The sequence below is a fragment of the Acipenser ruthenus genome, chromosome 45 (assembly GCF_902713425.1).
Source record: "Acipenser ruthenus chromosome 45, fAciRut3.2 maternal haplotype, whole genome shotgun sequence".
NCBI classification, from domain to species: domain Eukaryota; kingdom Metazoa; phylum Chordata; class Actinopteri; order Acipenseriformes; family Acipenseridae; genus Acipenser; species Acipenser ruthenus.
Window position 1 is genome coordinate 7,433,571 of NC_081233.1, and position 117,543 is coordinate 7,551,113.

The 117,543-nt window shown below is 41.7% G+C and overlaps 7 protein-coding genes and 1 long non-coding RNA gene across 13 annotated transcripts; 4 read left to right on the top strand and 4 right to left on the bottom strand.

Annotated features, from left to right (window-relative positions):
- Nucleotides 1-4,125: 4,125 nt before the first annotated feature.
- Nucleotides 4,126-15,742, top strand: LOC117966943 (25-hydroxyvitamin D-1 alpha hydroxylase, mitochondrial-like). Its single transcript, XM_034913874.2, has 9 exons — nt 4,126-4,730; nt 6,781-6,971; nt 10,455-10,651; nt 11,621-11,821; nt 12,100-12,263; nt 12,643-12,809; nt 13,069-13,150; nt 13,410-13,607; nt 14,129-15,742. The coding sequence occupies exons 1-9, from the start codon at nt 4,512-4,514 to the stop codon at nt 14,240-14,242; spliced, it is 1,533 nt and encodes a 510-aa protein (XP_034769765.1). The 5' UTR covers nt 4,126-4,511; the 3' UTR covers nt 14,243-15,742.
- A 6,489-nt stretch (nt 15,743-22,231) lies between these two features.
- LOC117401009 (EEF1A lysine methyltransferase 3-like) lies at nt 22,232-24,992 on the top strand. The gene is made up of 3 exons (XM_059013249.1): nt 22,232-22,759; nt 23,089-23,200; nt 23,924-24,992. The coding sequence occupies exons 1-3, from the start codon at nt 22,592-22,594 to the stop codon at nt 24,337-24,339; spliced, it is 696 nt and encodes a 231-aa protein (XP_058869232.1). The 5' UTR covers nt 22,232-22,591; the 3' UTR covers nt 24,340-24,992.
- A 656-nt stretch (nt 24,993-25,648) lies between these two features.
- On the top strand, nt 25,649-31,201 carry LOC117966986 (elongation factor Ts, mitochondrial-like). 2 transcript variants are annotated; one of them, XM_034914009.2, is made up of 7 exons: nt 25,649-25,808; nt 27,481-27,633; nt 27,992-28,123; nt 28,889-29,011; nt 29,104-29,188; nt 29,548-29,983; nt 30,771-31,201. In XM_034914009.2, exons 1-6 carry the CDS (start codon nt 25,764-25,766, stop codon nt 29,952-29,954), a joined length of 945 nt encoding a protein of 314 aa, XP_034769900.2. In that variant the 5' UTR covers nt 25,649-25,763; the 3' UTR covers nt 29,955-29,983; nt 30,771-31,201. The 2 variants fall into 2 exon arrangements, with proteins under 2 accessions (XP_034769900.2, XP_034769899.2); XM_034914008.2 differs by lacking the exon at nt 30,771-31,201 and having other exon boundaries at nt 25,650-25,808; nt 29,548-30,545.
- Nucleotides 30,830-47,597, bottom strand: LOC117401093 (advillin). Its single transcript, XM_059013248.1, has 20 exons — nt 47,316-47,597; nt 44,983-45,088; nt 44,537-44,611; nt 43,132-43,328; nt 42,635-42,743; nt 40,652-40,762; nt 39,885-40,090; nt 39,713-39,791; nt 39,054-39,152; nt 38,315-38,468; nt 36,432-36,532; nt 35,560-35,697; nt 35,139-35,297; nt 34,221-34,400; nt 33,578-33,723; nt 32,973-33,117; nt 32,148-32,336; nt 31,737-31,805; nt 31,396-31,515; nt 30,830-30,966 (listed from the first exon to the last, which is right to left on the bottom strand). The coding sequence occupies exons 2-20, from the start codon at nt 45,040-45,042 to the stop codon at nt 30,853-30,855; spliced, it is 2,451 nt and encodes an 816-aa protein (XP_058869231.1). The 5' UTR covers nt 45,043-45,088; nt 47,316-47,597; the 3' UTR covers nt 30,830-30,852.
- Nucleotides 47,598-54,552: 6,955 nt separating this feature from the next.
- On the bottom strand, nt 54,553-75,522 carry LOC117966940 (carboxy-terminal domain RNA polymerase II polypeptide A small phosphatase 2-like). Of its 2 annotated transcripts, XM_059013007.1 has the most exons (8): nt 74,955-75,522; nt 62,520-62,668; nt 61,755-61,793; nt 60,694-60,795; nt 60,544-60,600; nt 59,160-59,252; nt 58,455-58,640; nt 54,553-57,631 (listed from the first exon to the last, which is right to left on the bottom strand). In XM_059013007.1, the coding sequence occupies exons 1-8, from the start codon at nt 75,013-75,015 to the stop codon at nt 57,506-57,508; spliced, it is 813 nt and encodes a 270-aa protein (XP_058868990.1). In that variant the 5' UTR covers nt 75,016-75,522; the 3' UTR covers nt 54,553-57,505. The 2 variants fall into 2 exon arrangements, with proteins under 2 accessions (XP_058868990.1, XP_058868991.1); XM_059013008.1 differs by lacking the exon at nt 61,755-61,793 and having other exon boundaries at nt 74,955-75,519.
- Nucleotides 75,523-78,744: 3,222 nt separating this feature from the next.
- Nucleotides 78,745-87,193, bottom strand: LOC131720894 (uncharacterized). Its single transcript, XR_009319755.1, has 3 exons — nt 87,114-87,193; nt 82,554-82,705; nt 78,745-80,242 (listed from the first exon to the last, which is right to left on the bottom strand). It is a non-coding gene; the product is annotated as an uncharacterized LOC131720894 (long non-coding RNA).
- LOC117967067 (HIG1 domain family member 1C-like) lies at nt 87,130-88,882 on the top strand. The gene is made up of 3 exons (XM_034914202.2): nt 87,130-87,224; nt 87,899-88,033; nt 88,521-88,882. The coding sequence occupies exons 1-3, from the start codon at nt 87,131-87,133 to the stop codon at nt 88,583-88,585; spliced, it is 294 nt and encodes a 97-aa protein (XP_034770093.2). The 5' UTR covers nt 87,130; the 3' UTR covers nt 88,586-88,882.
- Nucleotides 88,883-92,557: 3,675 nt separating this feature from the next.
- LOC117966962 (natural resistance-associated macrophage protein 2-like) lies at nt 92,558-115,300 on the bottom strand. Of its 4 annotated transcripts, none has more exons than XM_034913927.2 (17): nt 115,041-115,300; nt 106,948-107,031; nt 105,304-105,446; nt 104,317-104,439; nt 103,821-103,940; nt 103,540-103,646; nt 102,912-102,982; nt 102,274-102,341; nt 101,797-101,952; nt 101,181-101,339; nt 100,835-100,921; nt 100,614-100,733; nt 100,375-100,524; nt 99,785-99,858; nt 99,258-99,411; nt 98,935-98,988; nt 92,558-92,974 (listed from the first exon to the last, which is right to left on the bottom strand). In XM_034913927.2, the coding sequence occupies exons 1-17, from the start codon at nt 115,141-115,143 to the stop codon at nt 92,897-92,899; spliced, it is 1,851 nt and encodes a 616-aa protein (XP_034769818.2). In that variant the 5' UTR covers nt 115,144-115,300; the 3' UTR covers nt 92,558-92,896. The 4 variants fall into 4 exon arrangements, with proteins under 4 accessions (XP_034769818.2, XP_058869289.1, XP_034769817.2 ...); XM_059013306.1 differs by lacking the exon at nt 115,041-115,300 and adding an exon at nt 114,601-114,656; XM_034913926.2 differs by lacking the exon at nt 115,041-115,300 and adding an exon at nt 114,468-114,601.
- Between the last annotated feature and the right edge of the window lie 2,243 nt (nt 115,301-117,543).

Here is a 117,543-nt window from a genome sequence, read left to right on the forward strand (position 1 = left end):
CACAAAAAAATGGCAAAAGTGTATAATAGTCTGATTATGTATAATCATATTTTATAATTGCTAATACCATCGTTAATAACATGCCTATAGATTGTTTATAATCACTTATAACAGATACCTACACTAAAGTGCTCTCGGTTAAGAGTTGATTTGAAGTTTTGGAATTGGGGGAGGAAGGTGAAGAGGGTTGCACAGTGTATCACAGCTTTTAAAATACTCCCCGTCTTTGTCCAGGAATCTATCCCATTTAGACATGGAAATCACTGAGCGCCCCCTTAAAATAGACCCACACACACAGGAGTCCTGACACACAGCTACTGCATGCACCGGTATTTCCAGTTTTTTCCAGATCGACATTGCTTTAACTGCAGTCATGAACTTTGGTCCACTGGGCAAATCCACTATGTCAAAGGACAGCTCACCAAGGCTTTAAAATCAGTTTGCTTCCCTAGCAGTAGCAAAGGGTCTATACAAGGGAATTCTGCCTGCAAGTGATGGCCAAAAATGAAATATTTACAATGGAAGTGCTCCACGTTTAACTTGTGCGCTGATCAAAATTAGAGTAAGTTATCATAACAATATAGTGAAATGCTAGATGCTTGTTAAAAATGCTCCAACCAGTTTGAAACCAGTTTGAAATATATATAAATGCTAGCCACACTTTCCCATACTATGCGTTTACTGTGCAGTACCATGCACAGGCTTTACTGCACATTGGTAGGCATTTGCCACAGCAGTTTTCAGCCGTGTTTACCAACTACAATGATCATTACTTGTTTCCACAGACGTGCATCTAAGGGCCAGGCTGATGGGAAGTGGGTCAAAGGTAACCAGAAATGCCCCACATTATCTCCAAGGTTACTGCTGCAGGTCAGCAGTGTGATAAGGGCTTTACTGTTTAAAGGAGTGCTATTGGGCCCTTTTTCTTGCCTCTTTCATTAGCTCTATTACCAGTAATATTGCAATGAGAATCCTTAGTTTTTTAAACATAAATTCAGGTATGCATACCTCTCGTCTTGATTATTGTAAATTCCTTGTTTGTTCGGTATACCTGTCGCTAAACTTAGGCTTCAGCTGACCCAGAACGCAACTCGTCTTTCTCAGCACATTACTCCAGTGCTCAGGTACTTGCATTGGTTACCAGTGAGCTATCGAATTGGTTTTAAATAACAACTCATAAAGTCCTTCACAGATTAGGGCCGTCCTATCTCCAAGAACCACTAACTGTATGTTCCTCTTCATTCCTTGAGGTCAGAAAGCACACAGCATTTAGCTGTTCCATGCAAATCTTCTTAGATCGACTGGGGCCGGAGCTTTTTGCTGTTGTGCTCCTCGTTTGTGGAACTCTATTCCGGTTGACATCCGGGTGATACACTCGGCATACAAAGCCTGCCTCTGTTGACTCTCCGGGTCGTGTCAATGTGATAATAACTATGATGGAGTCAGTAACAGGAGTGCTATGACTGCAGTTCTAAGTGTAGACAGTCTGACCCAGTCTGTGAATGCTGACTGTATGAATAGTTATTCTCCTGGCAGGGAAACCTCCCCAGCAGGCATTTGACCTTCACACTACATTCTTCTGAAAAAGAGAGAACTTTCCTCCAGATTTTTTTTTTTTTAAAACAATTTTGTGTTTTAAAAATGCACTGCTTCTCATCTGACCAGTGAAGAAGAAATTCTGATCACAAGGCAAGTTCAAAGTCCACGTCTCGTCACGTATCCGATTAGTTCCCAAGTGTGTTTTGTTTAGAAAGTGTGCTTGGTTGGCAGTCCAGTTAGTTTGCATTATTATTATTATTATTATTATTTATTTCTTAGCAGACGCCCTTATCCAGGGCGACTTACAATCGTAAGCAAATACATTTCAAGTGTTACAATACAAGTAATACAATAAGAGCAAGAAATACAATAACTTTTGTTCAAGCAAAGTACAAGTGTGACAAACCACAATTCAATAATACAGCAGATAATAGTGATAGTTACATCAGGATATGATTAAATAGTGATAGTTACATCAGGATGTGATTAAATACAAAGTACTACAGGTTAAACACTTGGCAGATTACAGTATTCTGAAGTACAGGATTAAATGCAGTAAAATAGGGGGCAGATAAGAGCAAAATAAAGCACATTTACATGAAGGGTGATAGTGTCCCAGGATACAAACAGAGGAGTTCTACAGGTGCTCTTTGAAGAGGTGAGTCTTGAGGAGGCGCCGGAATGTGGTCAGGGACTGGGCAGTCCTGACATCTGTAGGAAGGTCATTCCACCACTGCGGAGCAAGGGTGGAGAAGGAGCGGGCTCTGGAGGCAGGGGAGCGTAGCGGAGGTAGAGCTAGTCTTCTAGTGCAGGCGGAGCGGAGAGGTCGAGTGGGGGTGTAGGGAGAGATGAGGGTCTGGAGGTAGCTGGGTGCAGTCTGGTCAAGGCATCTGTAGGCTAGTACAAGAGTCTTGAACTGGATGCGAGCGGTGATCGGGAGCCAGTGGAGCGAGCGGAGTAGTGGAGTAGTGTGGGCGAAGCGAGGCAGAGAGAACACCAGGCAGGCAGCAGAGTTCTGGATGAGCTGGAGCGGACAGGTGGCGGACTCAGTACAGACATGTGCAAGTCCATTATTAGCTGGTGTGCTAAACTTACTACAGAAGTTGTGTTTGCATTTCTTCAATATTTATTTAAACTTTGAGTTTGAGTTCCCCCCAGAGATTTTAACCCCTTAGAGTAAGTAATGAGGTTCATTGTTAACATCCTGACAACTTTTTACACTTCTAACTTGATAGTATGCTTCAAAGGTAGTTTCAAAAGGTCTACTAGTGCACCAGGGTTTGAGATCTGCCCTCTAAATCACTGAAGGAAGAACAATTAAAAAAAAAACACAGAACAGGTGCTCTGGCTTTTCTGTTCCGTACCACATCATGGATCATTATTGCTGTGTTACCTGTTTGATATTGTGGGCAATAATCCTGACACTATCAAGGCACTAGAACAGACATTTTGAAAAGAGCTTTGAAACAGACTTTAAAGAAATACTACTGGTACCTTATTTAAACAGTTGCAGCAACACGTGGGGACGTGTAATGTTACCCTTTTCAGTTACACATTTGACAGTGACTCAAGCATCACGAGGAGGAAACTGACCATTTGGATGACCAGATCCAACCTGTCAGTGCATTTTAAACACTGTTGCCTTCCTCGTTTTGTAGGACACCTATGTCCCATCTATCTTAAAGGGTTAAACAGTAATATATAAATACAGTAAAATACGAAAAGGTCAGTTTTGAGAACGGTGGCCTCTACCGGTTGCGTGGGAAGGATGCCAAGTAATAAGTCTAAGTTAAAAGTTCAAAAAAAAAAAAACGCCTTAATCGGCGCGTGTGGGTTTAGAACTTGCTGAATCAATAACTGCGACTCTTTTAAACGAAATTACCCAATAACACGGCAACTTGGAAGTAGGTCAAGATTTTTATGTTTTCATCTCGTGTTCAAAGGGTAATACTGAGCGGTTCCTCATGAGTCAGATAAGTTTTTTTTCTTCTTTTTTTTTTCAAACAGCTACTGTAATTAACTCTGCACAGAAAACACATTATCGGCAGTATGTGAGTGAAAATGACACTAACTTACATTTTTTTCAGCAGAGTTCTACCGTACTGAATATAATTTAGAAACGTATTCAATGGCTTATATTTTTATAGTGCGAACTTACTATAGTTCGCATTTCAATGTCTAACCAAATTCCTATTCCTAAATGAAGCACCATTGGACGTTGCAGGTATGGGCGATTCGATACCTGCAGCACTAATATCGTATAACCTATCTTGTAACTTCGCTGCAATTGAAAACATACGTAGTCTTACTACTTTGACGTATATAGTCCATGTTTAATACAGTGTAGATGACTAAATATCACGCATAACTAGTGTAAATAGACTACAAAGCGTTTTCTTTTTAAATAAACACTTACGTTTAGATAAGTGTCATTGACATACATGCATGAATTACAGGGTTGCACGCTACGTAAATGATAGGAGAAATGCACTGCTGGACAGATTGTTTCACTTGTTTGTATTGTTTACAGAAACTTTAACTGTCGACACAAAAAGTGTTTTTCTGTTCTGCTCGCTGATTCTTGCGAGGACCCTTGGAGCTGCAGAACTTCCAGCTGATCACTAGCTGAACACGTGGAAAAGAGCCGCGTCCTCCGACTGTACTGTTAGCATTGGGGCCACTCCGATTGGACGGCGACGAAGGAATGCGAGCGTTCTTTCGCACCTAATTGGTCAAACCTCACTCTGCGAGAGCGGCACACCTTCCCTCATTAACATAACTCGTGTTGTGGAATGGAATGGGCGGCGCTGTCATTGGTCGAAACTAAATAATGATATGTAGCAAGAGATGCTAATGAGGGTGTGCGTTGAGCGCGTTCAATGCTTGCTACAATATAAATACAGTATCTTTCTGGTTGACTGATTCAAGATGAGGATCTTCTGTAGCAAGTCAAGTTCTTTGTTTGGTAGCCTATGCTGTTGCTCGGAAAGATGCTCCAGGCTCTCAGAGTACCGATCAAGCGCTCTGGCTCCCTCGGGAGGTGGTTAGATCTCGGGGGACAAGCTAAGGTGTTACTCAAAAGTAACGAAAAAGTGGTCAAAACGCTAGAGGACATGCCCGGACCTAATTCCCTCAGCTTTGTGTATGACTTATTCTGCAGGAGAGGCTTGTCAAGACTACACGAGTTGCAGGTCAGTGTCATTTATATTTTTCCACAGTCATCGTGCACCTTTCCCGTGCTTTTCTCGTAGTTATGATATGCATTTAACACAGTTTACCATAGTTTGACATGTTTTTTATAATATGCTTTACCATACCTCTGTGCTTTACAATGCCTGACTATGCTTTACCATGCTTTCACTGGGTTTTATTACACTTTGCTGTGCTTTATCACTTTTATAAGGAGTGTTTTATTTTATAGTCATGCATTGCTATTTATTTAGCATCAAATGCACCCACATGTATACAGTACTAAATAAACTTGTTTATTTTACACAACCCTGCTAATTGCAGTAACACTTGCGGTACATTGCAGCATACTGGTAATTACAGAATATTCATACTAAAATAAATAAGTATTCATCCGGTGTTTTTCACATAGAAAATGTTCATTATATCGTTTCTTATCGTATTAAAATACCGGTACATGAATTTACTTGTACACCTAAATACTGTACCTCAATTGAACTTGTGATTCAATATCGGGTGCTACATAACTACATTAATTACATTAATTAATGTTAATGTATTTTAGGGACGTTTTATTGTAACAAAACTATTAAAATAAATACTTCTAATACAAACTGTCGCTGACACATTCACTGTATTACTTGCTGTAGGGGCTGATAAAACCGAACAGTGACGTCATGAACGCCTCAGGCAGTCAGTATAACACGTGACTTTTCAGTAGAAAACAAAACCGTTAGTGACTGTTTTAAGGAATGTTTTGTTTAGGACTCTTTGATATCGTACTACAATGCTTTATTCCATTTCCACGCTATTTGGCAAATATTTTATTGACAACGGTCTACTTATCTCTTTGTATTAGTGTTTGCAATGTCCCCTTTTTTTTGGCTAATATGTTTTACAGGTAAATGTGGTTGGCTGGTTTCAAAAAGCAGACTAAGCCATCTGAAAGGTCCGATTTTGTTTTTTGGGGGTTGCTGTGCTTCAGTGACACTTTCATTCTATTCTATCACGTGGAATTGTTCTGTAAAAGTAGGCAGCACGCGCTCTATCATAGAAAATGTTGAATGGACGAGTCGAGAGGGCTAAACTGGAGACCGTTAGTCAAGGAGGCCTTGTTTTGGTTTGTCCAGTTTAGGACACTGGCTGTGGTCTAATTCAGGCATGGACCATGCTGGTACAGTCATGCCTGATTGGAAGATGGCCAACTGGAGACAACAAATGGCTGCATACCAATAAAGTAAGGACCAAGCTTTACATAACTACCAATACATTTCTGTGCCACCCTGCCCGGGAATGGCACTAACGCAAGGGCAGGGGGGTAGTAATAGACAGTTAAGAGATAAACACTGACACTATAAAAGCAATGCAACACAGTGGGGTTAAGATGCAGAACTTGCTCTTATCAATGGATGCAATGTATCTTTCATGATGCTTATGGTATAGTGAATAATAAGTCTTAAAGCTAATGCACTTTCCTTTGCTGGGGTCACTTTATTGACTCCTAATTACACCATGTCTGTCAGGGCATGTGCTTGGCATGTGTTCAATGCAAAGGCTGATCTGAAGGCTGAGAAGAAGGTTCTCCAGTGCCCACACATGTTTTTAATTTGGAAGTGGAGTTTCACATGGTTTTATATGGCTCACCCCTTGTAAAAGTTTACCATATTAAAAACATGGGATGAATAGTGAAGGCATGGTAAAGCCCAGAGAGGTATGGTTAAAGGATATTAACAAACATGGGAAATCACAGCAAACCGTGGTAAACTGCTTTGTGGTTCTTTGCTTGTGTTTAAAGTGCAACGCTGCAGAGGGAGAGTTGTTGCTTTTTCATTGCTGTAGTTCAGACTCCAGTGGTCTAGCTTCAGTCAGACCCCCCCCCCAGTCCGACTGAAAACAGTCCAGATTTCCGCTCTTGAAATATTTATGTATGAATTAACATCAAGTGAAAAAAATATACATCACAATAAAAGATAAAGAGTGCACGAGTGGATTTTAAAGTATTCCTTTGAGAGACGCATTCCCTTTTCTCTAAACAATTACTTCACTCCCCAGCTGGAGGGCAAGGCGAAGTACGGCCCCATGTGGAAGGCGAGCTTCGGACCAATCCTGACCGTGCACGTGGCCGAGCCAGCCCTCATTGAGCAGGTGCTGAGGCAGGAGGGCCAACACCCAATCCGATCAGACCTGTCCTCCTGGAAGGATTATCGAGACTGCCGGGGGCACGGCTACGGGCTGCTGACCGCGTGAGTACAGCACACACACACACACACACACACACACACACACACACCGTCCTCACACTCCCTGGACTGGAGGGACTGCCCTTTCCCTTAGAGTGAGGGAGGGAGCAGTTCAGTCTCCATGCCTCAAGCCTGCCCTGGACTGGAGGGAGCACCCTTTCTTTTAGGAGGTGAGGGATCAGTCCAGTCTCCATGCCTCAAGCCTGCCCTGGACTGCAGGGAGCACCCTTTCTCTTAGGAGGTGAGGGATCAGTCCAGCCTCCATGCCTCAAGTCTGCTCTGGACTGCAGGCAAACCTTTTATATTTTTCATACTGATAGAAAGTTAAGCTGTGTTCTGCACGTTTCAACAAACAAATCGAATCAGAGCATTGCAGACTTCAAGTGATGCATTCTAGGTAACCACCGCTGTTGAAGCAAAAGAAAAATGGAAAAAGATTGCAAAGAAAAATGCATTGATTTTGAGCAGGATGAACCCGGTTCATTACTTTGCAAATAAAATCATAACCACCTTGTGATTGTGTCTCTCCATAGTTCTGCTGTGTCTGCCGTCATGCATGGATTGTATTTGTGTCACTTACTGGGAGCAATTAGGCATTCTCTATTTGCAGTACACTAGGTGAAATTAAAACTAAGACATTGCCTTAAAAGGCTTTCCTGTTTTCAGGCATTTAATGCATGCATGAGTTCATAAGGGCTTGCACACACCTCCCAGTGTCAACACCATTCTGATTGCTGTTTCAGTCACACGCTAACAGGATGTTGTGTAGATGAGAAAAAGGCTTGACGAAGCTTACAGGAAGCCGTCTTGAAAAGGGAAATTCTACTAAAAGAGAGGTATCGCATTGAGTCGATTTGCTGGAAAGCGTGCGTGAAATTCTCAAAGGAAAAAAAATCCACTATTGCTGAATAATTGAGTGACTCAGTGACAGGTAGGCAGGCTTCTTGAGAAGTCTTGGCCATGTGGATGTTAAGCTGTATGGAATGTTAGGGAAGTGAATGTGCTTTTTATTGTAATGAGGTTAGCAGTGTAACATCCTGTTTTCAGTCATGAGTCCTCCAGAGCATGTACTAGGACCTGAGAGCATCTCTCCCAGCATTATCCTTTTAATAACCTCTGTGTGTTGAAAATCAGGTAGCAGGTCTGTGCAAAAACCCGAATGATTCACTTCCCTGTAAAGGTGTAAGAAGCATCCACATTCTCACAACCCTCTACATGCCCATGCATCCTGTCACATTATTGTATATTTGATAGAAGCGCTTGGCTTTCCTTTTGGAGTCTTATTAATTGGGATACAGAATTGAAGTGAACTTCTAGCCCAGAACAGGCTTGAGGCATGGAGACTGAACTGCTCCCTCACCCCCCTAAGAGAAAGGGTGCTCCCTCCAGTCCAGGGCAGGCTTGAGGCATGGAGACTGAACTGCTCCCTCACCCCCCTAGAGAAAGGGTGCTCCCTCCAGTCCAGGGCAGGCTTGAGGCATGGAGACTGAACTGCTCCCTCACCCCCTAAGAGAAAGGGTGCCCCCTCCAGTCCAGGGCAGGCTTGAGGCATGGAGACTGAACTGCTCCCTCACCCCCTAAGAGAAAGGGTGCTCCCTCCAGTCCAGGACAGGCTTGAGGCATGGAGACTGAACTGCTCCCTCACCCCCCTAGAGAAAGGGTGCTCCCTCCAGTCCAGGGCAGGCTTGAGGCATGGAGACTGAACTGCTCCCTCACCCCCGTAGAGAAAGTCAAGCGGCAAATTTGGAGTTAAAAAAAAAGTCTTCAGTATCCTTAATCACAAACCCTAAATATTTACAACAGACAGTCAAAAAGAGGTGAGGAGATGACTGGAAACTTACCTCTCTCCCCGCGGGACAGTGACTAAGTTGGTACTCAAACCCACACTCTTCCATTGAGGTCCATGTTACGATCGGTGTGGTCTGCTTGAAAGCTTAGCACTGGAGAACAAATGTCATCTTGGTCCTGGGTCTCAGCTTAGTCACTGTGTCTCATCCGAGCTGCAACCCTTTGGTCAAAGCAATGTAATGAACTCTCTTTAGTGTTGTGATTGGTAGTGTGTACCTCAGAGCTTTCTTACCACGTTGATAAAATAGCCGACTGCAGGCTCATTACTGAGTCATGCAACTGTGGTTCGAATCCAGTTAGCTCCAAGTTGCGGATCTGGGTGCCACATGGATGGTCCTGTGGGTTAGCGAGGAAAATCTTCTAGGGTTGATCTTGGTTATTTAGTCTTTCATGATGCAGGCGTCAGTCTCGACAACCTGAAAGCGGTGATGGCAGCTGGTTAGAAGGTGAAAGTTTAATGGGATCGAATTGAGTTGATTTGAATAGAATGTGGAGAATGTGGATAGTAGGGGTTTGTTATTTGTCTTGTTATTGACTTAACAGCTTTATTGTAATACTTTTCACATTGCTTAATGGTGCACACTGTTTAAATTACTGAGGCAATTTCCATATGTTGGCGTGACAGTAATAGAATGATTCTTGGTGGTAAATCTCCCTCCCGACCTGTGAGGGCGCTAAGTACGGGGAACAGAGTACCCTGGACGGGATGGCCTGACAATTCATTCCCAGGGTTAAAAGGAAGCCTGAAAGGGGGCGGAACTCTGGTGCACTAACTCATCGACCCGGAAGGGAAACGATGTGGCAGCCGCGGATTGGAGGAGCGGCTGCAATCGTTTACCAAGGGGTCACGCGTGGCGGTACAAATAAGGGACGGAGCGACGTGATCTGTACCTTCGTTTTAGGGTTAAGGAAACGAACCGGAAGGACCTGTGTTAAAAATATCTTACGTGAGTGTTTTGTTTGTTTTGTCTCGTCTCTAATTGTTACTTGTTGTTATCAGTAGACAGCTAACACGTTCTGGAGCTGTCGCCAGAGGCCAGCACAAACCCAGACATCACTACACCTGTGTCACGATAATAACTGTATTAGCACCACGAGCACTGTAGCATGCACCCAGGACTGGTGACCGTGTCTGTATATTGTGTGTGTAACTGGACCGTGTTTATTATTTGGGTCTGCAAACCCTTTATTTTGAACAGTGCCATACACATTGCTGTGTATTGCCTGGGATTATTGTTTGAGATCACCAGACCTGGGTTACAATATTAAATGCCTTTTTAATTAGATTATCACTGTCTTGTCTCCTGTTTAAGCACTGCCTCACTTCTGCACCTGTACACTGTTAACCACTTTGCCACAGTTGGTTAACTAGTGAGTTGATTCCTAGTTCAGTTGACTCTCGCTAGTCCGAACTGACCTATAGTGTGAACCCTTCTATTATAATAGCATGCATTATGTATTTAAGGTTATTACTGATTTATAAAACAAGTTTACTCAATTGACTAAACAGGGTCGGATTCACTAGAGTGACTATCATAGTTTGGCACGATGATTAATGCCTAGGTTTAGAACGCGTGTTTCTGGGTATTGAAGCCGAGCGGACAGGGAGGTGACCTCCGCCTGACTTGTTGCCCGCAGGGAGGGGGAGGAGTGGCAGTCGATCCGCAGCCTGCTGGGGAAGCACATGCTCAGACCCAAGGAGGTGGAGGCTTACGGGGACATCCTGAACTCCGTGGTTACCGACCTCCTCCGCAAACTGCAACAGCAGCGCCGCAAGAACGGCCTCAACGTGGTGAGGGACATCGCCAACGAGTTCTACAAGTTCGGGCTGGAAGGTACTCACTGTTGGATCTGTTATCTAATAACATTGTTTAGGGGTCCGCCATGGCTGTTGGAAAGAATATCACTATGACCCCCTCTCTGGAGCTCTGCTTGAGCTGTGGGACTGTATTGTAAAGCAGAGGCAGTCAAAATTAACCCTTCCACTACCGATCTCTGTTCCGACCCTGTTCTTAATTGTTTAATTGAACCAATTAAAGCTCCTGTCCAGACCCTGAAGTATTTCATTATCTCATTTTACCTGTTAAAGCTGGAGTGGAGTAGCCTTCCAGGACGGTGACTGGACACCCCTGCTGTACAATTGAAGATGCAAAGACGTATTCCTCCACCAGAGGGCGCCAGTGCCACAAAAAACATTCTGAATCTCACAATCGCAGCACTGCTGATTATAAGAGTGACAGAGTTAAAAGAACAAGGCATGCAGATCAATCAGTCTTATAAAGCTGGTTCCACAGACCACAATTAGCACTTACCCTAGCTAAATGAACACTGGGCTTTCCAATATTAGTGCTTATCTGGGTCTGTGAAACCGCCTAATAATGTTATCATCTTTAATCTCCAGCGTTAAACTGCTGGCACTGGTTGATGGATTGAAATGCTCAAGGTTATATTATTGATAACATGAATTGAATTGAATTTCTGAGCGCCTCTTTAACACTGCAGTTGCCTAACGGAATTAAGTTCTCAACAAAAAGAGAGCAAATAAGAATTGAACTGAAGTTTTCTTTGCACACGTTTGCTCCCAATGAAGTACAGTACAAGCATGTTACACAAATATTTGCAGTTCACAGACGTGGGTTAATGCTTAGTGATGTAAATGAGTTGACTAATATTTGAAGCCTGCAATGCAAGTGTTTGATAAGTCCTATCTGCAGTGCACTGATCAAGCTCTTTGCCTGCCGAGTTTCTTCACTCTGGATTTCTTCCCTGTCTAATATCGTGGGACGTTCTGTTCCGCCCTGCAGGGATCTCGTCTGTGCTGTTCGAGTCCAGAATCGGCTGCCTGGAGCCCAGTGTCCCCAAAGAGACAGAGGAGTTCATCCAGTCCATCAACACCATGTTTGTGATGACGCTGTTGACCATGGCCATGCCCAAGTGGCTTCACCGCATCTTCAAGAAGCCCTGGCACAAGTTCTGCCAGTCCTGGGACTATATGTTTGCATTCGGTAAGGAAAAACCCAAAGACATGCTCAAGACCAGTCTTACATAACTGGTAACAAACAACAGAGGCCTACCTTTGAGTCCTTAGTTGCTTGCTTTTGGAAGATTAACAAGTTTATTTGCATTTTTGTCTGGCCCACACCGTTTTCTTTGAACGTTTAGATGTTCGTTTCTTCTAAATTGATTTTAAAATCTTCACAATGGCGGGGGAACGAAACACGAAATGCACGGTTGCAGGCAGTTTGAACGCAGCGCTGTCACGGCATCTCTGTGTCTTCTTCAGCGAAGGGGCACATTGACAGGCGCATGGCCGAGGTGGCAGAGAAGGTGTTGCGGGGAGAGGCTGTCGAGGGGAGGTACCTCACCTTCTACCTGTCGCGCCAGAACCTCCCCATGAAGGCGATATACAGCAACGTGACGGAGCTGATGCTGGCAGGAGTGGACACGGTGAGGAGTCGGAGCGCGGCTGGGGGACTCGCTTCATTTGAAAGCAGTCTAGAAATGGTCACCTGCTTCAGGTTTAGCCTCACATTTCCATGCACATTTTTTAAACAGTCCACCATAAGATAGTGAAGCAGTGTGCCCTCGTTATATTGCTATCTTCACAGAACGGTGAAATAATGAAACCAGTGAATTGATGAACACCCTTAAGCCACATGTACCAGTCAACGTGACCTAACAGTAAATTAAACAATCGAGATCTGAATACTTACCGTTCTTATTGATTAGGCTGATATCCTCATCCTAAAAAGGTTTGCAACGTCAAGCAGATGCAGCAGTACTGCATGCCAGCCACTGTGCTTATGCCTGTTATTCTGCACTCCAGATCTCCAGCACCATGTCCTGGACGCTGTACGAGCTCTCCAGGCACCCCGAGGTCCAGGACGCCCTCTACAGGGAGATTCAGAAAGTGTTGCAGGGCAACTCCATTCCCTCAGCCAATGAGGTGGGCAGGATGCCCCTAATGAAGGCCGTGGTCAAGGAGGTGCTCAGGTGAGAAATTTCATTTTCACATTTTTACAGCTTGTTTACATTGTCCAGTGCAGTACAGTACAGCGATGGACTCCCATTGCATATCAGTTTGATCCGTTCTTAGTTTTACTATGAGTTTAAAAACACACACCTGAGCTTGTTACCTAATCAGGCTAGTAGTAAAACCTGGAATGGGTGAAACTGCTATACAGTAGGAGTCTTATTTCCATTCCTGCAGTATATCGCATGGTTCTAAATCTGTCTTCCCATTGGTTTACAGGCTGTACCCTGTGATTCCCGGTAACGCCAGAGTGATTGCAGACAGAGACATCCTAGTAGGAGAATACATTATTCCCAAAAAGGTATTTTTTTTATTAGTATTACTATCAAAACTGCTTACTCAAGGGATCAATTTAAATTCAAAACCAAGGCGTCAAAATGCATTTTATTGTAACGTGTATTAGCATTATTAATGATCCCTCTTTCATTCTGCTGTTATTTCTCTGGCAATGCAGTGGTCTGATAACGGTGACACACTGGGATTATAAAGGCACCCCAATGGTATTTCTGCAAGCGCTTTGCATAACCACGTGCTAACCTGGCTCCGTGTCCGCCCCTCAGACTCTGATCACGCTGTGCCACTTCGCCACGTCGCGGGACCCCAAGGTGTTCTCGAACCCGGACAGCTTCCAGCCGCAGCGCTGGCTGAGCCGCGATCAGAGCCACCACCCCTACGCCTCCATCCCCTTCGGCTTCGGGAAGAGGAGCTGCATCGGGCGACGGATCGCTGAGCTCGAGGTCTACCTAGCGCTGGCTCGGGTGAGTCGGGAGCTGCTGTCCTCATTGCTGCTGGGGTCTAGCTCCTCATGCAGGCATGTGAAAGGCCATCGGATCGGTGGTACATGTCAGCTGGAGCCCAGCTTTGCAATACAGTGAGCTGTCGTTGAGGGAATGGTAGCCCTTGCACAGTAAACAGCTGTGGCCAAAACGTTTGCATCACCTAGAATACATCGGGCATACAGAGCTTGTCTCTGTTGACTACCATTACATTCTGTCCGAGTCTTTTCAATGTGGCGATGATAAACTCTCAGATTGATTGCAGAGGCCAAAAATGTGTGACCAGCAAGTAGCTGAGGATTGAAGCACACACAGTCGTTAACAGTAGGATTTTACAGGAAAGGGACTTCACACTATTTCATGGACCAGAATTCCAGTCTCTTAAAGCAGAATTACCAGCTGAACAACTGCCAGCTCAGGCCTGTTTAAAAAGCAGTGGCGAGCGATCGAAGGATCAGATCCGGACGAGAGAGCGGGATGAATATGCTTTCCTTCCCTTCCAGATCCTGACTCGATTTGAAGTGAAACCGGAGGTCGAGGGGAGCGTTGTGAAACCCATGACCAGGACCCTGCTGGTGCCAGAGAAGGAAATCAACCTCCAGTTCATAGACCGGTGACATCACGACAGGGAGGAGCCTAGCTGGTAACCGCGACGATAAAGATGCAGCCCGCTTGGTTGGAAGGAACCTGGCATTTGGGCTCCCATGACACTCTAGTAGCAGGATGTGTAGGCCCAAATCCTCAAACCGAACTTCACGGACTTCCACAGAAGTCTAGCCTTATTACTTTCTCTCTCTAAAACACATTTTATAAAACCACTACCTGCCTTTCAAGTTGACAGTCTGAGGGTCTGAATAACTATAAAAGCAACACTGAAGAATTCCAAAGCATCACAAATTGTTGACATCCTTGGTTGCTTGGTTTTCCGCGACGTTGTCACACTGTAGAACCCATTTTAAACCCAGATTACTGAGCTAAAAATGCCGTAGAAGGAGGCGGCAAATGATTTTATTCTGCACAGGGCTTAAAGTCATCCATTGGGTATTTCACCCATGTGTGTGTTTACTGTGCTTTACAATAGCTGACCTTAGCTATTACAATGACTAATGAATTACTTGCAAGCAGTTTATTCACCACATTATATTATACTGCAGTAACAGTTAAAAACAGGTTCTTTTTCAGAACCTTTTAAAATGGGACAGCATGAATAAGATGGTGAGGGGAGAGGGGGGGGGTTGATAGTAAAAGAAATACAGTCTCTGATGAACAATCAAGACTAAACAGGGCTCAGTTGAATCCAATATATTTATCATTGGAAGATTTTTATGACAAATGTTTATTCTTTTTCAAAAGCATAGGAGGAAATGTAGGTTACAGCTCATCAAAAACACAAATTTACTGTAAAACTTGTGAGACTGATGGAGGAAAGTTATGTATAGGCTGTTGAGTAAAGCAGATTATAAATGATCTTAAATCTCTTTTTAAGTGTAGTGCTAATGTAGCCATGAATCTAACAAGCACGAAAGTGGCAGAACACTTTTAATGCATTAGTTCTGAGATCAATAAAGCAGGTTTCAAACCCTCCAATATATATAATATATATATATATATAATGTGTGTAAGTTTTATATGCATATACTGTGTATTTATAATGTCAATCAGTATTTTTATTTAAATTAGTCTTATTTTCTATTTATTTTTGTAACGTATGTAAATATTCCCATATGTCTCTGTTTTGTATGAAGATAATGTCTGTTATACTGTGACTTTAACATGACTTTTTATTTGTATTTTTTTATTTTTTTTTACTGCCAGTGTTAAAAGAAAGTAAAAGGTGACTTTACTGTCATAAGATACTAGAATATGTATCTCACCTCACTGATGAGAAAGGGTGCTCCCTCCAGTCCAGGGCAGGCTTGAGGCATGGAGACTGAACTGCTCCCTCACCCCCTAAGAGAAAGGGTGCTACCTCCAGTCCAGGGCAGGCTTGAGGCATGGAGACTGAACTGCTCCCTCACCCCCTAAGAGAAAGGGTGCTCCCTCCAGTCCAGGGCAGGCTTGAGGCATGGAGACTGAACTGCTCCCTCACCCCCTAAGAGAAAGGGTGATCCCTCCAGTCCAGGGCAGGCTTGAGGCATGGAGACTGAACTGCTCCCTCACCCCCTAAGAGAAAGGGTGCTCCCTCCAGTCCAGGGCAGGCTTGAGGCATGGAGACTGAACTGCTCCCTCACCCCCTAAGAGAAAGGGTGATCCCTCCAGTCCAGGGCAGGCTTGAGGCATGGAGACTGAACTGCTCCCTCACCCCTTAACACTGTCAATCAGTAACATGACTGTGAAAAAAAATATATGTTTAGAATTTTCTACTTGATATTATTTATTATGGCTTTAATAAAAACAATGGTATAAACTCAGTGGCTGTGGTTGTGTTTTATGTTACATTTCTCATATGAAAAAATAATCAAGACCTATAGAAAGGTGAGATATGCTACCATAACAAGACTCAATTCTGAAATTAAATTCTGTTACATACAAGCACCACCCATTAGAAATGCTAGAGGCTATATACTGCCACCTAGATAATTCAAATAGGGCAGTTTCTTGCCCTTATAAAAATACAAAAACACCTGTCTTTTCAGTGTGTTTCTGTCTGTAAAAATATATCCAGGAATGAGTCATGGTCTGTTGTTTTAATCCAACACCATTAAAATCAACAGAACCCTTATCCTGTGTCTTTAAAAGTGTCCCGACAAGCCCTGTTGACTTCTATCAGCACAACACGACTACCCCTATATTTAGCAGCCCTGGAATGTGCTGTTGGCAGGGAGTGCACGCCCCGTGGAGCTCGGAGCGGAGCCCGTGGCAAAGTACACGGCATCCAGCTGCAGGCGGCTCTCTGGAACATTGTGTTTGTTTGCATTGCCAGCGCTGCACTGCGTGGTCCCGAATCAGGCTGAAGTAATTACTTGGCACGGGCTGCCAGTCGGTCCCACGCTTCCTTGGCTGCACATCCAGTAACCGACCATTGAACCAGAAACCTCAGCCAAACCGATAACCAGCTCCCATGTGAGAAAAGAAACAAAAAACACAGTGATGTGAACTTTTTCCCTGAATCTCATCAAGCACCTTCTTGAAGGATCCCAGGGTGTCGGCTTCAATAACATTACTGGGGAGTTCCAGACTCCGACAATTTTGTTGGCCTTTTTTATAGCTTCCCCCACATTGCCTAGATGAAGACGTTCCTGAGTCAACATAAACTCCTAGATCTTTTTCATAGATTCCTTCTTCAATTTCAGTATCTCCTATATGGTATTTATAATGTACATTTGTATTGCCTGCGTGCAGTACCTTACACTTTTCTCCATTAAATGTCATTTGAATTAGCTGTCTCTCTTTTCCCCAGTACCAAGTTATCTGTACTAGACTGTATTGATTGTGAAGGTTCTCAGATCTCCACTACTAAGTTTATTATATAAGACATCCTGGTTCTTGGATCCCTTACACTGAATTTGCTGTACGATACTGTAATCAGTGTATTGAATTTGCTGGCTTTGAGGTCCCCAGTACGAAGTTAATTCTACATTGATCCCAGAACTTTGTCAAGTTGGGTCTTGAAGGATCCAAATGTTTCTGCCTCAACAACATGACTAGGTAGAGCATTCCAGGCGCTCACCACTCCCTGTGTGAAGAAGTGCCTCCTAAGTCTATCTTCACTTAATTACCAACTGTGTCCTCAAGTCCTTCATTGAAACGATGCTGCTAATTAAATAGATCCGAGTGCAGTTTGCCCCAGTTGAATGCGCTATGGAGAAATGTATTATGTAAGAACATGCAGTCATTCTTTGGGATTTGGAAATGAGTGTACAGTAATATTGTTTATTAAAAAATTTAAAACAGATTACATAAACATCGTTTGTACCAATGCCAGTCAACAGCTAAAGGTTTTTGTTGTTTAACCTGGCAGACCTCTCTTTTGGCACACATAGGGAACTGGCTTGGAATAGGATGTTAGATGCCAGAATGCTGTTTAACCCTCCACTGGTCTGCTGAAGCTAAGCGAGAGCTGGCCTGGCACTTGGATGAGAAACTACCCAGGACAATCCAGTGCCACTGTGTATGTTAGTGGCTAAGTGGGGGCACTCAGTCCACTGTCCCAGGTTAGGATTTATTGTAAAGACTTATGCTCTGTTTCCATTGATTTTTGGGGTTTGTTGCTCCAATATTTCGTTATTATCATTTGTTTTTTCTAAATCTAGCTTGCTTTGAGAACCCTAAGTGCCAGGCACTGAACAGCACCGTTCAGATCATGTGACAATATTGTTATAATCCAAGCCCGTGCCCATGAAACTGCTAATGCTGTGTGTATTACAGCTGGAGAGGCTCCACCAGACAGATAAATGCAAACTGAATGACTTCCTTAAAACGTGGGACCCATTTATATGGGACAAAACTAGATATATGCTCTATATTACTGTCGGCTTACTACAGCGACTTTATTTGAAGTCATTAACAGGTGAGACAGGCAGGAAATGATTGACCCAGATGCAACTAAATGAGCCGAATGCAATCCGGGCTGGTCCTCAGTGCTGTATAGATTCGATAGAAGTGGAGCTCACTAATCTAATCTCCCCTAGTGGTGGGCTGACTGCATTGCAGCAAATGTGGCATTCAAGAAGCCAAAGTGGAAAGTTGGGGGCAATACTCTTTCTTAGTTCCCCAGCACTAAGTTAATTATGTTATACTATATTGAATTAGCTGGCTCTCAGATCCCCATTAGAAAGTGTCCTATACTATACTAGACTGTATTGAATTAGCTATCACTCTGTTCCCCAGTACTGAGTTCTCTATACTAGACTGTATTGAATTGGCTGGCTCTCAGATCTCCAGTACAGCTCTGAGATCTCTATACTAGACTGTATTGAATTGGCTGGCTCTCAGATCCCCAGTACAGCACTGAGTTCTCTATACTAGACTGTATTGAATTAGCTGGCTCTCAGATCCCCAGTACAGCACTGAGTTCTCTATACTAGACTGTATTGAATTGGCTGGCTCTCAGATCCCCAGTACAGCACTGAGTTCTCTATACTAGACTGTATTGAATTAGCTGGCTCTCAGATCCCCAGTACAGCACTGAGTTCTCTATACTAGACTGTATTGAATTGGCTGGCTCTCAGATCCCCTGTACTGAGCAAAGATGAAGGGAGGTTAAAGACAAGCCCACGCACAGCTCAGGGTTGACTCAGCAGTATTAACCCGGGATACTGCACACCTCAGTCCAGCTTCACGAATCAGGTCACCCTCCATCAAAGATTAATCCAGTGTGAGTCGTTGCCAGCCATCCCAAGCATAACAGGTGACCAAGCAATGTTTATATTGGTTTTCAAGGTACTGCAAAGCCTTTCCAGGAGTACAATCTACAGTGTCCCAGAACCCTGCTAAAATATATTGCCCACGGGTACATTGACATACAACACATACTGTAACTACACGGCACTTACACTTTTGTTATATTATTTAATCCCTTTAACAGCATCAGATGATCCTGCCTCAGAATCACAGAATTCTGTGCCAAGTGCATACAGTGAATATAAGTAAATGGTAACTATAGTGTATCTTACATATTAATGTACTTGTATTTTAAAATATCTCCCCTGCGCTGCACCTTGCTCCCCTGTGCTGTACCCTGCTCCCCTGTGCTGTACCCTGCTCCCCTGTGCTGTACCCTGCTCCCCTGTGCTGTACCCTGCTCCCCTGTGCTGCACCTTGCTCCCCTGTGCTGTACCCTGCTCCCCTGTGCTGCACCTTGCTCCCCTGTGCTGTACCCTGCTCCCCTGTGCTGTACCCTGCTCCCCTGTGCTGCACCCTGCTCCCCTGTGCTGTACCCTGCTCCCCTGTGCTGTACCCTGCTCCCCTGTGCTGCACCTTGCTCCCCTGTGCTGTAAACTGGGAAATGTATTTAAAAATTGAGTTGGGAAATAAACAACACATTTATAAGGGACTATACAAGAGTTGGTTAAAAATAAATTCTATTCCCTAAATGTAGATGGTATAAAGTATACCACACATATCCTGTAGCCAGAATTCCTTGATCCTCCCGGATTTTTTAAAAATGTATTTGTTGTAAACAGACCGCGCTCCACGTGGCAGAAAGCAGAGATGCATCAGTCAGATTCGGGCCCGGAGCCAAATAGAACACAGCGGTCAAGTGTCCAACGGTCACTCTCACACGCTTGACAATCATGGTGCTGGACGCTGCCCAATCGACAATAAAAGATAAAGCTGGCCATGATCAAAAAATTAACCAGTAAGTTCCACGTTTGCTGGCACGGAAATCCAAAGTCTTAAGTTCATTATTCTAGACTGCATTGAATGTGCTGTCTCTCAGATTCCCAGTACTAAGTTCATCATACAATACAGAATTCAATTTGCTGGCTCTCAGATTCCTAGAATTTGTTATCTATACTAGACTGTATTGCATTAGCTGGCTCTTAGCTGCCCAGTACTGAATTCTATACACTACACTGTGTTAAATTAGCTGTCTCTCAGATCCCCAGTACTGCACTGAGTTCTCTATACTAGACTGTATTGAATTAGCTGACTCTCAGATCCCCAGTACAGCAATGAGTTCTCTATACTAGACTGTATTGAATTAGCTGGCTCTCAGATCTCCAGTACTGAGTTCTCTATACTAGAATGTACTGAATTAGCTGGCTCTCAGATCCCCAGTACAGCACTGAGTTCTCTATACTAGACTGTATTGAATTAGCTGGCTCCCAGATCTCCAGTACAGTACTAAGTTCTCTACACTAGACTGTATTGATTTAGCTTTCTCTCAGATCTCCAGTACAGCACTGAGTTCCCTACACTAGACTGTATTGATTTAGCTTTCTCTCAGATCTCCAGTACAGCACTGAGTTCTCTACACTAGACTGTATTGAATTAGCTGTCTCTCAGATCCCCAGTACAGCACTGAGTTCTCTACACTAGACTGTATTGAATTAGCTGGCTCTCAGATCCCCAGTACAGTAATGAGTTCTCTATACTAGACTGTATTGAATTATGATTATTGGTCCTGGCTGCTCAAACTGTGCAATATGATGTCTCGGATCTCATACTGCCCGGGGCTAAACCATTTAATGAAATGGTGACCTTAACACAGCCTAATAAAAAAGGGCCAGTATTTGAGTGACTGAAAATAAATAAATAAATAAATAAAATAAAATTCTAATGGCAAACACCGTCAAAATGCAGGGAAACAGTAACAACTATAGAAATCCCATAAAAAACATTAAGATGCACTCCCTGTATATTGCATCAGCCACAGCAATACCGTTGCGATATAGTCCCAGCGCTGGCTCCGTTTCAGGGATGTCAGGAGTGTTTGAGGTGTGCTCCGTGCATGGACACAGCATGCTCAAGAGGAACCTCCCTGAAAGAAATCCTGCGAATGAGATTCTCAAGATTTGTGTTAATATTGCACAGCCCAAGAGGAACTGCGTGTGAAGCACGGCGCTCTAGCCAACTCTAGCCGTAGCTCATGGGCTTTACAGGGTGATCCAATCCTACCTGCTCTTGCATCAAGGCCGTTATTAATTATGTGGGATTTTTTGTAGATCTATTTTACAGACAATAGTGACATCTGCTGGTAGGAAAGGGTATTTCAATTTCAATTAAAAAATATACTGTATTAGGTCTTAGTTTCAAAGTGCTTCCTCCATTCTCTATTTTATGAAAGGAGAAACCAAACACACGAGAATAATAAATTACACAGCATTTTAAACAAGATTTTCTTAAAGGAGAAGTGTCCCCATATTGATTTAAAAGATGTTCTGTTTTATTTTCTGTCCTACATTAGTATTTCAGTATGACAACATATCTCTTTATTGCCCGCTTACATTCTTGTAATTATTCTAATGGAGATAGCTGTATTCGAATATAGTGAGTTTAATTATCATTATTATTATTATTATTTTATTTTATTTTTTTTGTATTAGCGTTAATGGTAGTTGGTGCCATATGACTCTGTGTACATTTAGTACAGTTTGGGACAGTTCGGGATGTCCGCTCACACGCCCAATGCATTCTGGTAAGTGTAGTCCTGCTGTGAAAGGTACCGGACAGGCAAAACATACCAGAATGCATTGGGGCGTGATCTGAAAATCCTGAACTGTCCCGATTGCAAAGAAAGGCATCCTGGGATTTCAACGTGTCCTCCCGGGACACTAAAAGACCCTGCTTTTTAATCTTATCCCGTTTTTAATCCGACGCTTCCACGTTCATGTAGCTCACATTACTATAGTCTCTTAACTTGAGTTAATACAACATGATAAAATCACTGCAGTAGACGCACAATATTAATTGATTGTCAATGTTTTAATAGTAATAGTGTCGCTATTGGGTGGCAACCCTATACTACCACAAAGTGGACTGCAAACAAGGCGTGTTTCATTTCTACCTGTTTCCCCCTAGGGTACCCTCCTTTTCACGCAATCCCAAAACGTGAAACTAATTGGGAGCTACGTCTTTAAGCAATGAGAGTTGCAATAGAAGGTTCTGTGCTCGACATCGAGACGCTGTAGCGGTACCTTTAAAAACAAGTTTAATTGAAAGTTACGTCATCAGCATGTAACTTTATTTCTGGGACACGTGGCTACATGTGAGGAAAACCCCCCTGCTAGTTTAGAGCGTGTGTGGTTGCATTCACATTTGCAATTTTATTAAGAGTGCATATTTTAAAATGAAGTACAATAGTTCAAATACGAATATGCATGAAAGATTCAATACAATACGACAAATAATGTATACAGAAAAACAGTAAATGCCACATCAACAGGGGAAAACGCTAGCATACACGTTGCAGGATTTCAACGAGGAAGAAGCGACGTGTTTTGTACGCTGCTGTTTGTAAATACAGCATTCAGCTGATAAAAACCGGGAGTCGTTTTTAACTTAGCTGGTTGAATCCCACTATGAGTTTCGATTTCGAGCCGGAGGAGAGCGATCTTTTCCGGATAGAAGATGCGTTGTTTGCCGATACATTCTCCAGGGAGAACCGATATCGCTTCAGCGGGCAGGAGTTGAAAATAACCCAGACTTTCAGCTCTAACCTCGGCGTCGCCGCTCCAGTATGGGAAGCTGTGAGTACATATGCCCCAATGTTTCTGCATTCATTAAAATGATGCACTTTGTTTGTCTGCGTATTAAAATGATAAATGTTATTGATTTCCATGAAGATAATAATCAACCATGAAAACATGGGCTATTGCCCTGGACTGGAGGGAGCACCCTTTCTCTTAAGGGGTGAGGGAGCAGTTCAGTCTCCATGCCTCAAGGCTGCCCTGAACTGTAGGGCGCACCCTTTCTCTAAGATGGGGGGTCTGTCTCTGTATTTTGTAAGGGGTGTTTTTTTATGATTACAATACTGTCCTCTGAGATCTCTAATAATATTGTATCTCTTTTCTTCCAGGCTGTCAGTCTGTGCCAGTATTTCGAGGAGAAGAAGTTTGATTTTACTGGGAAGCGGGTGCTTGAACTGGGGGCTGGGACTGGCATAGTGGGGATCCTGGTGGCTCTGCTGGGTAGCAATTCATTTCATTCATGCACTTCAACAAAAACACACGATATCTGTGTCCCATTGGTCTGCTATGTAGAATAACTGAACAGCTGTTATATTAAGATCAATTCAGAAATGTTACGTTAAGACCTGTTCATTGTAAAGAACTATGTGGCTTCTCGCAGCTCTGGTGTCAGACAGGCATATTTTGGGGTGTTCATGCCCCTGTAAATGCATGCTGAGCTAGAGAATAAGGTAACATGTTTTGCCTGGATTATTTCCAGATTCAGATAGGCACTGAAAACAAAAGTTTGATGGCGCTGGGTCGCTGAAAACACGTGTTCTCTAAAATGTGGATAAAATACATGTATCATATGTCACAGATCATCTGTCACAGATCTCGTGCATGAAACATATGGCCCCATTCGATCGCTAAATGTATTAACTGCATGAGATGACATCATCGATATACTGAGAGACCATGTGACACACCATGTATTAACTGCATGAGATGACATCATCTATACACTGAGAGACCATGTGACACACCATGTATTAACTGCATGAGATGACATCATCGATACACTGAGAGACCATGTGACACACCATGTAATAACTGAAACAAGAGCAGCTACACTACTACCTGGTTTTATACCAATTATACTATGCTTTACAGCAGTTAGTCCCAGATTTTTTATTTTTATAGAGTATAACTTTTCTGCTTGGTATTTTTTTTCTCCCTGTGCAGGGGGGGATGTGACCATCACAGATCTCCCCCACGCTCTGAAACAGATCCAGCTCAACGTCTCTTCCAACATGCCTGCTGGCTGCCGAAACTTCCCCAGGGTCCGAGCCCTTGCCTGGGGGAAAGATCATCACAACTTCCCCTCGGATTACGACCTGGTCCTGGGAGCAGACATCGTGTACCTGCAGGACACCTACCCTGCGCTCCTCCGCACCCTGGATCACCTGTGCGGGGAGGGGACAACCGTCTACCTCTCCTCCAAAATGCGACGGGAGCACGGGGCGGTGGTCTTCTACGAGGAGCAGCTGCCTCGCTACCTGGAGGCAGAGCTTGTGCACAGAAACGACTGCGAAAACATCAGCATCTTCAGAAGCACGAAGAAAACGCACGCTCCTTTCAGGGAAGCGAAGGAAAGATAAACTCACACTCGCTCTAGCGAACACCTGCTGTCTCCTGGACAGTCACTTCCTGCGCTGTAGGTCACAAGGGTTGATTGCGTCTTGGAAAAGCTTGTCCTAAAGATCACATTCCGTTTTATAAATGTAATTCCCTGACGCTGTCCTTCCCTCATGTTTACACCTGTTCATTCCATACTGAGGCCAAAAACTAACAGTACTTGGTTGTAAATGGGAGGGAAGGACAGGCAATTCTGAGTTTCTGCACACCCCACTCTGTATAGGGTGGGTCTAACGTTAGGCACTGTCAGACGTACATTGACACAGGGAATGCCTTCGTATTTTGCTAGAGGCCCAGTAAATATTTGAAACGTTCCCATTTTGTCTTAATCGCCTTAGATTTTGTTGAGCCGACCGTGTTGATTGTAAAGGCATCAGCCATCTCAAGGGACCAGTTTTTAAACAGGTTCTTTATCACCATGGATCTCTGTTTGAAGACCATCTGTGCATTGACAGAGCGTTGCAGTTAACCAAATAATAATATTTTGAGAAAATTGTATCTAGTATACCGCAAGTGCCAGTGTTTTAAAAAGCGTCTGTTTTATTCAGAGCCGGTATCTCATTTTAACTGTTGTGCTTAATCTGTATTTGGAATAAAACTGTTTTGTTTTTAGTTATATTTGCCTAATGTGTGTGTGTGTGTGTGTGTGTGTGTGTTTTAATATACTGTGTATACCCAGTAACTGTGTGCAGAATGTTCTGCAAGGCTGAACAGCCTTCTTCATCAGTGTAAACCTGAAAGTGGCACAGCTATAGAATTGGTGCTCTAATTATGATCGGTAAATATACTGCTGTTAATATTTGATTAAATATTAACACATTTCTGATCTTCAAAATAAAAATTCAACCCCCTAAAACTGTGGTCCAGTGGTTAAAGAAAAGGGCTTGTAACCAGGAGGTCCCCGGTTCAAATCCCACCTCAGCCACTGACTCATTGTGTGACCCTGAGCAAGTCACTTCACCTCCTTGTGCTCCGTCTTTCGGGTGAGACGTAGTTGTAAGTGACTCTGCAGCTGATGCATAGTTCACACACCCTAGTCTCTGTAAGTTGTCTTGGATAAAGGAGTCTGCTAAATAAACAAATAATACTAAAACTCCTAACAAAACGACAAGGGCCTATGAAAAAATGGGAATAAAGTAACAGGTAGAGATTTCAGTTAAAAAAGATAACTTACAGAACTAAACGGCTATGGAATCTGTAGAATGCATGTGTGTTTTAACCAGTAGGGGCAGTAAGCTAATTCCCTAGCACTTTGTCCTTAGGCAAGGCGTGTTTGACCTTGTTGAGTTGCCGTAGTCGGCATGGTTTGCTCAGTGAATGACTTTATCGAGCAGTATCGGACTGACGAGACGGGTTTTAGAAGTAGCGTGTGTTTCTAACCCCTGCAATGTCAGTCTATTCAATACTTAGGGTTGTCAGGGCCGACCTCAAGGTAAGAGAGTTGTGATTTTACCTTACTGACTAACGGTGGTAATTCATAAACAGAACTGAAATACTTTACCGGTATTATGGTCGTGTAGCCGTCCTGTCCTCGCTTTTTTACACAGCGTTGTGTAACAATTCAGATGATACTGCATGTAAACGCGCTGTGTCTGGGGTTGCCACCTGTCCCGGTTTTGAGGAGGGTGTCCCGCGATTTCAAAATGCCTTGCCTGGACACTGAAACTAAAAACGTTTTAATATGATCCCGTTTTTAATCGTTGAGCATCCGTGTAGTTTACTACAGGCAACACCGCACTGTCAGTCCCGTAGTTGAGAACCCGTCAGATAAATCACGATAATATTACTGCATAGACGCTCAATATTAATTGTCAGTGCTGTGTTATCGTTACCTGTTGGATGACTGCAGGATTTCTGGAGAGTTTAAAGTTTTACAAATTGACAGATTTTCCCGGCTTTGTTTTTGTGTTAACCCAAGCTGTATTGTTTTCAGTTATGCTATGCAATGTTTATTTGCTATAAAGGATTGTTTTTTGAAACCTTTGAACTGTTTTAGAGAGGGTTTATTCGATTATTTGTTATTTTCAAAGCACCAGGATGTTTGCAAACACTGTTGAAAATACAGCCACTAAAATGACACTAAACCTTAACAGCTCTGTGAATAGAGAGTGACTATGGGCAAGGCGGCTGCCCTTCAGACTGTGTAGGTGCTTGGTTGGAAGGTGTTTCCCTGTCAAATTCACACATTCCTACAGCAGTCAGGCAATCTGATATTAAATCGACAAGGCTACCATGTAAAGCAATAGGAAACAGTAAACAAAACATGTTTTTAACTTCTTTTTATACAAAGGACTAGGGGCTGTAAGGTGGGGATGTTACAAGTGATGGACAAAAATAACATATTTGCTGTGAAGTTGTTCCACCTTGAATGGAGCTATCATAGAGGATGCTTGCAGACTTGTCTAGCGTCACTTTTTCTTATTTTTTCCATGTGCGTCAAACCCTGTGCAGTCCCACTTCTGCAATTTTGCTCGTTTTAAGTGTATTTTACTACTTTGTAGCTATTTTTTAATGCGGTCACAGCATAGGAGGCACTTTTCTAAGAGTGATAGCGTTTCAGGAATGGGTTCCCAAGCTGTGGCATTGCCACTGAGTCAGTGAGATCCACTCCAGGTTTCACAGGTAGAATTATATGAACTACATCAGGGTCTGCATACAGGTTTAATTGATTCAATTAAGCAATTAAGAACAGGGTTGGAGAACCAACTTCACATTTCAAATGCATTCATGTAACCTTGATAGAACCCTTGAGAGATGCATCTCCTTAGCAAGAGAAGGCAGCACGAAATAACATTAGAAAACCAATCATTCAAACAGGACCAAAACCCATTTAAATTTACTTGATCCTGGTCAGTCAGTATTGACAGGATTTGCAAACCTGGTCAGATTTCAAATAAATATTTCTGAGTGGTTTTAAAAGGTATTGAGAAGAGGCTGTTTTTATGTTCAAAGGCAAACCCAAGATGAGCTGCTTGATGTACAAAGACACAGTGACCTGTTAAGGGGTTTTAAAACTGGCCACCCTTGGCTTAAAGGGACGAGCCTTGAAGCGCCTGCTCGCATGTGTAATGTTTCTCTGTTTTTCTGTTCTCTGCCTGTACCAGGTCCTGCTGAGACAACCAGCCCAGTCCCTCCACTCCAGCTCCCAGCGCCTGGCTGCTGACAAGACCCTCCTGGTGAAACTGCGCAAGAGCACGGGCTACTCCTTCATCAACTGCAAGACAGCGCTGGACAAATTCAGCAACAACGTCAAGGAGGTGCCTGGAAGCCAAGCCTGCATTTAACTCTTAACACATGTTTAAGATATGAAATGGTCTGTCTCGGGGCTTCTCAGACCCCTGAGTCTTCTGGTTTTGTTCCAGCTGAGCTCTCAGTTACTAAACTAAACCCTTAATTGATTTCAATTCTTAAACTGTTGGAGAGTTCAAGTGAACTATTACATTGTATAAGTAACTTCAAGTCTGCAACTTTTATTTTAGGAGTCGAGAGCAATTCAAAAGGTCTAATTAAGCAAATGATTAGTTTTAAGGGTTTATTAAAATGCTGTGAGTTTTTGCAGGATTTTTACTTCTGTTTTTAAATGGTGCTCCTTCCTCTTGGCTGTGTGTGGCGCAGGCGGAAAGCTGGCTGCATGAACAAGCACAGAAGGAGGGCTGGAGCAAGGCGTCCAAACTGCAGGGCAGGAAGACCAGAGAGGGGCTGATCGGGCTGCTGCTGCTGGGGGAGCAGACTGCCGTCATGGTGGAGGTAGGAGAGGGCTCCATGGGTGGAAATAAGACTCCCACTGCATTGCAGTTTGATCCATTCCTGGTTTTACTATGAGTTTAGTATAGTAAGACACCTGTGCATGTTACCTATACACTGTGGCCAATCAGGATTGCAGTAAAACCTGGAATGGACAAAACTGCTATTCAGTAGGAGTCTTATTACCATCCCTGGGGTTCATAGGGTCCTCACAGTCTCCCACATGTTCTGTGTTTGACAGTGTACAGCAGGTGGTTAGATTAGTACAACATAATGCACATTATTTATTTCTTAACATCAGATGTACATTAGCAAGTAGCTTGAGTAGCTGGAATCACTATAGCAAAAGTGCATAAGGGTCCCCAGTTTGTATGAGCACCCTAAAAACGTTTCAGTCTAAAGGGACTCTTTATATACAGCTCTGGACAAAAGTTTAGCAGCACCCTATAGAATTAACTCATTTTTTATGTAATTGTCTCAGTCCTCAAATTCTAGGTGATGCAAAACTTTTGTCCAGAGCTGTGGTCTACAAATTCATCATATTTATTCTTTTATTCTTATTATCCTTTTTCTTTTTACATTATTAGTCTCCCTTCCAGTATGTTTCATTTATGATCACAAAGTGTTTTAAGTACAGTATAGTGCTGCATCTTGGTAATGATGCTGTAGGTCACAGGTTCTCGTTGCAGCTTGACGATTGGGGTGAGTTTGAACTGCAGCACCAGTCTAGTTTGTATCTTACTGGATTCATCTCTCCGTCGTGGGCAGGTGAACTGTGAGACGGACTTTGTGGCCAGGAATGTGAAGTTCCAGCAGCTGGTGAAGGAGGCAGCCCTGGCCACGCTGGCACACCACCAGAACAAGCAGGCCAGCCCAGCCAGCTACACCAAGGTACTGGAGAGCGGGCGCGTTACCATGCCTGAGCACTCTGAGAAGGGTCTGACCCACTCCCTCTCTCTGACCTGCTCTCTCCCTGATTACAGAGCATCCTGGGTGCAGAGCAGCTGTCTCAGCTGAGGTCGGTGTCCGATGGCTCTCCGCTGTCTGACCAGGTGGCCCTGGCTATTGGTAAGAACTGCTTGCTACACGCCATTGGAGCATGTGCAATGTTGCCTTTGTTGTTTGAATATTAATCAGCGACCAGGCATCGCGTATTAAAATCGGTCTGTCGTTTTCTAAGTAATCATGGCGGTCATGCACCATGTCATATATAAAGATTGTGGAGGACATGGCTCATGGTGATGCTTCTACCTTTTCATGATAGTGACGGCTATGATTTTGTATATACAGCTGTGGCAAGGAATATATGGCACCGACATTGGGGCTAATTTACACTGTGCTGAATAAGGCATGACTTACTAGAGTGCGGGTACAGCAAATGTAAAATAATGTAGGTTATTTAGTTTTATTTTGTCCTTGATTTGCAGGTAAGCTGGGGGAGAACATGGCGCTGAAGAGGGCAGTGCTGGTGGCGGTGTCGCCCGACTGCCACATCGGCTCCTACGTCCACGGCGCCCTGCCCGCTGACGATCCCTCCCTGGCGGGCACCTCCTTTGGGAAGTACGCCGCTCTGGTGGTGTGCCACGGCGAGGCGGGGACGCTGCCGGAGATCGGGCGCCGGCTCGGGCAGCACGTGGTGGGTGAGGCCCCCAGCTCCCTGGGGTCCCTGGAGGACCAGCCCTGCGGAGACTTGGAGACCAGGCTGCTGGCGCAGTCGTTCCTGCCCGACCCCAGCCGGACAGTGGGTCAGTACGTCCAGGAGAGGGGGGTCAGAGTGCTGGACTTCGTCCGCTTCGAGTGCGGGGAGATCGTGGAGCCGGAGCAGCAGACCTAGAGGAGCCCGGCCTGCCCAGCGTTGACCAGGTCAGGCTGTACTAACGGCTCCTTCCCCATCCGAGATACATCACCCGCTGCAAGCTGACGACGCCTTACTGAAGATAGTGATACCAAACCTTAAGATCTAATGATCCACACTGTAATGCCCATTTCTGTGTCACATGTGATCCAATACTTAGCCAGCCCTCTATTATTATTTTTTAAATCCAGCCTCCCAAACCAGAATTTTTCATATGCAGTACAGGTGAGCTTCCTAATAAAAGCTGAATCCCAAAACAGTAATTGTGTGAATATAATAATTGTTACAGCTGTGTATAATGGTATTTAAAACAGGATTCGTTCATCCGACTTTTCATATCCGCCCTCACTCTGGTCGCACTGCAGTCGGATAAGCAGCAGATTACTGTATTAAGATTTGCCACGATTTAGATCATTAGGACTGCATTCCTGTACTTGTGAATATTACGTTATAGATATGTGGTAATGGTACATCTACTTACTACAATGTGTAATAATGTGTAAGGTTTTCAGAACGTGTATGATGTGATTTATATATGTTTCTGTGTTGTCTATAAAACAAAAAAATCCATCCACTGTTTTTTTTTCCTTTATTAATATCTGGGCTATAAAGAAAATAAGATGTCCCAAATTATACTGCAATACAGAGCAGTCAGGACAAACCTGTATCCCTGTCTTATTTTGTAACGGGTGATATGTAGACACGACAAAATCAGCAGCAAACTGACAAGAAAGTGGACATTTATTTTAATTTCTATGCACATTGTTACATACAAACCCGCTCTTAAATTTACAGAACACGCAGCCCATGTCATCCTCTTGTATTGAGCCACGGAAATCATTTTTGGTGGCTGGCGTCGCGAGGAGCCGCACCGTGGTTAGAACAGTCCGTGCCTCTTCTTGAGAGTGATCTGCTTCCAGCCAGGCATGGCAGAGAACTCTCCCCGGGAGATCCCGAAGACGTCAGCGAAGTCCTGGTCCGAGAGGTAGTTCTGGAAAACACAGGACGGGGCGTGTTCCAGCTTCCATTTAATTTCCGAAACGTTTTAAACTTTAACAAGATTGGGAATGGCTGTAAATCTTGCCTTCATAAGAAACCATCCATCACTTTTGTATAAATTACTGAAACATGTATGTGCAGAGCATTTAATTGCGAAATGGAAAACTGTACAGAAATACTGAATATGAAATAAACTGGCCTATACTGTACAGTTACAAATATATGAACAGTAATATCTGGGCTGCGTATTTTTTTTTTTATAACAGTTAAACTTTCCAGCAAAATTCTTTCCTAAACTTATAAACTGCCAACACCCCTAAAACACAGGTGACCAGGATTATTATAAAATATGATACACACAGTGTTCAATAAAAAGAGGAGGTTTTGTTTAAGTGAATGATGAGTCAGATCCCAGCCCTACCTCTTTACAAGCTGGGTCAACATCCTCGGGCAGCTCATGTTTCTGTCGGTTGACCAGCTTCTCAGGGGGGTAGCACTTAAAGGAGCTTGGGGCAGGAGCGACCGAGGCTTTGCTCATGTCCTGCAGGGAGAGAAGGAGAGGAGTCAGGGGGCATGTATGACCTTGCACCTCTGGAGGCATGGGCTTGAACAAGTGTCCAGCGAGTCATACATTGAGATCACCAGTGTAATCCACATCACAGGGTGCACCCTCCAGTACAGGGCAGGCTTGAAGCATGGAGACTGAACTGCTGTGGTCCCTCTCATGTTTCTCACATATTTATTCATAAAAGAGACACTCACTGTAGTGAGCTGGGTAATCGAGGCTGCATCTCCCAGCTCGCTCTTCAGCTGTTCGTAGGACTTACCCCCCTGCAATAAAAATAGAAACACATGTATTAGAAGTTCGAGAGCACTGTATGGAACATAATGCCTGTATAACTGATTCTGAATGTCCCAGATCACCTTGACAGACCACCTCCACAAACCCCAACATTATTATAATCTCAATAAGTTGTGCCAAAGAATGTCCTTACCAAGTTTCATCACATTTGGATATGCGGGACTCTAGATGTGGCTAAAAATATCAGCGTGAGATTGATACACACGCATAGGCACCTTCAATCAATCTATAGAGAGATAGATATCTATCTCTATTTATTTTTTTAAGTGGCTATTGAATGAATGCTGGTTGGATAATAGAGAGAGACTCACACTCCACTTCTGGGGGTCCCAGGCCAGGAACCACCCTGTGAAGGTGGGGGGCTCGAAGCCCTGCTTGAGGATGAGGATGGGGGTCTCCAGGTCCCGGCCGCTGGGGTGGGTGCGCAGGTACTCCTGGGAGGTGACCAGGGCCTCCTTCTTCTCTATGTCGTTCGCCTCCCGCCCGATCCACAGGAAGATCTGAGACACAACAACAATAATAATAATAATAATAATAATAATAATAATAATAATATCTATAGGTCCTTGCAATTACTCAAAAACTCAAATGACTGCAGTTATCCAAAAGTGACTTACAGAGACTAGGGCAGTGGTACTCAACTCTGCCCCTCGAGATCCAATCCAGTCCAGGTTTTCACTCCAAACAGGTTCTAATGTAGTTAATTGAAGCTGTTAAGAGGCACTTAACTAATTTAGGACCTGGGTGGAATAAAGACCAGGACTGGAATTAATCTTGAGGGCCAGAGTCGAGAACCACTGAACCAGGGGGTGGACTATGCATCAGCAGCTCCTGCTGCAGAGTCACTTACACATCCATATAACAAAACAAACATGATTCATGCATAGCAACTTGATCCATTCCTGGTTTTGCTACAAGTTTAATAAGACACACCAGATCTTGTTACCGATACACTGTGGCGAATCAAGCTCGTAGTAAAACCTGGAATGGGTGAAACTGCTATGCAATAGGAGTCTTATTTCCAGCCCTCTGATTTCAAATGTGGGTTTTATAAACGCAGGTGGCAGTTTGTGATGATGTCATTGAAAAGTGGGGACCGTGCTGATGAAGGTGGCAACAAGCCGGCTGAGCGTTACCTGGTCCCAGGTGTCCAAGAGCATGACATCATCCTCGCTGAGGTCATCCTGGGTGAACTGCGTCACCTCGGTAACGATGAAGCGGCCCGTCTTATTGGAGCACTCAAAGAGGCGGGGCTGGTGGTCAGGCTCCACCTGTTGCAATCTACCAATAGGCGGAAAGAATGAAAAACACAAAAATAATTGAAACCCACACAGATGCTGTTCTGAGAATTATAACCGAAAGGACTGAAAAAATCTTGATTTGGTTGGATCATATTGGTACAGCCATCAATTCACTTAAATAGAGGCTAATAGAATGCTAACCCACACTGGCTTGTTAAAATAAATAAGAGGCAGTGTGGGTTAGCTATGTTGCTGCAAGCAGAAACGTATTAAAATGAAAATCAAAAACAGCAGCTGTGTAACATTGCTGCCTCTTGATGCAAACTGACAACGGACTGATGCAAGTGCTGTGGGATAGCTTGGGATTGATATTAACTCAACTTTAATGAAAATGTGGGTTACGATTATCTTGCCCTGAGCCCTTCAATTATTGTACGTGTGTGTGTGTGTGTGTGTGTGGGATCGATTCCCCCTGCCTCATCACCCCCTCTTTGAGGTACCTTTTGTCGTTGGCGTAGGGGGCTCTCCCTCCAAGGAGATCCCAGAATTCCAGGGGCTCCATGCCCTCGGCAATGATCTCCTGCGCCCCCTTCGAGATCACACTGGCCACCTGCTTCGCCATCTGCCTCTCATCACCACTGGAGCCCTGGGCAGCAGAGACACAGAGGTGGTCACAATAGTATCTCATAATGTACACCTACCAACACCTGGTTTATAAACACTGAATCGATACAAGAGAAAACACCCGCGATGGATTTGGACAGGAAATCAAATCTGGAGCAACTGGGGAGTTATACAGTATCTATATAACAAACTTACTTTGTAAGAAAGGTGATTTCTAACACAGTGTTTTTAGGCTGATTGCTGGAAAACAACAAATCAAATGAACCATTGCCATTACATATCTGTACTTTAAATCCATCTCCATTGAATCCGGATAGCTACGGCATCTCCCAAGATTTAAATTAAAGATCAAAAACCCCACGAGGCCAGATCAGAGACGGCATGTTATTTATTTGGAGGTTGCACGCTGTTAAAATCTTGACGTTGCACCATATATAGCCCGCCCTGCTACCATGTGCTACCATCCTCCTAACCCGACCCTCTTCCCTCCCTCCCCCTGGTTCTGCAGTCTGTTCTCACCTTGCCGCACCACACGAAGCAGCCCTCCTGGTGTTTGAGCATGAAGACGTCGTTGGAGTTGAGCGAGGAGGAGAAGGCAGGCACCTCGATAGCCTTGGTGTTGGACGGCTCGGTCCCCTTCACCTGGAAGAGCCTCACGGGGGGCTCGGGGGCCGTGTTCCCCTTCCGAGAGCTGCCGCCCTGCAGGGACAGAGAGCCAGGGTGGATCCAGCGGAGAGGGGGGGAATCAGGGAGTCAGGTCGGGCTCAGTGCCTTACCTGATTAATGTAGGCTAGGTCAGCCAAATTGGATTTAAATTAGCAAGCACCAGCTGGTTGATCCAGCCTAAAACTAGCGGGCAGCAGTGTGGAGTAGTGGTTAGGGCTTGACCGGAGGGTCGTGGGTTCAATCCCAGTTAGGGGACACTGCTGCTGTACCCTTGAGCAAGGTACTTTACCTAGATTGCTCCAGTAAAAACCCAACTGTATAAATGGGTAATTGTATGTAAAAATAATGTGATATCTTGTAACAATTGTAAGTCGCCCTGGATAAGGGCGTCTGCTAAGAAATAAATAATAATAATAAAACTATAGCCAAAAGTTTTGCATCACCCTATAGAATGAACTAGTTTTGCTTCATAAAGTCGAATGAAACCTGCTGAATAATATCATTTTTGAGGTTTCTTTGATTACATGATGTTAAATAAAAATCTAAATTATGTTCATACAGCTTTTTATTTATTTAAATTAATTATGTCTCAATCCTAAAATTCTAGGTGATACGAAACTTCTGATCATAGCTGTAGAGCATCCCAAACAGCCTCACAGACCTTGATTATAACCAAATCTAGCACGACATTCCCTAAGGTGGCATCAGGCAGCCCAGGGTTAGTTCCAATCGGGGTCTGTAAAACCGGCTCTAATGCTATCTTATACCCACCTCGAAGATGACCATCTTTCCCTTGAACATGGACATGAAGTGTCGCGGCTCCTTGCCCATAGTGATTCGCACCTGGACCGGCTCATCTCCGTACTGCTGGTCAAGAGTGACCGCCTGGAACGCTGAGGCTGCCAGCTCGTCCTGAGTGGCGTGGCGACCCTGCGGGGAGGTCAAGGGGTCGGAGGTCAGGAAGGGTTCAAGACGAATAACATTTTCTTGGATATTGTGGCTGTGTACGATTCATTCATTGAACCCTTTCGTTCATGAAATATTGAAAATAGCTATCTAGGTTTGGACATGTAATAAATATGTTTATGTGGGGGGAAAAAATAGCATCCTTGTGCTGTTTGACGAGGATTACTTTGACGAGCCAACAAAACAATTGAATGAGTCTGCAGGTCGCAGGTTGCCCAGGACTCACCTGCCAGATGTACAGCAGGTAGTGCTTTTTGCGGTTCACCTCGTAGGTGTACAGCACCAGGTAGCAGTCTCCCCCATAAAAAAAACCATGCCACTCGGGCTCCACCAGCACCAGCTCCAGATTCTCAATCCGCCACACCTGAGGAGAGAGACGGGAAACTGGGGCAGTCAGAGAGAACGGGTCCATCGTTTCTATTACTTCTGATGGTTTTGCCTTAGAATTGTGATTGAGCGTTTAAGTTATGTAGGTGTGGAAATAAGACTCCCATTGCACTGCAGTTTGATCCATTCCTGGTTTTACTAGGAGTTTAATCAGACACACCTGAGCGTGTTACCTACACACTGTAGCAAATCAAGCTCATGTTAAAACCTGGAATGGGTAAAGCTGCTATGCAATAGGCGTCATTTCCATCAGATGGATGCTTTACCATTGAGAGGGTGAAGGTTTTGCATCATCCTAAAGAAGTAACTCATTTTGCTTCATAAAAGGTTGAATGAAACCTGCTGACTGATGTTATGTGAAGATATTGAATTACACACCGCTTTGTAGATTTTTACATAGTTAACGAAAAACTGACAAATAAAAAAATTTGACATTTGGAAATCTAACCTGTAAAACTATTATGGCTTCCGGTCGACTTTTGCGATATCATTTTGTAGTTTCTTTGATTACATGATGTTAAATAAAAGATGTCAAATTATTTTCCTATAGTTTCCTAAAATTCTATGTGATGCAAAACATTGTCCATAGCTGTAAATTGTCTTCCAATTTAATAAAATCACAGCTAGCGCATATTACAAATCAGTTTGGATTAAACGCTAATTCTGGAACTGGAGTTGTATGTGTGTGACAGATGGGAGAGGAGGACTCACCTCAGCCTTGCCCGCACCATCATCAACCATCCTCTCCTGGGCTGCGACCTCTGGCTTTGAGTGCATGAGACTCGCGTCAAACTTCTCCTGGCTGACTTTAGCTGGAAATCAAAGCAGGAACATTCCTTCAAGACAGGTTTAAGAACACTTGCCATTTGAAACACGCACAACTCATTCTAAACACTACAAACAAAGTCCCAGACCATCATGGCTATGGCAAAAGGTGTTGCATCACCTAGAATTTTAGGATTGAGACATAATTAAAAAAAAACTATATGCAACATGATTTAGATCTTTTATTTAACATCATATAAATGATATCGCATTTTTCAATTTTTTGTCAGTGAAGTAGTGTATATGGAAAACTACAAAGCGGTATGTAATTCAATATGTTAACATTATTCAGCAGGTTTCATTCGACTTCATGAAGCAAAATTAGTTAATTCTATAGGGCGATGCAACATTTTTGGCCATAGCTGTAGATTAAAATAAATCATCCTAGAATGATCGCATTGCGACTGGAAGAGTCAGTGGTGTACAGACTCTGCACTAGCATAGGAAATCCAGTAGGTGGCGACAACAGCACCACAGTGCAGCCTGTATGATCAACACTGGGTCTCAAAACAAGCAAAAACCTTCAGGCTCTTCCTGTAGGCTGCTGGCAGCAATGCACGCGTGTCTGATCCCTTAGTTTGCATCCTGTCTGCTGTCCTGTGTTGTTAACAGGGATGCAAGTAAGTTTGCACAGCAGAGTTTGAGTTAATGCCTGTTAGTATTTGCACATCTCCTGTGCTCTCCCAATAAAGCCTTTGGAGTCCTTTTAGCAATCAATATGAAGCCCTTGCACTCAGTTATAATATTAAAATGGTTTTATTCCTTTGTGAAAACCAGCTCCCGTTTCTAAATAGGTTCCGCAGTGTCTGCTACTGACAAACAAAAAGCATTTCTGTCTGTGAGATTATAGTACTAGTCTGCAGTGTTGAGTGGAGTTCTCTTTCCTCTGAATGCGTACAGGGCCGCAGTGTTGAAAGAGTTAACTCACTGAGCTGTATTCAGCCACACAGACTGACTTATTGTGTTGCGAAAAGTTTGCATAGATGTGCAATACATTACCAAGTTATGCAAATGGGATCAGATGAAAGTTGAATACGCCGCTGTGCATTCTCTTGTAAAACTGATGCAAACGATAAGAGTCATAAAACAGAACAGGCTGGTTTCCAAAGCAGTTGCTACAGTCTTTAACACTGCTGTCATATATTTAAAAAAAAAATAAAACAGGACCCAAGTTATATCCAGCAGTCCACTCTCTTAGACTCAATATCGTGGATCTGCAAGATCCTTCTCTGTGTCGTTCTAGAAGTACAGCTTACAGGTCTTTGGAATAATGTAGTAAAGGCACCTAGAAATTAGCTTTGACCAGTTCTAAAACCTAGCCAGTGTAAAGGGAAGTATATTCTGTATGTCCTACACCCAGATCTTGTTGATCTGTGGTACTGCGGCAGCCTAGTTGGAATTGTAAGGTATATTAGTCCCCAGAAAATCTGGATTTTGCCTGCACCTCGTAAAAAGTAACAAATATGTTGGTAATATTTCTGCAAGTCTTAAAAAATCATGCTGAGTTTGAGAAAGTTGATAGAACATTGTATCCTGTAAGGTCCTGGGACAAATTACTTCACTTTACACCTTTTGTTGACTAAATCTGAGCTTTTGAGGTATTGGGGTTGGAATTCCCAGGTAAGCTAAGACTACTCCTTTGGTCAAACTTAAGGGATGATGATCTTAAGTAAGTCCACACCCTGACTCTCCACGACAGGATCCCGGTGGCTGATTAGTTAACTCTGACCCTCCTCTGCATCCTCAGCTTGGAAGAGGCCCTGGCTTACCCACTTTGCCGACGTTGTAAGTCTTCCCCAGGCCCGCAGCCTGGTCCTTGACTGTCCACTTCTGGAAGAGCTGTTTGAACAAGGCGGACTCGGCTTCATCGTTCACGGTCTCCACGTTGGTGGTGCGCGGGTAACCTTTCAACTTAATGAACTCCTGCAGCCAATCAAATAGAAGGAGGGCTAGCGATTTACAATCATACCTCTTCTGAGTAAGGAGCTTCCAATTACATTTCAATTGCTTTTTTTTTACTTTTACCTTAGTGAGTAACTGGACCGAACGGCCATCTTCATTATATTCCAGTCATGACTTTTCAACTCTGCTAGTCCCATCCTATCCTTTGTTAGCTTTATTAAAGTTGTCACTGCCACCCCACTTAAAGGTGTGGAAACCAATGCTTTATAATCTGTTTCCTGGATCTCTTGTCCCTCAGCAATCAACACAGTGCATTCAGTAACTGAGCGTCTCAGAGCGAGGGTTTTTCCTCTCACTCGGATCACAGATGAAATCCGCTCTGCAGCTCGGAGCTGCTCAGGGGGAGCAGAACTGAGCGTGCCGTGAAGTGGGTTCTTTCACTGAGCTGCTCTGAGCGGCTCACTTACTTCACGCACCCAGAACAAACTGCATCGATCCATCAAAACAGTTGTTTAAATAAGGCTTTGTGAACCGGATACATCACCTCATATCTATTCCGACGTATTTTAATAAATCTGAAATGGAGGATAGATGAAAGCCACTAACCAGAGCTCGTCTCATGGCAGTCAGCTTCTCCTCTTTCGTGGCTCGTTTTCCTTTCCACACAAAGATCTTAACTCCTCCTTGGTCCAGGATGTAGCAGTCCTGGAAAGCAATGCAAATTACAGACTGTTCATTTAAAATATGGACAAATAATCCCCTGTGTGCACGCATACTGTATTGAGGGTCTTTACAACCCAGGAGTGGATTCATATACAGGGCACAATATCATTAGAAATTACAGCACAATATTTTGCTGAAATTGAAATTACAATGCTATTATGTTTAATTTCAATTAGTTATAATTACGCTGCAGTAATTACAATTATGAATTACAATTACACTAAAGGAACAAACAGCTCCACAACATGCTTACTCAATTTATTCTAAATATCCCAGCAATAATCGCAGGTATAAATACAGAAACATACTGTAGAACTTTTCTTTTCAAACAAATGGGGTCACCAGAATCTGTAGAATGACAAATAAAATCGTAATTGAACTGTAATCTGTCAATTATAATATAATGTGTGCCAGGTTTCAATTACAACTACATTATAATTGCAATGAATTACAAGTTGCACAATTACAATTGTAATTGAACCTAACGTATAGGTTAAAATGTATATAAAAACATCCCCCCATGCACTTATTATTGAACTCACATCATGATTCAGTAGATCCTGGACCAGTGGCCTTGCAGCGACCTCTGTGACCTTCATCTGGCCGTCAGCGTCCGAAACACTGGGAGATTCAAAATAAAATAAAATCAAAACACGCTTCCCCTTTTCACCGTTTACAATTGATTCGAATGTCATTTCACGGCTCAATGCTCACTGGTAGAGAGTGACGTTGGCTTTCTGTTGCTGGTCGGCCTGTTCGTCTGAAGTTCCTGGGGGTAAACTTCCAGCACGCTCCCCCAGAACGCTGTTCAGGGCAGCCATAAGCTCGGCAGACTTCCCCTCTTCGTCTCCCTCCACCACTCTGATCTCCGCCCGGCCCCCGCGCTCCCTGTCTCGGATATCCTTGGCCAGCTGCATCCCCTGGAAGACATTTCAGTTTGTGTTTCTATATAAACTCTTATGCAGGTAGTGAACCGGTTTAACACAGGACGTCCGAATCTGTATAATATATGAAATTGTCTATGATGAAGGATTTAGAAAATGCTCTGTTTAGATTTTAAGCTTCAGTTGAAAAAATCTGCATACAATGAATGTGTTGCTTTTTTTTAGCTTGTTAATATAACAGACAAGCTCTCTTTGTCTTTTTTTTTTTATTTAAATGGTTCTGCTCCTCTCTGCTGCAAACAGACTGAGCTGTAACACACATTCAAATGAAGGAGCAGGGAAAATGAGGTGCCTTCAAGACTGAGATATGGAAACGAGTGCATTTCCCTATAATCAGCCGTTCATTATCACAATGCAAACACTGTAAATAAACTTGTCGCTGCCAGGAGCATGGCTTGGGCTGAGATGGCATATTTCTCTGCAGAAACATCTTTCAAGTCTAAGCTACACTGACTGCATCCATACCAGACCAATGGCAAGCCCTGGATGTTTGTGGTGGTGGCTCTCTATCCTAATTCACAGTTTGGATCTGGGTACCTTCAGGCGCTCCTGTCTGTTGCTCTCTGGTCCATTCCACTGGATGATGGCTTTCCCGATGTCCAGCAGGAAGACGTCCCCCAGGTTGAAGCTTGCCCAGGACATCTCCACCTGGGACAGACACACAGCGCACAGTGAGCCGCTGCACCAGCCAACAACCAAAACTGAGCTGAATGTGCTCTGAACTCAGTCCTGTCCATTTCAATTAGCACCCAGCTGGCCCTGCATGGTCCGTCTCTCAAAAATGCCAATTTCACGCCGTCAAACCAAATACAATATTCCAATGCCTTTGCAAGTCTTAAAAATCAGTTTTACCTGCAGAAGAGCTGACTGGAGAGGACGGCAGGCTAGACTGTCGGTGTGCGGCAGGTTCTGAGCATTAGGAGATGTTGTTATTTTTGGACACAGAATTTGCATGGAGCATCCTGTCATTAATGTGTGGCAGGTACTGTGCCCACACTCCCGTACAGAGTGGCTCCCTTTCTGTGTCTTTTTAAAAACTGCCTTCTTTCTTAAAATTGAAATGATCAGATGGCAGCAGTTTGAGCCAGCATGCTTGCAAACTCACACCAGTGGTCAATCAGATCTTGTGATTTACAGAAATGGTACCAGGATGCAGCCGCTTATCTAGAGTAGGTTTTTGCATATCCTGTATTAATGTATAAACATATGATAAAACAATAGATTATGAAGGAAGGACAGTGAAAATGTGATCAGAGGTAATCAGCAATTTTTCAGCATTGGTTTGCAGGGACTAGAATGGTTTCTACACCTTACCAGATTAGTCAAATTAAGTGGCATGTTTCATATAGAATAGTGTACAGGGTGCTGCACAATTCAAGCAGATATCCACACCATGCGAGTCCAGAGGGTAGGGTTACTATTGCAATGCATTCTGGTACCTTTCACGGCAGGACTACACTTACCAGAATGCATTGGGGTGTGAGCTGAAATGCCTCAACTGTCCCAAACTGTCCTGATGTACATGAAGTCATACGGTAAGCTTATCAGAGGGGCTTCTGGTCCCACTGAATTTGAGTGGGGTGACTATCAGCTTGGATCTTACTCTATGCTATATATAAATAAATAATTAGGCCTTTTAATCTGATACAAATTGGTAAGAGTTTCAGATACAGTCAAATAAAACACAAATAAACGGAAATGCTGCCTGAAAGCAACTTTTGAAGAGTCAGAGTCAAATTAAAAAGTTAAATCAACCATTTGCTGAGATCCTGCAAGAAAATGCACATCGCTGCCTAAAAACAGTGTTTGTAGAAAAAAAAGCATGAAGCTGTGATGGTATAGATTTGAGCGTGAATTTAGATCCCAAGGCTAGGTTTGGTTTAAAATAGGAGTCACATATGTAAATGACAGCATTTCCCTGTGTTGGCTTTTCAATGTTACAATGCAAATAACACCACCTACTCACATCCCAGCTGCACAGCAATGCCACTGTGCGCCATTGATTTATATTAGTTTCATATAAATGAAACCTTATATGCCAAGCAAACACATTTAAGAAATGATCGTCTGAAATCTACCCTGCACGAAATTCAATGTATGCATCTTCGTATCATATTTTTTTGTTTCATAAGTAGAAAAAGAATCACTGTGTGTTTGTATTTTAGCATGCAACCCAGTGCAGGGATGGGAACAAGACTCCCATTGCATAGCAGTTTGATCCACTCCTGGTTTTACTATGGGTTTAATATATGACACACCTGAGCTTGTTACCTGCACACTGTGGCTGATCAAGCTTGTAACAAAACCTGGAATGGGGGAAACTGCTATACAATAGGAGTCTCATTTCCATCCCTGCAGCTGGCTTTGACATCTTACTTTGCAAGAACCATATATTTTTTTAAACAGCACACTTTTATACTAGCTTTACAATGATGAATTCTTCATCTGACATTGCCATGACAATAGCTCTCCCCATTGGCACATATGAAGGGACAGGAAAAAAGCTGCCTCTCTACGCACCTCCTTGGCCGTGACGTTCCTCTTTCCCTTCACATGCAGCAGCCTCTTCACATCATAGCTGTTCGTCTCCACATGCTTCATCCCTGAGGCAACACCCCCCTTCTTGTAGCTAAAAAATGAACATTAAAAATGAAAACTCAGTTTACGGCAGCAAAAATACGTCCACGCCTCAGATGAGAGGAAAATATTCTTCCAATCGGCTTTTAGAACAGCCGATTGGTACTCGATTGTAAACGTGAGGGAAGGACAGCTTTCCTTGTTTTGAAATCAACTCATAAACAAATTGATTTATTGAACGCCTGCCGATAAATACTTCTTAAAAGGCAATTCCGAGTACAAGCCGTAGACTCACACGGTGCCACGATCATGATTTTAAATGCACTGTAAAATTGCAGTAAATGTCGATATATCGAAGACTATAAGGTACGTTAAACGGGAATGCACAATCAGACCTGGTAAATAGGAATCCCTGACAGCAGAGCCTGCAGCGCACTCACATGATGCCCTGTTTGAAGTAGCCTCGGAAGCAGTCCGACTCGTGTCCCTGAACCTCCCGGTGCTGCACCGGGCTGCCCCCCAGGTGATCGTCCAGCTGCGTGGTGTAGATGGCAGCAGAGCCCTGCTCATCCAGACTGGACTCCAGACCGATCCAGTAGTGAATATCATAGGTGAAAGTGTTGCCCGACTTCATTGTCTAAATGGACACAGACATAGCCACCAGTACTGAAAGCATCCCAGTATTAAAGGGGTTGGAACAAAGACCCGGAATGGAAGAGCAAACTTTGGACACCCCTGGAGTAGACCAGCTACTGATGTGACAGAGTTGAATAATCAAAGTAAAAACAGTTGACTAGTCGCCACTTTACAATAACTATCAATAAATCGTGTGTGTGTACGTAGTGTTACATGACACTTTGCTGTTTGTGCTCTGTATTTAAAAACTGCTTGGATTTTTTTTTTTTAAATACCATGTGTGTGTCATGGATTGTAACCTCAACTGCACTTCTGCCCATTTGTTTCAGTCAAACTGCTAACATGCACTTTAAACACACACTACTGCTTTGAAATGAAAGTGTGATTAGCTGACCAGCTCACTTTTCTAGTCGACTATTCAGAGCGACCCCTAGCAATGTAATTCCAGTAAATGTACCCAGAATGCTCCTGTAATGTTTTATTCCCTACCCAATTACTTCTTGCAACATGTTCAAAAATAAAAGCAAGGGACGCTGTACCCAACACTGCTAATAAGCGCTGTTGTTTTTCAACCAGATGATTTGTGAGGTTTAGTATTGCAATTAGGTTTTTTGGTTTCTGTGCCGGAGCCAAACCCTTACTGAATTTAGAGAATGCTAAAATCTGACCCCTGCCAACTCCACTTAAAACTGATTTGAGGAGCTAAAAGGCAGGCTCTGTTTCTTACTGTTCATTAAATTAGGGATTGAGATCTCTCAGGCCTGCTCATTTAAGAGCACACACACACACTATATTGCCCCTGGTTAACCTGCGGGGTTAGCTAGTTGTTCAGTTTAGCCTGGTGCTGTGATAATGACTATGCACACCAGGGGTGCCAATCACTGCTTTACCAAGAGCCACATTGTAATTTCCACTGACTTCTTAAAGACCAACGTGGTACAAGTATAAAATCACAGTTAACGAATGTACTCTTTTTGCTAGAGTTTGCATATCATCTTTTTAAACAGTTTCAACCGCCCCAATAGAGCTCTCAGAATCATCTCTAACCTCTGAGTGCAGCTGGTACACTGGAGTGTAACCGTTAACCTGTCCCCCCTGCAACACTCAAGTGGATGTCAAAAAATCCATCAGTAAGCTGCATCAGTTTAACCGCAGGCTTTAAATATAACAGAAACTGGGAGGTGGGGGGGGGGGGGGGGGGGTTCTTACAGAGAGCAGGATGTAGCAGTCGCCTTCAAAAAAGCTCCCGTACGCCTTCTGTGGCACTGGGGCCAGATCCATTTTCTGAGAAAAATAAACAAGATTAACATTAAGCTCAACAGGACAATGAATCAATGCTAATGTATCTGCACTGGCATCATCTTGTTCTTGCACTGAACTGCTCCACACTTTGCTGTATTCTACTACTGCTCTCAAATCATAACTATACTTCCTGTATTTTGCACTTGATTTTACTCTTAAAGGTAACCGTATTCACGTTTTGAAAATGTCTGAACAAGAAAAAATGCTGATTAAAAAAAATAACAGAACAATGCAATAAATTGTATTTTTCTTTTTTTGCTCGGCACAGCAAGCTTGGCAGTGAAAAGGTTAAGAAAAAAACTTCTGCTTATTCCAGAAGTGGGAAGAGGACGGCTGCAGAGGTCTTGACTCACCTCAATTCTCCAGATAATGATTCCAGGAGTGTTGTTTATGGCTTTGAATGCGACCGCCATGGCAACGACTGAAACGGGAAGCCTTTTACGATGAAACTAGAACTCTCTACAAACAAAATGAATAAACAAAACCATTCAAAAGAACCAAGTTAGTAAGAAAACTGCAAAATTACCATTACATGGGTAAACCTTTTATTGTATAAGAGCATTTTTGAAAAAAAAAAAAAATCCCTTGTTAATTTATGCTTAGCTTCTCGATGTGATTCATAACCTCCTTCTGTTGCAAGTAGTCTGTGGCACTATTCACGCAGCTAAAACCCGCCTTTGAGGGAATATAAATAAAGAAAGTTGATGCAAATTGATTAACAAGGTGCGGTAACAGAGAGGGAAATAATACTCTTACCGCATAGCAGTTTCACTGTATCACTGTGTATAGGCAACACGCTCAAAACGTCTGATTAAACTCATAGCAAAACCAGGAATGGATACAGTCTTATTTCCATCCCTGCTGCTAACTGATAAAACTAGAGTGCGCAGAATTTTTTGGAAGAGTAAAGAGACACTGAGGGATTGTGTATCAGAGCAAGACTGCGAGACAGCGGAGGTTCGTAGCAGTGTGAAACACGCCTAGTACACAGTACACTGCAGCCAACAGCTACAGAAGTGCACACTCATTTCTGTTCAGACACTGGCCCATCCCTTAAAATACAAACACAGTGGCACCATCCACACAGTTTGACTTATGATCAATATCCATTAGTAATTTCTACATTATAGTTCGCTAACTAAAACAACAACAACAACAACATTTGGTCAATATTAATGCAATCTAATTATATCCAGTTTGCGCTTGGAGACTCAAACCAGTGCACACACATACAGAGGGTCCGCACGAACACAATCCATGCGTAAGGGACCCCCACCTTTTGAATGGGATCCCTAAAAAAAAGATTTTAAAAAACAATTATTGTTACCTAAACCATTGCTAAACACCACATTGTGTTTTTTAAGCTTAATAATGTATATTTTATATTTGTGATGCGGCAGTCTAGAAATGACCAAAAAAGGATTGGTTGTGGAGAAAAAGTGATGACACAGTCTAGCATGACCACAAAACCACATGACTGCCTATTTGGGCACGTGAAGGGGCTGGATTTGTGCAAAGATCTGGTTCATGTTACAAGCAATATTTGCATGCAATATCGGAACACAACCAGGGCTATAGGACGAAAAACAATCAGCCCCATTCTTTAACCACATCAAACACAGCTTCTTATGAATAAACATGCTAATAAACATTGGTTATGATGTACAGTGGATGGAATTTTGGGGTGTGAAGTCTGATAAATATCAGCAAGAAATGATTGTACTTTACCAGCATATAAAAATGTGGGTTTGTTCACTTCAGCACTAGCTTTGTGACAATTAGACCAGCGTGTTTATTGATGCATACAGAAATCTAAGCGCAGAATAGGTTTCGCAAGAACTGGACAAGCGTTTCTCTAGATATCTGGAAAAGTGTGTCGTGTGTACGCCCAGCTCCACTAATAATACAGCGGAGGCTGACTTTGATGCGATTCAGCCTTAGGAAATTTCTTGAGATTATTCTTCCTGTTATTTATCAAAGACACAATATGGTGCTGCAATCTAAAAGTTCATTTTCACCACACTAATCTCCATACAGAAAAGTTTAAAAAGTCCCATTATAAACCAAATGTGTTAGCCTGAAGACCCCCTAACAGCAGAACCACTAGCAGACCACAGCATTGCCAGCAAGGCAATGAACTGGGATCCAACGCTGCAGAAATCCTGATACTGTAGCACACAGTCTGTCTGGTAGCATTGTATATCATTGTGAAGCCAGTGGTGTTTCAATATATAAACATATTGCCTTTGATAGATAGTGGTACCATTCCACCGATGGTGGCATCATACCATCGGCCCACCTTTCTCTCTTCGTACAGAACCATTGCCTTGACATATTATTTGGAGTGCAACAGTCTGCGTGGCACTTGAAGAACATTAAAAGGGTGGATTCAAAACACATGGACGAGAACTCTTGAAACATTTGTCCTGCCTTTCTTTAAAAAGACTAGAAAGAATGGAAAAGAAAGAGGAAGGAGGGGGAGATCAGGTGAAATAAACAGCAACAAAGCCATCCTTAAAAAGTTTGCTGTATGCCGAATCTTTTTTTGAACATTTAAAGTTTAAACAATTTTTTGGCACGAAGACAAAGCTTCAGATTTATGTATTAAACTGTGCATGGAAAGTGATGGGCAAGGTGGGTGCAGTAAAATAAAAAATAAAGACAAAACCGGTTAAAATCACAGTACCTCAGATCTGGATTCCAAAACAGCAGCTCTTCCACAAACTCCCAGTACGCTCTCTGGGACCAGTATCACCAGCAATCCAGTAGGCTACCCAGCAACTAATAAAGCAGTCGGACGAGCTCCAGCCTTGCACTTGGAATATTTGAATGAGTTTGCATGCTCTAAACTTTGTGCGGCCCCCCTTGTCCAATCATTACGCTGGCACTGCGCGATTGCAACGTCGCAGGCAAATAATCATACAAGCTCGTATTCAAAGCAGATGAGGCGTGGTCCTGGGGGGGGGTAAGCAAATTAAACACACAGCAGCAGCAGCAGCAGCAGCAGGCAGGAGGAGAAGGAGGAGAAGGAGAAGGAGGAGGAGGCTGGTGTGTGGTTCACTATATTGGGTGGCTTTCTCTCTCCTCTGGCTGTATTGATCTTCCTAAAGTGCCCTTCTGCTGAATAATTAAGGGAATAGCACAGTGCATTAGCCACACTGTCTGTGCATTAAGCAGTGCTGTACAACACAACTCAAGCATCTTGATGTTGTTTCCATTAAGCGCAATGTGATACAGAAACTGTGCCCTGCTCAGTACTGGATGAGTCGTAATGGGAATCGTTCAAGAAAATAGTTTTTATAGATCCCGGAATAGGATTTTGAGCTGTGTAATTATTTTCTGTTTTTACTGGGGTAACTATAGAGTTAGTAGAATAGAGCCACCAAAGAATTGTATTGAAGACCCCTATATACTTTCTGAAACATATATTCTATATATCTGTTTCATGTAGGTTCTGATGAGGTCTCCCACTGTTCTAACAACATTAAATAATTAACTTAACTGATCAATCTATATATCAATTTTGTAAGGGATTTTAAGGCCCATTAAAAGTGATGAATTGCAAACACTTAATCTACAGAGCATGCATAATACAAACAATAGGTATAAGCTACAGTCTCCATGCCTCAAGCCTGCCCTGGACTGGAGGGAGCACCCTTTCTCTTAGGGGGTGAGGGAGCAGTTCAGTCTCCAGGCCTCAAGCCTGCCCTGGACTGGAGGGAGCACCCTTTCTCTTAGGGGGTGAGGGAGCAGTTCAGTCTCCATGCCTCAAGCCTGCCCTGGACTGGAGGGAGCACCCTTTCTCTTAGGGGGTGAGGGAGCAGTTCAGTCTCCATGCCTCAAGCCTGCCCTGGACTGGAGGGAGCACCCTTTCTCTTAGGGGGTGAGGGAGCAGTTCAGTCTCCATGCCTCAAGCCTGCCCTGAACTGGAGGGAGCACCCTTTCTCTTTGGGGGTGAGGGAGCAGTTCAGTCTCCATGCCTCAAGCCTGCCCTGGACTGGAGGGAGCACCCTTTCTCTTAGGGGGTGAGGGAGCAGTTCAGTCTCCATGCCTCAAGCCTGCCCTGAACTGGAGGGAGCACCCTTTCTCTTAGGGGGTGAGGGAGCAGTTCAGTCTCCATGCCTCAAGCCTGCCCTGGACTGGAGGGAGCACACTTTCTCTTAGGGAAGTGAGGGAGCAGTTTCACATAAAATAATTCAGGACTGAAGGGGTTAAACTAGTGTTGTACCAGGAACATGGATTTCTTTCGAAACCGCACGTATTAACATCAGTATAGGGAGCAAGGTGTGATAAGATTCATGATATTATGGTTAGACTTTTTTTATTCAAACAATCCCTGAATACGTAGAGCCTTTATTTTTCTTTATATATACCTGTATATTAAAAAGTGCTTTGGAGTTCTCTGTATGAATTGGGTTAAACAAAATGAAGTGGTGCCAATGGGTTTAACAAACCAGTGTTTCAACAATAAAGTGGAAGACCAGAGGAAACTCAGCAAAGCTGGTCAGCAATACACAACACTGCACGCCACTTCCAGGAGTTTTTTTTTTAAAGCTTTGAGTTTGATCAGATTGTGTGGTTTGAATACGCTGCACTCATCCTCAATGCAAATGCCTGCTGTGTTTCATTCTCCCAGCCATATTAGGACATGCTTGAGCTTCTGGGCTGTACCTGCTGAGGAAATAATCCATGGAAACCAAAATAGCCACAGGCGTCATTAACTGTGGGGATTAACCCTGTGTTGAAATGTCTTATAAACTTTTACCACGGTATTTTTGCAGTTTTCCCATAGTTATACTATGCAGTTACCATAGTTTACCCTGGTTTGCTATGTTTTTACCATGCTTTCACTATGGGAAACTTTTGTAAGGGAAATGAGCAGCATAGGGATCACCCTACCATGTCAAGGGGTGATGTCTGATGCAATGCATTTTCGTGGGTGTTCTGGCTGGGAAGAGCAAACGAAGGGTGATACGTGATGGTACTGACCCAGCTTTAGTTCAGATGGATGTAACATTAGTGCTGTTTCGTGCTGGTTCTGATCCGACTGCTGCTACGCCACGCAGCTGCGAAGGTCATTTATTTTACAAAAGCTCTAGGTTCATAAATAGATTTTTTTTTTTACTCAAAACAATAGATTTGCTTCCAGAAATACATCGTTTCCCATGCGATTAACGTGAATAATGAATGTGATTCAGTGCAAGGTTGTCCGTATGATGTGCTGCAGTACTGACACAAGTTAACAGCACCGGCTTCAAGAGGTCTCTCATTCACTCTCTCAATAGAAGCGGTCTCTCATTCACTCTCTCAATAGAAGCGGTCAGTTCCATCAGCCCCTCAGTATTAGAAGAGTTTGAAAACGAGAAGAGGCTGATTGGCCCCATCAAGGCTCATCCCTTCTTAATGCACATTTGGATCTATTTAAACAGGACAGGACCGGATGGTTTTGAATGTTTCTAGTGTTTCAGACTCTTCACCTGGTAGGCTATTCCATGTGTTTCTAACCGAGTGCAAACATGCTCTAAACTTGTACTCCTCTTTCATTTATGCCCCCTCTCGTTCTAGTCTCTGGTTTATCTACACCAGTCACAATTTCAGAAACATTATTCTCTTTCCATTTTATTTTTTTACACTACATCCGGTCTTTAACCCACAAAACTGGGAAATGATTTAGTAGCAGCAATTTGCCCACCCTTTAAAAAACAAACAAACCCCAATAAAATGTCCAGGAAATTGTATGCACAATAGCGTGCAAATATATCAGAGCACCCCATTGCTTCTGTATCAGAGCACCCCATTGCTTCTGTATCAGAGCACCCCATTGTTTCTGTATCAGAACACCCCATTGCTTCTGTATTAGAACACCCCATTGCTTATGTATCAGAACACCCCATTGCTTCTGTATCAGAACACCCCATTGCTTTTGTATCAGAGCACCCCATTGTTTCTGTATCAGAACACCCCATTGCTTCTGTATTAGAACACCCCATTGCTTCTGTATCAGAACACCCCATTGCTTCTGTATCAGAACACCCCATTGCTTCTGTATCAGAGCACCCCATTGCTTCTGTATCAGAGCACCCCATTGCTTCTATAGTTCTGATTTGTTGTGCAGATGAAAATCAAACCACTGGAACTGAAAATCTTGTAGAATTGTCAAAATAGGCAAATTAGTGATTGTCCATTTGAATTGGTGACTTTAATAGGCCACACATGAAATTAATTTACAAGAGAAAGAGAAAATAAACACAACTACAAATGGTAAAACAGCAGTGTGGAGTAGTGGTTCGGGCTCTGGACTCTTGACCGGAGGGTTGTGGGTTCAATCCCCAGTGGGGGACACTGCTGTTGTACCTTTGAGCAAGGTACTTTACCTAGATTGCTCCAGTAAAAACCCAACTGTATAAATGGGTAATTGTATGTAAAATAATGTAATATCTGTATAATGTGAAATAATGTATAATGTGATATCTTGTAACAATTGTAAGTCGCCCTGGATAAGGGCGTCTGCTAAGAAATAAATAATAATAATAAAACGCACTTCACTTTTTTGAAGTTTTTTGAAATTCTCACCCCGTGAGGTTTTCATGCAGGTAGGTATATAAAAGGATATACACGACAAATTTTGAGGTGTTGTAATAAATTTGCACACGACTGTAAAATATAATCGAAAATAAAAAAACACCTTGTGTATCTAAAACGAAGTAAAGCAGACAGGAAATCCCACGATCCACTCAAGAGCAATGGAACCTGAACCAGACAACAGGATTCTTTGCTTACGATTGTAAGTCGCCCTGGATAAGGGCGTCTGCTAAGAAATAAATAATAATAATAATAATAATAATAATAATAATAATAATAATAATAATAGAACCACCAGTGTAGCCAATAGCCAGCAGCGAGAACGATTCCTGCATTACCTGCTCAGTACGGACGCTTATCAACCTGTCCAGGGCTTCAGTCCTTCAGGAAAACATTAAATAACACGAGACAGCATTTCAATTCACAGGGACACGCCACAGCTGCAGCTCTGGAGGGCGGATTGATAAAGAAATGAGACCGCAGTTTAAAAGTTTCACTAGGCAACAAAAGTTAGTGTTCCATCGATTTGTTTAAATATTAAACTAAATATCAACTAGGATTACTTTAAAACAAGAGGGTATATTTTAAAAAATATCACTGTACTGTACAACGGAGACGATACTGCAAATGATATACTTACCGGGTTTCTATATCAATGCTAGCCAACGATGTATGTGAAGGAATAGGCTAACCTTTAGCGTGCTATATCTCCAGGTCCACAAGGGGGCACTGTTGCACAGAGCGTACACACATTTAAACAAGAAACGTAGTTTTTAACATTTGATTTGTTGCATTTATTATTACTTATTTATACAAAAAAAGTTCCAAAAAATACAAAACAGAAATTTCAGGCATTGATATTTCAAGTTTTTGAAAACGTTTTCCAAACCCCCCCCCCCCTTTCAAAATAATAAAAAAAGAGTTCAACAAATAAATAAATAAATCCAACCAACAGAGTTCTTTTTGTGTTTTATTTTAAAGAAAGTTTCTTTTGATACAGCCATAGAAAACCTAATTAAAAGATTAAAGATCCCTTTTTATATAGACAAGCTTTTGGTTTTGGCAATACTGAACCTGGTTAGAAAAAAAAAAAAATCAATCTGATAATACATTTAAAATAACAAGATTTGGCCCCTGGATCTCTTAAGGAATGCATCATTTAGTCAAATAAAACATTAAGAAGCAGGGTAGTTTAAAATGACAAAGCAAACTGTATATTTGTCAATAGAAAGCGTTCAATCCATTTGTTTTAAACTATTCAATTAAAGGAACATTGCATCTTCACGCTGTTTAAATACTTTTAAAACACTGCTAAAAAAAATAATTTGAAACATAAAGCTTGACTGATTGCTGGGGACCTGTGCCTGGGCTATCTGTACAAGTTAACCCTAACTTGTTGCATTCTAGTTCATATTGTACTTTAGTAGTAGTAGTATTATTTGCAGTAAACTACACTGTATTTCAATATTAAGCCTGCATTGTAACCCTGTAACACCTGGAAGTTGCCTCGGAAAGAGGCATCTGCCAAATAATGAAATAATAATAACATTATTGTGTGAGAAAGGAAGCCACTGCAAGTTTATAACCCCCTTTCTATGAAGTCCAGCACTCAGCCGTCCAGGATTCGTATGTTCTTTAAACAAACTCTTCCAAAAAAACAGTGAAAAGGTTTTCCTCGTTCTTTGTCGCACGTCAAACGCATTTAAAACGTTTGGAAGCTGTGAGGAATTTCAACAGAAATAATAAAAAAAATGTAACAAGGGATCTTTAAATAAAATTGTATGTGGCAAAAGCCTGAACTAATAATATATTGACATTTTTATTTTGTATATTTTAGTGGCTGTCCAGCTGTCTGGGCTGTTAGACTCTGCTAATTTTCAGGTGTTTTAACCTGTTAACCCACAGTGGGTCTGGATTCTCAAAGCTTTCCTTTCAAAACGTCATTCGCTTGTTGTTTTGTTTTTTTTAGAAAGGAAAAACAAGCATGTAATAAAGTTACCAAACGAGATATAAACAACCCAAGCATTTCAAATGAGGGGTTTGTTAACAGCCTTGAATTGCGAGAATGACGCAACCCAGCACTGGGTTCCCACCAACAGCTCCTGAGATATAAAGAAAAGAACGGACTGTCTGGTTGGATGGACATTGGTCTGCAAATCAACAGTCAACATTCGAATTTCTTCGAAGAGATTATCTCCGCTACACAAGAGCCTGATCCGTTTCCTTAAGGCATCTTATGGATCAAGTCTCAGCACCATTTTACACTGTTGGGTTTTGAAGTACAGCATAAATCTTAGAAAAAATAACCACAAAAACTAAATGGAAACCAGTCCATAGGCCCGCCACCTTGGCTTGATTCAGACCACTTCTTGATCTATATAAATCTTTACAGTTGTAGCATCACACGACTGAGAATGGATACCCGCTCTTAAGCACTGAAGTCAAGTTATTCCACTTGTAGGTGCCTGCACAGGGTGGCAATATAAAACCATTCGATAAAAACAAACAGGAGGATGCAGTAATGGATAAACATCATTCTAGCAATACCGCTGGGAGCCATAGAGTGCGCTGTTGTGCAGCGGAAGACTGTTAGAAATTTTATTGCCTAAAATGGCCCACCAATGTGGAGAGCTTAAAAAAAAAACTGCAGAATTATTAAATTATTTTTTAACACTGTATTTTAGCTTGTCCATAGCAACAACATGCCAAAAGTCTTTCTACAATTACCCTGTATTGTGAAGCAGTACAGAATCTTTTTTTATTATTATTTTTTTATTAACACAGTATCAGTGTTTCAGGTTTGTTTTAAAATAAAATGATAGGTGCATATTTCTCCTAGATTTATATTTTGCACCGACATGTGGAAAGCGTGACAACTATGCTTCAGATGGCACAGTAAATACTGTGGAGTATTTTTTTTTCTTTAACAAGACTTAAATATTGATTGATTTCACAAGATTTCGGCACTGTTTGATTTTACTTTGATTTTAATTCAGTAGAAAGATGATATTGCAAACTGTTTTTTTTTTCTTGTAGTTTTATAAAAAGATACAAAAGTGTCCCTTTGAAAGAGTCAGAGATGCAAAGGTCCGGCTTCAACATTAGCAGTGGGCCAGCAACCAGGGGGATAATTCCATTCGGCACTATTTAAATACAAAAGCGCCAGGAATTTGTGAAAATGACTCGAACGCTTGTGATCAGTTCATGGCAGACTCAGCAATCTTACTGCTCAAATTCAAGGGATTTAAACACACTTACAAGACTGCCACGTTAGCTTTGCTAAAGACATCGCTGAGTGTTTCTAGTGGACAAAAAAAGGTATGGAGGCAATAAGCTTTAACTCGAGAGTTAAAAAAATATATTTATAATGTAGAAATCCCTTGCAGAAATACATAGCCTTTTTTAAAATTCCCATTGGTTTGCAGTTAATTATAACATCATTAACACACAATTTAGAAGGATAACTATAAATACAATTTAAAATGTACTCAAGAAAAAGTTTAGAAAACGGTTTAAAACATTTTATATATCGTTTACTTTAAAAAAATTGAGTTAAAGTTTAGTAAATACTGTCAGATACACCGAGGACAAATGACCATTCTAAAACTCACCACTAGGTGTCAGGCTTCCTGCTAATTTCTCTCCCCGGTCTCATTAACATGGCGTGCAAACTCTGACGTGTATATTGCACCACACAACACTACCTTGTCTTAGAAGACCGCTGTCCAGTCCACAATGCATCAACGCCACTGCTGTCTCGCTGCTAATTTACACTGCATTTTCAGCATAGACATAATGTAAAACCAGAAACCCATCTACAAACTGCTTTGTCAGAATCAAAGATGTAACAGATAATTATATATATATAAAAAGACCACCACAAAACCGTCTTTTCTTAGGATTCATAGATATAAAAAATAGTGTCAATTTTGACTCTTTCTATTAAGCTATTTAAGACTTTACACCCAAGATATGAGATAGCTTTAGCGATCTATGCAAATAGCCCAGCATTATAAACTTAATAGAATAGTTAGTAGTAATATAAACTGCACCCCGGTGTCTGCCATTGTGGCTCCAGCGGCTCTATGGTTTTATTATAGTGCTAACTCCATGTTAGAGCCACAATGGCGCTAGTTTCACAACCTCTGTAAACAAACCATCATCAACCCATTCTGTTAAGGCATCATTCAGAGAGTTGACAGCAAACAAAAAACAAAAAAAGGAGGTATCTCTCCCCCATAACATCACTTTAAGACTTTTTTTTTTTAATTTGGTAAATTTTAAGGTCATAAAAAGGTGACGGAAAATGGCATTAGTGATGATCAGAGAAAGAAAGAGAGGGGAGAGAATTTCAAAACTGACCTGAACACCCCCTGCCTGCATTTCAGTCCTCGGCTTCTCTCGAGCAGAGACAGATAATTGTGCAGCATTTGATATTTTTGGCTTAAAGGCCGCACAAGTAAAAGAAACAAATGAAACTACATCTTAAAAACGATACAAAACTACTAAGAAAAAAAAGTGTTTCAGGATTTCTAAGGAAGCTGTTTCAGGTGGCCAAAGGAATATCTAGGGGGGAAAAAAAGTGTTGTGTTTGTGTTTTTACACTGTTTGTATCAGAAATAATGGTGCCACACTTTCCTACTATAGCAGGTATGAACCTCTCCTCTGCATTTTGGATTTCAATAGTCCTTTCAGCCAATCAAAGGTTTGTGCAGCAACCCATCTGATGTGTTTCCAGATGCCTGGTTCAGTTGATCATGCTCATGAATACACACGGCACACCACAGTTACGTGCACCCCACCACTGCCATCAAGTGTGAAGACTTCAGCTTCCTTTAAGAAGCGATTCTGCAGAGCCTCTGAGCAAGCATCTCATTTTCCAGTCTAAACCATCACAGGGATTCGCAGCCTTTTATCCCGCCTACTATCATTCCGTTCCCTTTTAAAACTACGTGTGCCCCACAGGTAAACTTCACTGGCACTCAACACTTAAGGCAAAAAAAATACATCACGCAAGATCAGCATCAGAAAACACAGGCTCAGCACCGGGCCAGTTGGCTTGTCCGTCGAGATCAAACTACTTGACGTTCTCACTTCTTAACTACTTTAAAACACTCAGATCACTAACATCCAGCAACCTGTCTGAGACCGTTCATCTCTTTACAGCACTGCTAATATTCCGAACTACAGTTTTGGTCCCAATAGAAATCTAGAACTGTATCTAGAAAGGAACAATCCAGTAAGGAAGTCAGAAAAAATATATCCATTCTATATAACTGCTCCCTCCCTCCCCTAAGAGAAAGGGTGCTCCCTCCAGTCCAGAGCAGGCTTGAGGCATGGAGACCGAACTGCTCCCTCCCTCCCCTAAGAGAAAGGGTGCTCCCTCCAGTCCAGGGCAGGCTTGAGGCATGGAGACTGAACTGCTACCTCCCTCCCCTAAGAGAAAGGGTGCTCCCTTTAGTCCAGAGCAGGCTTGTAGCTTGGAGACTAATCTGCTCCCTCACCACCTAAGGAGTGGTCTGTCTTCACCACAATATAACACTGCACTCACATTATCCACCCACACCTAATTATAGTAGCCTAGATATTGTTTCCAATAAGAAACTAACAGCACATTTCCATCGGCACCATAAGCCACAGTCTGCAAATCTCCTTCCAGTATCAAACTGGAACCTACCTCCCTGCGGTCTAGTGATCCAATCTGCAGCCATTGCACAGAGGGTCTGTGTCGATATGTTCCTGATAGCAGAGTTAATTGTCTCGCAGCTCAAAAGGTTAAACTGTCAGCTGTCTCCAGCATCTGGCACCAAACGCTTTTTAGAGCATTTCTTTTATTGATCAATTTCTGCCAGTGAGCCTGCAATCCCAAACGTGTCTGCTTAAACAACATGTCAAGAGACAGGCTGTTAGCTGTAGCTTTTCAATTGCACTGTGATGTATTCACAATACTTCTAGATTACTCGGAAGAGGTTCATGTTTGGCTGAAAGTTTGAAACTTTTTTTTTTTTTTTTTTTTTTTTTTTTTTTTAATATGGCTGTGTTTCCTCATATTGCTCTTAAACTTTCCACACAAAACCCCGGTCAATAAAACAACACCCACAAGAACAATACAAAATAATGAAGAATAATATTTTTTTTAAAGAAATACTAAGTAGCAGTAGAGAAAGAGGTTTCACCAGGAGGGCTCCCTCGGAGCGCTGTCTCTTTTGGAAATATTAAAAGGCACAGTGGGGGGGTTTCTTGTGCTGTTGATGTATTTTCTTAAGGTGTTTTTTTTTTTTTTTTTTTTTAATGTCATGGAGTCCTCAGGTGGGCCAGCCCGGTGTAAACGTTCTCTGCCTGGCTCAACTCCTCAAAGACAGGGATCAAGTTCAGCAGCTCAACATCCTCCAGGTCATCAAACCAGGAGACCACCGGGACCTGAGAGAGAGAGGGAGAAGGAGAGAGAGCAAGAGAGATGAGAAAGAGGGAGAGGGAGAGAGGGGTAGAGAGAGGGAGAGGGAGAGAGGGAGGGAGGGTGAGCGAGCAAGAGAGACGAGAAAGAGGGAGAGGGAGAGAGGGGTAGAGAGAGGGAGAGGGAGAGAGGGAGAGGGAGGGAGGGTGAGCGAGCAAGAGACGAGAAAGAGGGAGAGGGAGAGAGGGGTAGAGAGAGGGAGAGGGAGAGAGAGGGAGGGAGGGTGAGCGAGCAAGAGAGACGAGAGAGGGAGAGAGAGAGGGAGAGGGAGGGAGGGTGAGCGAGCGAGCAAGAGACGAGAAAGAGGGAGAGGGCGAGAGAGAGAGGGAGAGAGAGGGACGGAGGGAGGGTGAGCGAGCAAGAGAAAGAGTGTGAAAGAGGAGAGAGAGCGAGAGCGAGAGAGAGAGAGCAAGACTAAAGTGAGAGACAGATTTTTCCCACAGGAGTACCCAATTACTTAAAAAAATGCAATTATTTTCCCTCACTGCAGACTAGCTCATTGAAATCATATGCATTTATGTGAAGAGGAGATCACTATCTATAATGGACAAGTAAGTTAGTGTCCAAAGACTTAGCAGCCAGCTATAGTCTACCCAGTAACACTCTATTCTATTCAGACTTAGAATGTGTTTTCCCATAGCACACAGCGCCACCAGGGCTCCTGAACAGGGATTACACACAGCAGCCCGCACCCCGTCTATATTATTTAGATTTACTCCAGTGTATAATTTGCTCCTCAGCTTCAATGTGTTTCCCCCACAGTGCACAGCGCCCCCTGGCTGCACTCACGGCGTTCTCGGGGTGGAAGATGTAGGAGGCGGGCGAGTTGTCCAGGATGAGAGTCCTGCCCAGGTCCCGGCCCAGCCTGCTCAGGTCCTTCACGTAGCAGCCCTGGTGGAAGACACAGGATTCCCTGAAGAGTCGCACCCGGAACACGCCGTGCTTATCCAGGAGGTCAGTCACCGGGTCCGCATACTGAGGGGGAGAGGGAGGGGAGCACGTTACAACTAGGGCCAGCAGGGGGCAGGCTTCTACATTAGAGAATTACAGATAGTGGCAGCACGCTTTAACAACAACAGAATGGAGAAACCGAGGGGCTTGAGTTACACGTACAACCAGAAGGGGGCAGGCTTTAACAACACCGGGACAGCTGCAGCTCTGGAAAACAGACAGCTGCGTATTCAAATGATCTGAACCTCATTCAAACAAATTATTCTGGGGTTTAGCAGGTGGCTGGTAAATAACTGTTATCCTGTTCTCCACAACATCAAAAACATTCTGACACCTTCAAAAATTTATTGTCGTACAGCTATTGCACGCACACGGTGCCACAGTGAAACGTTGTTGGATTTTGCTAGTCGTATCGAACAAGTTTGCCTCAGGTATTGTTTGGCTATCAGCTCTGGGGAGAGGGGATCTCTGGTTCTGTGAACCCCCTCTTTAATCCGCAGCCTGAAATGGGAAGGGACGCGGGTATCGTTGTGGGAGCGTTACCTTTGCTAAGCTGGCAGTGAATAAAACACATTCAAATAACTCTCCCATTCTCCTTAGAAACTCGTCCACATGAGGTCTCTTCAACACGTATACCTGAAAAACAGAGCAATCAAGCAGGCACAGATATTAAAAACATGAGCTTAACCTCCCCGATCCTTATTGCTTTGAGAAATAATAAATCACACACTCATGTGTGGACACTTTTACTACACAGTGTCAGTAAAAAAATAACTCAACACTGAACCACTAATCTATGAGCTAAACCTGTTTGTGTCAATGTATTACAAAATGACTGAATTATATGAACTGCGCGAGACTATGCATATTCAAACTCGGAGGAGTGGTCTGCAGATCTGCTTGTGATTCCAGGATCTCTTCTCTCTCCGATGACCCCGGACACTTCCTGAAACAAGTAATCAAGTATAGGCCGCGTGGCCGGGATACAGCCTATCCTGGATTACTTGAACCAGGCAGCATCCAACTCCCAGCTCCAGGAGAATCCTCCAGGAGGCCTCGCTCCCCCACAATCAGCCAGGAGGAGTCTTTTCAGAAGCGCTGGAACGGTTGGTAAGCATGGCAAATGATTTGAACTGAAACAGCAACAGAGAAGCATAAAGAACTTGCATATAATGTGATATTGAGCTACTCACAACAGCAGACCAGTAATCCTAACCAAGGTCCATCAGCTTGAGTCACCTCTTGATATCAATATTTTCAGTGTTGATTGTTTGTCACTAATCATACACAATTTATAAAATAGCGTATCATTGATAAGTACAATGGGATCGGATGTGTGACATTTTAATAAGAGCTTGGGTTTGATAACACAAGATATCACAGATGACTGAGGAGCTCTACTGGAGGCAGTATAACCTCATAAAATCAAACTTCAAACACTGTGCCAAACTGAGCAATATTAAAAGAAGTTCTGAAAACTGCTCATACTTTCTAAGAGAGATAAACCTTCCACTGAGCTGCTAAATTACTATTTCAATTTGAGTCTATTCCTGTTATTGAGCCTACAGATCTGGTCAAATGTTTTGCATCACCTAGAATTTTAGGATTGAGACAATTAAAGAAAAAAAATATATGCACATAATTCAGATCTTTTATTTAACATCGTGTAATCAAAGAAACTGCAAAACGATATCGGAAGCCGTAACAGATTTCGAAACATCACGTTTTTAAATTGTCGGTTTTCCGTTAAGTATATGGGGAAAAACTACAAAGCGGTATGCAATTCAACATGTGAACGAAACATCATTCTGCAGGTTTCATTCGACTTTACGAAGCAGCGTTTGTTAATTCTATAGTGTGATGCAGAACGTTTAGGCCACAGCTGTGTTGTTCTCATCTTCCCAGGACTGAGCCAGGCTTCACCTACCTGATGTGTCGTCCCCTCGATCTCCACAGGCACTATGAAGTCCGCATTGCTGATTGGCTGAAAGAAAAGATAAGCAGCATTGGATCAGGACTGTGGTTTTGGAGTGACACGCTGGGAATGGGTAGCAGCAGATGGCAGAGATGTCTGTACCTTGAAGGAGCTGTGCACCAGTGTCTCGTCCAGGTCGATCACCACGCACACCTTGCCCTGGTCCTGCAGGGTCACCTCGGGCAGGAGGCATGTACCTGGGATCTGAGAGAGAGAAAGAGGCAGTGAACAAGAACACCAGCTCAGCATCCACCCAGCTGTGGCTTATCAGGGTACAAGCGGATCAAATCAACCCCTTGTGGATCTTTTTGCTGCGCAGGTTCTTATCAAACTTTAACAGAAACCTGCATTCAAACCATTTAGAGTTTGGAATAAAGAGTTTTCCTCCTGCATTCGGTGCTATCCCACAGGCTCCAGGCAATACTCGGAATACCGCTTCCAGGTGGGAGGGACTTCAATAGGGAAGACCCGGAGCTTTATTCGGAATAGCGCTTTCCAGCCGTGAACTGCATCTCTGATGCAGCAAGTCGGTGAGTTTTTTGGAAGTCATGCACAGTTGTTACAAAAGCATTTTTGTTGATATTAAATAATGTTACGATGCAAAATGCAGATTGGATGGAGGGGGGATTTCTGCTGGTATAATAACACTGTGGCACACATTAGACCAACTGTTTATCTTACACTTCAGTGATGCTCCAGTCTCTGCTACAGTTCAAGTACCCTCTCAATGCTGGTCTTCACACTAAAGGTTATTTATTTGTTCGAAGCAGTCGCTGCAGGCTTTGGTAAGAACGGTCACTTCCACTGTCTTAATATCAAACATTTCAAATCATGCCGGTCTCTCTGTGAAATGCCTAGTGCCTGGCTTGCATCACAGGAGTGTTAGTAACTGCGGGGATTAGGATCAGTCAGTCATTCGCACAGAGTGTCAGAATGTCACACGCCTAGCAATTTGAACAATTCCAGTCAAATGAAAACCAGCACCATCTGATTTGATTGATTTAACAAAGCTTTTCTCCAAGCGACACATCCCACACTGTCTGTATAGAAGACGTTTACTGCTATAGGAAAACGAACCCTGAAACTCTTTGCAATTTTGTTTCACGGAGGTTGTCCACTCTGACACTCTGAACTGGGTTTAGTAAAAATCATCCGGTACGTACTTGGTAATACTGGTAACGTAGTGTTTGAAGCAGATCAGACTAAACAAAGATACAAACAACAGTTAACATCGTTTCAATTTCGCTCAGCGACTCTGTGAAGATTTACACATTACCCGCTTCCAGCCCGGGCCGGTGTTTGGTCACCAAACTATTGCAGAGGGCGAAGAAGGATTTATAGATCAGGGGATTCCCACTGCATAGCAGTTTGATCCATTCCTGATTTTACTAGGAGTTACACCTGAGCTTGTTACCTATACCCTATGCTTAATCAAGCAGCGTGTATTAAAAACTGGAATGGGGGAAACTGCTATGGAACGGGAGTCTTGTTTTCAATCCCTGCTAAATGAACTGTCGCGGGAGAGTCAAGTGTGTGGTTTCGCAGGTTCTTAATCTCTAGTGTCATCTGACAATACAAGACCCTCCCCTGGTTTCTTGTTGAATTAATTGCCCTGTTTATGGCACAGCGGTAATGTCAATAATCGGCTATTTTTACACAGTTCCTTATTTCAACTGAGCTCTTTGGTCCCTGCGCAGTAGTTGCGTAGCGATCGCTCATTTATACCAGAACCCCAGGCCTTGTGAGCAACTGTGAAACCCTGAATTAAAACATTCCTAACCCCTAAAAAAAATATAAAATAAGAACTCCTTTCTGACCAGCAGACACTGAACAAACTACAATGGTCTCCCATCACATCTTACAAGCGCCACCCTGCCACCTGCCCCAGTGTAAACAACTGTAGTCACGACGACCGGAGCTGCCGTTACCTTAGCAACCGAGCCGTTCTCCTCGGTCTGCAGCAAGTGGTCCTGGCAAGGGGGAGGCTGCGGTGCATTCTGTGCTCGGAGGCAACAGAACAGAGCTTTGAAGATATTGCGGCTTCGAGGCTTGGTGGGGGAGGATTTCTTAACCAGGCCTGCGGAAGGAAAGAAAGATTTCATTCAAGTCGAAGTAAAGGCTTCTTTGATGCAGGAACAAGCAAGGCAGGGCTATTCCCGTTGATCACATTTTGTTTGAATGAGAAACTGTTCATGTGAACTCTACGGGGTCCGAGAAAGACGTTTCTTTTCCAAGACTTTGGCTAAATGCATTTAATTGTATTGAATGAAAGCTTAACGTGGTAGGGTTACACACCCAGCAATCAAACGTATTTCGTGAATGCAAAATTAGTCATAACTAATGAAAAAAGCTGATATTTTTTTACCTGGAGAGATCGGTGCTGAAGTTCACCTCACTCCTGATCACCTGAGTAATAGTGTTTACATACACACAGATGTTGAAACTCTCCATAACATGTGCTGAAGAATGTCCTTACCAAGTTTCATCACAAACCAGTGCTTCTCTAGATATAGCCATACATGTGTGACAATATTGCACATGCACACAATCAAAATGTCCTAAAAAAACCATCCTATATCTGAAAGTGAAAACTAGATTACCGAAGCCAATCTTTATGTTATAGTGAAACAGAAAGCGCCCAAAACATCGTATTACTGCCAGGTCATGCTTAAATTGCTCTTTCTATTATAGCAGAGTGTATTCACTAGAAAATGTTATGCAACGTTTGTTTTAGTTATATAACATGAATCCTATTCCTTGATAAGAAATCGATATTACATAACATTGCATGAGATGCAGTGTCTGTGTTGGGCCACAAGAGGGGGCTGTAAGTCAAACACACAGCCGTGCAACACACAAGATGAAAGAAGATCTACCCAGCTGCACCTTGCAGCCAACACAACACTGTCAAGTAAGCGGCACAGAACACTCACATGTAATTCAAACTAATATTATTTCATCTTTAATCAGCAGGAAATAACAATCTGTAATATTGTATTAAAGTACTAAAATAATAACAGTAATAGTCAGGTGTAACTTACTTATATAGCAGAATGTGTTTTTTTTTTAATTGCATGATATCGTTATTTATTTATTTTTTTTGTCATAATATTGGAATGCGTGTCCCAGCACTACAGTAAGTGTTATTTATTTTCTTGCATGGTTCGATACATTCCTTTATAACATTCTGAAACAGAAATCCACATGCTCACTTTTTGCCTCAATACCCAATTCGCGCTTGCTGTGCAAGACTTTCAATGTCAGTCTTGGTTTCGTATCAGAAACAGCGCGTGTGACTGAGTGGGCGGGGCTTAACAATAAAAGCAGGCGAGGTGGGTGTCAATCAGCACAATTCTCCAATAAGGAGCCTCTGAAACTTTATGCTAATTATTTCAGTAAAAGAGAGGCTCAAAACAGGTACTCCGAAAGGTCTGTGTGATTTACTACAGTATTTTTGGCCCTAGTTACATTCAAAGCATTGTCTAAAGTTCAACTTTCTTTGTACAACTTCATTCGAGACAGGCAGTCAGGCTGGGTCCTAAAATGAGGTCCCCAAACCACACAATTAGGGCAATTTTATGGCTATCAGCCTCTGTCTCAAAGACTAGGGCGAACCCCAACTGTTTTATTTTTTTTTTTAAATGTACACAGAACACTGTGCTGGGTAATCATCACCCTGTATGTATTTTGAATAAAAGCTGCGTGGATGGAAACAGACTCCTTTCTGCGTAGCAGTTTCACCCATTCCAGATTTTACTACGAGCTTGATTAGCCACAGTGTACAGGTAACAAGCTCAGGTCTAATTAAACTCATAGTAAAACCAGGAATGGATCAAACCGCTATGCAATGGGAGTCTTATTTCCATCTCGGCACTACAACGATTTATGGAGTTAACTTAGTTGTAACCCCTTTAGAAAGGGGGATTGGGGTTGACAACAGAAACGCTTGGTTTTCTTCTTACTGTAAAAGTAACTTATATAACTCCTCTCCTGTGTAGCAGAGTTCAGCTGCAGCTAACTGAGAGGCGAGGGGCAGGAAATGGGAAACATCCATTCAGCCACCATTGCACAACATGTTTACATCGACTTTCACTGAACTCTGCTAAGGACACAGTGGAAAGAAAAAAACTCACAGATCTAAATGAAACACTTTAGAATGAGAGGCCCAGAGCCTTAACCTCATTTCCCAGGAAGAACAACTAAAACCTTTACAAGGAAAGTGTGAACCTGAAATCGCACAGGGGCTGATAAAAAACGGCAACGTCTGCTGCATGGTCGGAGTGAACCAGCCCTTAGTTGATCTCTTTGGGAAGTTAAAATCTGTTGAGAAGTTGTTGCCACCAGGTTTAACGGAGTTTTAACACGCACATCAACAGGGAAACAGCAACAGCTTATCTGAAGATTATTTCCTAGTGATCTACTTCATAAAAAAAAAATCTAGAATAGGAAGCAATACCCTTGAGTATTAAAAAAACACACATATAGGAGACTTAACATGGCACAATTGTGTACACAGTGACTGAAGATGATATGTGAATCGTTCAGGCAGAATTACTACATCAAAATAAACAGTAACATTAGTGGCAGTAATAACATTAAAATTAGCAAAGTAAAATCAAAATTACTACCCATAACTTCCTTCAAATTAGAAGATATATTAGGGGGAGATTAGAGGGTGCATCTGCATCACAACTGCTGCTGCAGAGTCACTTACAATAGGACCTCTGTTTGTCTCATCCGAAGGACGGAGCACAAGGAGGTTAAGTGACTTGCTCACGGTCGTACACACAGTGAGTCAATGGCAGAGCTGGGACTGAACCAGGAACCTCCTGGTAACAAGCCCCTTTCTTTAACCACCAAAAATGGCAATTTCTTTCTGAATTTTGGAGCTTCTTTCAACCTAAATAATCATAAGGAGTTGAAAAAAGCCCCGAGCTGGCTTCCCTCCAGAACCCCCCTGCCAGGGCCCCAGCTCAGTCAGAACAACATTCCAGTGCTGGGCTGTTTACACTCCACACAGCCAGGAGCGGGAGGGAACTGCACAGCCCCATCTCACTGGGACAAGCTAATCAAGGGCCACTGTGGAAGCACAGCCATCCGAAACTGTGTGCCTCAAAGAGTTCTGTTCACACGTTTCTGTGAACAGCACAAAAGCAGAGTGCAGAACAGCAGATTGGAAAAGCTCCCCCAGCAACAGATTATATTACAGTAGCTCACAGGCACACTATACACTCATACATTCAGACAAAATGTGCAAGACGAAACACTGTCTCCCTACTGGAGGTCTGCGAAACAGGCAAGGACGATCAAGACTTTAGTTTAACAAGCAAGAAATGGAAGTCAAGCAGGGCTTCTGAGAAGGCTGGTCTATCTGAAGTGTCCTGGCTGCAGAGGAGGGGGCTGCGTGACGGCTTTGGCCTGTTTTTTTAGACTTGGAAAGGGGAAGTTAAATGGTGCCTGCCTGTCTTGCTTCCTGCCAGCACCCCGTCTGACTGTAGCCAGTGCTATTGTCTATACACATGTTGTGAAGAAAGCACCAATAGGATTGGCTGGAAGTGGGTGCACATGACTGATGCTGTTAACGTATGCATCTGGATAGAGGAGCAATCAGCAACCAATTCCCTAACAGAACATCAGACACTACAATGATATAAATCCAGCGACAGAATGACCGGGCGTACTGTTGCTTAAAGCAGATGTGGAGCACGTAATTCTCCAGATTCATCTGCTTAATCAACACACTTTCTCTGCCATGTGTTGAACTTGCTATATTAAAAAAAAGAGACTTGCTCTATTCCAAGAATGCACACCTACAGTACTAAGTATTGAGAACACTTTAACATTGAAAAGCAAGCAGTAAAGAAAATAATAGTGTTGACATCACAAAGCCGTCAAATATAACAGAAATGTGCAAATAATTCTACGCTGTAATCTAATACATGCAACGAGAAAAAATTATTTAAAAAGACGCGAGAAGCACAAAATGTAGACTTAATGACAATCTTCTAATGCAATTGAAAACATGCCTGTGCTAGAAATGTAAAAAAAAATGTATATAAATCAATTGGAGAGTCTCGCAAAAAAAAAAAAAAGCCAAGCCGATGAATAATTGGTGCATCTCTACAACTTGGAATGCCTTGAATTTGCTTTTGGGTCTGCATTCCAGTGCACAAGGTGTCAGTGAGAGCCACAGAGAGAGAGAGGAGAGAGAGAGAGAGAGAGAGAGAGAGAGAGAGAGAGAGAGAGAGAGAGAGAGAGAGAGAGAGAGAGAGAGAGAGAGAGAGAGAGAGAGGAGAGAGAGAGAGAGAGAGAGAGAGAGAGAGAGAGAGAGGAGAGAGAGGAGAGAGAGAGAGAGAGAGAGAGAGAGAGAGAGAGAGAGAGAGAGAGAGTGCTTTCAACACACCGCTGTGAAATCAAACAGGATACCTCTGCTTTACAAAAGTCACACAGACAGGTCAGAAGAGGCAGCAAGGAAAGCCATTTATTGCAAAAACAAATGCAATACAATTTGGGCAAAGAGTCTTTAAAGAACGTGCGTGAAGGAGTGACCTTACCAAGTGTTTCCCGAGTGAATGTTCTCAAGCTGCAGCAAAAAGTAAAGAGGCCCCACCCGCTCTCCACTAAGAGGCCCCTTCGCTGTATCCCTGTCACATGAAAGACAGATCGGCACTGGCTTTTTTTTTTTTTGGTTTCTTCCAGTGAAATCACATTTGCTCACTGTACAAACACAGGCTTCAAGTTTAATCCCTGACTCTTATCCAAGCAGCTGTTTGATTATCAGCACTCCCCCTCAGTTGTCAAGGATACAGGCGCATCAATCTGAACTGCTGTTTACGAGTGGATGCTGCAGCTGGTGCTTCACACGAAGCACAGGCAAGTCCTGTGCCATCACTGGAGGCTGGTAAACACAACTCGACCCACACGCGAGGGGTACAGAACACTGCACTGGGGGGGGCGTGCCTGTTTCAAAACAGTCAGAGATGGATGGAGGTTTTGTTACCAATGAAAGTGGATTGCATGATAATATGGTATTATCAAGAATTGAGGCTTTACACAGTCTAGCCAGACAGATTGTATATTGGAGCCCTAATTTATTTTTAGCCTACAGCTATGGTCCAAAGTTTTGCATCACCCTATAGAATTAACTAATTTTGCTTCAAAAAGTCGAATTAAACGTGCTGAATAATGTTACGTTAACATATTGAATTACATACCGCTTTGTAGTTTTCCCATACACTGAACAAATTGAAAAATGCGACATCTCGAAATACTGTACCACTGACTTCCTGTTGACATTGCGATATAATTTGTAGTATTTTTTTATTTATTACATGATGTTAAATAAAACATCTAAAATGTGTTCATATATGTATTCGAATGCAAGAGAACCAACACAAGACACTGTGCAATGAAAAAGCATTCAAAACAAACCAATACACATTCGAATGCTTGGTTCCTCTATTTTGATTAAACTGTCACAAATTGTTTGTTTTATTTATCTTTTTTTTAACACACCAGGAGATTTCTTTAGTGTAATAAGCTGCAATATACATTTGCAGCAAATTTCATACATGCGTTATAAAATGAAAGAATCAAATTTCGAACGAATATTCCAAGATGAAAACCCCAAATTGGACATCATTTTTTTTGATGATTAATCCATCTCACATGTGTAAGTGCATTTTACCCTCAACTAATGTTTTTTTTCTACAATAACAACCGTCACAAACAACCACACTGAATGCTGCACTGGCGTTGGCAGCCGTTGCTGAAAAAACAGCTCAAAGTCTGGGGTTAAATGCCCCACCCAGTCTGTCTGGATTTATTCATCTGTCTTAAACTCCTTCAAGCTCTTCCAGAAACTTGTTCTGAAAACATAAAGGGCTTGACTGTATCTGGAATCAGTCTTGCTGGGGTCAGTACACCCTGCCTCAACAACCAATGCACACGAGCCCGTACGCAACCATTTTTTACTTTCATTGTTAAAAAGAACGAGCCAGAGGGCACCAGGTCTATGAGTGAACAAGACAGTCTCTCTGCAAACAGGTGCGTCAGTAACACACAGCAAGGCACCTCCACACATCCCCGCTCTGAAACTCTCCAGAACTATAGAATGTCCTTACCAAGTGTCATCAGAACTGGATAAATGGACAGGCACCCCCGAATACACTTAGATTATGATTGCTCTTATGCGGGTCTTATTAGACTCACAGTAAAACCAGGAACGGATCAAACTGCAATGCAATGGGAGTCTTATTTCCATCCCCGAGATGTCTCTACAGCATCGCTATTATCAGGGATATGAACACAACACGTTGAATCTTGTAAAATTTTCATCTGGGCTACTTGGAACGCAACGCCATCTGAACACCTTCGTATGCTTCCCTCGCTGGTAATAAAGTAAGGACTAAGAATGGAAACTTTGTACATTGTAAATATGAAGAGGGTCCTAAAAACAGGATCAGAATTGCCTCATTAAAGGTAATTAAAAAATGGTTAATGATTTTTATAGGGCTACTCCCTGCAATTCTCTCTTCAGGGTCACAGAATGACCTGTTTGTCAATCGGTCCAATAATAACCAAAAAACTGTTTCCTAACAAAAGACAGCAGACTCTCGCTAATCCAAACTGACCTATAATCCAAACCACATTATCATAATGAAACGCAGGCCGATAGCAGCTGTACAAGCAAAACAGACTTTTTTTTTTAAATAAACAAATGGAGATATTTAGTAGGGTAGAAATTATGATCCGTACTCAAATCATTAAATCCATTTTAGTACCAAATAAAATTCTTTGAAAAAAAAATCAGAACACAAGCTGTATTTATGTCATTTCACACACTGCGTTTAGAATTAACTTTGGCGGTTAACAAAATTATCATAATAGTATAGTTAAAGAGAAAACAAGCAGATAAAAATGCTTCAAAAAATTACAAAGCAGTCTGTCCTCAAATGAGAACAATGGCAAGGGTTAATCTGACCAGGGTAGGATTTCAAATGGTCAGGATTAGCGAGAGTCCAGCATATTCTGAAGTCTGAGTTTCAATGGTAAGAATTTAGGACTTGTAATTTTGTAATAAATGATTCTGCGTGAAAATTATGATCTCGCTCTCCTGCATGCGGACCATAAAGGTGATGCAATATCTACCACCACTGTACAAATAAAGCAGTGAGAAGTACTGGAAAATCGGTAACTGCTGTTTTAAACACACAAGACCCACCTGAGATCACACTGCACACCCAGCAATAAGGAAGAGGGCCAGCCAATCTGAAACTGCATCGATTATACTGCAAAACTGATTGCACGGGTTAGGATAACCACAACTTCTGGGCCCACGAATAGAACATTCTTGTTCTAGAAGTGTGTCATCGTACCAGATTTTTCTAGATTTTTGAAATTGTGATGTATTTAAAAAACTTTTAATCTGGATAACAGTGATCCGGACTTTGTCACGCTGGTTACTTTTACCTGGATCGCTTTGATCAGGTTTTTCAGATTATGTCACTGCTGGATTACATTTATCCAGATTACAGATAATTAGGATTACGAAATCCGGATCACTGCTATCCAGATTAAAGGAGTCGGCCAGTATCATTATCGATTAAACATCGTGCCTTATCAAGAGACAAACCTGCTGAGAAATACTTACCACAGCATCGAAACCAACAAAGCAAGGACCACCGACGTTTTATTATTTAAATCTTGGATGTGTTACGATTTGTGGGTTGGGATGATAATAAATTAGCGTGCTATTTAACAATTCTACTTTTTACTGGGAGAAAAAATGCTGATAATTGTGTTGACTGATATGTTGCATTACTGGGGTTCACATTAACGAAGGAGGAGCTACTGCAAGTCTCTATCTACCTCAATGTTTATCAATATACAGGGATGGCAAGAAGACTCCCATTGCATAGCAGTGTGATCCATTCCTGGTGCTATTAGGAGTTTAATAAAGACACAAGCTTGTTACGTTGGGGCTAATCGAGCTCATAGTAAAACCTGGAACGGGTGAAACTGCTTTGCAACAGGAGCCTTGTTTCCATCCCCGATATGGATAGTGTATGCTGATATTTGAGACGCTTGTCACTCTTCTAAAGAGTAATGTGATGTACTGTGAGCCTTTGGGTAAAAAAAAAGCCAGCGTACAGTATGCGACATTGGAGGAGTCCTCGATATCAAGCCGCTGGAAAGCCCAAGACTTTTTGATGTTTGTGTATTAGGACAATCACAAACGTGAAGAAACTACTGTAGCTGATTTGACTACGCCACGCCCTGCAGCTGGATTTCAGAGCGTTTCACAGCCCTGCGGAATTACCCTGGTTGATACAGTCCAGGGAGATTCCCTGGTTCTGTAAAAAAAATCCAGCAGGGTTTGATTACGCAGGAGCCCATCACACAAAACCTTAGGCTTGCCGTTAGTTTGACATCAGACCCTTGGAATGGCATGTAAACACTGCACAGCAAAATATACTTCAATTCAACACAAACCACATCAACATAAACATCACATTTAAAATACATATGACTGAATCACTGAATCCATTCCAAATTATTACAGGGATGGAAATAAGACTCCCACTGCACAGCACTTTGATCCATCCCTGGTTTTACAATGAGGTTTAGACACACCTGGGCTTGTTACCTATACACCAGGGCTAATCAGGCTCATTTTAAAACCTGGAATGGGGGGAAACTGCGATGCAGCAGGACTCTATTTCCATCCCTGCATTCTCTACACTGCTGCAGTTCAGTTTAGTACATTCTCCGACGGTCAACGATGTAGAGTTTCGGTTTGAATTGGTCCCTGGATTGGTGCGTTTCTTCCTTGTGGGTCTGGCTCAATACGTTTGGTGCTGCGTTAGCGTGAAGCCGAGTGCTCAGCCCTTCGCAGGCTCAGCGTGTCACTCAGGGCCAGGCTTCACAGCACAGGCTTCCTCTCATGGTAAATACAGAGGCTCACCCAGGAAGGTAGTACAGACCCACACTGCAACATATCTAGTCAAGCTAACCACACATTGAGCTAGAATTAAAGTACTTGCTTGCATTTGGAGAAAAAATAAAATTGAGGTCCTATTGTAAGTGACTCTGCAGCAGCAGTTGTGATGCACAGTTCAAACCCTAGTCTCTGTAAGTCGCTTTGGATAAAAGCATCTGCTAAATGACTAAATATTATTATTATTATTATTATTATTATTATTATTATTATTTATAAATGACCATCAAAAAATATATTATAATAAAACCTGAGGTTTATAAAACACGACGGTATTCGTTTATGGAGAGGTATAGGGGGGCCATTTTATTTATTTATTTCCCAATTATTACACCTTCATTTCGACTCCCTTCTGCAGTAGGTTTTATTCACCGATCCCCAGTCAAAGCACTGCTCAGAGTTCACTCATCTCAGCACACTTGCTGTCTGCCTGAATGCTGGCTGCTCCCGTTAGACAGATGCTATCTGGTACAGTTGCGCTGATTTTATAGATTCTTAAACAAACATATGCTACCGTAAGAAAAGCAACACAGTTTTGCGGATCATGATAGAGAAATGTGATCATTTGGGAACCCTGTTGTAATCGCTTAATTATTATTATTATTTATTTCTTAGCTGACGCCCTTATCCAGGGCGACTGACAATTGTTACAAGATATCACATTAATCACTATTAATAATAATAATAATAATAATAATAATAATAATAATAATAATAATAATAATAATAATACAAAATCATCTTTCATAAAAGAACGTCAATTGCTAGCTACCAGTTAATTAGAAAACTACCTATACGTTTGTCGCCCGATCACTAGAAAAACATTTTTGGATTTGTTTTGTCGCATTCCGCTGGTATGGTCGATTTGATACCTGATTAAAAAGACCAGCGGTTTAACGGGTTCATATTGTAACACGGTCGTTGTCGTACCCGCGTTGTGCGCATTCAAGTCTCCGGTATTCCCTGCGCGTCAATAAAACGCACCTTTTCCAATAAACGATCTCCGCATTTTTTTAAGGTATTTATTGATTTGTTTACTCTAAAGAAAGGTGTATGTGTTTTCAACCCCACCCCCACTCGTATAAAGGATTAGCTGTACGAGGAAGGGAAAAAAATAAAGCGATCCCAGTTTGTCGGTAAAGTGAAGTTCATGTCCGCTCTGGAGCAGTGCAGACACGCCCTGCTGTTAATTAAACCCTCGGTGTGTTGAGTCGAAGTCTCGGTCATTATTATTATTATTATTATTATTATTATCATAATAATCATAATAATACGTGTAAATGTGGTTATTTGCTGATGCACGGTGTCCAAGCATTTTTCTTCAGTGCAAAAATAAAATGCTAATGTACAATAATTATTAATAATCCCGTCTAATATGTTTTTTTTTTGTTAGTTATTTATTATAACCTGTCTGTTTACAACATAAATAGCAAAACGGGATACACTACTTTAAGAAAATGAAGAATCGGATTTGGAATCCCTTGGTTTCTGAACACAGTTATTAAACCTTCCCTCGTGCTGAATATCGAGAATAACAAAATAAGGAATAATAATATTCAAATAAAATAATAAGGGGTGGCGTATAAGCCTCCCCATGCATGTCAAGGAATAAAAGCAATATATTGCTGTATTAATTACACACACACACAAATATTAAAGAGACACTCGTTTTTGGAGGGTGTAAACTACACTCAGCAAAACCACCGAAAGGCTGAGCCCGTCCTAACAGGACTCTCCAATCAGTGAACTAATTGGGCAGTTTGTTTACACTGCTAACTTAAATGTATTATATATGACTCACGTCTATTTTTAAAAACGAAAAGAACCGAGTCATACAGGACGGTATGGCACTTTGTGTCATAGATACATAAAAAGATTTGGAGGAAATAAAAAAATAAAAAATACACGATTATATCTACCAATACCAAACAATAATAATAATTTGACGTGGATTAAGTGTGAAACTGTACCCACATTCCACGCAGAATATATTTTGTACACTGTAGCGGTGTTTGTGTACGTTCAAAATAAACCTGTCACAGGGTTTCCTGATAGAAATCTGCTGTAAACACGATGCACAATCAATTGAACTCAAGTCTACAGAGGGTACTGTATTTGGTTGTATTCACAATACTATGTAGCATTTCTTTCTGGTTGGAAAGACCATTTGTATCAATTTTACATCACAGTGCCGTTTGTTGTCTATTTGCACCCCGAACGACAGATGTGTAACACAGTCAGCTCGTTTGAAGATGGCCACATGGTGGTTACGGACATTTTGTCCCATTACTGAGACGATAGTGGAGCACAGTAGCGATATAGTAGGCTTTCTTTTATATCGTCTTGCTCTTCTGAGAAAAAAAAAAAAAAACATGCAAATTTAATAGAACGGACTTGAGAGTTGTCTGTTCTAGCTTATACGACATGTCAACGGGAAAATGAGACGATAATGTATTAATACGCGGGCATACAAAAAGCGCATCTGTTCAACGCTAGCCAATAGATTAAGCACATCTGTACTAGAAGTCAATTTTTGTAAACTGGTAAAATAAATGCAAATATTTTCTGCGATAAACTTGTGATATTTGCGGATGGTCCAGCTGCCTTCCAGCGTGTTAACTATGAACACACATTTACACAATGCAATATTCAATTTCACATATAAAGCAGAACGATTTCATCCAAGCGGATAACCAGTCACGGTGCGCTTCAGCTAATCTGAATCCGAGCAACAATGCGAATAAGACAGACATGCATATTAAAAACTAGAATCTGCCTACAAAAAAAATAATACATGGAAACAAATAATTAGGTAACCGTCTTAACATTTAAAAATACAGGATGGAAGTTGTGATGATGTTGCTTAAACTGATTCCACCATTACGTTTTTTACTGTAAATGATAACCAGCGGAAAACAAGTGTGTAAACAAAACGCGCATCGTATGTAAAATACATGTAAATAATTAGACGTGCCGAGGTATGTGCGACTGAAATACCCCAGCTTAATAAATTCTACACACACTATACGCCCCGAATGTATTTTTTTTTTAAAAAAAACGGTTAATAATTTTGCGCCGTCCCTGTTAGAATTACGCCCACCCCCCCAAAAAAAGAAACAAAACAACATTTGCATGAGACATCCGCCTAAACACATTTATAATACAGATATTAAACTCTTAGGATGGATGAAAACATTAATATCAAAACTGTATTCAAAGCACTTGACAGTAAACGGCAGACCACTTTGCTGTTTTTTTTTAAAACAGAGGGGAAAAAAGAACTGGGAGGTGGGAGAGGCAGAGTCCTGCCATATCCACAAAGTTTGAAACTTTTAATTTTTAAGAAGGAGATAAGGCGCCGTACCTTGTTTAGATGGCAGAACCGTGTCTTCCTTCTGCACTTGACATATTACAGACCTTTCCATCTAACTAATGCACAGCCCACCAACGCCGTATATTATTATTATTATTATTTTCTTCTTTTTAAACAGGTAAGTGTGTTTTATACTTCTTAATTGCGTCCAGTTCCAGTTTTTCTTTTTATTCCTTTTATTTTTTTTTCCAGTTCGCTTTTTTTTTATTTCCCTTTTTTGATATTATTTATTTAAGGAGAAAAAAAAAGAAAAAAAAAAAAAAAGAAAAGGACCAGTCCCGGGTCCTTGCAAAGACCTCGCTATTGCTCCAACATGGAGAATCCAACGAAAAGCTGCAAACAGCCAAGGAAATGGGGCACGGGGGGCGGTTTCAAAATCCCCTTACTACAGATAAACAACCCTCTCGACCCGCTACTTCCCGGACACAAATTTGAAAAAGAACTCGCCGGGCAACGTTTTTCCAACACGGCATGAAAGTCTAAGGCGTCTAAATGAAAGAAAATTGAAGGTTTCTTCAAATTCCGGGCTTTGTTTTCCAGTTTCGGACACTCTGCGGGTGCCTTGAAACTGCTCGGCGGCTGTGATTGGTTCGCTGGGAAGTGGGAGTATAGGGGGCGTTTTTCTCCGTTATTATGCTGGGTCTGGCAAAACGCATTCCAGTGAAAATTTCCGGAGACATTACTGGGGTTCAGTCGGGGATTTGTGTAATTGACAGTCAGAGACAGACCCACCCCGAAATAAATAAATAAATAAATAAACAGGTATTGTATTAATCTTTTATTCCATTAAGACCTACCCCATTCCAAACGTCACGGAGGTCGGCAGCGCCAATGAACTCAGACACATTGAAATAAACACAAAAGCAGGGAGCAAACACATATTGCATATCAAACACTGTACTGTACATACACCGAGCACAGAGTTTAAACAAAACACATGCATTTGACGTGTCTAATGAATTACAATGTTAACGCAGTTGGTAGGTAGGCGGTTTTATCAAAATATATTATATTTCAGATTGCTATTGGATACACAGTATAACGCGACCAGACAAAAAAGGTGCTCGCTGTAATTTCCTACAGGGCGTATAATCCCATTCCCTAGCCTGCCAACATTACCAGCATCCATTTGTGTTTTAAAATTAATATTCCAATTACGTAAATATTATTACACAACAAAACACCACAGTGGATTCACATGTCAATCAATAGTACAAGTCCACTGCCAAACAGTCATATAATAAGTTATTAATAATAATATTAATCACAATTAAAGATACTTCTCTATTGGCGATGACAATGTTTTTTTTTTTTTTTTAATCAAATTCTATTCGGTGTAGTGTCAAGCATTTAAAAATAGGACAGATTAATAATAATAATAATAATAATAATAATAATAATAATAATAATAATAATAATAACTAGAGTTGCAACTTTACGGCTTTCCGTACCAGCACCAGTACAAGTACCAAACACTTTAGCAAATAGTGCAGAATGCCAGTGGCAGTATCAGTACCAATTAATACTATTACTACTGATAATATCAAAGAAGTGCGATGCCTGTTTATGTTTGAAAGGTAATATGGAAAGAAAATAAATTAAAAAAAGGTAGCATTATCAAAAATCCTATTGTCTGAAACACATTGGCCATCCTCCCATATTATTAATTTTTATTTTTGAAAGAATAATAATGTTTTCATCTTTAGCGTACTTCTTTGGGAAGAAGCTATCTTGTTTACAATGTCATGTCTTACAGAAAGGACGGGGGGGGGGGGGGGGTCACATTTAAATACTTCAGAAGGTGTTATCATAAGGAGTAACTCACATATTACAAACAGTGTTTTCTGTGCCTACGAAGCCCTGTGGGACGTTTGTATGTAAAGTGTAGGGTTTGAAGTCGCGCACAGCATCTCTTTCAATCTGGGAGAATTCAGGACGACACGTTTATGGTACCAGTGGAAAACATTAGGGAAGGGGAGGAGGAGGAGGAGGAGGAGGAGGAGGAGGAGGGGCGTGAATTGAGGGGAAAATAATAATGTATACTGCAATATATTACCGATTCTGTCGTTTTACAAAAGCTACCACACCCATACAAATGAAAACTGCCAAACATGTTTTCTTGGTAAAATAAAACGACGACACTCTTGCATAGGTTACTAACGACGAGCAGCGTGTGTCATAATGGAGAGTAACTATAAGCTTTCCTGTTGATGTTATTGTATTTTTATTTAATCTCATTCCATGCTCCATCGCCTTTTGTTGCGATACCAGGGCTGTGGCTCAACTGAGAGACTTTGGACAAAACGAGATTCGTCAAGAATGCCAGCGCATTCACTTAAAATACAGAAATAAAACACTTAGACCATACACGTGCGTGCTCATTATTATTATTATTATTATTATTATTATTATTATTATTATTATTATTATTATTGTGGAAGAGCCTTAGCCAGCAATCACAGTGCGCCACTGTGTGTGACCCGGAGAGGACTTCACTTGACCTTTCACAACCTTTTGTTCCATTTCTTCACTATCCACCCCACCCCGCAAAAGGAAAAGCCGCCCAAAACAGACAGACACAAACACAATCATTCACATTAACACACACTCCATTCACATCAACCCCAATGCCTGTGTGTTTGTTAGCTTTAAACGCAGTGACGTCACGATAAAGCTACACGTTGAATTTGTGGTGCGTATTTCTGCAGAACGACATTCATGCATTTTTTGTACTCCAAACCGTTATTATTTTTTTAAAGGAACCCCCCCGCCCCAGTATTACAATTGTAAAGGTATTAATGAACAAACCCCCCAACTCAATTACATATTTGAAGAGTTTCTTTCTGGTAATGGCAACTTTACCGTGCAAATAAGAATTTCGGCGATTGTGCACAACAGCCAAAACATAAGATTTGAAATCCATTACACATGGTTTAGAACACACGAGCCGCGTAACATCTTTTATTCTGAAACGAGGGAGATTATGCGAAAAAAAATTATTAGGTTTAGGATAGTTTCGGCTGAATAATTTGTTCTGTTTACTTTAAAAAAAAACAATGAGGAATCCATTCGATTAACTCGATTTAAAACAAGAAAAAAAGAGACACTAGAGGAAAACAACACACATGACTGACTGGGCTTGTTAAAAAAAATACCGCGACATTACTGAGTGTAACATTTTGGAATCAGGAGACTTCTATCGAGTTCAATTATACAGAAAATAAACGGAGGGAACGGAAAACAAAATTGAAATCGTTGCTGCGTAACTATAGCGCGATGTCTGCGTGAAACCAGCGCTTTGCTTTGTGAAACTGGCTCCAGGTTTCTGTCCCTTCTGCTAACAACGGGTTCTGGGGAATGTAAACAAAATGGACAGCGAACAAGGGTTGCTTTGACAGTAGATCGCCTGCACTGAAGGCTTGAACTATGCAGCAATGCAGCAACACCAAAGGGTTATTATATTTTAGTTAAAAATTGAAAAAAAAAAAAAAAAAACACGCTTTTGTCAAAGTGCAGTGTTTTTGTACTAGAAAAAAGCACAGTTTTAAATAGCACACATACATGTACTTATGCACCCACATATAACAAAGCCTATAAGTCTGGTGCAGACGGGGGCTCTGTGTCAAAATATTCAAATGCATTAGGAACGTTATATAAATCTGTACCATGCTCCAACCCACTCATTCACATTCACTCCTAGGGAAACGACAATCTAATGCATAGACTGCTCCCCCCCTCCCCTCCCCCCCCCCCCACACACACACACACACACACACACACACACACACAAAGGAAAGCAATGGCTGCTATGACTGATAAGGCTACACACAAATAAACAGGGAAAGGTCACAGGAAAGGGGGCCGGCAGAGGGAGAAGGAAAGCTGTCATATCGGATTCCAGGCCTCCCATTGGCCGAGCTCCGCTGGAATTTTGATAACCTACACCGCCGGGGTCATGTGACTTCATAACCCTGGAATCACTATAGCAGGCACTTTTGGTATCGCTTCCTAAAATGGAAGGCGTGCTCGTGGGCCAGGGGGTCACCCGGTCAGTTCACTGTTTGCTATGCACTCTACCATGCACTGTGGAAGGGAAAGAGCGTCTATCATAACACTGCAGACAGTGTTTCAACTTGATTCAGGTCTGCAAGGTGTTGAAATCGCTTTGCCCATTCCACAAAGATTACCAGCCTCTAGTTCCTTCAGGTAGGTTGCATTGGGGGTATGGTCTCTGCCCCACGGAAGGTATAATTCAAGTAATCCAAATAGATTCCTTGTGATACATCAGTAATTGATCTGGGATACAGAAGCACCTGCCAACTGAGCTCCTACTAGCGATCAGGCCTCTGGCGGTTCAATTTTCCGTCCCACTGTGACCGGGAGATATAGCTTGACCTGGCCAATGCCATTCGTATTTCAAAAGAAATTACACATATTGCAAGCACTTCTGGTTTTTGTCAAACATCTGTGTCAGTGTTTCCTGTGTAATGTTATCCGAACAGTGGGGTTTCATTGGGGTGATGGGTTCATAAGGATAGGCACTGCATAGTGGTGGCTTCAACAGCCTGGCTCCCTTCACTGGACCCTACAGCCCTACACTAACTTAACCTCTGAGCCACCACTGAACACTGTGGCAAGACTTCAGTCTTAAACACTCATTAAACTGCTGTCTGAAAACAACAACATTACATTCAAATACACTGACGCAAACAGTTGCAAAGGCCAGGCTATAAAAATAAGTCTTCTAAGTAAAGTCTGGAAGCAATTTGATGTTATCCATATAGTCTTTATACAGTAATAGGTGAACAGTGTTCATGGGTAATTTATGCAATTTGCACAATTTATTTCCATAGACACATACATGCCGTCAAAATGTGCATTAGCATTTCCTCAAAACGCAACCTGTCCAGCAATAAAAAAAAACAACAGTGTCTAATTTGGTAATATTAAAACCTATTGACGGTAACAGTTGTCCAAACGGAAGTTTTAAGTGTGCGTTCTGGCAAACGCTAGGTAGATGTGTGCGACTCTTTACAAGACCAGTGGAACTCTTTTTGGCGAGTGCCCTCCAGAGGTGTCCTGAAAGCCATGCCTCGCACACTCGGAGCAGCTCTACCCCTGTCCCAGCCCCCTCAGTAATCTGCAGGTCTCTCCACCCTGGTGGTCACGCTGGCTTTGCATTCCACAGCGTTGAGCAACACTTTCAAAGGCACATGGTATGGAGCTCTACCACAGAGACTCGCTTCTGCAGTACAGGGAGCAGGAGTGAAGCAGGCTGACTGGGAGACAGGGAGACATAGTTGAAAAACATGGCAAAGTGTAATTAAGCACAGGAAAAGCATAAGGATGATAAAAGCATATTATTAAAACATGGTAAACGATAGTAAATGCACAGTATAAAAAGGCAGTTCTCTTAAATGTCAGTATCGATAGTTTGACACTATCTGTGTATAAATTGTACCATTATACAGACATATTTCTGGGCAGGACAACATTTCTAAAAACGTAATTTAAAAAATTGTGAACAAAGGGGATATATTGCATTAGGTAAAAAAAAAAATCTGAAAAAGTTAGTATTTAAATTCTTTCGTTTTTAGTCCCAATAACTTCTTCACCAGTCTCTAGTAATATCTGATCTAGTTAAGTTTGTAGTTTGTTTGTTTAAAAGTTCAGAAAGCGTTATCATCAGTACCCGTTTCACATGGTATTTTTATATTCCCTTTAGTAATTAAAACTGGCATGTGATATTGTCCACAGTTTAAAAACCTATACATTATGTTTGTTTATTTAGCAGACACCTTTATCCAAGGCGACTTACAGAGACTAGGGTGTGTGAACTATGCATCAGCTGCAGAGTCACTTACAACTACGTCTCACCCGAAAGACGGAGCTCAAGGAGGTTAAGTGACTTGCTCAGGGTCACACAGTGAGTCAGTGGCTGAGGTGGGATTTGATCCGGGGACCGCCTGGTTACAAGCCTGCAGCAGGAGAATTTATTTGTAAGCTAAATTGCAGCCTTATTGTCAAACGAGAAACATTATTAAAATGCTTCTCCTGTGATTATAAATATGGATAGTAGCGTTTATTTATAATTATGTGTTACTAAAACACAGAATAGCATGAGAGAATACATGCAACCCAAATTGATATGAATATATTAAAATATGTTGAATGTCTAAACAACAAAATAAGAACTATCCCCCCTGCTTGCCCCCTTCAGTGTCCCCTATTCTTTGATCAGAAACAGACAGGACAGTAAAAGGTGATCAATAATGCCAATTAAACTATAGGTCAAGTATCCCCACACACTGCAACTCAATGACATGTGCACGACCACCTGAGCTGTGCATGGGATTTAGTTCACATTGCTACCCTGCAAGTCCTAAACCCTGCTGCTTAGTGTAATTCTTTCCACAAATATTCCAGCGATGTTAAATCTGCATATTCCAAACTGAAATACAACCAATAGATCGTTAACAGAAGAAGGGAATCTGTGATGTAATTGGTGTTAATTAGAGGTAAGAATCTTGGATTCCATTCCCGAGGGGATGGGCGGCCACGAGAGGGATTTATATTGATGTAAGCATCGAAGGTATTCAAACTGACTGCTGTTAAGATCAGTAGAACAGACATGGATAATGCATGTACGCATAAACAATACCAGTGTCTCCACAGGGCTGGAAACTCACACTAGCCCTGTACCCAGCCCTGGGTTCCAAACCCATTGTTTAGTTTTTTTTTTTAAATGATCAGACTCCTGGTAAATCTGAACTGATCGCTCTAGAGTTAGTTCCACCGAGGGAGGGTGCAAAGCCAAGCTTGACCCCGAAGGCTAACGTATTCAAACAGCAACCCCACCTCCAGGGTCCCCCAGGATATTTCCCCTTCTCTCCTCTCCCCCCATCTGCCAGCGTCTGTTTACAAGCTACCTCTCCTCCTGTCTTCCCTGCAATTAAACCTACACTGCTCATTAGCGAGAGGAAGCAGACGTGAAGCTGTGTTTGTCTTAGCGTTCAGGGATTTTCCCAAAAACATGCATATTTATACAGGGTGGTTCTCAAGTCGCTTTCAGCGGGTTTCCTGGCAAAGAAAACAAGCTGGCGTCACAGGAAAGAATGAAAAACTCACTGTGTGATAAGATTACAAAGAGACTAGGATACGGGGGCAGTGACAAACCCAATGAATATACAATGTACCCTATGTACCCTATTTCCAATATCTATCTATCTATCTATCTATCTATCTATCTATCTATTAGTAATGCATCCTGCTTCGTAATTTGCACACACAGTAAATCTCAAAGTATGTTAATCTAATTAGTCACCCAGAACAAAACCTTGCAATTCCACTTAACTCTCTTCTACTCAATGATTTTCATGTTGTTTTGCATGCTGTCATTTGGCACGACATTGGCAATGTGGGATGAGGATGCCATTGGTAGAACACAACAAAGTATGAACAAGCCAGTACACACACTGTGTTTACCAGTGTCTTTGCACAGTATTTTTGCAGTTTCCCTGTGGTATACCATGCATTTACCATGGTTTGCCATGTTTTTAAATGTGCTTTTCTGGGCTTTGCAATGCTTACCGGTTTAGCATGCTTTCACTATGCTTTTACTCTGGTTTGCAGAAAGGTAATCAATCTCAGTACCATATCAGAACCAGGCAGGCAGTGATCCACTTCATGCAACGTTTGTTCCGAATCCATTGTGATGTCATCGCTGCGGTCTGCTGATGATTCTGCAGGGCAACAACACTGGGATAGCCAGACAGCCTTCATCACGCTGTAGTGAATAGGCACAGCCCACACCGTTACATATATTAACACCTGACCTCATTAATCAACAACACAATCACTGAAAATAATCAAATATGAAACAGATTTCAGGACTTGCAAGAGGAACCGCTCCGACTGACTGCAAACGTAAACCAAAGAAAAAATAAAGAAGACATCTGAAGCTACCTTTAGAAATATCTCCGATCTAAAGAGAGACAGTCGGCATAGCTATTCCCTGAGGAGGATCAGTGTTCAGCAGTGTTGATACACATTGCTGGAGTCTCATTAGGTAATTGCTGTGTGCCCTTCTCCTCCCAAACCTGGTACGCAGCCCATTTTATTAATTGTGCTCAGCTGATATGACACAGCCAAGCCTAATAGCCAACACACATGAGAAACACATACACCTGTACACACCTGCATGCAAACCTGCTGACTCACGCTCATCCTTACCGCCTGATCCGCAATGATAATGTCACACTGGCGCTGCAATGGCAATGGTTCTGAACTAAGGAGTAGCACAAGGCAATGAAACGAGGCTACCATTGGGAAAACAGTAGCTAACCAATTAACCAATGCGCTGTCTTCAAGGACTATGCAGCAGTTACTCTACATTGGAAAGGCAATGTACTTTATTATTGGCAATGGAAGCAGAAAGGGGGTAGCTGCAATGGGATGAGGATGCAATTGGAATTGGAAATCCATTGTGTTGACATTGTGAATGGGATCCCAAATTTCAGAAATTCCTATCACTGTGGGAACCTCAAGCTATCAGCGCTATACCGATTTTTCAACACAAATTTTCAATCGTAATAAAAGTGAATAATTAACAAACCTATACAGTACCACCTGTATTCTCTCTTAGCGTGGAAAAACAAACACAAGCACACACACACACACACACACACACACGCAGATATGCACACACAGTTAAGCCATAACCTGGTGTAAGCAGATTGAGTTATGATAAGAATATATTTTCACTACGGCTATAGCAGCACAGAACAGGCTTCTCAGTTCATTCTAGTGCAGCAAAGCAGGAATGGCTGTTTCATAAATAACAGGGTTAGGAGATGCAGTGTGCTAATGCACCCGCCTTTCACAAGAGTTTGAATGCAGACTCTTAGGTCAAAAGTGAGGTGTGCAAAACACAGAAGGTGCAGGGTGAAGCACAGGTCAACATTGCAACACGAAGTGTGTTGAAATATGGTTTAAAAAAGAAACCGCACAGTAGATGCAAAGTATTGAGCATTATAATGTGCTCCCTGGTCACCGTGGTTACAAAGGAACAATCACATTTTGAGGTGCAGCGTGACATGACCGGACTGGCTTTTCCAGTTTTTTTTTTTTCTTCTTTTTTATAACTCTCTCTACACTGTTTTCAAATGGCTTTCAAGTTTCACAGGAAGCTTAGAATGAGCCTCATAAAGGTGCAGAATAGAAGCAATCACAGCCAGCCACTCTCACACAGCTTAATAGTGAAAAAGCAGGGCAACTACTGGCAAGCCACAGACTTTCTGATCAAAATACTGGGCTTGTCATCTGATAAGAATGCACTTAGAGGTTGATTTGATCATCCTTAGCATGCTGGGGAAAGCCACAGCATTTTCTTAAGGGAATTTTACATAGGTGTAATTTACACCATTTTACACAATCGCTGCAGAGGTGAGGCGCTGGACAAAAGGGAACACCTGCTATTATACTGTCAAATGTGCAAGAGGTTTAAATTGTTCAACGACTGCTAGCCTCTAATTGTTTTGAGGAAGTTTGGAAAGTGTGAGCATTTTTGTGCCCAACCCTTGAATACTAACGTACACTATGACATTTAAAAAAAAAAAAAAATTACTATACAGTATTCTCAATTTAACGTTGCAGCACAACCATTTTCTTGCAGATTGGAAAATGCGTAGGGCGGGAAACAGTAATGAACAAAAAAAAAAAAGAGAGAGAGATTTTGCCCACAGCTGTGATTTATGTAAGCTGCAATCACGTGATTTGCAGGAAAACGCTCTCCTCGCCTCACCCCAGAGTGGCCTCAACTTGGCCAGCCGCGTTGTTCTAGGAAAGGGGCCTATCTCGACAGGCTTTGGGGCCTGTAGCGGGGGAAGAGTTTTGTTGTTTTTTTTTTCATTCAAAAAAAAAAAAAAAAAGTTGAGTGAGGAGACAGAAAGGCGGGAAGCAACTGTAATGTTATTAAAAAAAAAAAAAAAAGGACTAGGGCAGGGCTACTCAACCCTGGTGCTGGAGGACCGCTGTCTCTCCTGGTTTTTACTCCAACTGTACCCTAGATTACTTAATTGGACCGATTAACTGCTTATTATAAGCTTTATTGGTCCAATTAATCAATTTAGTGTACAGTTAGAACAGAAACCAGGAGGGAGAGCGGCCCTAGGGGCTTAATGCTGTAAGATAAACACTACTGTGTAAGATCGTCCATTTGATACTTCAGTTATCAGACTCAAGTACGCTACACCATTTAATGAATTTCTTCTTAAATACACATTTGTGTTGGTTTGTTTTGTTTTACCATGATGTACATAGACAAGTAAAATAATATCACGTTTTCAAGACTAAATCATAGGTAGTTATAAAAACAACATTACAACAAGGCTAAAAAAAACAAGTCGGTATAATCGTTAAATTAAAATGTGGCCTTCGACGCCACCTAGTGGGAATTCTCTACGTTGCATTCACTATAACCAAAAACAACGTTTGGAGAGCAGTATTTACGTGGACGTTTTAAACAGAAACACCAATCACTTAAAAACAAATACAAAACAGCCTTTTAAATACTACAATATGCGATACGCTGTGAACAGTCCTAAAACATACCTTTTTTTGGTGAAGGGAGAGTTCCTAAACAAGTTGGTAAAATGTAGGTAGACTTCAATGAGCATTATGTGTGTGTTGTTGTTATTTTCATTGAAATTAAAAATGGCACCCTGGAGTGACACGCTTTCTCTCTTAAGAGCCGACGGCAGTGGTGCACTGTGCATGTAATTTCTAAGGCTTTTATTTTAATGCAATCTTTATAATGGTTGTACACAATGTGCATTTGCAAAGCAAATTGAATTATCCGATAAAAGATCGCCAGCATAGCATGTGCAGGACGAGGCGTACTCAGGCTTATTGGAAGTGACGAGGTAAGTGCTGGATATCTGCAGTAAAGACGTCTGGGTTTTGATGTTGTATTTCAGCCGGGTTAATGAACACAGAGAACAAGAGGCTGCTGTAACTCTCATAGCTAATTACATTTTGCTTTGGATATTGACCGATAACACTCTAATGATTTTATTTTTTTAAATACACCACCCTAAATACACTAAATACACTCTTTGAGCTAATATATATATATATATATATATATATATATATATATATATATATATATATATATATATATATATATATAAGGGCGTCTGCTAAGAAATAAATATATATATATATATATATATATATATATATATATATATATATATATATATATATATATATATAATTTGTCAACAAAAATAATTACAGTGCTTCAGCATCTATCGCAAAGCACGCCCCTTTGGTTCCTGCGCGTCACGTAAAATGAATACAAATGAAACGTTCCATCATTTTTGCCCCAGCCAATGACCGAGACGAGTCGAGTTCTGGGGACCCTTTGATTGTGACGTCATACAGGCAGACCCGTCCCACGTGGTGTAATAGGACCGCTATCGCAATAAGGAGACCTGTGCAGTGCTGTAGGTGTTGAGGAGAGGGGTCTAGATGCTATCGGGAAAACACACAAGGTAAGCGTATGATTATGATCACCCGATTCAAAAAGTGTTGTCCGGCTTTGATTGATTAGATTAACAGTTTATCGACGTTTGGTTTGTCCTTCAATATGTTAAGGTTATGTGAGCAGACCTGTGTACTGTCTAATCAGATTATATATATAATCTCAATAGTTAATAGACTTTGTAAACGCAACCCTGACTTGCTATTGAAAATACTAGATGGCTGAATATAACTACAGTAATGCATTTTTACTGAGGTGTCATTATGTGTCCGCTTATAGGGTAAGCCCGGTACGGAATAGACTAGAACGATGTGTACAGTGCTGTTCGGTTATGTATTCAAAAGTGTGTAACATTGTAGAAGATGATGGGATCGCTAGTTGTCGTCCGATTTACTTCAACACTCGGACCATTTCAACATTGACGCTAGTGAGAAATGTGGGGCGCGGTTAAAATGACCTTTATGTCCAGTTACAGATCACCAGAGTGTTTTGTTGTGGCCTAGCCCCACAGTTTGTGTTGAAATGTTACATGAACCGAGCTGTTATTTTTATTTTGAGTTTGCATGCCTCTACAATTCCTCACGATTCATCGTTTGTTTTACCTTTCCCGTTAGGAACAATGTCTTCCCCCAACGATTGGTCCGCGTCAGATTATAACAGCCAGGCATCTAAACTGCTCAAGAAGTCCAGGGATTCTCCATTCGTACCGATAGGTAAGTTGCAGACAGAAACACGCTTTGTGGTTTAAATTAGGTGGCTCAAGGATATCTGTCCAGGTGAAAAGGCACTTATGCCGGTACTTTTTATTTCCTGGTCATCTATTGAAAATTAATGTACCCCCCTGCCAAGGGTACTAGCCAAAGAGATGCCAGGAAATAAAAAGCCAATTTTCTAATAAAGTATAAATCCTGTTCATTCACTGTTACAGAATCATTTGTGGTCCCAGAGTAGCTGGGTAGTTGTAGTGAAGTATCACGATACACGACCTCAGTCACGATGCACATTCATTTCTACCTTAGTGTTTTGTTGGCACAGTAATGCAGTATTGACAATTTTAAAAAAAGCAGCTTTCTGAAGTCTTGACTTTCACCCACAGAGGTCGCCACTCTGAAGAATAAAGGAAATAAGCAACAAAGGGCATCAGCTAACACAGATCATGTGCAGTTTTCAATATCGCATTTGAAAAACAAAAACAAGCATTCTTAAAAGAGCCGTTTGCTGAAGAGCACTGCTGAGCCGCGTTTAAGCACCTGAACACAGACATCAGAAGTATAATCACACTAGGAACCGCTCGCAGTGATGGCAAACCTCATGGAAAGGTAAAGGGGACAGTGGAGATGAACCGTGATCGGTGTTGATGTCATTGCTGCTGTGCCCCCGTCTGCAGGAATGACTGGCTTCGCTGCAGTGGTGGCTTATGGGCTGTACAGGCTGAAGCACCGAGGCAGTACAAAGATGTCTGTCCATTTCATCCACATGCGAGTGGGAGCACAGGGCTTTGTGGTGGGAGCTATGACCCTAGGTAAGCCAGCCTGCTTCTAACCCAGCGATCTCTACTTTTATAGCGTGATAACTAGTGCTTTTAAAAAAAAAAACAACATCTCCTTACCTCTTCTTATCAGAGTAACACTCTCACAAGTCTCTTTAGTTTCTGTGTAGCCTCTTTATCTGATTTTGAAATCGGCTTCACCTGTTTTTTTCGAACCAGTTTTAAATCGTGCCTCCCCACTGTAATCCACTGACCCATCAGAAGAAGGATGCCTTTTAAAAATGTGTATTTGTGTGCAAGTCTGTATGTGTAGAGCATTTTAGTATACTGAATCTGAAATAAATTGATCTATATACTGTTACATAAACACACAGACTAACACCTATACTTGGGCTGCATAATTGTGACTGTTCTAAACGTTAAACACTTGGCTGATGTTTAAACTCTGATTAGCTCACTACTAGACAGTAGAAACTATATTATGACAATGATATGTGTTGGTCTTTCTGTTTCCATTCAGGAGTTCTTTACTCCATGTATAAGGACTACCTGGCACCTAAGGATCCTACCAAGACGAATAAATGAAGTGGAGAACTCCTTCAGAGAGATAAAGGACTCGATCATCCTAGAACATATCCCGTGTTGTACTTGTAATTTTTTTATTTAAAGATATTTATTCACTAACAGGGCCTGTTTAAATGTGTATATCGTATAAACTCACACTGAGGGACGCTGTCTCTTCTGTGGCCTCGCTGTTTAATTTAACACACTTTGTAAATATACTGGGTATTTAACTGAAAGAGAAACAACAACATAGAAAATATGTTTGCAAAAAAAAGAAAACACAAAGTTTTGTAAATAAAATGATTTTATTTGTGTTAAGGCTTGGCAGAGCGTTTTTCTTTTTTAATACAGATTTATTTTGTTTTCACAATGTCACACTGATGTAGAAATTGTACACAACCTTTGTTTCCCCACATTTTAACCCCTCTGGTTCCACTCCGTCAATGGAGCTGAATGCTGTACAGTCACTACAGGGGCGGAAATCAGACTCCTATTGCATAGCAAGTTTCACTCATTCCAGGTTTTACTATGAGCTTGATTAGCCACGGTGTATAGGTAACAGGCTCAGTCGTGTCTTGTTAAACTCATAGTAAAACCAGGAATGGATCCAACTGCTATGCAATGGGAGTCTTATTCCCATCCCTGCATCAGTGTTGGTCTGTGTCAGGATACAGCGGGCTGAATTCTTAAAGCTATTTACTCCAAATTGACTTTGGCATTATTTTTGTCTGAAAGGAGTAAGAAACCAGGCTTCCCACAAGCCCCCAGCATCAGATGCCTGACTTGCTTATCCCTGGCTTGTTAACTTTATTGGGTGTGTTATTACTCTGTGAAAAGATCATGCTAATGTGACGTTTTCAAGTAAATCGCTCTGAAAATCTTGCCCAGTTTGTTGTAGTGCACGGCAACAGCAGAGGTCTCTGCCTCTCACACAATATAATACATTTCACTGGCTTTTATTCATGACTTTCATATACAATCAATCATCTAAAAAGCGAACCTACTATACATTAAGTTAAAACGGATTGCAGTTGAGGTCCAGTGCAGCTATAATGGCTGTCCTTGTTACCAAAAATATCTTCCACATTTAAGGCTGGTTATTTTCAGTTTAATTTTTTTGTAATTCTCAGGTGTATCAAAAGAAAATACTAGGGGTGTAAAGATACATTAAAGACACAATATGATATTTATCACGGTGCAGGTGATGGTTCAGATTGACTCCTTGAATGATGCATAATCAAATGATCATTTAACGATGGACTAGTTTGTAAAAATAAATTGCCATTTGCTGAACTACAATGAGCAATATTACTACAACGAGACATATTAAGATACGATATATCATGTAAAGAAAGTATCACGATTCATCAATACGCAATTAATAGTTACACCCGTAGAAAATACCTATTTATAACCAAGCAACCACCTGTATGTTACAAGAGAAAGCTGCACTGAAACAGAGCAGCTTCTCCTGTTTAATCAATATCGTAGCCTTCAGTATTTACAATTGTACCAGTTTTTTTTTTTTTTAACAATAAAACCTTACTAAATATTAATATAAATTAATTTATATACTGTATGTTATCAGACGTTTCAACCCTTTGCTTTAAAATAGTTAAAAATAAATAAAAAAAATTAGGGCCCATGGTGACAGGCCTTTACAGAAACAAACGACTAACAATTCTGAAATTGTGGGACCGATCACACTGAAGAAATACAGCTCCACCTTGTGGTGAGAAGCTGCACCATCTACGACAGTAAAAACAAGAGACCTGAGCCTTCTTTATTTTATAACGTCACCCCATTTAAAATAAATGGATGCATGCATGTTATCAACTCAGGTTACCGGTGGGCATAAACAGTCCAGTGAAAACCACACAACAGTGCATGGCAGTGGGAGTCACTTTTGTGTACTGGAAACCGGGAACTATCTCCATTTTGTGGCTGTCTCACTGTGGACACAGACAGCAACAAATATTTGCACGTGTAAACTATACATATGGTATATAAACTGAATTGAGTAATTATGCTAATTTTGTGGCATGTATATTTTGCCATATATAAAACACTAGCAGTTTAAATAATCTGTTTTTTTAATCTGGTCCAAGCAGAATCATTTCTGTATCACCAGATATAAATACCATGAGAGTCTGGGAGCGCAATACTAGAAAGAAATACCGCTAAAAAAAAAACCCTGGACGGTTTACAGCCACTGTGACCTGGTGTTAATAACCCTACTGGTCTAAAACTACAATTCCAGTCCAGCCCCATTCAGGAGTACCTATAATCAGGGTTGGGGTCAATTCCTGTTTTTCAATTCCAATTGGAAGGAATTGAAATTGATATTTTAGAAACATCATAATGGTTGTGATTGTTCGACTGCTTTCACTTGAAGCCAATTGAATTGACTAACAAACAACAGTGACTTCAAGTAATCTGTTGCCAATGTGAGAAGCTCGTTTGAACAGAATGCTGCTCATTGGATTTTTGATCGGTGATGTGCTGGGAATTGCTTTTCAAAAGGAATTGGAAAACAAACAATTGACCTCAACCCTCCCTATAATTAACAGCATGATTTGACTGGCTAGCCTTATACATTGCATATTTATATAAAAGAAAAACAAGGCATTTGGTTCATGAGGATAGCTCCCCTTCCCTGCAGATCACCGTTAACCCTTCTGCATATTATTTGAAATAAACCAATGCATTTTTGTTTAGTAAGTGCAAAACTACATACAAACCAGCGGCAGGGATTTCTATGAGATTTATCAGCGCTTGGGAACAGGAAAGGGGAGTTTAATGTACAGTGCTGTATGGTGAGAGACAGGTGAATGTGGGTTATCCTTGTTTAAAACACTACCCATTGGGTACAACTATACAAAGTTTGACCAAGAAAGCTTTTGGTCAGCTTATCGTTTACTGCAGTGGTTCCCAACCCTGGTCCTGGGGACCCCCTGTGTCTGCTGGTTCTCCTTCCAACTGAGCTCTCAATTAATTAACGAGACCCTTCATTGAACTGATCATTTGCTTAATCAGACCTTTGTAATGGTTTTCAGCTCTTAAAACAGTTGCAGGGGTTCAAGTTACTTATGCAACTGTTAAGAGCTGAAAACAATTTAATAGGTCCAATTCATCAGTTCAATGAAGGGTCTTGTTAAGTAATTGAGAGCTCAGTTGGAATGAAAACCAGCAGACACAGGGGGTCCCCAGGACTGGTTTGGGAACCACTGGATTAGTGTATTCTGTTTCTCTGTGGCTCTCTCTGACCTTAACCCTAACTAGTAAGCAGACAATAAGAGCTCACAGAAGGCTAAACCACCGGAGAATGTGGTCAGCATTCACCCTGTGTAAAATCAAATGGGATCGCTGGACACTCCAGCTTTGGATAGTTGAATTAAAATCAGGCTCGTTTTACGATTCGATATTTGTCTGGAAATTAAAATATATTTTTTTAAAACGAGAGAACTCCAGACCTTCTTTTTTTAAAAAACAATTGAGAAACGTTTGAGGAATGTGCATCAATGTAAGTCGGACACACTGTAGGTAAGCAAAGACAGACTAACAGCGACTTACATCCCCAGACATCTTAAGAGAGTTCTCTGAACTCATGTGCTGTCCTTCTCGCTGTGATTCACTCTGTATCACTTTCTGTTTCAATCGACACATCAAGGTCAAAGCACCGCTGTGTGTCCTCAAAACAGCTCTCTGTCTAAACATCGGTGCAACCGTTAACCTGTCCCCCTGGAACGCTCTCCCTCAAGCGCATGTTTCTTCCACTGACTTGGGGCAGAGTGTTGCAGGGGGGACAGGTTACTGGTTGCACCCTGTTGTACCAGATGTACTCAGAGATTGGCCATGATGACTGTGAAAGCTCTGTTGAGGCCACAGCGGTGGTTTAAGCTATTTATAAAGTCTCCAGGATGTGAGGGCTAAAACCAAAAATGATACAAAGTGAATCTGAAGAAGAAGACTACATTACGATATCTCTTATATTTCAAGTCTTTAAAGAACAGGCTAACCAAGTTTTCCTCACAGTGTAAATGGACGTACATTTATGTACACAAAGGTGTACGGTTATGATGTCTATCAAGACAGGGGCATGAAGAAGGAGGAGCAGGTTGAGAAAGGGCTTTTGGTGAAGGACAAGACAATTCTGATATTTAAAAAAAATATTATAATAAAAAAATAATTGTCCACAACTGGCTGAGCGTCCCTGTAATTTTAGGGGTTATGAAGAAGTGCATCTCTATAAGAGAAACAGGAGAGTTATTATTTTTTTGGGGGGGGGGAGAGGGGAGCTCCATCTCACCCAGCACTGGTCCTCCAGCCCTGCTATCTTTCCACACACATGCTGCTGTCCACATCGTTCAGCAGGTAGAGGTCAGAGTGCCCTGTTAGTCCCAGACGATACTGAAAGAGAGAAGGAAGCCAAATTAGAAAAAACAAAGGGTTTTTATAATCACCGCTGTTTAAATTGGTGCTGGGACAAACGTCTGAATATTCGACGCTGCTTGAAATGTATTCAGTGGCGTTCGTATTCGTTCACATAACAGAATTTATAAATGACTGGGTAGAAAAGATGCAAAGGAGCTCAATGTATAAAATACGTCTGAAATAAATATCACTCATTCTGCTGTCTGGAAGACTCGGCTTTCTTTAATAGGCAAGACGACCGGGTTTGTTTTACAGTAAAAACAAAAAATGAAATATTCAAACATTCGTTTAAATTTTCAACGAATATTAAAACACGTTCGCCCCAGCACCTAGTTTCAAATCCTTAAAATAGGGTACATAAAAAAACCAAACATCTAACAATTCACCTTGTGCCCACAGGGCAAGCACAGGTACATCTCAATCGTGAAGCACTAATACAAAGAGAGACCCAAGTGGTTTGATGCACCATTGTTTAATCAACTTTAAATATTCCACAGTGTCGGAGTTCCTTATCATTGATATGTCCAGAGGATTAAACAATGTGGCATTGATTTTGTTTCCACAGTAATGGGTCACTCCAGATCAAGCAGACCAAGGGCAGGGGGGTTTGCTTTTGCAAATCACTTGAATAACCTTTTATTTTTACAATTTTTACAACCTATCCCGTCCGGGCAGCGCGTGGCCAATTGTGCGTCGCCCCCTGGGAACTCCCGTCCATGGTCGGCAGTGGCATAGCTTGGATTTGAACTGGTGATCTCCAAGCTATAGGGTGCATCCTGCACTCTGGTCTTACTGGATGCGCCACTTGGAAGCCCCACTTTAATAACCTGGCACTTTCTCACCATGAGTTGCACAGGATTTATTTTGCATGCATAGCACCCTGGAACCCCTTTCCAGCACATTCACTGTATCAGTAACCCCAATGAACCCCACTGGAGCTGCAATGACCCTGGTTAAGACAATCACAGTCCTACTAAACATACCGCGAGGACTCTGTATCCATTTGTAAAACATGCATATTATTTCATTCTTTCTCTGTTCGGATGAGTGCAGCTCATTGTCACTTGAAACAATTCAGCAATAAATCACGATGGAGTCTAGCAGGGGTCAGGGAGTCTGGTTTGAAATCCATCGCTCAAAATCATTGTAGAGTTAAACACATGTGCATACAGGAGTGAAAACAGCAGGAACGGCTGGCATTACAGCACACTCTCAAAATAGGGTGTCAGAGGACCGATTCACTCTGTAGAATAGAAGAGATGCATTATCCTGTTTCAACTTTACTGAAACAAAGAGGCTTGTGAAAACTGCGGTCTCACAGGCCTCCGGAACAACTGAAACACCTTGATCTGAATCAGAGCCGTCCTGGCTGTGCTACGCCCTATTGACAGTGTTATGGCAGGTGCTTCTAGTATTTTACTTCCATCTTGTGCATATGTTTGTGGGAGAAGGCATTGGGCCAGATGGATTTGAAAACAGAACCCCTGCCCCCTGCCCCAGGGATTATTTTGAACCATCAGTCATGCAAACCCCTCTAACTTACCACAACACAGAGCAACAGCTCAGCCATTCCCTTCTGCATGTCAAAAGAGATGCCTCAAACATTATCGTTTACCACCGAGGGCAGGGTCACAGCTCATTTAAAACTGATGGCAGTAAATTTGAGTTTAGGAAAAAGCAGAACTAGCAAAACTACTCCTGTAACCCTGACGTATGACGTCAAAAGAAAACCAAATTCATTTAAAAACCTATGGAGTGAAAAAAAAAAAAGACCTGCGTTCATTTACAGTTAGAAAGCTTTGTATTAGATACAGAGCCTGAGTAACCACTGATTAACTTCCAAAGCTTGGTAAAACAAAACAAAAAAATGAAGATCTTGTCATGTTGCAAGTGCGTGTGACGGGACAGAAAACAGAAACAGGCTGAACAGCGCAGAAGTAACTCATCTGTACAATGACTACCTCCGGGTTAGAATTATACCAATTTCATTTGCCGAGATACCAACAGAACAGAATTTTTGATGCATTTTGGTTTAAGTATTTTAGAAAACAAATGTGTACATAACCCACTTACTCGATTTGTTTCCTCTAAAACTGGGAGGGTAAGCTTGTAAGAAAAGAAAAAAAAACAAATAAAAAGAGATAGAAAAAGAATCAGTTAAGGCCACTTGATTCGACCCAGCTCAAAAATTCAAGCAGTGTCACCCAGAACGATTCAGACCATTACCTTTCTTACATTGTGACCCAGTCACAAGAACGAAGAGTAGACAGGCAGATAACCCATTTCTCTCGTGTCTTTTGAAGGATGCCACTACTGTTACTGCCTTTTCATGTTTTTTGTGCGTTCTGAAGGTTGATTCGATTCTCAAACAGTGTTAAAACTTGCAGTACTACAAAAGCACAGGTATACAAAGTGGCTGCTAAAATATGTTATATAAAAAAACACAACACTATCTGAATGTTTTGGTATCTGCTATTTAACCAAATGACATGCAAGGCATACTGGATGCTGTTCCTCTTATTAGGAAAAATGGAGTTTGCATGCTGTTACATATAAATTGAATATGGAGTTTGCATGCCGTTCTATATAAAATTGAATATGGAGTTTGCATGCCGTTCTATATAAAATTGAATATGGAGTATAGAGATTATGAGCTGGTCTAAGATTGTAACTAAACATTACAGCACTGATTATACAGCACTGATTTTATCTTGTAAAAGAGAATGCCAGAGAAATGACTTGCATACACAGCTGTGCCTTCCTCAGATTCATTATTTCTACAGTACCAAATACTGTACTCTAAGTTACAGCGACAGATCCTTTTTTTTTTTTTTTTTTAATTATGAAAAAGGAAATACGACACACACCACTTTTCTTTTCTTTATTTGTCCTTGACATTTAATTTATGTACATTCTCCACCCCACCCAGTAAGACCATTTTTAAAAGCAGTTTGAATCAATTCTTGTAAGTTTCTCTAACAATATATTTACTCAATTTAAAAAGTGGATTGCTTTTTTGTATGTATTGCTATTTTTATTGTACAAAAACACACCATAAAATACACAACATACTACTAAACAATACATGACTTTTGTAGATTATTAAAATGTTCTTCCAAAACAATTCCTTGCTTTGTATTTGTATTGCAGATTGCCTAAACCCCAAATTATGTTTTTTTTTTTAAATTCTACTTGCATCTATTTGCTACCTACTCACCATCACAACAAAAGTAATCAAAGCTACTTCAAATCTGGTTTTGTATTTATTTAAAATAATTGATCACTTACTCAGCAGCCACTATGTATCAGCTTTGATTAGGAGCTACTATTGGGGGGGGGAAGGGAGATGGTTCCAATGGAACCCTGGACTGAATGCTGTGCAGTCTACTTATTGCATAACAGAGCACCAATTTCTGACCATACAACATATTGCAGAAGTAGAAATGAGGTATAATACTGTCTACTGCTCCCTACATTTCAAAAAGGGACTAGTCCTTCTCTCAACAATACAGTAATGGCACTCTCCAATACTGCCTTTAGCATACTACAGGTACCACTGACTGCACTCTAAGTGAACATATTATATTATGCATGGACCACAAACTTTAGGTCTTTAGTTTATGTTCCTGCAAAAAAAATAAATCCTAGGCCGTGCACCTTAATGTTTAAGATCCGACAAGAACGCAGTTTAATATCACATTCAGACAAAGCTTCCTAGCATTGCACACTGCGTACATTTGCATGCAGGAGAAACATTCAAACTTGGTTCAGTATTTAAAAAGAGGTACTTAAATAAAATTAGAGGTGTGGAGAACTTGTTTCACATCTGTGTGTAGCAGACAGACCGTGCCTGCAGTGTAATGTGAAGCGTTTCCATGTATATTAAAACTTGTACAATTGCTTTTTTTGTGTCTGACTATTTGATCACTGTAGTTTTCAAATAAAACTGTTCTGTCTTTGCTGTAGATTGACACACGTAGAATCAGGTAGAAATGATATACTTTCCTGCTAAAATTATGTTATGTACCAGTGACAATTCACATGTACAGCACCATGAAACTACCAAACACATGGCATGCAATTCACACTGGACCCCCACCCAGCCCTGAGTTTCAGAACTACTTCAACTAAAGTACTTCATTTAAATAAATGGTACCTCCTACAGACACATTCATGCAAATCATTTCAGAGCAGGTTTACCTGGGGCCTGACAGTTCAGACGCCTGGTACCTGGTCATTTCACGAGTATATTTAATTAAGTGGAGTTCTGAAACCTAGGACTGTGTGCATCAGGGCTAGTGCACGTTTCAAGCCATGCAAACTGAAGAACAGCTTATAAAAATCTCCACTAAACGCAGTTTTATTCAAAAACAACTAAAAACCAGGGACTCAGAGACTCAATAACTTGTGCAAAACAATTCTCCAGATACATGCAGGGAACGGGAATAAGACTCCCATTGCATAGCGATTTGATCCATTCCTGGTTTTACCAGTAGTTTAATAAAGAAGACACACACAAGCTTGTTACCCACACACACTGTGGCTGATCAGACTCGTAGTAAAACCTGGAATGGGTGTAACTGCTATGCAATAGGAGTCTTATTTCCACCCCTGCATTATATATCCCTAGTCCACTGGGATATGCATCACCAGCAGCATGAACATGTTTTCTGTATTGCTTTTAAAACTGTTTAAAGAGTGTGCTTGAGATATAAAAACACACACACAATCAACATTGATGAACATTTACATGACAAAAATACATTAATAAACACAGCCAGGTTACATACATTGAGGTAATGCCAAGATTCAGAATGAACAAAAAGGTGTTTTAAGGTGGTATTGGAGGACAGCTTTTGCAGTTGCTATTACAGCTCCCTGACATGTGCACAACTTCTTCATGCTTATGGTCATACAGCAAATAACCATAACCTATCAATACCACCTTAAATAACTGACAGCACATATTTCTTTTGTTGTCCCTGCATTCTGAGGGGTACATATAGTACATTGCAACAAAGAAACTGGGCTTTTACATCATTCACATTGCTAGAGATTTTCATTAATGGAATAATAGTGATGAATACATTGCACTGCTGGTATTGAAAAATACTGGTGTTAAACTATGACAATAAAAACATGATTCATAATTATATATATATATATATATATATATATATATATATATATATATATATATATATATATATATATATATATATATATAATATATATATATATATATATATAATATATATCTCTTAGGATTTTGGCTCGGAGGATTTTAAAACCTGTTATAGATTTCCAGTTTTGTTTTTTGTACAATGTTACCATGCTTTCCAATGGTTAATCAAAGTATGGTAGTACTTTTAGCCCTGAAGTAGAAAGGTACAATTACACAGCCAAACCACTGGAGGGTGACTTGTAACATAGTGGAGATAATTTAAGGAACAGGCAAGTTATGCCACCATATATAGCAAGACGACATTTTAATTAAATCAGCAGCATTGCATTAAACAGCATAAACAGAGGTACTTGCAGAACACAAGGCTGCCTGTATAGACCAGCAGTCTATTGTGAATCCCCATTTAAATACAGAACCCTGGACAGAAGGCAGAAAACGAACAATACTAGCAAGGGACTTGCACCTAACAGTTGTTATTTTGTTCTGTTAAATATGTGTCTCTGAAGTTTTTTGGAAGGTCACTTTGTATGAGTAACAATAGCCCTGAACCCCATCGACACACCCCTCTATCTGAGCATGCATGCAAGCTTTGCTGTGTGGACCCTGTTAAAGCTGCACATGCACAGACAGACAGACAGACAGACAGACACACACAGACAGCACCGCCACTGCTCTGCTTGCTTGTTCTCGGCCGTGTTTAACTGTCAGACTCGGAGGGCTCCTCAATTAAGACCACCGGACTGTTCCTTACCCTGCTTCCGATATCCAGGCACGAGACCCCCAGAGCAATCAAACATTGCCACGCCTGCAGGGACAAAGGGGACAGTGTGGTGAGTGACTACTGGAGGAAATAAACAGATAAAAACACACTACAGGTCTTCATACCAAAATGGACTCTTAGTTGGTTAAATTATTCTTGATCTGACATAGCTACACAGCACCAATAAAATAATTGTTCCAGTTAATAAATGACATGAAAAACTGACTACAAAGAAACCCAGTCAAGCAGACCAACATTAGTTTCTTATATATGTACTTGCAGAATTCTGACTGAGCAAGTTAAGGATGACTCACCAGATACCCTACGAAGCCCAGGTAGGCTACGGACAGGAGTGCAGCCATCACGTAGAGAACCACGCTCCCCAGACTCGTCACGTACACCACCACGAAATACATGTTGATGCAGCACACCATCAGGATCACTACCCCACCACCGATCTTCCACAGCCTGGAGGGAGACACGAGAGACAGGCAATCCGGTCAAGCCAGGGCTCACCGCTCCCTGAACAAGACTCAACACTCGTCGCTAGCTTCTTCATGGCGGCTCCAATTCATATGTAACTTTTAAACTTAAGCACTTAAAGGATCTTTTTTCTAACCTGAAAAAAAAAAATCAATTCAAAATTCACAAAGCCTTTCATTTCCCAAAGTGATATTAAGTGGGAGTGGAAATCGGTTTATATATATATATATATATATATATATATATATATATATATATATATGTGAGTGATATTAAACTATAGTGTGATTAAAAACTGGTGATCATACAAAAAGCAGGTTTGACTGCAGTTATAAAAATAGACTGGTTTCACACTTACAGCCCGTTGGCGAAGTCGTTCATGATGGAGTTGAGACTGGTGAAGGTGAGGATTGGGATCAGGGCAAAGGGGAGCTGCAGAAAGAAACAATACTATTAAAATCTATCACTTCCCAGGAGCACATGCTCAAAATCCTCCATCTCTTCTAAATGAAATTACCGTCACAGTATACAGTGGCAACACCTCTTAATTACAGTGCTAACATTACCCCCGGATTAGCATTCATGTTTACAAACTAAGAAACAGACAGGATTCTTGGTCTATAGCCCAGACTACTGATGTCCAGTTCCAGTGACCTACAAGAAGCTGCGATTAATCCAAAAGGAGATCATACCTGAAAAAGGACTCCACCAGGCATTAAGTACGCTATACGCATCTTCTTTTAGTCACTAAATAAATGGCAATTGCATTTTAAAGCTGAAGGAACATATTGCATGAAGGGCAAAACGGATTTCAGACAACCGTTTCTTAAATTGCTCTTACTAAGAAACGTGCTTTAAATGTTTTAAAGCACGTGGGTGGAACTAAAATCAGAAGAAGCTGCAACTCGTCCCTGAGCCTGTCTCTGTATCTCTCAGCCCGTGCCTCACCTGCATGCTCTGCAGCACGTTGAGGAAGTCGTTCATGCCGGTCAGGGTCTGCACGTCCTGAAACACGGCGACCAGCAGAGTGGGGATGATAGCGATGGAGCGAGTGAGGAAGACCCGGGCGAAGCGAGACCACTTGAGGTTCAGGAAGCCCTGCACAGAAAATCACACACAAGTTAGATCGGCATCGACTAACATGGACAGCTGTCAGTCTCTCAGTAACGGATTAAAAGGCATCACACCTCCATGACGAACTGTCCGGAGTAGGTACCGGTCATGGTGGAGCTCTGCCCAGCTGCCAGGATCCCCACTGCCCAGATATAGAGGGCTGCCGGGCCAAAGAAACACCCCAGCACCACGCCCTGGTCAAGAAAAACAACGATTATTGGAACTCACAAGCAAGTTAAGCAACAGCCCCTTGTTAACCTACTTTTGTTTAGTATAGATTTGCGTGAAGACTTACCCCTTTGTAGATGTCCACCTCCAGTGTTTGGTTGTTGAGAGGGAAGAGGTTGGAGTAAGGGCTGCTGCTGTTGGTGCAGACGTCATGCTGAAATGAGAAGACAATAAAGAAGATCAGCCTCCATGCCTCAAGCCAGGTCTGAAGGGAGCACCTTTCTCTTGGGGGGAAGAGGGAGGGAGCACTTGAGTCTCCGTGCCTCAGTTGTTGCTTCCAAATGACCTGGCGTTGACCTGTCTTTTGGAAATCAAATTTGCAACTGTATTTTAAAATGGTAGAACATGTTCAGACGAGCCGTGAAAAACACATGTTGCTGCTGTGAACCGATCAGAACACAGGGCAGACTTACCACTTCCTCGTTGGTCCTCCCGTAGAACGCCTCCGCAAAGACGGCCACGACGAAGACGTTGATGAGGAAGGAGATGAAGAGCGCCACGCACGACTCGATGAAGAAATACTTGTTGGCTTCCTTTACTTCACTCTTATTGGAGCGATCGATCTGCCTCGACTGGAAAAAAAATAAATAAAATGACATATGCCTCCAATTAAACACAAGATTTGAAGAAACTTCAACAGAATTTTACTCAGCATTTCTACTCTGATCATTTGCTGGGGTTGAACAAAAATACTGAGATCTGTGGTGGTTTCCCTCCTATGTAATGTAACATGTAATCTGCAGTACAATCAAAGCTGCATCTTCCTGTCAGTTTCAGTCACAGTGATGGTATTCAAGAGAACACTTTTTTTTTTTTTTTTTTTTTTTTTAATGTTTCTGCAACAGCATTTCAATTCAGAAAAATTATTTATATTAAAAAAGGGGGGGCTTGTAGGTAAACTTAATTGTTTATTTATTAATCTTAGAACTGCAATCATGTTTAAAAAATAAAGAGAGTTGGACTTCTCGCTTTGTGTACGGTTTGCGCCCGTACAGAGAAACCGGAGCCAGCACATGAGCTTGTCCTTACCTTGACCAGAGCGGAGTGCAGGTAGATGTTGTGTGGCATGATGACTGCGCCCACGATACCTACAGCCTGCTCCAACTGTGGGGCTCCGCAGCCCTGGCAGTATGGGAGGAACATGCCCTTCAACAGCTCCCCCTGGTCCGGCTTCACCATCACGTACTGTCAGGGGGGCGCAGAGACAGGGGGCAAAGTTAATCATCTAGATACAGCCTGTTAACTCTACCGGGGGTCCCCCCCACAGTCAGGCATAACTGTTAATAGTGGTTGTCTCTGTTTGTTTCAAGTGTAAAACGTCCAAGCACAAGAGGAATGAATTTAGATCATTCTTTTTAAGGGAGGAAAATAAGACCCACTGCACAGTGTACAGGTAACAAGCTCAGGTGTTTCTGAATAAACTCCTAGTAAAACCAACAATGTTAACTGAAGATCACTCTTTTAATTATACAGTAATGTTAATTGAAGATCACTCTCTTTGCTCACCTCGTATCCGAATGTGATGGCCATGATCGTGATTAGGAACCCAAAGAAGGCTTCCAGTTTCCTCAAACCTGAGGGAAAGCGTTCACAGTTACACTCAATAGACAACACATCCTTCCGGCGTTGACTGGGGACATGAAGCTGAATAACTTACTGTGACCTACACTGTAGACAAAACAGGGACGGAAATAAAAGACTCCTGTTGCACAGCAGTTTCACCCATTCCACGTGTTAATACAAGCCTGATTAGCCACAGTGTCTAGGTAACAAGCTCAGGTGTGTCTTACTAGTAGTAAAACTCGGACTGGATCACACTGCTATGCAATGGGAATGAGAACGCTTTGGTGAACACATCGTCTGCTGCAGAAAGGAAAGCATCCTGTAACTGTAAATGTATTGCAAGGTATATTTGCACTTTTAAAAGCAGAGTAAGTTTAGTTTGCTGCAAGGTTGCCTACTGCAACCCGCATTATATTTCTGAAAAGCTGCTAAAAACATTTTGTAATGATGCATAAAATAAACTGCATAACTTACACTAAAGAAACGTTCAGACTACCCCACGAGATACCCAACACCTACATAAACAGTACTACCTATACACACACACAAAGCATGCTGCAGACTGCGGACGGGGGAATTACCATATTTATCAAGGAAGAGGAACACAAAGGTGTCGACGATGGTGATGAGAACTCCACCCCACAGAGGAATCCTGCAAGGAGACATGGGAACAAATCCATTGTTGGTCATGAACATCGATTTGATTAATCCACCGTATCCCACCCCCACCAGGACTTTAGCATTTCAAACCAAGCCCAAGGGAATCACCCTGAACTGCATCAAACAGCTGTACTGTATTCTGGGATTTCCCCTGAATTAACTGCTTATCCAAGCAGGTACCGTTTGATCAAACAAAGCCCATTGCCCCGTTAGTGCAGAGTTTCCCCTGCCACAGCTATGAATAAAAAACACAAGAGCCACCAGTATAATGAAAATGTAACCCTAATGTGACCTACATCCATATGTAAAAAAAATGTACCCAAGATTCTGATTCGCACAATAACTTTTGCAAAAGAACGTCCTTACAAAGTTTCGTCAACTGGAAAAGTGGTTCCCCAGGCACATGTTAAAATGGAAAGGCCTCTCCACTGGATATTCTGCCATCCACCCTATGCATTTCTGAAGCTGGCTACAGTGCGGACGAACCCCAAGAGAGAGAGTCTATCATCGGGGTACTGACTGCTGCCCCCCCCCCCCCCCCCCCCTTACCTTCCAGCGGAGAGCAGGTTGAAGGCGATGGCACAGCCGATGACCTCCTGCATGTCTGACCCAATGATAGCCAGCTCTACCATCAGCCACAGGACAATACGAGGCACCTGGGGAGAAAAGGAAACAAGAGAGTCTCACAGGCGAGGCACGCACATCCCAAACCCTTCGGTGTCAGAATAAAAACTGTGCAAACCAGTAAACGGTGTGTGCACTGCTGAACAGGGCTGCCTGTCCAGTGATGAAAAATACAAGCCGACAAACTTACGATGCCGAGCACTTACTGCGGGATACTGGCGATGGCACACTTCAGCCAAGTGCATCCCAGTCACCACCCCCAAGCGCGCTGCCAGCCTTTGCAACAGCAGACCGAGGATCGTGGCAGACATCAGGACCCAGAGAAGCTTAAGAAAAAACAAACAATAATTACATCATATATCAAGGCGTGTCAGTTTTACACATACCATAACAAAGACGTTTAGCATAACCTACATGCACAATTTTATTCTCAGTGCAGGAATGGAATAAGTTTTGCATAGCAGTTTCATCCATTCCAGGTTTTACTATGAGCTCGATCAGCAGGTAAGAAGCTCAGGTGTGTGTTATTAAACTCCTAGTAAAACCAGGAATGGATCAACAGGACTCTTTTTTTTCCACCCCTGTTCTGCATGTCTTCACTACAGCTCCATTTGGGGGGAGAACTACCCCATTTTCCTTTGGCTCTTCCAGGCGTGTCATGGTTATAAGTGAGCTGCAGGGTTGCACGATCCAATCCAATACCTTGAAGCCGGCCTTAGCTCCAGACTGCAGGTCAGACTCAATGTTTCCTGGGTCCAGGTAGGCGATGCTCATAAGAAACCCGGGTCCAGTGAACGCCCATAGCTTGCGAAAGCTGAACCCAGGCTAGGAGAAAGAAAGGATTACAATAAAATTCAATGCATCTGAAGAATTTTTCTTAAGACGCTGATAAAGCCTTCATCAAAATGTAAACGGTAAACGACAAAGCACGCAAGCCTCCAGCTTTTCCAAACCAGATATCGGTTTTTTAACCCTTTCAGTGCTGGTGGGATCTCAAGGTCCCGTCTTATCTTCGCGTCGTATGTTCACATACTCCATCGGAAACCACATTGAACCTGGCATCCTGTTCTCAGGTATACTCAATAAAAGGCGTTTATTGTTCAGGTCGACAAAAGCAATTCAGGAGTGAAAGGGTTAAAAAGGAAATGCACTGCTGTAATAAGTGCTGGTTTCAAAACCTCAACACGTTTGATCTACACAGGGAATGGGAGTGCACGACGTGGAGTTATTTCATTAGCTGGGATCCCTTTAATCTAAAAACGTGCGTGTCGCGCGAGAATATCGGTTGGTTTCTTTATCTGATTAAAACATGCATGGTCATAAGGCTTGAAGCCGAGTAATACTGCCTTTGGTTGTTTTCACTTCCACTGTTGTGGTGTTTCTTCAAGAGAACGCACTGGAGAACAATGTAACTTTCACTCTTAGTAGAGGACACTTACACGTGCGGTAATGAAACAGCCACGTCAATAAATTCAATACGCCAACAATTGATATAAAACAAACAAAAAATCAAATCTTACACCAACATACCTCCCCAGCCACAGCTTTTAATATCATGAAACGGTATACAAAATGCCTTATGCAACTTTCTGATAACAATATATACTGTACCTAAAAAGATATCATTAGCAGTCACTGCAATTATTATTTTTTTTTTAAATATGTAAACTGTAACAGGATTACACTTGCCTTGGAATCTTCCGGAATGGGAACCTTCTCTTCAAAGTAGGTCGAGAACGGCTCATCTGCTGATTCGGGGGACTCCGGCGGAGAGATTGAGCTGTATTGTGTCTGTACAGTCTGGATTTCCCCATTTTCCAAAGAACGGTTTTCTGCAAAAAAAAAAAAAATAAAAAAAAAAATAAAAACCTTTTATACTGAAACACACTACACGACACAATTTAGGCTGTGCTGAAAAATCTTTTCCCATTTAATATATCCAACACAGAATTTTGAAATATGACACACACACATATGTTTAGACAGACAGCCAAGCAGGGGAAACCATCAGAAAATGTAACACCAAATCCCAAATCAAACCATGAAGAAGCACGATTTGAATCTTTGGATTACAAAATCACCAAGAAAAAAAAAAAAAAAAAAAACATTTGCAACAGCTGGCTGCTCTGCAGATGTTAACTGCTTTTAAAAACTGGATTGCAAGCTTGCTTACAGCAGCATGCATGCTTGCTTTACTTACTCAGCTTAGTGCGCTCTGACATTGCTGATCAGCGTTCAGTAGTACAGTAGACGTCTGCTAAAGAAGATCTGCACTCCAATGCCACAAGCACCCCGTTTCAGTTTGCCACCCTCGCTCACTGTCTCATCTCCTAATATCTAAACCTATGTCATCATCACAGCTTCCTATTTCACCATTTAAATAAAGGGAGACAGGGCATTACTAACTCGCTCCGTTTGACATGAGGAAGCAGCATGCGGTTGATGACTCGCCAGCCTACTCTGTTGCACACATACAGATATTGTACAGGGGTTGGATTCATTGTAAAACACCTGAGATAGGCGCTTTTGTATAAACAGGCTTCATGTTATAAATGTGCAAACTGGTAGACATGGCATCTATTCTGGAATGTATAAAAGATCTTCTGGAAGTCAGTTTCAGTCACTAATGACACTGACGGACTTTGAAAAGGGGGGGGGGGGGTGATAAAAATGGCTTGACCAGCAATTCTGCATTCAAGAAGGTATAAAATTATTGACAGCCTGAAATAGTGGCAGATCTGAAGATCGCTGTCCTGCAATTTAAAAGTCCCCGAGAAATCAGGTCCTCGTGTTTCAGGGATGGAAATAAGACTCCCGCTTGCACAGCAGTTTGATCCATTCCTGGTTTTGTGGATACCTGGAGATTCTTTCGTTTTGAATGAGCTAGACGGATAATTCCTACCACATTAACAGTAAGCAAAATCTCCCGGGAACAAAATGACCTATTAAAGAAAGAAGGGAAACGCTATGCTGTACTGTAGAATGGGTGCAGTTCATCTCATGGTTTATGAATCAATATCGTTTTGGTAGTCATTTATAAAATTCTATTACATGAACAAATAAGAACATGGTTATTTTTGCCACTGAATACAATGAGTGTCTTAGAACATTTGTTTCAGAACAAAGTTGCGCGAGCTAATCAGGAGGTAAGAAAATTGATTTTAAGATATTGGTTAACATTCCCCTTAAAGCCATTCTCTTGCAAGACAACTTGAGACCGAAGGTGTCAATTGCAAGGATGGGTTTTATAACAGGTGTCACTGTCCCAATCCTTACTGTTAATCAAACACTAACACACACACACACACACACATACACACACGCTGTACATACCTTCGTCCGGGGGTTGTGGTTCCTGGTCTGGAGGCATTGTGGCTCTGGGGAGTATCTCAATGTGTTCTGGGAAACTGATGAGACCTGAAACACAGCCAAACCACAACAGCATGAACAGCACAGCCAGTACTGTTACAAAGAGCACGGGAGCTCAGGGGAGGAGGCATGACTTAGCAGTTTAACAGGGAGGGGGGTGCCGAGTAAGCAACACAGAGACTTGAGGACTAGCTACAGGGAACCACATCTGCTTTTTCACCCTTTACAAAACAGAAATTTTAGCTGACTATTTGGTAAAAGAATATATATATTTTTTTATATATATAAAGTAAACGGATTGTGTAATGGTGACACTGCATAAAGCATTTATTTTTGTTGGGGGCAGGTGGAAAAGCTGAAAACCAGGTCACACGCTACATAAAGCCTCTGTGGTCATGTTGATGTGGCTGAAGGGCTAGAAAACAGGGTGTATAAATAGTACGTTACAGCAGCTTGGGAAAAAAATAAGTCTTCATGTTCTCAGGCTAATGCCTTTGTCTTAAAACGAACCTGCAATTAATCAACACGTTTGAATAATTATTGCAATATATCTGTAGAAATATTAATCATTTAGCAAACACAACAAGTCCATGAGTAACACTCCTCCCCCACTATGGCAATAAATGCAAATTTAGAGCTATTTACAATCATCCCTGCGTTACATTCACTGTAAGCGAGACACACGAAGCCACCTACCGACAGACAGGTTCACAAAATAAGACTCCTGCTGCACAGCTGTAGCTGTGTCTTATTAAACTCATAGTAAAACCAGGAATGGATCACACTGCTATGCAACAGGAGTCTTATTGCCATCCAGGGAATACCCATAAATTGAACTCCTACATGTACAGTGTCAATACAGAAAACGCTACCTTCATAAGTAGCCCATTATAATCTGCTGCCTTCCTATCTTCCAACTTTAGAAAATCAGGGAACGGCAAACCAACAGCTTTATGTAAAAATGTGCCTGACTTGTGCAAAGACTTCAACACCAGTTCCTACAGCGCTTCTAAATAAACAGGACACTTACTATGTTTTTGTGCAACAACGTCTTCAAGGAAGAGGAGACCACCAAAGAGCCAGTCCAGCAAAGGATTAGCGGAGGCACATGGCAGTGTATTCTAGGCAGTGTCACGAGACTGTGCAAGACAGATTGTGTGTGTGAGAGAGAGATGGGCGGTTCCCTCTCCCATCTATTATCTCCACCATGACAATCAGCCTCACCGTGTCCTATCTCTCCTTTCACGGCTTTCTCGCTAACGGTGAAGTCTCTCCGAGTGCTACACCCACGGGATTGGGGTGGAGGGAGTCGGTTGACTTTCCCAGTGCCCATACCAAGAGTCAGTGTGCCAAGTACAAAATGCACAGTATTCAAAGACCACCCTGACCTAGATCCACATTATGTACAAGTGCAGGAATAGACATTACTGTCTGCAGCAGTGGATCCGATAAGTGTCTTGAATTTCACACACTCCTACTAAACAAACAGTGACGCTGTTGTTCTCAGCAGAAGGATTTTCAGAATCTTATTCAATATACCCATTCATAAAACAACCACAAGTCCAAACTTTATACTCACTCCTTCAGGGCTACACAATAGTTGCACGCGATGTGCGCCGAAGGATTTGGTCCAGACCCGGAGATTTTCTTCCAGCTGTATTTATTTATTTATTTATTTATTTATAATTTTTTTTACACAGCTCAGTGAATCTCTTCTCAGATTCGAAGCGATATAGAAATATTAAACCCTAACCTGTAACTTTGGTCTTTTTGAAAATTAGCAAAGTATAATTGTTTGGTTCAGAAGGTATAAAATTTCAGGAAAGTTTGGATTTTGGACAGTCTGCTACCTTTATTTATTTGTGTTACTAATTTGTACTGTCAGTCCCCCTGGCCACCCAAGTTCAAGCCCAACATGTCTTTTCAAGCGAAGCCCTGGAATGTAATGTATTTTAAAAAAAAAAAAAGAGAAATGATCCTGGTAGATTAAAAGACAGACAGTCAGACTGCAGTTGATTGTTAAAAAAAAGCAGCATCTCACATTATATTTATTTTTATCACATTAAAAGTGTTGTGTGGATTAGGAAAATCAGGAAACCACCCACTGCCGGGGGTGTAAACTACCACCTTTCCACACAGAAAGAGTAACACGTTACAGTTCACTGCTGCAAAGTTTAAATCCAACTTTGAGCCACCCACAACAAACTGATCTACCCACAACAAACATCTTCCCACGCAGACATCCTAAATGAGAAGCACATTCTTGAACCAAGCCTAGCTAAAGCAGAGAGAGGCAGGGGTTTAGAAGAAGGTGTTTTACCTGGATTAACTAGTATTTCATTGCTGTTCTAGAGACTTGAGCTGAATGTTCCACAGCGGACCCATGTTCCAAATATTCAATTCTGAATGAAGCTACGAGCTCCAAACGCATGCAATAAATCTAAAATTAAAAGATGCATGGAACGTAGTGAATGAAGCGTGTTCATCGCAATCAAGGAAGGACTGCGCTCATCCAAACGATTCCAGTTTTAAAATATAAAAAAATACATTTAAGATAGTTGGGACTGGTTTTATCAGATCATCATTACTCTTGCACCAACTACCGTTGCCTTAGGTAAATAAATCAAATTAAAAAGAAATGTTACGTGTTAGAGTTTTTTATTTTTTTCTTTAAATTTGGAAAATCGGCAATTTTTTTTTTCTCCCCAATTTGGAAAGCCCAGTTCTTTTGTTTCAACCCGGCTCACTGCTGCCTCCCCCAGCTTTCTTAATGTTTAAAATAGTAACATATACATTAACCAAGAAGATCACTCTGCGTTGACTGGAATTTCAAATGTACTATTCCTGTGTTTAAGTACAGTGATGTACAATTTAAACACAATGCTTGTATACCTTTAATACATTACTAACTGCTGTTGGTAATTGTAACTATTATTATTATTTATTATTATTATTATTTGTTTATTTAGCAGACACCTTTCTGTAAGGCGACTTACAGAGACTCGGGTGTGTGAACTATGCATCAGCTGCAGAGTCACTTACAACTACGTCTCACCCGAAAGACGGAGCACAAGGAGGTGAAGTGACTTGCTCAGGGTCACACAATGAGTCAGTGGCTGAGGTGGGATTTGAACCGGGGACCTCCTGGTTACAAGCCCTCTTCTTTAACCACTGGACCACAAAGCCTCCTTATAACTGATGCGAGTTACCCTACAGGACTACTAGTCGATGTTGATTCTCTTCAAGAAGACCTCTCATGACCACAGCAAGATGATTTAAGTTTGAAAAAAGTACACAATTGTGAAACGGCCTACGTTTTATAAATACATCCATCGATTTCAAAATCTTTGGAAGAAATAAAAGAATTTCCAGACCGATTGCAAAGTTATCGTCGGCTGTGAAACACCAGTTAAAATAATCTTTGCAAATAAATTAGGTAACCATTTACAACAACAGGGTCTGTCTGTCTTCCTCTCTGCTTCCGCATAACAGCTAGGACTTTAATTCTATTTTTATAGTGAACAAGACTAAAAGCCAAACAGGACACACACACACAAATAAATCTCTACACAACAGAGAATAATCACCCCCACTTATCACCCTTTTAAAACAGGAAATAGTCCAAGCAGTATTTAGCAATTTCACAATGTCAGATTATGAAAATCTATCTGCATACAGAGCTTAGGGGCAGAGTTCATAGCAATCAAAGGGTGGGGGGGCATTGTCAAGTACTGTATCGTCAAAGCCAGTCTGAATGACCCCACAATTGTGTTCAACGATTGCAGGATTTCTCAGTGTTCGTTTAATATTTCCATTGAGTTAGTGCAAGTTTAGAGCTATTCAGAGTCCATGAAACCAAATGATAGGTAACTGTGGAATCAGCTTGATCCTTCATGACAGGACAAAGCCACACACATCCAGTGTGTTCTAGCTCATGGCCAAAAGGTTTTGCATCAGCCTGTAGAATTAACTAATTTTGCTTCATAAAAGTTGAATGAAACCTGCTGAATAATGTTGTTAACATATTGAATCACACGTGTTCTTACTGTGTTGTACTGTGCTTGTTATTTAATAAACGACACATTCACGCTAGGTTACAGCGGAGAGAGTCCTTTTTTTTTCTCTCGTATGGGTTTATAAGGTACAGTATCTCAATAAACTCTTTGTTCAAATGTTTTTTTTATTTAAACCAAATGGGTAACACTAAAGATAAGTCAAGATAAAACCTGCAGATCAACCGTGCCAATGCCACCTAGTGGAGTGTCGGTGTTAAAACACACACACACACAGCACAGGGGTTAAGAAAAAAAAAAAAAGAATAAAAAGTGAAGCACCTGCAATATGCAATACATACGCTTGTGAAAAGAGCTGTCCCCAGTATTTCTAATGCTTGTTTTGCAAATTGGCACCCATGACATGTTGTATTCTGCAGTGTCAAGACAGCAGATCTAACCACAAGACCCACCTCCAAGTCCCTCGGCTTTAACCACCAGCCCATACTCCCACTCAGCCCCTCCGTTCTAACCCCTAACAGCCCAAACTGTACATTATACTACAAACACTTAAGGATTGAGAAAAAAAAAAAAAAGGTTCATGTTTTGGGCACAGACAACTAGCCAGTAATGTGTAATCATATATAATAGTACATTGTGTTTTGTTTGTTCTTCTCACAGGCTCTGCCAAAGACACAAGGTTAAACATACCAAACAAGTCAGGCAAAACAAAATACAGAAGTGTCTCGGTCCTGACATCTGTATTGTACAGTGAAGACCCAGCAGCAACCCTGCCTTTGGCTCTGCGATAGCTATTCAAGTGCAAATGAATGCAAAGCAGCAAATTTGACTGGAACAGCAAATTATATAGGATTAGAGATGGAAATAAGATGCCTATTGCATAGCACTTTCACCCATTCCAGGTTTTACTGCAAGCCCGATTAGCTCCTATGTATCGGTAAGAAGCTCAGGCGTGTCTTAAAGTCATAGCAAAACCAGGATAGGATCAAACTGCTATGCAATGGGAGTCTTATTTCCATCTCTGTATAGGACCAATTGCAGATCTAGGGTCCCACCACAGGTATTCCTAATGTTGGAATGACATTACAGTATGCATCAGTTTCTTAAACCCAGACAACATCCCCAAACAGCATTTTAATAGTGGAATGCATTGAGAGGAATGGGCAAGTCTCGTAGCACGAGAACATTTTCACTAAACTGTTACTGTTAAAAGACTGATGGGCTTTTCAGAACTTGACTGTGAACACTTCCCATTGTCCAAAGGATGTCTTGTCTATTAACTCTCTCATATCTTTATAAAGCCAGGTGATTTTTTGTATCTTGGCCCTTTTCTTCTCCTAACTTGGCTGTGTAAAATGCTTACAATAACAAATCGCACAATCATACAATCCCAAGAAGAAACAGAGACACACACACAGTACAGTATCTCTTGAACACGTTGATGATGTCACAAGCCCAGGCCTTTCACTCTTCTTGCCCAAGTGCTATAAACCTGCTTTGTTACTGCAAGCCAATAAAGTTCCTCGTGTCACAGCACTAAACATGAAGCGACTTGGCAAGACTCCGTTACTGCAGATAAGAGCTCCGTTACTGCAGATAAGAACAAGTCATTCCAGTTTGACGACAGCTAGTTTCATTCCAAAGTGCACTAGTGAACCGAGAACTCCTGTTTTAATGAAATTGTCTTTACTAAATCAATATAGCCAATGTCTATCACTTCCTCAATAACAGTGAACTTTCAAATGCAATAAGCTTCTTTATATATACATGAAATGATTCAGGGTGCACTTATACTGCGGTCCACGCCTCCATGCCTCAAGCCTGCCCTGGACTGGAGGGAGCACCCTTTCTCTTAGGGGGAGAGGGAGCAGTTCAGTCTCCATGCCTCAAGCCTGCCCTGGACTGGAGGGAGCACCCTTTCTCTTAGGGGGGTGAGGGAGCAGTTCAGTCTCCATGCCTCAAGCCTGCCCTGGACTAGACAGAGCACACTTTCTCTTAGGGGTGAGGGAGCAGTTCAGTCTCCATGCCTCAAGCCTGCCCTGGACTGGAGGGAGCACCCTTTCTCTTAGGGGGGTGAGGGAGCAGTTCAGTCTCCATGCCTCAAGTCTGCCCTGGACTGGAGGGAGCACCCTTTCTCTTAGGGGGTGAGGGAGCAGTTCAGTCTCCATGCCTCAAGCCTGCCCTGGACTAGACGGAGCACACTTTCTCTTAGGGAAGTGAGGGAGCAGTTCAGTCTCCATGCCTCAAGCCTGCCCTGGACTGGAGGGAGCACCCTTTCTCTTAGGGGGTGAGGGAGCAGTTCAGTCTCCATGCCTCAAGCCTGCCCTGGACTGGAGGGAGCACCCTTTCTCTTAGGGGGGTGAGGGAGCAGTTCAGTCTCCATGCCTCAAGTCTGCCCTGGACTGGAGGGAGCACCCTTTCTCTTAGGGGGTGAGGGAGCAGTTCAGTCTCCATGCCTCAAGCCAGCCCTGGACTGGAGGGAGCACCCTTTCTCTTAGGGGGTGAGGGAGCAGTTCAGTCTCCATGTCTCAAGCCTGCCCTGGACTGGAGGGAGCACCCTTTCTCTTAGGGGGTGAGGGAGCAGTTCAGTCTCCATGTCTCAAGCCTGCCCTGGACTGGAGGGAGCACCCTTTCTCTTAGGGGGTGAGGGAGCAGTTCAGTCTCCATGCCTCAAGCCTGCCCTGGACTGGAGGGAGCACCCTTTCTCTTAGGGGATGATGGAGCAGTTCAGTCTCCATGCCTCAAGCCTGCCCTGGACTGGAGGGAGCACCCTTTCTCTTAGGGGGTGAGGGAGCAGTTCAGTCTCCATGTCTCAAGCCTGCCCTGGACTAGACGGAGCACACTTTCTATACTGTGGAGTGAGGCACGTTTTATTGAAAGTTTTTTTTTTTTTTAATCAGTATTTATAAAACGTTCTACTAGGATAAACACTGTTTTAAAAATCGAGAATTAAATTACTAAAAGTAGTCCTTAAAACATGCCTTAAAATTGACTGGGGTCTAAGGGATCCATATACAATACCTTAATAAGAAACACGCACCAGACCCAGATTTGGATCCGGACTTCCGAACTAGAAGACCTTAAACCTTTAAAAACGTTATAATATATTCTTCTTAGTTTCTCTCTTTAACTTTATCGTACAAGATAAAGCTGATAAATGCCCACTCTTATCCTAAGCTGCTTAATTAGAAAAAAAAGGTCTTGTTTGTAAATGTTTCGTATCACAGACAGGACGGTATGCATATTCAGTTCACACAGTGGCCCGAGGTCTTAACTTAGCATCTTTACCACTTTCAAACATTCACCGTAGTAAACAAATACCATGACGCAAGACCTGGTACAAAACACAAGTACTGAATATAATTGTTTAAGAAAGAATTGCACTTTTTTTTTTTCTTACACGCATTAGCTTTATTTTCATTTCTTCTAACCACAACGGACAAGCGTTTCAAAAACCCAAGTGTTACTTACCTAAGCTGACCGTTTCATAGACAAACAAACTTGCTAAAAACAATAAATTAAATTAAATTAAATTAAATTAAATATTACACAGGTCAAAGACAGACACAGGGACACTTTGTGAAACACACACAGACATATTTACTCAAAGGGCACGCCCACAGCCGCTCCTCATTGGCTAGAACCGGGAGGAATAGCTTGTTTTCATTGGCTTATAAAGGTTTCCCGCACAACCGACACCCACATCGAAAGACACAGGAATTTACTACCGACGTTTGATGATGAATATTGCCGGGAAATAGTGGCGGCTCTCGTAAATACTGCCATCTAGAGGTTAGGAGTGGAATTACACGTTATTTGTTGCATTTACTTGTACCCACCTGTACTTACATAAATAAAAGCTAAACTCTACTCCCATACCAATCAGTCCCTACTGAAAACACCACCAACCCCAAATTGTGGTGGGCTACTGCATTTCACATTTCACCATAAGACAAAAACTAAATCGACTCTTGTTGGCATAATGGTATTCGTTTTCAGACCCTGTGCTGATGTTCTGTCAGTGTAGTGCAATACTGCCCTTACCTGTTTGGGAAATGGTGAATATTCCAGGTGTCGCAGATCCGTTCAGTTCTATTGTCTCTTTATTCCGGTTGTCAGAAAGGCCAGCGTTTGTTTTCCCTGCCATGGTCGACTCTGAGGGGTATTTTAGCGTCGGTTTAAATATTTAAATCCCTTTTAAAAGTGAACAAAAAACCTACCTGCCTGTCCTTGTGCATTCTTTAACTCGGAATTGTAAAACGCCAACCGGTCAAAAGTCAATCAATTAAAGCGCGCAGTTACACGCCCCGTTGTATTAATGCATATCGTTTGTATTCACTAATTATTTGAACGACAGAAACGACCCCAAGTATAGTTACAACGGGCCACACTAACCCCAGCCCACCTCATACATCGCCTGTTGATAATGCCCTGAAGACTCCAATCTAACCCGAGCGCTTTACTTCTTAAAATGACTGTAGGTAGGGCTCAGATAAACATGAACAGTGCAATCGTTGCATTTAAAAGCTATTTCCCTTTTTTAACTTCAGTTGCAGTTTAGCGACAGCCCTCATCTTTGTGTACCTGTTTTTTTTTTCATTACTATATATATATATATATATATATATATATATATATATATATATATATATATGATCGGTCTCTGGCTGTATTAGAGTCCCCCAATGCTGCCTGTGGATAGAGTATCGCCATGTGTGTTGATAATAAAGGGTGTGACACCAGGCATCATAGAGGCTGTCAGTATCGGCTGTGTCTATTTCTGTTAGGTGTGAAATGACTGAGCACAGAGGAACTCAAATTAGAAGTGTGGTGGAGATTGTCAAAGTTTTACTGAAACACACGGTACAATACTGTCTCTGTAAGGAACACAGAGCATTGGGGAGTCTAATACACGAGAGGCTACTGATAATTATAATTACTGGACAGACTATGTCTTTTTTTAATTATTATTACTTACAATGCAATCATTATGAGTGGTTACCATTGTAATTACTCAAATAATGATTTTTACTTTATCAGCAAGTGTCTTTATAGAATTAAGAGATATCGCCATCTAGTGCACAGCTAGTGTATTCACAGCCATGCAAAAACTTGACCGTCAGTAGATGTTAACTTCTATAAAGACACACTGGCTGATCTTGGTTAAAGCAGCCTTAACACCGAAAATATCAAAAACTATTAAAAACACACATTTAATGACCAGAATAAAACAAAAACAAAAAATCCTCAACAGCAGAATTTACTGGAAGCGATTCCAGAAGGTTTATGTGTTTACCTTTGAGTTGCTTCTTATAGGTTCACAGCACATACAGTTTCAGCTACAGAAGAGCAGCAGCACAAAGCTGTTGAACTTTGACCAGCCTCCGCTCACCCTCAGTGACCGATAAGCACTCATCAGAGCAAATGGCAATTTAGTTAAGCAACGGTTTGTTTTCATGACGTGAGTAAATTCAGTGCAGCGAGTTCCTGCTGCTCAATCAGAACCGAAAGGAATGTCTTGAACAAAGCATATTAAAAAAGTTGATTCATCCCAAAGTTTGCAATATTTGTTTTTCTGTTATCAAAAAGTCAATAACCTTTTTCTGTACCCAATGTGCAACTGGGGTATTTTATTAGCTGATTTTCAATTTACTGATAAATGAATACCACCCCATACAATTTCAATCTGCACACTGATGATGGCAAATAAGACATATTTGTCTACTTAGTTTCTTATAAATTTGATCCATTTTCTAATTTAGACTAATGTATTTGCAACTACAGAAACATGCATTATGTAGAAATCAAATATATGACATATATTACTGTCAGCTTAAAAAAAACATGTTACCCTCCTATCCCTATTATGTAATAATTCTCATCACTGAAGGTGTGGGATGTGGGTTTAGATTTATACATATAGAAATGTTAGTTATATATACTTCAGTATATGGTTTTATGACACATTTTTAGGGGTTCTAATTTTTAATTTTTTTTTTACATTTGTAAATAACATACATGCAATCACACAATACAAACCTATTCTCAAATATAGAACTAACATTCATGAATCTAAACCCACACCCATACCTTCAGTTTAGCACGATAACAAATGATTTAACGTTTAAGTCACTCTAGTAAGCCAACAGTAACATAGATCATATGTAGGATTTCTGATTTTTTATTTGGGTTAAATCCGATTTCATTCAGAAATATTTATTATAACTCAAGGATACTTTATTAAACAAGGAACAGTTCAGCACAAAACATGTCAAGTTATTTATTTTTAAAGTGTCTTAAATGGAAATCTATTCAAAAGTAAAGCGTATAATGTTTCATTTGTTAATTGTAATAAAATTATACCAGATTGTATTTGCTCTCCCCTCCACTGTGTGTGTGTGCTGAAACAAAGCATGAATACAACCACAATTTAAACCAATCTAGATTTACTATTTTAAAATACAAAAATAAAGCCACTTTACAGAGCGAGTGGCCCTGGGATAGCAAATTAAAACAAAAGAAACCAAACCAACAGATTTAAAATGTA

Excerpts from the sequence above, each read along its gene's own strand:
- LOC117966943 (XM_034913874.2), top strand. The coding sequence starts at position 4,512 with ATGCTGTTGCTCGGAAAGATGCTCCAGGCTCTCAGAGTACCGATCAAG. Across the intron at positions 4,731-6,780 it reads CAAGACTACACGAGTTGCAG|CTGGAGGGCAAGGCGAAGTA; the intron begins GTCAGTGTCATT and ends TTCACTCCCCAG. Across the intron at positions 12,810-13,068 it reads GTGGTCAAGGAGGTGCTCAG|GCTGTACCCTGTGATTCCCG; the intron begins GTGAGAAATTTC and ends ATTGGTTTACAG.
- LOC117401009 (XM_059013249.1), top strand. The coding sequence starts at position 22,592 with ATGAGTTTCGATTTCGAGCCGGAGGAGAGCGATCTTTTCCGGATAGAA. Across the intron at positions 22,760-23,088 it reads CCGCTCCAGTATGGGAAGCT|GCTGTCAGTCTGTGCCAGTA; the intron begins GTGAGTACATAT and ends CTTTTCTTCCAG. Across the intron at positions 23,201-23,923 it reads GATCCTGGTGGCTCTGCTGG|GGGGGGATGTGACCATCACA; the intron begins GTAGCAATTCAT and ends CTCCCTGTGCAG.
- LOC117966986 (XM_034914009.2), top strand. The coding sequence starts at position 25,764 with ATGTCAGTCTATTCAATACTTAGGGTTGTCAGGGCCGACCTCAAG. Across the intron at positions 25,809-27,480 it reads TTGTCAGGGCCGACCTCAAG|GTCCTGCTGAGACAACCAGC; the intron begins GTAAGAGAGTTG and ends TGCCTGTACCAG. Across the intron at positions 29,012-29,103 it reads GCCCAGCCAGCTACACCAAG|AGCATCCTGGGTGCAGAGCA; the intron begins GTACTGGAGAGC and ends CCCTGATTACAG.
- LOC117401093 (XM_059013248.1), bottom strand. The coding sequence starts at position 45,042 with ATGGCGGTCGCATTCAAAGCCATAAACAACACTCCTGGAATCATTATC. Across the intron at positions 36,533-38,314 it reads TTACAACGTCGGCAAAGTGG|CTAAAGTCAGCCAGGAGAAG; the intron begins GTAAGCCAGGGC and ends TTTGATTTCCAG. Across the intron at positions 33,118-33,577 it reads CCCTACGCCAACGACAAAAG|ATTGCAACAGGTGGAGCCTG; the intron begins GTACCTCAAAGA and ends GCCTATTGGTAG.
- LOC117966940 (XM_059013007.1), bottom strand. The coding sequence starts at position 75,015 with ATGGAAAGGTCTGTAATATGTCAAGTGCAGAAGGAAGACACGGTTCTG. Across the intron at positions 58,641-59,159 it reads TCACTGCCAGCTTAGCAAAG|TATGCGGACCCGGTGACTGA; the intron begins GTAACGCTCCCA and ends TCTCCCCCTCAG. Across the intron at positions 57,632-58,454 it reads TCTTCCACCCCGAGAACGCC|GTCCCGGTGGTCTCCTGGTT; the intron begins GTGAGTGCAGCC and ends TCTCTCTCTCAG.
- LOC117967067 (XM_034914202.2), top strand. The coding sequence starts at position 87,131 with ATGTCTTCCCCCAACGATTGGTCCGCGTCAGATTATAACAGCCAGGCA. Across the intron at positions 87,225-87,898 it reads TTCTCCATTCGTACCGATAG|GAATGACTGGCTTCGCTGCA; the intron begins GTAAGTTGCAGA and ends CCCCGTCTGCAG. Across the intron at positions 88,034-88,520 it reads GGTGGGAGCTATGACCCTAG|GAGTTCTTTACTCCATGTAT; the intron begins GTAAGCCAGCCT and ends GTTTCCATTCAG.
- LOC117966962 (XM_034913927.2), bottom strand. The coding sequence starts at position 115,143 with ATGGCAGGGAAAACAAACGCTGGCCTTTCTGACAACCGGAATAAAGAG. Across the intron at positions 103,941-104,316 it reads GAGCTAAGGCCGGCTTCAAG|CTTCTCTGGGTCCTGATGTC; the intron begins GTATTGGATTGG and ends TTTTTTCTTAAG. Across the intron at positions 100,922-101,180 it reads GGAGGACCAACGAGGAAGTG|CATGACGTCTGCACCAACAG; the intron begins GTAAGTCTGCCC and ends TTCTCATTTCAG.